The 143578-nt window shown below is 38.3% G+C and overlaps 8 protein-coding genes across 14 annotated transcripts; 2 read left to right on the forward strand and 6 right to left on the reverse strand.

Moving 5' to 3' along the window:
- Positions 1-1769: 1769 nt before the first annotated feature.
- On the forward strand, positions 1770-14387 carry LOC114139351 (neuronal pentraxin-1). The gene is made up of 6 exons (XM_028009252.1): positions 1770-1895; positions 6125-6914; positions 10340-10892; positions 12036-12289; positions 13049-13228; positions 13337-14387. Exons 2-6 carry the CDS (start codon positions 6264-6266, stop codon positions 13544-13546), a joined length of 1848 nt encoding a protein of 615 aa, XP_027865053.1. The 5' UTR covers positions 1770-1895; positions 6125-6263; the 3' UTR covers positions 13547-14387.
- Positions 14388-15404: 1017 nt separating this feature from the next.
- cyth2 (cytohesin 2) lies at positions 15405-28139 on the reverse strand. The gene is made up of 12 exons (XM_028012916.1): positions 27949-28139; positions 25647-25797; positions 25428-25494; positions 25238-25356; positions 25073-25153; positions 24667-24779; positions 21916-22064; positions 21721-21832; positions 20597-20673; positions 20176-20247; positions 19928-20082; positions 15405-18918 (listed from the first exon to the last, which is right to left on the reverse strand). The coding sequence occupies exons 1-12, from the start codon at positions 28013-28015 to the stop codon at positions 18831-18833; spliced, it is 1251 nt and encodes a 416-aa protein (XP_027868717.1). The 5' UTR covers positions 28016-28139; the 3' UTR covers positions 15405-18830.
- An 805-nt stretch (positions 28140-28944) lies between these two features.
- On the reverse strand, positions 28945-43481 carry sphk2 (sphingosine kinase 2). 3 transcript variants are annotated; one of them, XM_028012366.1, is made up of 9 exons: positions 43340-43481; positions 40657-41080; positions 39614-40167; positions 36073-36222; positions 35898-35992; positions 35699-35814; positions 34796-34999; positions 32270-33872; positions 28945-31972 (listed from the first exon to the last, which is right to left on the reverse strand). In XM_028012366.1, the coding sequence occupies exons 3-9, from the start codon at positions 40077-40079 to the stop codon at positions 31910-31912; spliced, it is 2697 nt and encodes an 898-aa protein (XP_027868167.1). In that variant the 5' UTR covers positions 40080-40167; positions 40657-41080; positions 43340-43481; the 3' UTR covers positions 28945-31909. The 3 variants fall into 3 exon arrangements, with proteins under 3 accessions (XP_027868167.1, XP_027868165.1, XP_027868166.1); XM_028012364.1 differs by having other exon boundaries at positions 39614-41080; XM_028012365.1 differs by having other exon boundaries at positions 39614-41080; positions 43279-43418.
- Positions 43482-43655: 174 nt separating this feature from the next.
- On the reverse strand, positions 43656-48731 carry rpl18 (ribosomal protein L18). The gene is made up of 7 exons (XM_028012368.1): positions 48596-48731; positions 47961-48047; positions 47722-47829; positions 46452-46550; positions 46215-46338; positions 44998-45067; positions 43656-43791 (listed from the first exon to the last, which is right to left on the reverse strand). The coding sequence occupies exons 1-7, from the start codon at positions 48596-48598 to the stop codon at positions 43716-43718; spliced, it is 567 nt and encodes a 188-aa protein (XP_027868169.1). The 5' UTR covers positions 48599-48731; the 3' UTR covers positions 43656-43715.
- A 983-nt stretch (positions 48732-49714) lies between these two features.
- On the reverse strand, positions 49715-52970 carry LOC114141676 (mpv17-like protein). The gene is made up of 5 exons (XM_028012367.1): positions 52884-52970; positions 51701-52038; positions 50161-50231; positions 50058-50087; positions 49715-49969 (listed from the first exon to the last, which is right to left on the reverse strand). Exons 1-5 carry the CDS (start codon positions 52955-52957, stop codon positions 49850-49852), a joined length of 633 nt encoding a protein of 210 aa, XP_027868168.1. The 5' UTR covers positions 52958-52970; the 3' UTR covers positions 49715-49849.
- An 8605-nt stretch (positions 52971-61575) lies between these two features.
- Positions 61576-100694, reverse strand: myh14 (myosin, heavy chain 14, non-muscle). 5 transcript variants are annotated; one of them, XM_028011213.1, is made up of 46 exons: positions 100415-100693; positions 96054-96234; positions 92497-92703; positions 90844-91000; positions 89929-89956; positions 89143-89257; positions 88674-88721; positions 88369-88380; positions 86353-86445; positions 86201-86264; positions 85865-85963; positions 85620-85763; positions 85302-85516; positions 84507-84659; positions 84164-84337; positions 83278-83451; positions 83073-83187; positions 82687-82755; positions 80250-80455; positions 80038-80159; positions 79835-79904; positions 79597-79757; positions 78144-78252; positions 77492-77623; positions 77187-77393; positions 76964-77101; positions 75959-76082; positions 75583-75754; positions 75289-75501; positions 73823-73967; positions 73007-73213; positions 72781-72885; positions 72513-72665; positions 71719-71967; positions 71510-71623; positions 71020-71118; positions 70720-70932; positions 70480-70641; positions 70268-70396; positions 69101-69189; positions 68896-69019; positions 68604-68812; positions 66747-66855; positions 66179-66351; positions 65952-65992; positions 64578-64702 (listed from the first exon to the last, which is right to left on the reverse strand). In XM_028011213.1, the coding sequence occupies exons 2-45, from the start codon at positions 96219-96221 to the stop codon at positions 65965-65967; spliced, it is 5997 nt and encodes a 1998-aa protein (XP_027867014.1). In that variant the 5' UTR covers positions 96222-96234; positions 100415-100693; the 3' UTR covers positions 64578-64702; positions 65952-65964. The 5 variants fall into 5 exon arrangements, with proteins under 5 accessions (XP_027866980.1, XP_027866988.1, XP_027866996.1 ...); XM_028011179.1 differs by lacking the exon at positions 65952-65992 and having other exon boundaries at positions 61576-64702; positions 100415-100694; XM_028011187.1 differs by lacking the exons at positions 65952-65992; positions 88369-88380 and having other exon boundaries at positions 61576-64702; positions 100415-100694.
- Positions 100695-102682: 1988 nt separating this feature from the next.
- Positions 102683-118354, reverse strand: kcnj14 (potassium inwardly rectifying channel subfamily J member 14). The gene is made up of 5 exons (XM_028011227.1): positions 118184-118354; positions 109959-110064; positions 106787-109749; positions 105649-105966; positions 102683-105013 (listed from the first exon to the last, which is right to left on the reverse strand). Exons 3-5 carry the CDS (start codon positions 107834-107836, stop codon positions 104783-104785), a joined length of 1599 nt encoding a protein of 532 aa, XP_027867028.1. The 5' UTR covers positions 107837-109749; positions 109959-110064; positions 118184-118354; the 3' UTR covers positions 102683-104782.
- A 19442-nt stretch (positions 118355-137796) lies between these two features.
- On the forward strand, positions 137797-141518 carry uts2r3 (urotensin-2 receptor 3). The gene has a single exon (XM_028009449.1). The coding sequence runs from the start codon at positions 138264-138266 to the stop codon at positions 139392-139394; it is 1131 nt and encodes a 376-aa protein (XP_027865250.1). The 5' UTR covers positions 137797-138263; the 3' UTR covers positions 139395-141518.
- The last annotated feature ends 2060 nt before the right edge of the window (positions 141519-143578 follow it).

Genomic DNA, 143578 nt, shown 5'->3' on the forward strand with positions numbered 1-143578 from the left:
TTCAGAAATGATTGATTTGATTGTGTGTTGTTGGTTTTTTTTAACTTTCCTTTAACATATAATAATCAAATGCATGTGTATCACTGAAAACTAAAGATACAAATCTTGGTTTATGTTCAAATTATTTATTAAAAGTCACAGAAGCTACTCTCTGAAAGAATGTTTGGGTTACCAAAAAAAAAAAAAAAAAAATCAGATGAGTAATTTGTTCATTTATTAAACTTAAACTCCAGCAATTAAAACAGAAATGATTTTCAGGAATAAAACCCCTCAAATTTAAGCATGTTTATATGACTTTTTCACCCTGATGTTAACAGCTGGAGTAACCATGGAAACGACACACCTGTACTGTCTCTTGGTGAGTCTGTGAATCATCATGGATTTCTGATGAGGAGGATCTGAAGATTAATTGCATCTAACAATGTGTCAGTGCTCAGCATAAACTATCATTGCAGTGAATTACAGCGGGGCTTTTGTTGGATTTTTATTTTAATCCTGGAAGTTACGCCATGTGTTTCTATGACATATGAAGCATTTCTGTTCTGCATTATGAATCTATTGCCTTAATATCGACTTAAATTGATCTCTGCAAATATGTTTAAAACTAAATAATTGTATTTAAGTTGGTAGCTTGGAGAGGAAAACAGTTTCCCACTAAGACCTTTTTCTATTTCTGCTCTGATCGCCAGACATCAGCTTGACCTCTGGTCGAGCAGGCGGAGCAGATTTGGGGTTTCCAGAGGTAGCTGGTCACATGCCGACATGTCTTTGGTGTCTGGTGTCATTGCATGCGAGTTGTTGGTGAGCGCTGACTTCCTCTGAGCCTAATTTACACACGCTAAGGAGATTGACAGGCGGGAGAACTCGACAAGCACTGACCTAATAAACAGTAAAGAAAAGATGAGTCAACCTCACATTAATGCTCAAATAGACGTGCACATTTTACAAATTAACTCAGCTGTATATTCCTTTGGACTGGAGTACACTATTTTTATTTCTACAGCACATTTAAGTGCTTTATAAATCAGAAAACGCTAAAATAGTCAGTAACCTTTGTAGTTTTATAGTTTATTCCCACTAAAAGTTTTAAATTGTTCAGTATGTGATTAAAATGTTTTACACATTTTCAAAACGCACAATTTAGTCTCCTGCAAATGTTGCTCAGACATAAATTTCATACTCATCATATAAATCTAATTGTTTTTGACCCACTAATAATGATTTGCAGACAGATTACAAAATCCATTGTATTTTTTTACTTCTGATTGTGACAAAAAACAAAAAAATCAACAAGAAAAAAAACATTCAAAATGGATGTTTTGAATGAGTACGGATGTGGTTCACAAATAAGTCCGTATTAATGAACCACACGCATGCTGCTGAGTCATCCTCGCTGTATTTAAGTCTGTCTATCAGTCAACATGTTTATGTGTGATTTCCCTTGACCCTGCAGCAGCCATCTGTCAGTCAGAGAGGAATTAATCAGGCCAATTCCTCCCATGCTGGGATGTAGGTGAGCTGGCTGAGTGACGAGAGCAGCAGGAGCTGAGAGCCAACATTTGGATCCTGCTTAAAGGGATTTGGAAACCGCAAATCAAATAAAAAAAATAAAAAACACGCTCGTCAGAGCTGTGGATTTGATTAGGCCCTTATCCCTTATGTGTCTAACAGAAAGTAATAGCCAGCGGGGGCGGTGGTGAGGTAACAGGTAACAAGGAGTGGCTTTTTAACGGAAACAATAACAAAGGAGGAAGAGGAGGAGAGGAAAAAAGAAGGGAGAGACAGTGAAGGAGAGGCAGAATGAGCTGAACCCTCCTCTGGAGTAAATCTCTCTCAATCTGATCAGCGGGAGAGGAGAAGAACCATCTAACGAGTGTGGACACACGAACTCTCAGGTAAGTGCTCTGAGCTTTAATAATAAAACATTTACTTCTCTACAGCTAGAAAAACTAAGGCGGATGATACCAGAAGGTCATTCTTAGCTTATTTACATTTTATTAATACATTAACATTTATTAAAGATGTAACAAAATAAGCTAGTTTACATATTTAATCAATCTGGACAATATTTATGCTTAAAGATCTATTCAAAAATCAAAATTTGTTGAATATACTTTTGTTGTTCTTGATGTCATTTGATGTGTTTCTTTACAAAAGCAGATATTTTACCATGTGGAAAGCTGTATAGGAAAAAAAAGACTAGAGAGGATCCAATTACTATGAGTCAGAACTGAACTAAATGCTACACAAAAACTGTTTTCGGTTCATTTAGTTGATTGAGTTTTTGATCAATTTTGAGGATTTGACTTTAAAAAATTGTTAAAAGTTTCATGAATTCAGTATTGTTGAATGAAAAGGGTCAAAAACTGTAATAAGCAACATATTGTAGTAGGAATGTGCTGAAATAAACCTTGTAGTTTAAGCAAACTGGCATCAAATCTAACCTGAAGAGAAGACCTTAGTGTTATTTTGTTATTATTTATCAAAATCCAGATCCAATTTTACATGTTTGAATGCTGTAATATTAATATCCACACAATACAGAATGGATATTTTAAACTGAATTAGTCCTAAAAGTGTCTCTAGCAATTTAAAAACTCAACAAGTGAGAAGATTAAACCTTGAAACTGCAAAAAAAAAAAAAAAAAAAAAGGTTTTTAACTCCATCTCAAGTTTTTCAAATAAGCAGTCTTGATTAAAGGAGCAACTATAAAGAGCTGGCCTTTAATTACATATCTCCGGGAACTTGTCAGTTTCTAACCTGAGACTAATTGCTCCACTTTACCATCCACCCTGACCATATGTTGCTGGGATGATGCACGACCCCTCAGCCTGCGTCGGATTAACACCGACCTGTACATGCAAACACAACAAGGAGTCTACAAGCCCTCTTATCTCTGACTAAGATAGCACAGCAACTGTCTGTAATTAGGTTAATTGGGGGAACCTGTGGGTGATAATAAACTTAGGTCTGAATGATGGAGATTGGGTGTGACACGATTTTGTTCCCCGACCATCTGTCTCCCTCTAAAGCTCGGCTAATCTCAAGGGGAAGCAGGAGAAGAACCAAAAAGATCCATTCGAAGCTTCAAACTACTTCTGCAACAAGCTGAAGATTGATCTGGCCCTCAGTTTGTTTCTGCTTTGTTTTATGATTGATAAAGCCAAGTCAATCATACATGAAGTTTGAGCACAAATCCACTGAGAGCAACGGGTGGTCAGCGAGGTTTAGCGGCCGCTTCTCGGCTGTGCCATTTCAAAATGCCGACACTGTATAATAAAAGACGTCATGCAGGGAGGTCAGCTGCCTTTTGTGGAAACACGCCGGGCATCAAAACCCTTTGAGCCTGTTTGCATTTTGTAACGTTGCAACTTCAGTGAATTTCACTGGGATTTTATCTGATTGTTTTTATAGTTTCACAATTTCTACAATTTCAGTGTCATTTGCATTGGTGTACCCTCCTAACTCTGATACGCCTAAATACAATTCAATGCAACCAATCACCTATTGTGTAGATAGAGTTCATCTCAGTTCTGGAGTCCATCCAATCATCTAAAAGTGAAAACTGTAGGTCCGTAACGCTTTAAATTAGTTCAGAAAACACTTTGAAAATGAATGTCTTAGCTTGTAGGTCCGTTCATGTTTAGCCCAAACAAAAGATGTTGAAATGCTGGCATTGCTATGATTATCCCCAACACACGTTTTATGTAGCTTTATTTTCACTTTTCATAAACATTTTTACGTTGTTTATTCTTTGGAGCATAGACCGGGTCGACCCAAGCCTTTTTGGAGCCCTGGGCAGATTCTTATTTGCCCTCCCCCATATTAACATGCTTCATCATGTGTGTAACATACCTACAATCATCATTTGCACTTGGCTATTGAATTTAACCTTACAGGAGCAGCAAACTAAATATATATATATATATTTTGTGGATTTTGAGATGCAAAGTGGCATTTACGTGTGGTGTATTATTTTAATTATCTGAAAGTAACATCAGATAATAAACACAAAATTTACAGTAAAAAAAGTTAACAAGAATATTTTGCATTTCCCAATAGTGGCAGCAGCCAACAACAGGAAGAGATTAACTTACTATTTGTATTTTTTATACCAAGTATAAAAAAATAGACAGAAATTGTTATTCCACATTTCATAGTACTTAGTTTGTATTATTCAATATATTATCTAGTCATAAATAATATATTATTTATGATTAATAGCCTGGTGCTCTTGGGGTCCCTCTGGTGGTGTGGAGGATCTAAGCAGCAGTTTAACTCACATATGCATTGGACCGACTCTGACAATATTATAACTGTAACTATTGAGCTGCAAAGGAAGTTAGATATCCATTAACTTTCTCTATGAGTTAACTTTGGAAGAAAATTGGGCAAAACATTTAGACTGTGGAGGAACAAATCTTTTAAAGATTCCCCCAACATTGCCATGGCTTACAGACTTTTATTTATTTCTGAGAAACCTTTCAAAATCATTCGTCATCCTTAGTTATATCAACAGCTCTGCACTACTTTGTGATGTGTATAAAGTCCACCAATGGTTAAGTTAAAGTTTGTGGTTTTGATAAGAGAAAATGTGAAAAGCTCGATGGGTAAAAAAACTTTGACTTTAACACAAATCAATGACAAGCTATTGATTATGTTAGAAATTAAATCTGCTTCTTGAAGTTACATTAATCTACTAAATGTAGAAGTTTGGGATGTTCCATGAGGGTAGTTTGGCATCCTTTAAGGTTTCTAAAGAGTTAAAATGTTCCAGCCAAATGTTCGAGACGGGATGTCTGACCTTTAACATGATCTAATCCTCCTCTGGAAGGACTTCCTAGTTCTTCTTGGAACAGCCAAGGTTATTCGTCAGACGTTGGCCGAGTCCAAAGACGTCACATCCTGAAGAAGGTTTAGTTTAAAGTCTGACAGCGGAACAGCCAGCAGCTAAAAAAAGATTTTTTTCCAATGTCTTTTCACCTGTGTGGTCAAAGACAAAGAGAGTCCTGTAATGAAATAATAAGACTTAATTTATTTTTGTGTGAGTTTCCACAGGCTTAAAGACTTTCACTGTAGCTATGCCAATATGTAAATAACAATGCTTTCCTAATGTTAATCAGCCAAGTTTATCTGTGTAGCACATTTAACCGACAACGCAGTTCATGAAAACATAAAAAACATCATAAGCACATCGTATAGTCAACAGTTGTAAAGATCGTCACATTTTACCGATTAAAATAATGAAATATGTGGTTAATTTTCCAGTGACTATGAGGCAGAAGCAACTCTACACAGGTGGGTTTTAGCTTACATTTAAAGGAACTCAGTGTTTCAGCTGTTTTGCAATTTTCTGGAAGTTTGTTCCAAATTTGTAGAAGATGAATGCTCCATGTTTGGTTCTGGGGATGCAGACCAGAACCAGAACCAGAAAGCCTGAGTGGTCTGGAAGGTTTATCCTCCTCAGACCCAGCAATACATTTTTGTCCTCTGTGGAGGACATAGGTTTTTTTGTTCATAACTCTGAAACCATACATGCCACTGTGTTAAATCCTGTTGGTCCTTAAAGAGGACATCCTGGGCCTCAAAATGTGTTCATATTTGCCACAAGAGAGTCCCGATGTCCTCTCCAAAGGACAAACTGTAATAAATAAATAATAACATGTTTTGAAACTTTTTCAATTGTAGTGATGTTTTTTCACTCCAAAGAGTCATGTAGTGAAAAAAAAAAAAAATTCAAAAACTTTTTTTTTTCTGGGTCTCAGGTTATACAACAACAAATATCATCAATATCATCATCATCATCATCATCATCATCATCATCATCAATCGCTTTATTTTAGTAAATTGTCCACATTAATCACAGAAAACAACGAAAGAGAGAGAAAAAAACAACAATAAACAAATCCATATATTACCAAAAAAGGAATAGGCAGAAGCCAAGCTTATTCTTGCCTACCCTTTATTTATTGTGGTGCAAAGCCATTCAGTGAACAACAGTATTTCAGAGTGAGCTACAGCGAGTCCTTTCACCCTGGAAATGTTCTTCAGTCGATAGGAGGCTGACTTTGTAATTGCCTTTATGTGACTCTGAAGGTTCATGTCTAATATTTTGTTTTATAGGTCTGTCCTACTGCTTCATGATTAAGTCTTCCAGAAGATTCTTCTCAACTTTTTTTCATCTATTATCTTTCCATCGGAGCATCTTTCTTGAACCAACATCTCATATTGTGAAGTGAAGCCACATTTTATGGTTTTTTAGATGGAGATTATGAGGAGCGCCATGTTCCTTCTTCCCCTGGTTCTTTCTCTACTTCACCCCACATCTGCCACATCAGGCCCAGACTTCAACTACGGAGCCCACCCGCGCTTTGTCTGCTCCCCAATCCCTGCAGACACAGACCCTTCCTGCTTCCCCACAGCAGGTACGGGCGCCGGGTCGACGGGGCCTGGAGGATCAAACCATCAGAACGTCCCTCCCAGCGGCTGGTGGGGGGCCGGCGACGAGGCTAAAGCCACTATCCTCCACCTGAGGGAGAGCCTTGTGCAGCAGAAGGAGATCATCCTGGACCAGAGGGAGACCATCAGAGAGCTGACAGCCAAGCTGACCATGTGTGAGGGCGCTGGGCGAGGCCCGTCGCTTCACGATGAGCACCATGGCTCTGTGTCATACTCGCATCACAAGGGATTGTCCGTTCACCACACATCATACACCGACAACAGTCACTATGGCAATGGCAGACTCATCCCAGACTCACAGCACCACCACTCCTCTGTCCAACGATCCGACGGAGGGTACGGCGGCCACAACCACGGGAAGGACAAACACGGGACGACGGGGGACAGCACATCGACAACGGAGCAGCTGGAGAGGATGCTGCATGCGCTGAAAGAGAGACTGAGCAGCCTGCAGGTGAGCAGCTGGAGGAAGGGAAAAGTTAACTTTGGATAAAACGGCAGAAAGACACAAGAAACGAGAAATGTAGGGGAAGTTCAGTGGAAGGATAATCATAAAATTCCTTGCTTTACAAATTCAAATTTGAAAAGCTGGGATGCAAGACATATTGGTATTACAGGGGATGTATTATGGAAAATTCAAATTTTGCCAGACATACTGGAAGAAGAGAGTCTGTTAACATCAGTTAAACATCAGTTTAAGGCCTAATCCACATGTAGTCGGATATCTAGGAAAACAAATACATTTCTATACCTTTCATCCTCATGAAACGTCAGTATAACACCATAAGAAATGATTTTTTATAATAGCTCTGACCAAAGTGAACAATTTGCGTCAAACAATGCGCCAACATATCCACATGTTTTGACACGACTCTCAATTGACATCATCTTATGTTTTATTAACTTAAGACAATTCTAACATGCCATTTAAAAGTAGTTCAACCTACATATCTGTCCATACAAAGCTCCTGGTGCCATGTTTAATTCCCAACAGGAAGCTGGGTTAGAGTTAGGGTTGGTTGTTCTGAAGCCATCTGATTGGCTGACAGGTTTTAGCTTTGCTCTACACTGCCCCCTATGGGTTCGTCATGCTTGAAACAACGCTCAGGGGTGGAATTCTGTGAGTTCATGTAGATTAAAATTTTTCTAAAACTGATCCCATGAGCATGATAATATTTTTTAAAGAATGTGGCAGAGATATTTGTTTTTTAAAAGACCTAGCTCTGTGTGAATAAGATCCAGTGTTGCCATAGATTCTTTCATATCTCAGATTTCTTGTGGTCTGTTTAGAGTTGTTGACCTGGTGGAAGTTAAACCTCCACCCCAGCCTCTGTATTTAGCTTCATCCATTTTCCCATCACTGCTGACCAGCTTCCCTGCTGCCGCCACCACCATTTATGAGTTTGGGTGATGTTTTCGAAGTGTAGAAGTAGCTTTTTGTTGGAAGTAGGACAAAAAGCTCAGTTTCGAACTTGTCTGACCAGACCGGAGCATCTTGGATTGTGGGAAACTAAATATAGGAGTACTTATTTATTTTTGCTTTTCCTGCATAAAAACCAGATTTGTGGAAGTCCATGTTATATCCTTTCTTAAAGGTTTTTATTACTTAAAGTGGATATATTATGCAAAGTTAATGTTTCCATTTGGGTGTCAGCTGTTTCTAAAAACAGCCCAAATGCTTCAAAAAACCACTCAGTCGTTTTTGGAAATAAATTTACGTTGTCTTGTTGTCAAGGAAACAAGCAGTTTCAAAAACGTCCTGATTATTAAGTCACATTTGATGAGCACTGTACCTTACCTAGCAACCCCAGTCAAACCCAGACCATTACCCTAGCAACCCAAGCGGAGCTCCAGCATGTTTGGTCAGCCGGTTTTACAGCTGTACAATGGCTGCTGGAAAAGAAATGTTTTTTGTTGCCGACTTACCATCCAGAAACCACTTGCTGTTTTCTTGTTGATTGTGCAGGAGACTCCACTTCTGCTTTTCAAAGATGTATGGTTTATTCTTTTGCAACTGTTTGCAGCCATTTTTTTTTTGAGTGAGTGTAAGTTCTGAGTTTACAGCAGCAGCTTATTTGGATTTAATCAAATTCACTCTGAAAGGACATCAAAATAGATACAATTGATTAGACTGAAATCTCAACAAGTTCAATACAAAATATGCAATGAACTTGTTTTGCGTAGCCCAGAGACAGACCAATGCTAACCTGTTTAAGGAAGAATAACAGGTCACGTTGGACAAAATGTGGAAGAAATTGGTATAAACTCTTATGCAAGAAACTGTAGAGGAGTGATGAGAAAAGAACGTGGGTGGAGGGAGGATGTGATGTCCCCATGTGGATTGGGATGCATTAACTCTGCTGTCACGAGGCTGTTTGTTGAAGTCCCAGATCGCTGCATCCTCTGAGCACTTAAGACAAAAGAACAATGAATTACTTAATCTCATAAAGCCATTCACTCGCTGGCAGGAGAGTCCCTCTGATGTCCATCGGTGGCCGCCTGACGTCAACAAACGGCTCAAAGTTGCTTCTCCACAAGGGGACAGGGCCGGTTTGTTCAAATGGTGGATGTATTAAATCTGCATTTATGGCGCTTGCCTTCACAGACAAATGTCAACATCTGTGGGAGTGGGTGTGTGGAAGATCAGCTGCAATTATAGTGATCTCCCTTGACAGACAGTAATCAGGGCAAGCACCAGGACAAAGCCTGGATTACCTGAGAGGAGGAGAAGGAAGATAAAGAATACAAGCAGGACAGAGCAGCTGCATCTCAGAAGACAAGATGATTAGTTTAAGTTGACACTATGTCAACAAGGCTCCCCAACAGCTTTGGTTGGTGAGCGACAACGGTCACCTTTTATCTTTTATTAAGATAAAAGAACAGGAATCAGATCATCTGATTTCACATATCAAGCACGCAACAAAATAGCTCATCTATGGAGCATTACCCATTGTTGTTTTTTTTTGCAGTTAGCCTGGAAAATGCATGAGGACTGCAAGTTTCCTTTGGTATCTTTGTGCTCTATGATCAACACACATCCAGAAAGACACACACATACAATTAAATCACAGCATTTGTTTCACACCTGCCCACATTAAATCAGTCAGTCACAGCCAGTGTTGCCAGTGGCTCTTGCCAATTTCATACCAGGATGGGCAAAAGGGACTCAAAGTAGCAATCAGAAATTTCAGACCTTCTTTCTCCTTGTTCATGTGTTACTTTAGGCCAGAGGTGTCGAACTCATTTTTATTTTGGGCCATGTCAAGTTCATGAATATTCTGGAAGGGCTGGTTGTGCCAGAATATATTGGTAAAACACATTAGCAAACTGTTGAAGTATTTATAAAGAGCTGTCTCTGCATTCGATAAGCACTTCTTAAAATGTACTAATATTGAACATCTTTTCAAACAGATTTTTCTGCTAACAAAATCACTTATTTTGCAGAGCTAATTTAGAAATATTTGCAAGAAAGTTTGCGATATTTGCATTCATGTAAATATGCATGAATGCAAATATTCATATAAACCCAATGCTTTGCAAAACTTTTGTGGAAAATTTTCAGTAAACCCCTAATTATGCATTAGCACAAAAAAGTGGAGGGATTTTGCATAAATTTCGTCAATTGCGGATTCGTGAAAAACTGGAACTGATTGATCTAATTTTGCTGTATACAGATAAAAACTGCTTTGATTTGATCCATGGCATAATAGTTAAGCACACATTATCTTGATGGTGCTATTATTGTGTCAATCTGTAGTTTAGAGGGCCACATAGAAAGCAACGGCAGGCCGGATTTGGCCCGCTAGAGTTTGACACACGTGCTTTAGGCTAATTTGCACCAGTGTGTGTTGTAATGTTTGCTGTTTTTATCTTCCTCAGAAGAGGAACAGCACCAGCACATACTCCAACTCTCTGAAGGAGCTGCTGCAGAGGAAGATCAGCACCCTGGAGGAGCAGCTGCACCACCACACCGCCGCCCGGGGCAGCAGCGTGGACCAACACCGCGATGACGACTCCGGCCACAGAGATGACGGAGACCACCACGACGATGGTCACCACGACGACAACCACAAGCACGACCACGACGACGAACACCATGATGTCCACGACGACACCGGAGACCACAAGGACCATCATGACGACAGCCACAGCAAAGACCACCATGATGGAGATCACGACGATCATGATGAAGGTGACGATAGTGAAGGTGACGATAGTGAAGGTGATGATAGTGAAGGTGACGATAGTGATAGTGAGGAGGACGAGGATGAGGAGGACGAGGAGGAAGAACAGGAAGAGGAAGAAGAGGAGGAAGAGGATGATCACAGGAGCAATGAAACAGAGGATCACAGTTACCTCCCACACACTGGGTACAGAACTGGTTTCCACTCTAATAAACTGGAAACGATGCTCAACCAGCTGCACCTGACAGGTAAAATTCACCTGATGCTCACTGCTGATTCCCAGTTTAGATAAAAACTCGTCAGATGCAAAAACACGACATTTTATCTACTATTTTTTGTCTAATTTCTAGTGCAAATATCTTAGTGCACTTGACATAAGACAAAACTAACTTATAAGTAACTTTTCAGCAGGAAACTGTTTCAAGTCAATAATTCCTCACACTGCTAGTTCTACTGGCAGATTATTTCACTTATGGGAAAAATATCTTACAAGTGAAATAATCTGTCAGTACAACTAATGCATTTTTAAATCAATATAAGAAGTATATTAAAAGATGTGGAAAAACAATGAATTCAATTCCTTTTTTGAATAAGAAAATACATATTTTATTGCCTGACATGCAACAACATAGCATTCCTTTAGTGAATGTTTGATCATTTGTAGCAAAGGATGAATGTGCAGCTAAAAAATACTTCTAATATTAACGTGTGAAAAGTTCAGCCCTTTCTGCAGTACAGTGGAGAGACGTTTATGTTTATTAGTTTTTGATTTAACCGATTATTAGATAATAAAAGGAGATTTTTTTTGTAAATTGTGCAACTTGAGAAGTTCTGGAAATAAGCATATAGCAAAATCAGTTTTTTTAAATTTTATATGTAAAATATAAAAATATTTGTACACATTTGGCTTAGTTACTGCTCTGAACATGTTTGATTAGCAAATTACCTTTTTGAGTCTGTATATCCAGTTAGCAATTTACCAATTATTAACTTAGTTCCCGATTGTTTTCATAATTGATTAATTAATTAATTGTCTCAGCCTCAATCTCAATATTAAATGCCTTTAACTGCTGTTTCAAATGTTGATTATAAACTCTGACAATCAATCTTGAAATCAACTCTAGTTGGATATAATTTGAATATTTTCACCTTCCTGAAATATTAAGCCATTTTTGCCAAAGACAATTTTGTCAAAATAAAAAAATGCCCCCTTTTTATTGCTGAAAGATGAGTTAGGCACCAAAAAAAAAAAAAAAATCACTTTTGGTGAAAAATGACGTAGGCCAGTATTTTTGGGAAGGTGACAATTTTCAAACTCCTAAATAAATCTTGTATGTTCCTCATAGCAGAACAGCTAGAACTTTAAAAACAACTTACATTTTTCTCCACAGCTTCCAACAGGAAACATTCCAAGAACCTGGATGCCTTTCAGATCAGCTTCCCGATGAGGACCAACTACATGTACGGACGGATGAAGAGGACTCTGCTGCAGGAGATCTTCGCTCTGACCTTGTGCCTCTGGATGAAGGCAGGCGTGGGTCCCGGACTGGGGACTCCTTTCTCCTACTCCGCACCCGGACAGGCCAATGAGCTGGTGCTCATCGAGTGGGGGAACAACCCCATCGAGCTGCTGATCGATGACAAGGTGAGGAAGCGCAAACCAAACCCTGATTTGTTTCACTTTGCAAAATAAGTCAATATTTCAGTCTCAGTATTGATTCATTTTCAGCCAGCTGATTGTCATTTACTGAGGAAACTTGTGGTTTTTTATATGGAAAATATGGTTCACCACCCAGGGCAGTACATGCTGGGGGCGGGGTGGCATGAGTGTTTGAAAAAAGCAACAACAAGATGTATTGATAATTTCTGCTCTGAACACACGTTCTATTATCATCTCATCAAATCAACCGGAAGTGAATTTTCCTTAGCACAAGTGATCCAAAAAAGACACTCAACTTGGTACATTATTCACTTTTTATGGTTCTGAGATAAATACTAACACATTCCTTACAACACAGTTTGTGTGGCTGGGTGGCTCAGCTGGTAGAGCACGCAACGTGTAGAGGCTGCAGTCATCGACACGGCTGTTCATTTTATTTTAGTTTTTAAAATGCCAGAATCTGCATAGCTTTATGTTTCCTCTGTCTGATGTCATTTTTCTAAAATATTAAAACAAATTTCATGATCTGTCGCTCAGTACTTGAGTTGCCTTTTTAACAAATACTTTTTTACTCTTACTTGAGTAAAAAATGTTGAGTTAGTGCCACTCTTAGTGGTTACTGAAATATTTAGTTCAATTATCATGACTCGTTTCTATAAATGATGCTCTGGAATTTAACTATCATGTGTCAACATGGAATCACCATCACACTTTTAAAAGAAAATGTTCCTGTCTGATCCACAGGCCGTAACGCTGCCCTTATCTCTGAGTGATGGGAAGTGGCATCATGTTTGTGTGACGTGGACAACGAGGGACGGACAGTGGGAGGCCTACCAGGACGGTGTGAAGCGGGGGTCTGGGACCAACCTCTCTCCCTGGCACTCCATCAAACCTGGAGGGGTCTTCATCCTGGGACAGGAGCAGGTAAAGACGGAAAAACATTTTTTTGCTTTTGTGAGCGACAGTTTTAATATATATACTGCAGCGTTAAAGGTCAAAAGGTGACATTTTTACCCCTCCATCGTACTTCAGGACACTCTTGGAGGCCGTTTTGATGCCACTCAGTCGTATGTGGGAGAGATGTCAGACCTCCACATGTGGTCGCACGCCCTGAGCGCCGCTGACATCTACAGCCTGGCCTCCTGCGGCAGCCACTTACGCGGCGACGTCATCGACTGGTCCGAGTCGGAGGTGGAGCTTCACGGCGGCGTTGCTAGGTACCCGTTCGACCCCTGCCACTGAAGGAAGGTTTACCCGCCCAAGAAGAAGAACCTCGAGAAATCATAAGATCTTTGGACTTCAAGTATTCAGATTGTTTGCCTTCCTTTAAACTATTTATCAAATGATGCAAAAAGGAGGATAAAATTGTAGCCCGATCGTATTTACAGAGAATGTGTTTGATGTTCTCTCTTTTTTTAATGAATTAGTGTTTTATTATAAACAGACAAGTGCTGACTGTGACATATTGTCATAATGTGAATAAGTTTGAATGATTTCAGTTTTGTGCTGATGTGAGCAGGACCTTAAAGGGTTCGGCTGTAGAGTAGAGTTAATGAAATTCATAGACATGTTTTCATAAATCTCTTCATACTTTGGATTCTCTTTTTTAAGGATTCCATGAAACATACAGCTAATTTACCAAAGAAACCGTAGAACTCAAATATGTTTTTCTCTCTTTTTTTAAAATTATTTAAATCTACATGTAAAGATAGAAGATTTCAGAAAGAGTTTAGTCTGATGCACTCTGGTTTGACTGCCTCAGTTTTGTGTTTTTAAACATTTTAAAAATCTTTATTCTGTCGTTTTTCCTTAACTTTTTTGTCCTCACAATGCAAGATTGTTCACAGAACAAACCCTTAATATTCATCACTTTGTTTGGTTGAACAGTGAGTAACTTCTAACTTGTGTGTGTTGAGATTGTTGATTGTGGCTTCTGAATTTTGTCATTTTGGCCTTGATTGTATATTTATTATTGTACAATATGTTATACATTGAAGCTATTAGAAAATGTTTAAACTCGATGTGATTGTGTTTTTGTTGAAATGTGAGTAATAAAAATTTTTAAAAATTAAGCATTTTGTTCAAAGTGCTTTCACTGAAAGCGCATTTCAGGGTTTTACGTCAATGCAGATAAATCAATTTCAACATTGCAGTCCTATACAAATTAAATACAAAAATAAAAAATATAACATATACATAACTACTGCTTAATTTTCAGAAAGTTTTCTTTCTCTTTGAACAAGAGTGTGTTCTCCTGAAAGACCAAAACGTTGAAATAGTAGCCATGGTCAAGAGAAAACACTCTGGTAATATAAATAAATCCTTAGACCAAACTAGGATGAAAAAACATATTTTTTAATCTTTAAATACCACTAATTTCATCCTAGAAGTGTGTGACATCAGGAACCTGGCATAATTTCCCCCCATTTTTGTGTTCATCTCAGATCTATTAGGCTGACTTCACAACAGTCACACTCAGGCTCACTGTATTTACTCAAACATGCAAAAAATAATCAGAGAAACAAAAGAGAAAATTAAGTTGATGGTTAACATCAGTCCTGCAACTTCTGCCCCTTCACAAATAAACAAAATAGAATAAATAAACCTATAGAGAAAATGTTCCCAATAAAGTGTTGACATAAAAGCTAAACAACTAAAATGCACATTATCAATTAAAAACATATACAAAGTTTCACATGAAACCATGTATATAATTTAATTTGTCTAAAATATGCTAAAACATAGTACTTGTAGGGAAAACGCAACAAATCACAGCAACCAAAAAAAAACAAAAAAAGAGGTTGAGCCGTCAGTTACTGGTTGCTATGGTGACCACCAACTGACAAGAGCAACCATAATCATAAAAGTCAGGAGAAAATGACCGACTGAACAAAATGGAGTTGAGGAATAAACGAACCAATTTTGACAAATAAAATAAAACCCTGCTACAATCACAAAAGGTGAAAGTACTTTGAAAAAGACTTAACTTTGAGACAAGTTTAAAAATAATTTAAATATCAAGCACTAAAGTTGTACCCTAAAGAGTGAGGTGGTGCAACAGGCCCTATTAAAAAAAAAAAAAGAGACAAGACACAACTAATCGTTTTGTTTACTTTTACTTACTTTTTTATTGTTACACAGTATTTTACTGGCACCAATGTGTTGTGGTTTTCCTTTTGCTACATGTACAGATGATTCATCCATCTTTACCTCCAAGTAAACAAAAATAAATAAATACAAAATGAACATTTTCTGAACGTAGTGGGTTTGCAGAGAGAAGCTTCTCTTTCACTAAGGTCGTTAACAGTATTCATTTTTGTTTTTACTCGGAAACGGTTTCCATTTTTTGGCAACTTCGAACGTTAAAAATCATAAGGACGGACAGTCCTGGCGAAGTACATACAAATTAAAATGAAGCCAGAAAATTGGGACTTATGGCTTCATTTCAACACAACATCTGTCAGTTAATCAAGCTCAAACAAAGTGGAAATAAGAAAATTAGGATAAATCCCCATCATCAAACTAGTTGGTGAGAAACTGTTTCTGCTGGTTGGATGAGAATGTTTATATTTCTCAGCATATTGCAGTGTGTGCGATTACCAGCAGAGGGCGCCATATTGAATTCGAGTAGGTCAGTAACAGCATTTTTTCCTCAAAATGCTAAACTTGATAAAGTGCTGCATTCTGGGCGAATGCATACATCCTCCCAGAATCAAAAATACAAATACACTAAAGTAGGTCAAATCCATGACTGGAGACAAATCTAAACTTTTAATACGAGTGTTTTCAATCAATGGTTTATTATTAGTGTTTATCATTTAGCTGTCTTTTTATTTCAAACATAACATTAAAATTTCAGCTCAAACAGCTTCCCCAGACTTTAAAGGGCATATGTCATCATGTTCTTTATTTAATATACACTAATGTATTTTAAACAAATCCATTGTTTTTATAGCAAAGTAGCATATTTTAAGAGTAAATGTACTCTTAAAGAGCAAATTCTTTGCAGAATTTCTTAAAAAGATTATTGATAACGTGTCAATAAGATCTGTCATGTCAAATGAACTATTGTTGGGCACAAATCATCAACTGTTTTATTAAAGGGAAACTTTTTAAAGGGAATATTTTTATTACCTTCCGAGCAATATGTTATGTTGGAGGGAGTAATCAAAAATATGCAGAAAATATGGCTGAACTGTGTAAAAAAAGAAAAAAGAATCTGATATAGTCTTGGCTTTAAGGGAAGGAACAACCACAACATGGAGGAAGACGGCGGGGAGACTGCGTCTATTTGTGAGCATAAAGATCAACATGTCATGGTTTTGTTTTTCATGTGTCTTTTTTGCTGCAAAACATCTGTTGATATCCACAACCATCCAGATGTGTTGTTTCCTCCCTCGAAACAACACATCTGGATGGTTGGCAAAATTAACCAGCTTCCTCTGACAGTTACTTCGACATATTCTTAGCCAAATCCAATGCATTGGAAGATAGTAGCTAATAGGTTGTACGTCAGTATTTTAAAACGTGTAGCATCCGCTTGGAGTTACTTTTCAAGGTGGAACAGGATATTGTGGAGCAAATGTACATTTGGAGATGGTGTCAATAAAACTAAGTTATTTTGTTGGGCGTAATGTGCCTGTACACATCTGAGTTAAAATGTTGGGACAGATATTCAAGCATCAATCCGAATGGTTAAATTATCTTTTACAGTATTTGTTACAAGTGCTCAGGATGGTGAATTACACTCAGAATGGACTCATCACGCGCACTTTTACATCTCTCTGTGGGGTGCTGGTTTGTTTGGTTTTCATCCACTTAACACACTTAACATTTCTCCCGACCTCCTCAACCTCTGAAGATAAATCACCATAAATAAATATTCCCTTTATGAACTCAAATTCAAGTGAAGACTTTGCTATCGCTACTTATATCTTAATGAATGGGTTTAGCTCCCAAAATGTAATTTACATGTTGTTGTTTTTCTGCATTTCTGAATTTCAGTCATAAAATGTAAATTAGCTGAAGTCTGAACATATTTGAAGCAGAGAATTTTATCAAAATGATGACATATGCCCTTTAAGTTTGACACTGAGCAGCAGAGTGTGAGAATCAAACTCTGTCTGTGCTTTACAGAGTTTGAATCCCTCAAGAAGAAAAAAACAAAAACAAAAGTCAAACATATAATCTCATATTTTCTAAAGGTAAGCAGGATCACTCACTTGATGCACAAACCAACTTCAGTATTAAATGCTATCTTTCCATGTCACCGGGAAACACGAACACTTTCCAAATCAGTGCACTAACTTGGTCAACCATGCATCAGTACCTATGACTGATCCTTCCGTTCATCGACATGCAGTAAAACAGTAGCTCGTACAAAAAAAATCTGATTTTAACAAAAGATAAAGAATAAATTAAATCAAATCTATGTGTTTCGTAAACAAATATGCTAACGTCTATTTACAAAAAGTGTACAATGAAAAGAGCTGCCTTTGTGACTTCACAGAACCCAGGTTGGTGGACAGAGTTAATTAAACAGATGTTGAGTTGTTGTAGTGCTACACAAAAAAAGAAAACTTGTGTTTCATGCCGTTACGTTAATTCTGAAAAGACACGATGAGAGCTGCTTTGTGCAGATAAAGATTCAACAAGCCTCCAGACAACAATACTCTACTCTGCTATTGCTCAAACATGTTGAGAAACATGCTAAAGTTCATACTGTACGCTGTGTTTCCACTATGAAATCCAGTGAAAATATACATTAATAACATTTACCTTGCTATACTTCAGTATTTAAGTTTGGATGTGAATTTTATGCCATTTGGAATATTAAATTAGTTTGCAAATTCGCAGCTCTATCAGAATGAAAACCTATTGTTAGTACTTCACATTTTGTCTTGGCTATGCACAATCAACAAAGGGAATATCTTATTAAGGCGGCACTGATGATAATAAAATAGGACTTCATGAAACTGCAGCTTCTTGCAACCCTGAATAAAACTGTATTCACACCAAGGTGGAAAAATCTTTGACTTCTTGATTCACGCCGATTCTCAGCCCAGATGGTAAACCTTTTAAACTGCTCGACATCGTTCCCAAAAATTAAAGCAATCTGAAAAAACAAAACAATTACATTAAAGTGATTTGATGTGTATAAAATGCCAACAGACCCCAATCCAGTGTGCAAAAAAAAGAAGATAATTTCTAGTGTGAATACAGTCTTAAAGATTCTTTCCAGCCTGTTTAAGTGGGAGTGATGGTGAGATGATGGCAAAAATTTGTTTGCGCTCTGGGATTGTTGTATTAAGTTGAGTGCAACAGCAGTACTGTGAACGGCAGCCTCAGCAGGTAAGCCATTCGTTCCGGTTGCAGCTTTTTAAAAGAGTCTGGCGGTCGGGACAGCAAGGGGTCCTTGCAAGTGGAAGAGGAGGCATTTTCAGGAAGAATGAGGAGGAGGAAGAAAGGTTAAAGAGAGGAGCGAGCAGCAGAGATGATGTGAGAGGAAGAGGAACATAGACGTAACCTAGGGCTGCTCCTCTTTCTTCTTCAGTGATATACGTTTCTTCCTGGCAGCAAGCATTTCATAGAACGGATCCACACTGACAGCAGATCTGAAGAACAACAAAAAACGTAGGTAGAAACAAATCTCCATCTTAGCACATGAAAATGTAGAAGAGATTGAATTTTTTCAGCTGTAATTCAGATATTTCATGAAAGAAAAACCAGAAATGCTGCATTATTCAAGGTTTGTACACTTTTACCCACAATAAAATTCAAGCACTTTTCAAGAATTTTCAAGGTAAGTTTTCAAATTTCTCCTGCACCACACTTTGGAGATTAAAACAATTCAAAAGAACTAAAGAAGACCGTTTCAATTCACTATTATATGATATTATTTACTACTGTTGATAGTATTCTACATTTTACAGCAGGGGCAATCTAAACTAAAATATCACAAAATGTTATACTTTGAAATGTTTCTCTCACACAAAAAAAGAAACCAAAAAGGCTTCACCCAATTTTAAAAGACCAACTGTATGTAAACTTCTAAAATTGAAAGAAAGTTACAAAAGAAATCTCTAACAAATGTTTGCAAATGGAAATAATTTAGGTAATTTTAAGTGACGTAAAACAATTATTTAAATAATAATGATCAGGATCATAATAGCAAGTTCCACTTTTATTTAGCACATTTTTTCCACTGAGAAAATTCAATCTCTTCTACATTTTCATGTGCTAAATGATCCTGATCATTATTATTTATTATTTAAATAAATAAATAATCAGTTTAGTCTGTTTTATCTTCATAGTGAGAAAAAAAAATGTCTGTATTGATATATCTGGGTCCAACTGTAAAAAATGTTTTCTAAATTTAAGCTTTTAATTAAGCATTAGATTGCACGTTATTACAAAAATGGATCAAGCACTTTCAAAGATGTTCTGCAGAATTCAAGCACTTTCCAAACCTTGAAAACAACCAGCTGAAATTCAAGCATTTTCAACACTAAATTGTAAAGACAAGAAAATTATTTTAATAATAAGAAAATAAAATCGCATTGAAATACACGGACATTCACAAAGCACTGCATCCGTTATCCCCGTTTGTCATCTTTTTCTTACTTGATGCTGTGGATCCACTCGTCCTTCTCCTCCGGTGTGGGTGCAGAGATACGGTACACCATGTGGTTTCCTTCCACCACCCTCCCATCAGCCTCCGTCTTACACGCCTTGATGAGCTGTCCGCGGTTGTTGGGGATGTACAGCTCGAAGCAGTTCTGTTTAGAAAAATAAGAAAAAGACGTTTTGACACTGGAGAAATTACAAAAACAAACTAAAGATATTCCAGTGAGGAAATGAAGGCAACTCACAGGCTTTCTTGGGTCCTCTACTTCACGGATGCTAAGATTTTCCAAGGGAATAATACCTCGTGGTTCCTTATCCTGTTGGTGAAAAAGTTAACAAATAGAAAAATTATTACATATCCTACACTGTTAAATAAATATTTCAAGTTTTAGTAATTTCAGCATTTAGGAATTTGTATATTTAATAGTACAAAGACAAGTTTAAATGAAAAATTTGATTTATTTTTTATTTAGTTTAATTGAAAACATGTGTATTTAATAAATTGTTTATTTTTTAAACTGTGGAACTTTTAGGTCCTCGACGTAAAATCAATTTCTAATTTTCTGAGATTTGCAGCATTCTAAAGGAAACGCCTCAACACTTTAAACAGAGTAATTATTTTATCCTGCATGGAGTCTGACAGTGGTGACAAACACTGAGACTTACTGTGGTGTATTCAAAGTAATAAAGACAGTTGTCTGTGAGGATGAACCATCGGCGTTTCCAAGTTTTCACTCTTCCTCCTGCAAGATCAAAAATTAATCAGGTATTTAAAGAAAGCAGGCAGTTTATTTTTAAATAAGCACTACTCTACAATATCTATGTTCTACCTACTAATTAAACTTCAAATTTCTTGTTTCTACATTTTATTAAACACTGTTTCAGTACATACCTCCTGAGAAAACAAGCAGCAGCAGTAGAGCATGGAAATGGCAGGAAAGAAGCAGAGACAAAGAGAAAAAGAGGAATTAGAGGGAGACAAAAGGAAACAGGGAAGGAGACCTTATTAGTGACACGGACCACGGGCCCCCATCATGCGAAAGAACAAAATCCAGACTGCCATAGCACAAGAGAGTGAGTCTGTGCTTCACCATCACATGCTATGGCAATGTTTTAATACCACAGCAGTGTTTGGAGGCCAGGAGGCAACAAACCTCAGAGACAGGAAGACAGATTCAACATAGCACAAAGCCTTGGAGGTGATTAGAGAACAGTACAAAGCATGTTTTCTTCAGATCTCTGTAACACAAACCGCAATCAGCAGTAACAGATTAACACAGGATCGGAGTTAAAGGTGTCCTGCTTAGTACAGGCCTAGACAAAACATGTTTATTACATTTTCTGCGTAAAATAATTTTTAGATAAAGTTTTAGAAAATGGCTACAAAAACATGTGCAATTACCTTAGAAAAGCGAAAGCGGAGCCTCCTGCGCAACCAACAATAATGCAGTAACTAAACACTTGTCTTTTCCAGCAACCATTGGACAGCGCATACAAAGGTAAAACCAGCTGACCAAACGTGCTGGAACTCAGCTCAGGTTGCTAGGTAACGGGGCAGTGCCAGTTGATTCTGACTCAACAATAGGAAGGTTTCTGAAAAGGATCATTTTCCAGACACCAATAAACATTAATTTACTGCCAAAAACCGTGTGGCTGTTTTTCTTTTAAGTGCTTGGGCTGTTGTTTTAAGAAGCAGTTAAGACCCAGATGGAAGTATAAAAATGCTTAAAATGTTCATTTTAGAGCCTCTTTACAGGCAAGATAAAGCAGGATGGGGGGAAAACTCTCACCAAGCTTAAGCAGCCAGCCCTCTCTGTCTGGGTTGAAGAACGTGTGCGTCAGGTCGTTACCATCGTCCTCCGGGATCTTGAACGGTTCATTTTTAATGCTTTCATACAGATTCTGAAACACAACAAACCAGAAAAGATGAGATCACCATACAATCACTCTTAAACTACCAACACAACTGATCAGGTTGATCGTACTCTGAGCAGCTCCTCCGGCAGGTCTCCCCCGTCGTTGATCCCGCGGTTCATTGAGATGAAACGGTCCAGTCCGGGTTTGTCTCTCACATTCGGGTTATGGAGGCTTGTGTTCAGCATAATTATGGCAAACGAAAGCACGTAACACGTGTCTGTGGACAGCAGAGAAAACAATAACCGACAGGAAATGAGTAGGAAGGAATCCATCAATACTTTATTACAACCCAGGCGCTCTCCAAGGAGCACTTAACCTTACAGCAAACCGCTGGCACCATTTACTCCTTCCCATCAAAAATCTCTTACAGAAACATTTTATTAATGACACGCAGATTGGCAGAGAATCTAAATCAAACTGTTGAATGCTTCATTCTTCAATACTGAATATTTTAAAACTTATACTTAACTATTACTTTCAACTACAATTTACAGTCACATTACTGGTTCCTAAAGAGATAGAAAAAGACTGTCCAATAATTAACCAGCTAATACAAGCATGCTTGTGTTACTTTATAAAGTACAAAATGGCAAAGAAATAATATTCAGAGCATTAAGTACATTTACATTAAAACTGCTACTGATTTCAAACTACCTCTAGTCAATATTTTTAAATACTTTTCCACTGTCTGCTAAAAAAATCTAATGTCTTACACTGCGTTTCTTATTTTATCTGACACCAACTTTAAATTGATCTCAAAACTCGTAAGTAAAATTAATTCCTTGATTCTTATTAATATCAGACTGGTAAAACATTGTGACTAGTAAATATCTGGATAATTGAATCAGTGTCCTCATCCTCCATATGTGCGTTTACAAATGCATATCAAAACAATGAAACAATAGTAAAAACACTAACTATGGTGCTTTTACTCAAGTTTATAATTCTGTAAAAATCTGGTCCAGATTAATGCCTCATCTATACAAACTAAAAATGCAAACAATGAATGCAGTGCAGTCTGCACCTTTAAAGATAATTTCATTACCCTGAAAGTCAAACCAAGTCAAGTCATTTGATCGCTGCTTGATTTGATTAGAACTTGAGCAGCTTTTACGCTCAACTGAAGGCAAAGCGCCAAGATAACCTGTGAAACGTGGAGAATCTACTTGAAACCAAAGTCATGCATCTTTAACACGAAGGATTGATTTTCTACCACAGAGTGGAAGGTTATAGACAGTCTACAACTCTGTGGTAGACATTCTTGTAAAATCTGTTGACAGACAATCATGAAAAGAAACTTCCCACAGTTGGACTTTTAAATAATTACTTGTTTCCATATTGGGTACAGAAAATTAAGTTTCTAATATTACAAATCCGTCAAAGTTTAGGACCAACAGATATAAGACTTCTGTTAAAGGTGACCTATTATTCTTCCTTGAACAGATTAGGATACGTCAATGAGCTACAAAACATGTTAATTACCTTTTTTGCATAATGACATTTTAGTCTGGTTTTCCCAGGTGGTTTTCCGACATCTCGGATCAAAACCAATGGATTTTCGACAGATTTCTCCCAGATTTTTGTTTGCAGCCGTTACAGGCTGGGCAAAAAGAGAAAAAAAAAAGGGGTGACACCTAGTGGTTGACCTTTGGCTGCCTATTATATGAGCTCCTTCCAGAATGAGATGTTTTATGGTGTCTTGTCACTTTAAATCCTAATAAGCTGCTGCTGGCCACGCCCCCAAACTCAATGTTTACACTAAGATGTGAAAATGGCTGCAGACAGATGTGCAATTATAAATGCGTACTTCATTGAAAAGCAGAAGTGGAGCCTCCTGCACAACCATCAAGTATGCAGCAAGTGGTTTCTGGAATGTAAATCAACAACTAAACACTAAAAACCAGCTGACCAAACATGCTGGACCTCAGCTTGGGTTGCTAGGTAACGGCGCAGTGTCCATATATTGGGAGGCTTTTGAAACGTCTCCTTTTCCATACACAAAAAAACATTAATTTATTGCCAAAAACTGGCTGGGTGCTTCTTTTTTATGTTATGCTGCTTTTAGAAGCAGTAGAAATCCTAGTATAAAAATATAAAAATTAGAATTTTAAGCAATATGTCCTTATTAACCCACTTGCAATCTTAAGAGACGTGATCAATTGGACACTGCAAGCTTTTTACCCCGTGCGCGGTCTGGTGGAGTTGTATTGACACACCAGTTATTTTGTGTGGTTTTGGGAATTAATGGCAGGTTATTTGACTCAGTGGATGTTACTTTGTAAAGCTGTACAGTATTTAATAAAGTTGTAAATATTCCCTTGCAGTACAGTCTATTATTCTTAGTCCTGTTTTATTTATTGTTAATTTTTGTGTGATTTTTGTGTGTCTTTGCTACTGGTACACCTGAATTTCCCCAATGAGGGAAAATAAAGGTTATTTCTATTTGATTCTATTTATGCAACTCAAAAGAAAACATCTGCATGACTGTATCAACATGTATTTAAACTGCAGAGCCTGTCAAACTACTTTTGCTTTACACAGAGGAGGACTGAAAGAATGTACCTCATCTCATAACAATTCAAGGAAGCAATGAAAACACAAACTGCTCTTATTGAAAGGTACTGGGTATGAATACAAAGGCCTCCGAGGGTTAACATATCAGCAAATCATTACTGGTAAGAGAGAGAGTGTGAGGGCAGCATATCTGGAAAAAGACTTTCACTTTGTTTGAACAAACAGGATTTTACAGAACTGGAAAAAGTCCAAAAATGACATTCGGGACAGATTTCACAACCAAAAATGGTTGTGTTTTTTATAACCTGTGCTTTGGAAGACACCAGGGTTGCAGTGGCAGTATCTCTGAGCAAAGGCCTCCATCATTCTGTCAATCTTCTGTGCTTCGCCTGGCAAACGGAAACTCCACAGGAACTGTCTGTAGAAAACAGGACAAGGTTTAGATCCAGCCTAAAAGATCAGGTTCTGCAATCAAAGCAGGTTTTTGTCCTGTCGCATAAAGTTCTCCCAACCCAACCAGAGACAAACATGGGATTTTCCATTACTGAGCATTACTGCTCCCTGAATAATGACTGCATACAGTCATTATACAGTCATAATGAAACAGTAGTAAGCTACTGGATTTTACAGTAGTAAGCTACTGTTTCATAATGAAACAGTAGCTTACTACTTACTGTTTCAGTAGTAAGCTAAGAAGAGGATGAAGTTTACCTGAGGGCCTGCACAAGGTTAAGGTCGGTGAACTCATGGAGGTCAACAAAAGCTTGAAGCACTTTGATGTTGAAGTCATCTCTGCAAAAATAAGTCATTTATATTTACAAATCATCGTGACAACAAAACAGGAAAAGTATGAGGTTTTTTTTATACATGATGCACCTTTCTCCCAGATAATCCCCTATAGCGGTCTTGTTGAGGCCTTCTCCCTTGTACAAGAACTGTGCGATGTCCTCTGCTGTGTGTCTGAGCAGCTCGTTTTCCACCAGAAACAAAATCCCCTGCAGAAAGAGTCGGTGAGTAAAAGCTGCATGTGACAAAAACAGCTGCAAAAGTCCAAGAAGGCATTTACCTTTTTTGGGTCCATATTGAATTTCTTGCGTCCCATAGCCACATGTCTACTTTTCTGTAGAGTTTTGCTGAAGAAAGCATAAAAATGGTAAGAATCTGAATATTTTACAGCAGAAAAATGTGATGCTTTTCTTAAAACACTTTGCATATCCTGTCAAACCACATCAATCCTAATTACATCGTAGACTTTCAGTTGATTTGAACACAAAAATGTATCTACCTGCCCTCTGTACTGGTCTCCAGTCCCTCTACCTCTAAAATTGCCTCTCGTAATTCCTCCCTGAGCCTCTGGATCTCCTGCAAGAGGACACCCTTCCTCCTGCGGATGTCCTCCAGCTCGGAGCGCTCCTCTGGGCTCAGGTCTACCGGGACTGCAGAGGAAGAGAAGAAGAATGATTGCATTGCAGCGCATTTCACAAATAGTTAACGGGGCTAAAATAATCTAGGTCAAAAGCAATCTATTCTGGTGGTAAAAATACAGAAACGAGGTGCATTGCTAGTCAATCTCCATTATCTTAAGAATCAAGAATGGGGGCGTGCCGTGGTGGCGTAGGGGATAGCGTGACCCATATTTGGAGGCCTTGACGTGGCCGTCGCGGATTTGACTCCCGGACCCAACGATATTTGCCGCATGTCTTCCCCCCTTTCCTGTCAGTCTACTTTCATATAAGGGACACTGGAGCCCACAAAAAAACCCCTGGAGGGGAAAAAAAAAAGAATCAAGAATGGAGAACACTGAAGGTAGGAATAAAATATTTATTAATCATATATAAAACAGTCACTGAAAATCAGAAAAAATCCAATAACTGTGCCAATAAAATTTCATTAAAATTAATTAATATCCCATTCTCCTATTATAGCCCAAAGTGAATCTGTGATTAATCAGAACAACTAGTTCACTGCTTGAAAAAAAATTCAAAAATCTCAAAATTGTCCAGGTTGCAATTCAAAATAATGCAGGAAATTTTTTTTTTTTTTTTAATAGTTTTTCATTGTCAAAGCATATAGATTTATGCACACTGTTTATTAATACCCTGGTGTCATTTACATTCTGTTTCTAAATAAAAGTGAGAACAGTTTGGAAAGAAAATAAATCTGAACAATATTTTCTGCAAAATAACCAGAGTTGACCAAAATTTTGTTCACCTGCAGTCACAGACTTTCACTGAAATTGCTCTGATTTGTCTGGCAGCTACTGCAAAAGAAGGCGTGAGGAATTAGTATTCTTCTTCTTACTATTTATTTGAAATTATGAAGTCCAATATTTACTCTTTTTTTTCCGAAATAGGCTTTTCTGAACTGAACCCAAGGAACTGAAACAATTACAACTGAAACTCCTTCCTTATCAAGTCAAACTAACGTCTGATGCTGTTCAATAAATCACCTTTGTATTTTATTTTCAGATCAAACTGATCAGGAGAAACATTTACAACCGACTTGCTCTAAAATGTTTTAGAGAGCATTCAAAAGGCTGAAGATATCCTGAGCGATCTGTAGCTATGTTGGTTTAGGCTTAGGCTACTGGAAGACAAACTGATCATTTTCAGTTTGTCTTCCTCTGTTCCTCTGTTTTGCAGTGTATCCTCTGTTTTGCAGTGTATCATATAAATACCATAAATGAAACAGATTTTTATATTAACTAAATAACTAATTATGATACCCAGGCCAATAATCAAGTAGTATTAATATTGCTTAAAGCAGAGCTGCATAAAAGCAAACATAGTCTTGATAAAGTTCACAAGACAATTCCTAAGTAAGTTGGTTGAAACTTTATTTATTTTACTATGCGTTTATTTCCACATTTAGTGATGCATTTAATGTTGAACATCCTAATGCACAATACGGTAAAAGATAAACAAATTTAAAAAAACACGCATACCTAGCTGAATCAAACCCTGCCTGAGAAGCAGCAGCAAACAAAAGCACAAACAACAAGTTGAGCTGGAAAAAAAAATTAACAAAATGCTTAAAATGTTGTAACTTAATCAGTTTCGCCACAAAAAAAAAACAACAAAAGAATGCTAAAACTAGAATTATTGGTGCTCCCAGCAACACATTTTTTACAAGTCGATTTATTTTAAACCACAAAACAATGAGCTGCCACGCCCACAATCTCTCCTGTCAAAAAGGAAAAAAAAGAAAAAAGAAAGCTGTGCATTAATTTAAACCAGCTGCAGTGAGCTTTCTAGGAAACGATTTCCTTTTAGGATAGACCAGCTGTAACTCAATGGCTGGTGGCGATGCTAAACATCCACCGACATTAGCTGTAAAGTTCGCGCAGGGCAGCCATCGATACAATCAATATTTCATCAGCAAAGGTAGCATTACTGTTGCGATTTTATTCCGAATATGGACTGTAGTAAACACGTTGTCGGAGAAAGACAGTCATCTCGCAAATATGCTTCGGGATGAAGAGTTTCGTCAACCTGCGCGAATGATGAAATAAGCAACAAGCTACACCTGACTAGCTGCGGTTAGCCACCGGAACCACAGGCAAACAGAGACTTAATAAGAACACTTACTGTAGTCCAGGTCATCCATTTTTGGTGCTTTATTTTTAGGCATAAATAGCTCAGAGTCGACTGTCATTAAATGTCAGAAAATTGGGGATATATCGGGAAATATATCCTCAAAACTAGAGACAGAATAAAAACAGACAACCCCCCCACCGGTGTCGAAATGCTGGGCCGTAGACAAAGAAGGTGGCGACACGGGAAGAGGCGTCTGAGTGTACACCAGCCTACTTCCGGTCAGTTTATTTTCAAAATAAAACCAGAGTGTATCTTTTTATATTGGGAAAGAACCGAGGGTGAAGGCAGATATTCCGCATTACTGCCGGTTTGGAAATTACATTTAAACAAATAATGACCCATTAAGAGCTACATTATTTATTTTTCGACTAATTTCGTAGTTTAGCGAAAACATAGGCTATTTTCAAATATAAAAAAGGCAAGAAAATGGACTCAAGCAAACAGGTGTTCAACAGCATATTATTGGTAACCATAACAACAATCAGAAGACACTAAACTGAAATTAAAATGGCCACAACTGACATTACATAGTCTTTTAAATGAAAGCAAAATTTCACAGACACCAATTTTTAAAATATTTTAGGAGCATGTCTACCAGCTTTGTGGATATTCACCAGTCAGACTGCATAGAGAACATCCAGGACTATAGCTTACGTGTTGCACTTATTTATGGTACAGTATTTGACTAGGCCCTCCATTCTTTTGCAGCTCTTGCTATTTGGTTTCATTGTCCTGCTGAACAGTCTCAGATGTTTTTGCAGCTTCTCACAAGTTTTCTTCCAAGATTGAACAATATTTACCTCCCTCTATTCTCCCCGTCAACTCTGATCAGTTTCTTTATCTCTGCTGCAGAAAAGCAGACCCACACCATGAAGCTGCCACCACTGTTTTATACAAAGCATGAAGAGCAGTGTTTCTTTAGCCTAAAATAGTAGAAAATTAAAAGCCTCATATATTAGAAGGAATAATGAATTACGTCACACCAGACAAATTTATAAAGTTACATTTATTTTTGAAACAATTTATAGCCATTACCTGTACACTGTATATGTATACATTTCCACTGATTTAGTAATATTACCATTTCATTACAAGCAGCCCTCTAAAGACAACGTAAAGGCATGTATCCGCTCAGACATTGCAGTCCAGGACTGTCCCATCAGATTGGTCTAGAAAATGCCATGGTCCCAGCTATGGCCACAGACAACGCTGCTGCTCAAAGAAAGTAAACCATCAAAACTAGGCTCTGCAACATTAGTAAACATTTTGGCATATTTCTGTTCACACCGTGTACATCAGTTCCTATCTAGTAATAGTACAAGCTGAGACTCAAAATGTAGTACTCGCATTCTGTAGCTGTGAAAGCAGTGTAAAAATCGTGGTAGGCTACTTCAATTGTGCATGTGAAAGGGGAAAAAAGGCAAAGACAGAAAGATAAATCTGTTGAGAAAATCCTCAACAGCTGTAATTTACAGGCTTATTATACAAAGGCATTGATTAAAAAAGTACAGTATGCTGATGGTGATCCAAGCAGTTGGCACATCTTCTAACTGATTGATATATTGCACATGCTAATGATTCATCTTCAGCTCAGACCGAGTCAGCAGGCTCTACAGTAAGAAAATTAATCTCTGTAAGACAATTCAGGCTCAAAAAACTCACTTTCATTTTATTTATCAGCTCAAATAACTATAGCTGTCAGCAAGTTTCAAATGGAAATATAATAAACTGTAATCTAACAGTCTGTTCTGCAGCTGGTTTATTTAATCAACTTTAAGCCAAGTATTTTTATCTTATTTATCTCATGTTAAATCATTTGATCCACCAATATAGCCTTGATTTATTTTAGTGTCGTCTCCTCTGGCTCTTATAAAAGGCTTTTTAAACAGTCAGTTGTACCTTTCATACCCTGTCAGTGTTTAAACTCCAACAGTTCATTAAAGCAATGCGATTCAGTCCACAATTTCTGTGCTAGGCATCGAATGCCGGCACATCTGCTTAGTGAAACATGTGAGTTTCTATTTTGTGGTTAGTATTCATTAAATAGTTACTTTGCATCCTACTGATCTGTGCTGGTTCAATTCCAGTTTTTGTGAAGCATATCCAAGATAACCGATGCATCCCATCTAACTACACTTTCAACTATTTGTTCTCAGACTGCTGAGGCCTAGGGCAGTGATTGTTTTCATATCAAAGTGTCTAAAAGCAGTGAGAAATCAGCTAGTTTTATTCAGGAGTTGCTATGTTCAACATGTTTCAACAACCAACATCACTGACATCATCAGCAGCGTGCATCCACTGGCTAAAAACAAGCAGGCAGAATGCAAATGTCAGTGACGGTTAACATTCAGTCCAGAAATTATCGGGGGGGGTTTCTGTTGATGTTGCTTTAAACTGATTTACTTGTAGCAAGAGGATTTGACGTAGAGTCACGTTATTCTGTTTGGAGAATCACAGTAGGTAGCTGGAGCTAAGGAAATGTATAACTAGTGTTAAATTTATGCATCTGATGTAATATTGAACAGAGGTTAAAGGGATTTTAGATGAGGTTATGTAAGCAGTTTATAAACAGTCAAAATCTTATCTGCAGTAGGTAACTGGTATCTGCATTTTGTCCAAATCCAATTTAGTTAGGCCTAAAGGCTGAGACTAATGGGTAGCCTTGTGAACTTCTACTTTCTTAAAATATCTGATTACAAAATGCCACAGTGGTTTATGTGCCGTTTCATGAACCTTTAATCTGTTGTCATGCTTGCACTGGTAAATTATTTGCACAAAGAACTACAATTACAAATATAATTTGAGTCAGGAATAATCTTCAATAATCTTCCTGCATGAAACATGTAAAAGCATTTCCAGTAAACATAACTGCCTGATAAAATTTGAGTGATGAAAAATCCATAAATGGTGTTCGCTTAAACCCCTATAATATTTTTTGAGCCATTTTCCTTTGATTTCACAAAGTTTCTCTGATTAGAAATGCTATAAATGTTTTGGGAGTAGAAATAAATTGCTGGCGTACCACCTCCAACCTCCATTTCCTGTGTGAATAAGAATGAATTTCTGCATATATAACAATCTAAATCAAAGGTGACGACAGTTTAAAGGTTAAAAAAAACTCTTAATTTTCTGATTTGAGCTTTTTGAATTAAATAGAAGAGCATTCTGAAACATACTCTGATTGGACTAACTATTAGCGTTAGCTTCATAGACCATCTAAATTTTATCTAAATTAAAAACATTAAGCGAATTGTCTACTGCAGGTAGGAAATTAGCTGTTTATACCGTTTATAGCAAAACCTTACCTTAAGAACATCCCAAACTTTCTCTCTAACAAATTTTAGGCTTATCACATAACAGAACGAGCAAATGGTAGATAAGGCATTAATTTAAAGGACAAAAGTTGTTGTCCTTTAATAGTTGAACACTGGTGGAAGAAAGAGTCCAGATAAGGGATTGTGGATAATTTCCGTGTATTTTTATCACCCCAGAATATCTCTGTCTTGGGCATTAATCGTATTTATCTCAGTCTAAGGCAAAATTCAGTTAGTGCTTCTCTGCATGCATACCAACATTCAACTCATGCACCGTCTGCTCAAAAAAATCCACAAAACATTCAATTGGTATTGGTATTCCCTCTTCTTATCCAAGACTGTGTGGTTCCCCTTCTTACTATACATTATACAACACTTGTGCAACTAAGCGCATTTTTAAAAAACAATTCTTGAAATTTAGTATTAATCCCTGCAGTCATTCTGCAATGACGCATGGCTCGGTGTGTTATCCCTTTAAATCCCTACGAAAAGTGTTTTCTGGAAACAAAGCTAGTGTCTCAAACACTCCACCTTATCTTTCTCCCTCTGAGAGCTTAAGGGCGACAGAGATAATTCATTAGAGTATTGATATGTCTATATATATATAAATATATATATATAAGATCCATAATCCCTTATTAAAGTCTGGTAATCTTTACTCCAGTGTCTCCAACAACGAGGCGGGCCATGGAAGGATGAATCTGTGAAAGACCAGAAAAAATTGATGAGTAACTTATTGACACAATAAAGATATAATACAGATTACATAGCATAATCTAATCAGAACCTGAACCAGAATGACAAGTACTCTACTTATTTCCATTAATCTTTTCTAAATTCTCCCCACTTTCCCATTATTCACCATGTTGGTGATCATTTATATAAAAGCCCATGTCCATCTTCAACTCTTTGGCTTCACAAGACAAAATGTGGAAAATTTCAAAGCTTATCACAGGTACTGTATGGTTACATTCAGGTAGTTATTAGAACTTTCTAACCTGCGCTTGTAGTGGTCCATAGGGCACAAGTTCCCCGTCCACAGTGAGGGTTCCCCGCGGAGACAGCGGCTGCAGTCTGAAGGCCTTGCAGGTTATGTGGCTCACGTACGGCGAGCTGAGTGAGTGGTGGTTTCCTTTTTCCATGGCAAAGAACAGTCTGAGTAGCGTGGCTCTGGAGATGCCGGCTCGGACAAAGGTCAGGTGGATCAGGCCGTCGTCAAATCTGGCGTGAGGTGCAGCATGGAGGTCAGCCCCGAGGTGGCTCTGGTAAAGGGCCAAGACCAAGACAAAGTCCCCTTCAATGGTGACCCAATCTCTGGTGGGGAGCGGCTGATCGAGTGGCGGTAACAAGTCGTCCCTTGGCACATCAAAAGGCAGCGAGACAAACGGACGGTTCCTTAGAAGTCCTGCTGGTTCGTTAAGGTCAAAGTTAAAAGATGAGGACGGCATTTGGAACGAGGGAGAGTTCAAGGTGGAGTTGGGGGTGTTAGGACGGGGGGTGAGGTAGGATGATGAGCGTGGGGAGGAACAGGAAGGGGAAGAGGGCGGTGTGGGAGAAAAGGAGGGGGGAGTCATTTTAGGAGGGAGGGAGTTGGAGCTGGAGTGCTGGAGGAGTGAGTGGGGCCTTGGACGGGACGTGTTTTGGTTTTGGTCCAGAACTTTCTGCTTGTATGAGAAGGGATTGTGACGGAAAGGGGAGGAGATGGTGAGAGATCGTTCCCGAGCCACATCCAGAGAGTAAGACTGTTTTTGGAATAATGTTTCGTTCAGATCCATGTCCTCCATGCCATAAGAAATCCCAGAATCTGTGCTGGATTCTTGACTGAGGGGCTGGCTCAGCAGAGCGTCGGCTATCTGGCTTGAAGGAGCCGAGTTCTTTCTCACCAACTCTCTGGTGTTCTGAAGACTGTCCTGGCTAGAGAGGTCATCTCCAGGCTCTTCCTGTGCCTCTCTTCCCATGTCCACCCCGTAGCTCTCCCCCAACTCCCTGGCTCGCAACACTCCGTCCGCCTCCAGAGAACCGCCACTGCCATCCTCGTCCCTCTCATCGTCATCCTCCAACATTTCACAAGAGTCTGGCTCTGATGTTTCCTCGTCTTCCCTTTCGTCCCTTATTCCTGCCAGCCTTTCATCTCTTCCCATATTGGATTCATCTCGTTCATTTGACGCAGAACTCGCTCCGGACTTCTCCGAACAGTTTCCGGACTTTTCTTCAGCTTCCATCTCCAACTGCCCCTCCTTCTCTCTGTCTTCTGCCAGACTGCTAGCTCTCACCACACCGGTTCCTTTACCTCTACCCCTCTGTCGTCTCCTTGTCCTCTCTCTCTGCCTCTCCTCTCTTTCCATCTCACCTCTCCGCAAGAGGCTCCTCTGCTCACTGATACCCATGTCGGAGCAAGTGCGATGGATGGGCGTTTTGCATAATCCATCCAGGCCTTCAGTAATGCTGCGGGAGAGGAGTCTCCTGGGTGGAGGTGTCCCATTTGAAGATGTGGCAACTACAGAGGGAGGCATGTAGGACAGACGGCCCTTGTACGATCGAAGAGAAGCTATGCGCACCAAAGTGCCCAAAGTGAAGCGAGCTGAGCCCAAACCACGATACCTGGAACAAAAAAAAATGTTTAAAATGAAACTTTGTCTTGTGATGTTTGATTGTCCTAGAACTTCCCATATTTAGTCAAGTTTTCAGCCACACATTTAATGCATCCAATTGGGATTTTATATAACAGACAAACACAAAAATACTTTCTTTTCAACTAAAAATCTGAAATCATGGCCTACACATTGGCCCCTTTTCAGCCCTTTTTACTTTGTTACCCATAAATAAAATCCAGACAGGTGGCAGATAAGGTTTTGGGGAAGCTTGAGGTAGAGTCTGAGGAAGTGCACATCATCCTGAATCTCCTGATGGCGGTGGAAGACAAACAGGAAGTGGCTCAGGTTGGTGGAGCTAATACAGGACAATCCAGGAAGAGACTGTCAGGGGCTACAAAGTTTATGCTGGGACGGTGGTTTCCTTTCCACCAGGACAACGGCCTTAATCGTTGTCAGAGCTACAATTTAACAGTTTAGATCAAAGAATATTCATCTGTTGGAATGACCCAGTCAAAGTCCAGAGCTGAACCAGGAATCTGTTGTAAGACTTGAAAATTGATGATGAGATAATCTATCCCTCCAGTCTGACTGAGTTTGAACTGTTGTGCAAATAAAAATGAGTGAAAGCGTCTAGACGACCAAAAATTGTTGGGAAAGGTGCTTCTACAAAATATTAACTCACAGAGGGTGAATAAAAGTGTGCTTTACCCCTTTTTTTTTTCAGATTTTTATGTGTAAAAAGGATTTTATAAAGAAATAACTTGTGTATTATTTCATATATATGCATTAGTTTTGCTAGCCTATCACATAAAGTCCCCGAAAATACAAAGAAGTTTGTGGTTTTAAAATTTCAAAGAATTCAACAGCATGAATACTTTTTCAAAAAACAGCACCAACCAAATAACTTGAGCTTTGACATAAAACACACACCTTTCACTTTCGATGTCGACATCAGACACAAAGCCCCAGGCAACAGAAAGGAAGGAAAACAGTCTCCTGGGTGCTGCAGCATGGCTGTTTTTGGAGGGCAGAGGGCTTATTGTTACAGACACCAGGTCCATGGGTCGGATGCCGCCTTGACAGAGCAAGAAGCAGCAGTTTAAAAGGAGCGGCTCTCGAAGGCACATGTCATACCTGAGAAAGGGAAGAAAAAGAAAAAAACCTAACTCATCTCTGATAGAAATAGTCTCAATTTACAAAAAACATATTGGGAAACTCAAATGGTGACTTTAAAATATTTCTTTCAGATTTGCAGTACAACTTTAAATAATGTTGCATCTGAAAAGTAGAAAAAAAAATATCAATTGCTCCATCTCTTTTTTTTAACTGCTAATAGCAAGTTAACCTAGAGCTGCTTTCACAGTTGCAGCTTTTCATTTCAGTCGCTATCAATAATTATTCATTAATTTTTTGTTTTAAATATCTGAAATACTCCCAAACCAGTGATGTGATTTTTCCTTTTTTAGTCCAGTTTTCACTTCGTTTATTTCTAAGTAGGTACGAGGGGTGAAACCTGAAACTGCTGCTGTGCAAGGTAGTCAAAAGGTTGCTGCTAGGTAACCACTAGTTACTCAACAAATTGTTGCTAGGTAACCAAAGAGTGACCTTGCTCACCTACTTGTGAAAGGTTGAGCTTTGTCGTCTGCCTACATCTCCCAGAATGCAGTGCAGTTCTCAAACGGAGTTCAGTGAAATTATTGAATATTCTATCTCTTTGTATCGATCATATATTGTCTATCTTGATATGTATTGTTATTGACTTATTGTCCAGCTCTATGTTGATGACGGATAGAAATGGGTTGATGATGCCTGACCAGCCACTGCTCCCCTCACCCTGCGTAGTGGTTGATGGAGCCAGCCAGTGCATTCCCAGAGCCGCAGGGCAGAATGCCAAGAGGTGTCTTTATTGCTTGTTCCCAGTCCGGACGCTCCATCAGTCCATTAATCACCTACAAATCCACAGGATATTCATAAGAGACTTCAGGAGACCTAAAACTTTACCTGCACATCAATTGCAGCATCAGAACCTTACCTCATGCATCAGTCCGTCTCCAGAAACAATGACAATGCCGTCCCACTCTGGGAGCGATATCTCTCTGATGAGCTCTCTCGCGTGGTTCCGACGCTCTAGGACAGATTAATAAAAATAAATTAACATTCATGCATTATCCTTACTCACAGCTATGATTTCCAGCTTCTTGTCTTACCTGTCTGTATGAGGTTGTAGCTGATGTTGGCCTCCCTAATCATTGGCAGGATGTGGGTCTGACACCACTGCATCGCCTGGCCTCTTCCGCTGAATGGATTGACCAATAACAGTAGTCGCCTGGGACGAGGTAGCAGACTTCTGGAAAACTCTGATGATGAGGAAGAAATGCTAAATTAAATATTCAAATATTAATTATTCAGGGCATCTAGAAATCTTCAACACCAGGTCAACTGTAACATGATATAAACTCCTACAGTTGGCTTTTATCGGATTGTTTATCCTTTATTGTGAAATATTTCTTATAATGCAAATTTTCATTTGTCATCTCAATAAATTTCAAGTAATGTTAAAAAAAATTGACTAAAATGGTGTTTTTACAATTTTCTCCACAAGAATGGGAATATGAATATGAATACTTTTTTATTCATATTCAAAAATATGAATAAATGTGCACAGGTTAGCCACATTTTTTAGGTAAGTGGTGTCCTGAAGAAGCTCATTTTAAATAGATACGTTTTTCAGCTGTGGTGCAATGAATGCAGTCACAGGGATGCAGTTACCTAAAAAAAAGGTGATAAATTGTTCTTATTGTTACTTTTGTCATTGTCACAATAGTACAATATCATGATTAAATTCAGAGTCCACATCATCCACCCCTAGCTGAGCTTTTGTTTCAGAGTTAGTCGACTCTAATTTGAGACTGAGCCTCTCTCTCTTATTTCACCTGGCAGTGTACTTCACTCTAATCACATGGCCGAAACTCAACGCTCTCGATTTCTTGAGACACTTTGGCTCCCTTAGTATAAACTGACCATTGTTTAAACAACATGGCCGACCTGAGTGTCGTTACTTTTTCTCTTTATGACCGCAGTGTACCCTTCGTCCGATCGCTGCTTTAAGGTCAAATAATTCCCAACAGTTTTCTTGAATGCAACAATGAATTCACTGTACTTGAGTCACCAGATCTCAGTGCAATGGAGCGACTTTGGGATGTGGTGGATCATGAATGAGCAGCCAACAAACTTTCAGCTGTTACATGATGCCATCATGTTAATATGAACCAACCTCAATGAGAAATGTTTTATAAAACCTTGTTGAACCTAAGCAACGAAGAGTAAGCAAGTGTAGGTGAAGATAATCATTTGCCAACCAACACCATGCACTGATTTTCAGATATTTTAAACTATACGCCTTAGAAATGAAACACTTGCTCTGTTCACAATATAATTCCAATAATATTTTCCAGCAGTTTACAAAAGTCATAACTTTAAAGAAACTATACTTCTCTCCTAGAAATAGTTAACTGTGAACAACTAAAGGGCAGTTCAGTAATCACTAAAACAGTAAAGTCCAACAATATTACCATTCAGAACAGGAAAACGTTGATTCTTAAATTAATACCAAAGCAAGAACAAAGATGGAATATAGCAGAATAATTCAATTACATGTTATGTAACGAGATAAGCAACAGAAAACATCTAGATAAGGAACGTTAACAAAGGCTACAATGACAAAAAGGAGACTGAACCTTGAACACGTATCTTCTGATAACCAAGTCTTATTAGTTGAAGGGAAGGAGTGGTGTGTTGCAGCATTGGAGAGTGTATATTTCAGGGTTTCCTCCAGTGTTCTATAAGCCTGGTGGGCCACCAGGATTTACTTACACCCCCACCAGGCTTAGCATTGCTTATTTATTTACAGTTTTTTTTTTTGTTTGCATTTTTTAAGACTTTATAGTTGGTGTTCAGATATTAATATTCCAATCTTCCAGTAACACATAATTATCATGTAATATTTTCCAATTTTCTTTTAACTTTAAATATTTTTTAACTCAAAAACACAGCAGGCCGCTGGATGAATGACTGCTGAGCAGCCCAACCACCAGACTTAGCAGGTTTTCTGGGGGGAACTTTGCATTTATTATGAATATATAGAATCATGTGTATGCAGAACAGACAAAAGAGAGGGTGAACAGTTTGATCAACTTCAAAGCTTACTTAATGAAGTGTTTAGGTATTGTACAGTCTTTGAAAGCTGTGCAGAATAAAAACTTTCCAGACAGAATGAGTTGGCTGAACATGCAGGAAGACCCAGGGCCACTGTGACATTCAGCTATAATTAGCAAGAGTCTACAAAGGGAGGCATAAATGAAAGCAAACAAAACAACAAAATGTGGAGTTTCAGGTTAATTCCTGGAGCCAAACATAAAGGTCACAACAAGCAAAGGCGCAGAACTAGCATTCTTTAAATGTCCTTCAATGCAATCAGTTAAAAATAATCAAAGGAAAGATTCTCTGTTGTCAAGTTTAAAAACCAAATGAGCCGAAACATCTAACAGTGAATACTTTACAAAAAAATAACATTTTTATAGAGCCGCTCAAAGTTATGATACAGAACACATTTTTTCACCAGATTTGTATTAAAATCATTGGGGAAAACATACCAGCAGCTGAATGACATCTTTTTGCAGATGACGAGATTCTTTACTCAGACGCTCCAGTGGAGCTTAAAACTGCCTTCCACCTGCTATAACCATCACTGCTCTTAATGTGACTGATACTAAATTAATGCTATCTTCCAGGAGAGCAACACAATATAACACATTATCATCTCACTCGCAAAAAACTGTGCATTTACTATTTGGTAATGTAGTAAATTTCAAGTCTGCATTTCATTTATTTGGCCGCTGGGATCGATATGCCCTCCTGCTGAGACACTGAAGCTCATTAAGTGGATTGAGAAAAGATGTTACACAACGGCATAACAATGAACGAATTCAGGAAAATGTGGATTGTAATCCATAATATCATCGTAATTTCTAGCAGCAGCCTTGCTACTGTCTACTTTCCTGATATTTGACACCACTAGCAAACTAAGTACATAAGTTTTTTCATAAATTGCTTTTCTTTCACAAATGCAGATAGAAAATGTCAAATATATAATTACTTCTTTTTTACAAAACCACTTCAATACTGTCTAAATATATATTTGTATGTTTTTCTGTATTATTTTTATTTGACCTATATAGACTTGTTTTGATAAAAAAAATAAACAGCAACAATATAAGTAATTAAGAAATTTGACTCAGTTATATAAGCTATTAAAATATTGCCACCTTCCTGGAATAATGTCCCAAGTCATTTTTTTTGCCAAAAGTATTTTTGTTTATTGAAACAACTTCTAGAAGGAAACAGTTTTCACTTAGGCCGTTATTTTAAGAAGGTGACGATATGAGCTAAAAAACAAAAAAAAAGGAGCAAGCTCCATAAGATTTCTCTTTTTATTTTTAAAAGAAATTTGAATCGTCCCAAAGGATAATTTTGAAGAAATCCCATAGAAAATGTTAAAAATTAAAGTGATATAGCATTAATGTATCAATCTACCAGGTAGGTTTGTCAAAACCAGCTTTGTACAGACAGATTGATTACAAACATTGTTATCAGATCTGAAAATCCAATTTTTAACATGAGTGAATATTAATGACTGCTTTGATACAGATGTCTGGACAAAAAGGCTTTTCAGGTGAAAGAGACGCTCACCTGTGTTAGCTGTAACGGGCACTTCTCTGAGCAAACACTGGATAGCGGCCGACCACCTCTCAGCTTCAGGCCGGCTTTCCGCCAGGTACGCCTTCACCTGCCTGCGCCTGGACACCCCCTTCCTCCGTTTCCCTTGCGGATACCAATACAGCACAAGCAGCGGCGGTGCAGGAGAGCGAGGACAGCTGCACCCCACCAGCTCAGACAAAGGCAACAGGAGACGGGCTTCCTTCCCGGGCCGCGATGAGAGTCGCTGAATGTGAATGTGGGTATGGGTGAGGGTCAAGGCATAGTTGGACGCCGGACTCAGAGCTGGTGAGGTGGCGGGGGAAAGCCCTCCTGAGCTTCCAGGGCTCTCCGGGCAGCTGCAGCTGCTGCCGCAGTTACTGCCAGATTCCCAGCTGGCAAACTGTCCGTGAAGGAGGGCTTCTTCTGGAGAAGGTGAGGAGGAATCTGGGGAGCGCATCCTTGCTTTTGGATCGGACGACGTCTGCCAGTCTGACGAAGCAAACGGTACGAGCTTCTGGAACCAGAAGCTCAGAGAGCTGTCAGTTCTTCAAGATGTGCAAGAAAAATTAAAATGTGTCAGAAAAGAACTTCATCCCTGAAATCACTTTAAGATTATTCTTCATGCAGGCAACAAAAAAACCCAAAACCTTCCGATTTTGTCTTCATTTGAAAAGCAAACTTCTTCCAGTATAAAGAGTCATTTTTCAAAAGAAATAATCCAGTGAAGATGAGGAGAAAAAAAGCAATCAAATCTAAGCTGTCAGTTCCAACAGTTTCCTGCCAATTAAAAACTGGAAGCAATACTTCAACGCTTGAACAGGAAACTCAGTCAATCAGAAACAAAGAAATTGCATAAGTACAAAAAAGTTTACATTTCAGTTTGAAGCTGCCTTTGGTCTCAGCAAAACAAGGCAGCAGAGCAGCTAATTAATCAGTAATCTTTAAATAATCACACAAAGGTACAAAACTGAACCTCTCAAAAGAAGTAACTCAAACATCAATAAAGTATCAATAAGACAAGAAGCAAAACACACCTTTTCTATGAAAGGAGGTCATTAAACTAATGTGCAGCGATTCTTTAAAGTATGTTGCATGTCGAATGCAGCCTGCAGTGTGATGAATGCCCCGAAGATATGATGAGTGCAGCTTTGCTGAGACCTTTGAAACTTCTATTGCTATCTGAAATCTCAGAGATTACATACGACACAAGCAGGAGGAGTGACAAAAATCACGCCTTCAGGACGGTAGTGTGATAAATTAAAGATTCGTCGTAGAAAACACTCCTCCGAATGACACCTGACAATAAACAAACATAGGGAATAAGCAACTAAACAAAAAAAAAGAGGAACAAAGAAAATACACAAAGGAATCAGTTCCAGGTAAGTCCTTAGTTCATGTCATCTTAATGTCCTTAAGTGAAGCCCCAGGAGTCACGTTCCCTCCCAAACATCTCTGCTCCTGTAGGAAAAGAAAAGCAACGTTAAGTGTTGATGTCAATATTGGAAAGTCAGACATCTACAAAGTGACCCTGTAAGGAGTTACGAGTAAAAAAATATTTTTTATCACTATATAAAAACGCATTTTTATATCGCAGTCTTAGCAACAATCACTACAATAAGCAGGAGAGATTATTTTCAGAGTAAAGCAATATCAGATCTGCCTCTCCCCTTGACCTTAGGTGCGTCTGGACTGCTGCTGACTCACAGTCACACATCCTTAAACCGCCTCGCTGTGACGCTACATAACTGTGCATGAGAAGTTGCATGCCAATGACCGCAAGCTTATAAGCATTTACATACTCAGGAGTTTCAATCCTCAGGACTGTGGGACAAAAGTGCTCTCTGTCACAATGTGGATCTTGAACTGCTGAGCTTTTACATCATAATGTCCCCAACATGTTCCTTCAATTAGCAAGCGAAGTTCAAATGCATGACGCAAAACATTATCGGCCAACAAATGCTATTTTATGATGACGCACACACTGACTTGATTCAGAATTACCAATTTAGACGCACAATTAGAATTGAGGCATTTTTTTAAACCTTGTTTATCATAATAAACCACTTAAAGAACAACTTCAACACAGGTCTCATTCCTCCTGGTATCAAATCTTTCACAGATTAGGAGGTTTGCTTCCGGGATTGACCTATAAATATTTTAATTCGTTTTTCCGATCAACTCTGACCAGCTTCTCTGTCCCTGCAGAGTGAATGTGTCCACCGCAGCATGCTGCTACCACCACCATGTTTTATTGTGTGAATGGTGTACTCAGGGTACTGTGCTGCTGCAGTTTTTAACCACGAATGCCCAACATGTTCAGTTTTGGACTCAGTTGACCACTTCCCTTCATGTCAGAGACATTCACAGAAAAGCTGAACTTAAACGAAGATGATTAAATTTAATGCACTGCAAAAAAAAATAAATATTACCAAGTATTTTTGGTTTAGTTTCTAAAGCAAATGTCTTAGTACGCTTGAAAAAAGACAAACGTAACTTACGCATAACTGTTCAGCAAGATACAGGAGCTTCTTTTGACTAAATATTTTGGTAAGATTTTGAGCTTTTGCTGTGTAAAGAGATAATCTATCTACTTCTGCGGGAATTATTTAGAACCACCATGGTAAATATAATTTCAAATTATTTTCAGTTATGCATTTCTCTGATAGTCCACCACATAAAATTTAGATTAAATACATTTTAAATTCCAGTCACAGTGCTGAAGGTGTATTAAAAATTTTCTAGGCCATGTATTCTAGGTGAAATGTCATATTTAGTATGCAATGAAATAGAACGACTTGGTAAGTAAATGTTTAATCTCAGACAGATATTAACCTGGTCGCAGCTCTTTCCAAATGCAACAACAGTATGGAAAGATTGTTCGAGCTGTAATGCAGACAAACCAACAGCTGGCCAGCGTCCTGCTCTGATTAAACACGCAGAAATGCACCTCACTGATGCCCATTGTTGCATCTTACGTCCTTGAAGTGCAGGGCGGGGACATAGAAATAATAACAACCAGGCTAAATTTGACCCCCCGAAACAAAGAGGTTGTAGAAATAACGGTGAAGAAAAAAACAGTTTGGTTCATTTCCTGAATACATGGAGGTATTCCTCAATTTAGGGTGTAATTACGCAGTTTAAAGACACATTTTAAAGCCCTGGCCGGCAGTCTGGTTATCCTTGGCTTTACATGGAAACTTCGATCGATGCTGACCACCTAACCAAGCTAGCAGCAGTCCGTCAGTTAGCCAGCTAACTTAATCTGAATTTCTTCAAACAGTTACCATTAACGTACTATTCAAAAACAAACCCAAAACTGTGTTTGAAAATAGTTTTGAACTACTAGAGGTAATTAACACAGAGGCTAAGGATAGATGCGCCCCCAGTTTTAATGTTAGCTAGTTTTAACTGTTGTCAGTTAGCAGAAGCTAACAGTTTTCTACTTCATATCCAGCTTAAAGTTTAACTTACACTTACATTTTGTTCCCTTTAAAAGTGTATCGATACGTATTATTTCTAGCTTTAGAGTCTTACTTAGTTGTTTAAGTCAAATGGTTAGATAAGATGTATACAAACTAGCGTGTTAGCTACAGACCGCTGTGATTTACTATTCAAAGTAGCGGTAAAGCAATAAAAGTTAAGATTCAAATTTGGACCTTATATGGTAATTCAAGCCCAGCAGAACACAAAGCAGCACTGAAACAAAGTTCAAATCACCTCATCCTGTCCCCCTCTTCAGGACTGCGAAAACTGAGCCGGAGCAGGAAGTGTCTGGAGCCGAGGCAGCAGCAGGTCTGAGCGGCGGAGAGGAAACCCAATGACGGCAAGGAAAACATTGAAACACCCACCGACATTCTCCAATCATCAGCAGACCACCACTTCCGGCTACAGTCACTTGTTATCAGGCAACTGATGAATGCTCAAAGCACCATCCCGGGGCAATTAAAAGCCCGCAGCGCGGTGTGTTATGGGAGGTTTATTCATCTGCTTACACATCAACCCATTCTTGAGCTGTTCAATAAAACAGACAGGGTGTTTTTGGACAGACAATCATCTTTTTATTTGTCAGATTGCATGAAAAACAAAAACGAGACTAGTTCTTGTAAGCACGGCTGGATCTGCGACCGCGGGCTCTCTCGAACTTCCTGCCCTTGGAGCGGACGTAGGGCCTGGAGAGGAGGAGAGTAGAAATTAGGACAAATCAAAATCTCAAATAATCTTTGTTCCAGTGAACTAGTACAGTGAAACCGTCTATTCATGTATTTTTCTCTGGAATTAAGACTGAAATATTTGTGAAAAATTTGTCAATTGTGCAGCATGGAAAGATGAAATACCAATAATTTTCCTTGGAAACAACTGGCGACTAGCTTCTGCTGTAGTACTAATACAGTTCCCGTTAATAAACAAAGGTATATTTGGAATATGAAGTATTAAAATAGACTGTTTTTTTTTAAAGATAATTTTGTTTACAGAGACTTCATAATTCATTTTATTTGTCGTATCTATTGTTTTGTTTATGTTCGATATTCAAAAAATCTTATAGTTCCAGAGTTTAAAAGTTCATTAGAATTTAAAGTTTATTGATCTTTGAGAATGTGTTCTTGCATTTTCATGCCGTTATTACTGATATATTACTTAAAAATGTTCTCAAAACAATGTTATCGTTTATCGCAATAAGTTTTGGGACAATTTATCATCCAGAAAATTGTTATTGTGACAGGCGTAGAGGTAGCTTCATTTTACATCTGAATCGTTTGTGGTACAAAACAATTAAAACTGGAGAGATTTTAAAATACCAAAAACCGTCTGAACTTCTTCTCTGTTTCATAAGCCCAACACAATTTCATGTTAATCAAATGTTCAAAATAACTAAAGTTTTATAGATAAAATAAACATCACACTTTAGAGAAACCTTTGAAATAAAGATGTTTGAAAGCAGCAAAGAGACAAACTCCAAAAGTTTCAACATTGGACTGAAGACAAGTTAGGTAAATTTAGAAAAAAATGTTGACTGTACAAGCCCTCAATTCAAGGTGCATTAAATTTAGCATTTTTTAACAAATGCTTCTCTACAATAACGGCACATCATTAAAAGTATCAAAGTAAACTGTGTTGTTTCTGCTTTTAAGTGGAAACAATGTGGGGAAGTAAGAAACTAAGCACACCAGGGTGTAATACATTTACTTTTATCAGATGGAAATAACTCAAATCTAAGCTGTTTTGATGACCCAGTAGGTTTTGAATTTTGTAGTTTTACCACTTTGTAGTCAAAATATTTGACTTAAACAAAAGGAACCAATGTTGGTTAATAAACTAACAGGGCTCCTGTGTTTAACCATGTGATGCTGTATGTTTCATGTTGGGTGCAGACGTACTTGGTGTGGCTATGAGGGGTTCCAGGAGCTTTTCCAAAGTGCCTGTACACCTCTCTGCCTTTACGTGGCCCTGAAAAAAAAAAAAAGATGTATGTAACATCAGATACAAACAGTAAAATCTCTGACATCATCATCAGTTTTAGATCTCTACATTAATACAGATAATAATCCACATTTATAGCCTACATGTGGAAACTCTACAACAGTAGAGAAGAAATGTCAGGTATAACAAAGAGCCACTTTGATTCATTTTGACTGGGAAATAAAAGTCTTAAAGGCTTGATTAAAAGAACCATTTGCAATCATTCATGTTGTCAGACTCCTAAAGGTGACTTGAGATCGTTTCAAAATGAAAAAAATAAATAAGATTTCTATACATTTTTCATTTAAACAGGCCAACTTTCCATATTTTTTGGACTTTAGAACATTCTGGATATTTAAATACTAAGTATTAGCACTGAACTTGTAACAGCAGACGTGTCTCATCTACAAATTGCACAAAACAAATTTAACAACGTTAAACAGTAGATCTAGAGTCTAGATCTACCGTTTATAAATCTATAACTCCTTAAAATATCAGATAAGGAATGGATTTTCTTGAACTAAATGCATTTTGTAAGAAATTTCATTTTTTGACATTTATTTTGCTAGGGAAAATCCCCCCAAATAGATTTATAGATTTTAATTACAGCATTTTGGACTCAGTTTGAGAAAAACACACCAAATTTGAAGCCGCCTAGAGACAACGTGTAAAAGGATAAAATGCTAAAATTAAAATCTGACTCAGCAAAGTTAAGCATACAAGACTAATAAGAATAAAAGTAAAAACTAAACTTTATTGGGCATTATTAAGATTTGTCCAAATGAAATGGAAGACAAGAGAAAGACGAGTTTAATCTAAATTTGTCCATAATTTTTCTTTCAAAAATGATGAGCAAGTGAAATCCTCAATCAAACAGAAAGTCTGACATAATGAGCAATTTGTCAAAAATATTTTAAAAACAATACGTGGTTAAATAGTGTCAAGATTTCAAACACGGCCAAAACAATTTTTTATCCATTTTTTGAAGGTGTCATTTGTTTATTGCTCAGCGAAGATTGCCAATCCAGAGACTTTGTTCTGACTCAAAGTCCTTATATTACAGTGTTTATTAATGATTCTACCTTCTCAGATTAAACTGGCAGACTGTAGGAGGAAACAAGAGACGTTCAGGTACCTGACAGCAGCACTGTGCCATGTCCTTTGGGAGAACTCAAAGCCAGCTGGTCAAATGTCATCACCTGACCCCCGGCCTTCAGGATCCTGCGGCGGGCGCGGTCGGTAACCCTGAGAGCGCAGATCTACAGAACAAAACGCAGAACTTCAGAGGGTCACAATGCTGAAGGAACATTATCTAAATATTTATAAGATCAAATACTATGAAGGAAAGCTTAGATTTTGTAAGATCACTTACCTTGAGCTTGGGGATATCCTGAATCCTGATGTCATCAGTGACCGTTCCCACGACAACAGCGACTTTGTTATCACGGCCAGCCATCTTCATCTTACGGATCTAATTAAAGACAAAACAGGCAGACCGGAAAACTGATGAGGACATATTTAAAAACCGAGGAAGAGAGGGAGAAACATGTAGAAAATATACCTATAGATATGAATGGGAGAAAAGGATTTCAGCCTTATTATGGTTGATCATTTTTCTTCCGTAAATTATAAATTAGGATGTTAACATCTCTTTCAATTTGTTTTTTTAATCTCAGTAAATGTTAAGCATCAAAACCATAAATTTTATGTTCAAAACCTTTCAAATTTTGGCATGAAAACCCCCCAAAGCCCCACATAACATTACAGCAAATCAAATTAAATAGTTTTTGATATTTTATTGTTGCCTGTGTCTTCTACCATAGCTTTTATTCCTAATCTTTTGACATGCTTTAGTTGTTCAGCTTTGTTTCAGATGAACATTAACATCAGAACAATAGAATGTAGGACTTTTAAGCAAGCATCTAATAAAAATGATGCAAGTTATTAAAAACTGCTTGTGTAAACCACTAAGACATTTTTACAATTGAAGTTGTTTTTTCTTTACATAATAAAAAAAAATCTTTGTTTTTAAACTTGCACCAGCTTGAAAATAATGCTTCATCATACCAAACTAATGCAACACATCTGTTGGTCCAGGTAAGATATTGACTATTCATAACCAACAGAACCCTACATTAAAAATGTTAATGATCCCCATAATGAATTGAGCTTTTTCCTCTTGTTAAATGATAACTACTTGTTAAAAAAAACACTAACAAAAAGAAGGCAAGCTGGGACATGTGGGTGTTCTTTACAACAATGATCACAGGCCGAAAGGTCTTTAAAAATATTCAAGTTTGAGTGTAGGATGTGATTAAATGTGCTCCACTGCAGTATACCATCCCATATTATTAACAGCATTTTATATTTTTACAATTTATAGCATATTATATTTTATTTTTATTTTATCTACAACTACTACTCAGTCGTAGTTGTTATTGTGTCTTGTCTCTATGCTGTAACTGCAAAGTAATTTCCCTGCTGGGATGAATAAAGTACTTCTATTCTATAAAATAGGATCTCTGAACAAATTAATCAAATTTCCTACAGAAAAAAAAGCCATTTCTGAACATACCAGTGCCCACCTGCAAAATTATGCCTTACAACGCAGAAAAAATATTTTTAACCTATCTTGGACTAACCAGGCGAGAGATGGACATGGGAGGCCTGTTGGTCCGGCTCATGAACAGCCTCCTCAGGACCACCTTGTTGAAGGGAGCATTTGTGCGGCGGGCAAGAAACCTGTACAACTGTAAGAAACCAATATGACAAGTTATGAGACACTTAAGAATCTGACTATCACAAGTTACATACTCAAAGTTTTATGCAACAATAACTAGTATCAGAGATATGGTTTTAAAGACAGGAGAAAATTATTTACCTTAACCAAGAGCCTCAGATAGATATCCTCGCTCTTTGGCTCTTTCCTGCGCACCTTACGGTCCTTGTTGTGCCTGATGTCGACTCCCTTGGAAATTTGAACAAAATCACATTGAGATGCATCACCTGAACTCTTCGTTTCAAACTAATCACATGTAGGGTCCACTATTATCCTTAAACTATACATCGCTAAAGCCGCATTAAAGCAAAACATACAAAGTTAAATCATAATAGAGCCCTTTAGCTAGCTGAAGCTAGCTCACACGTTGACACTACAGCGAACGGCTATCACCTAGCAAACACTCTCAGCAGCATTTTATTTGGCTCAGTTTGAATCGCTAAAAACGTAACCAAAATACAATCTGAGTTTGAAAATAATATCTGGCTTTTAGAAAACCATGCAAGGCTAATTTCAAGTCAGCAACATGACTGAAAGTGGCACCAATGTCGGCTTCAAACAAGCTATGCTAATACGAATAATATGGACAAATAATCTAAAATTACAGCAACAGCGCCACACCAAGTACCTACGGGAAATGTTTATGTACTAATCAGCAAGATACAATGGTTTGACAAAGAGGATGACAGTGGATAAAACAGCTATCATATTTTACAATATCTGGTAGCTGTACCTACCATCTTGGACTCAGAGCGAAAAGGGAAAAGGAAGGGACAACGTCTCGCGATAACGCAATGTTCTGAAATCTCGGCCTTCTGATTGGCTGCGAAGCTTGTGTTTTCCGCTTGTTAATTTGAGGACGGAGCCTCTGGTGGTGTGTAGTGGAATTAGCAGTTGAACTAAATCGGTTATTATTAACAACCCGTTTGTTTTTATATTACCGCATTACAAGAGCTAATTGTACATGTGAAGAGGATGGAGGATAAAGAAAAAGAACGTTTAAAAATAATAGATTTTAAAAAAATATATAGCATTGAGTTACAGATAGTTTTTACATTCCACAAGTACATTGGAGCATGTTTATCAGCAAAATATAATTGTTTTATAATTGTTAATGATACACAATGGTACATTTAGGTAATTATATATTTACCATTAATTGTATCAATTATCTGGAATGGACTGGCGACCTGCCGTGGGTCCACCCCACCTTTCACCCAGTGTCTGGGCCTCATTGTTACTGCTATTTGTGCAGTTTTCTCATTACAAATAGCAACCCTGTTGTTATTTGCACTTTTTTTTTTTTATCACTTCTTGTAAATAGTCAGCTGCAGTTTCTGTGCTGTGCACATTTTGAAAAATGTATCCTCCTACTCACTTGCACATTTATTTGCATCTGAGTGTGCTATTTTAATAATGTTTTGTTCAATTAACAAAAATAAAGAACTGAAAACATCAGTCTGTGTGTATTCATCTATATATTGTGTTTCACTTTGTGATGGAGTTACTAAAATAAATCGACTTTTCAGTAATATTGACCTTTATTATATATTGTGCATGTCTTTGCCATGCTTCAAAATAAATACATTTCATGTGCTTAAGATGAATTAAACAGAAAAAATGTCAGCAGTATAAACCTCAATAACCAAGTTTATAAGACAAATGAAAACAGATGTGACATAATAAAGATGGAGGAGATTGTTGGTTACAAAGGGACAAAAAACCTACACACACAAGCACAGGAGGCTGCATGATATCATGTTTAGTAGATTTAAAAACCACAAGAGCAGCAAAGATCAGGCATTTATGCATTCATTTATTTAATATTTGTAAACAGATCACAGTGAGCAACTTGGAAAGAGACGATCATCTGATTCACAGACGTATGAACGTTATTCTTTCAGAGTTTTCACATATAACCTCCCCTTCAACTGAGCTTCAGTTAATGCCATTCATTTACAATATGTCTCCTAAACATGAATGTCTGAGGTTTAGTCAGGTTTGTGACCACGCTGCTGTCTAAGATGACATAGAAAGATGGTGAAAGTCAGAGCAATTCCTCCCACAAACGCAGTACGAGCCACAGGAGGCACAAAGGCAAAGTTGACAGCCTGACAGGAAGCAAACAGATTAAAAATCAAAACCCAGTGTTCTATAAACAAATAAAGGAAATCCATGAAGGAAAACAAAGTGTCTCACCTGCATCGTTGACCAATACACCACTCCGGCCTGCAGCGACAGACAGATATTTAAGAGCTACAGCGCATGATAGTCCAGTAAAGCTAAACATTAAATTTAAGACCTTGTAAGACGTCCAGAATTTATGTCGCCAGTCTTCCAGTAGGTCGTCTTTGTTTTCTAAAAAGCTTAAACCTGAAAGACAGATCTGATAATTAAATTACTCGTGTAATCACTGTTTGTCCAGTCCTTCAAAATCAGCAACTTATAACATATAACAATATTCAAATATTTCATAACAAAGGGAATTAAGATTTCAGTTTAGTTGTTAGTGTGTTTGTAAAATGCAAAATATAATCATGAAGTAATTACAACATGTTTAAGATAGCAATACATAAAAAAGTATAATATATTTAGATTTATAGATCTGATGGCAATAAATTCTGAAAAATGCTGCAGTGCCTTCTACTATTTTTAAATAAAAATGTGTTACTGAGACTTGACACCCCATAAATGTCCCTCTTTCATCCACTCTAGAAACAAAAAAGTATTTTTTAGTTGTCCTTTGATGGACAGATAAATGTAAGGTTTCAAACTAAACTACCTTGGCTCTTTCTATGGGTGAACTTTAGGTGATTAACTGTTTAACTTCTGGCCATTTCTTGACTTACAAGAATCAACACTCGTTTCACCTCATATAAATTACTCTACATGTTTTCTTATCTTCCCCATTTTGAAGAGTGGACATTTAAATAAGTAAAGCAGCAATTGTGTAAGAAAACCATTCTGTTAAATTTAATTAACAGAATTTATTAGGTGTTCCAATAAGTGTGGCACCGTCGTCGACTTAGTGAAAAACAAAATCATAATGTGGGATTTTCACTCTGAATAATTGACTGAAATTAATGGTTGGATCCTGTAAGTTATTCAGTGTGAAATTTTGCTGCAACATTAAAAAATCTAGTAATTTTAAAGCTTTTTAATTGTATCTAACAGGGCAGTGAAGGAGCTGTAGATGATAAAATCAACATATGACCTTTTCAGCTTGGTTTAGGGGTAAATATTGTATATTATGTTGCTAAATGAACTGTCTGGACTTTATGTTGTTTAGTAGAAAACAATCTGACATCATCATCTGCATAGATTTAATAACTCTGCATTAACTGAACTCCAGAGGTGGAAATGTATTTGTTTTTCCATTTTATTGTGCTATTAAATTAGAAAGGTCTGATAAGCAGTGACAGAGTTTGCTTAATTTAACTAACAAAGAAACAAAACACTCTTTGACCAGAGTTTGTTTCTTGTCTCAGCCAAGACATCCATGCCTACATTTGGCCTTTTTCTTTGCAGAGATATTCTACATTTCCAATCATTAGTGAGTCAGTAGCACCATTGTTCCACCAATACAGACATAGACCAACAAAATGTAGGAAAAACGAATGTAAATACTCAGTTATTTGTAATATATATTTGTTCTTGTGGTATTTTATCTAAAGTACACAAAATTGGATATTTACACTTACTCAAGTACATTTACTTGAGTTACTTTTTTGAAAAAATGTACTTTTAGGAATATTTTTACTACGCTGTACTTTTTATTTTTACTTGAGTGATTTTATTATTAAGTATCGCTACTTAATAATACTTAACAACAACATGCTCACCGATATAAAAAACGCTGATGGTAACCGGAGCAGCAACCAGCTGATCCAGCACCACCTTCCTCGTCACTGCCCTCAGCCCGCCGCCGGGCAGCATCCTCTCCAGCCCTCGCAGCCAGTGGTAGTTGAAGTTGGCGTGGAAACACAGGCCCACAGTCGCCACTCGAGCCGTCTGATTCCAGTCGATCTCGGCGGACCGCTCGGATGCCGGGGCGGGATTTCTACCCAGGACTCTCTGCTGGATGAGGTCCGCCGAGGCAAACAGCGTCGTGTATCCCAGAACGTTGCTGATGTAGGGGTGAGCCTGAAACAAGGCCCAGGCCCGGTTCATGGTGAAGCGTCTGACCAGAAGGAACACGTTGGTCTTAAAAACATTTAAGGACAGTGGCTTGGGAAAATATTAATTCATATGGGTCATTTTAAACCCCTAAACCTCCAATGATATGAGGTTAGAAAATGATTCTCATAGTAAATATAAAAAAATTTAAATGTGTGGCATGTATTTTATTATTAAGTAAAATACATGCATTCATGCGGTATGTATTTTATTTAAGAAATACGTGCCACACATGCCACACACTTATGGTGTGTGTCATATAATTACCTAAGTCTTATTTTAAAAAATAGGACTTAGGCAATTATGCTATTTGGCTAACGATAAGTGAACTGCAGTCCAATCCATTTACTTCAGAAATTAATTTAAAAAATGGGCCCAAATAATCCAATCCAGGTCCAAACATCATGAAAAAACAACATGTAGTTTTGGTATAGTTTCTAGCGCAAATGTCTTAGTACACTTGAAATAATTAATTCAGTCATTTCTAATAATATTTTTTACTTATAAACAATACGTTTTTGTCCATATTAAGTTAATTCAATAATAATTGAATTAACAAAAGTTCATATTTCTTGCTGAAAAGTTACTTGAGCAAGTTAACAGAGAATATGAGCTGCATCACTGAGAATACTCAAACAATTAGAAATGCCGTCAGTTCACAAAGCTCCACCCCAAAGGTTCAGGGTAATATAACATCACTGTCTCACTTCCTGTTTTCAAAGACAGGATTTCTACCAGAGTAATCTATCTTTACCTTAGCAGAAGTTGTGGCAGACGTTGTACAAAAAGAAAACAAGAGAGCAGCGTCTAGTTTTATGAAAAAATATAAATTGCAACAATCAAACACACCTCTGAATTTGGCTCCTCTTTAAACCTCCAAAGCCACTGAAACAAACACAGCTCCCACTGGCTCTGCAGAACATGGAAGAACCAAGAACAGAGCATAAGTGACAGAAATGTTTCTGCCGGGTCAAAGGTTAGCCGTGGTTGTCAGGAATGTGTGATAAAGCTTTTTATCATGTGGGAAAGAAGCACATGGGTACAGCCTCACACTGTTGAGCTTTTGAGTTTAGACATGACTTACCATAGATTTTAATTTTCTAAAGCGTTGAAGTAGAGGCTCAGTTCACTCTGCAGCGTTCTGGTCAGAAGCACATGTGTTGTTCCTATAAATAGACGCAGCTCCCTCTTCTGAGATGAAACACACAAAGATTCACAAAACAGTCAGTTTATTAACAAAAGAAATAAAAATGTAATATTTTTTGTTATGAAACTGGTGAAGACACTTTGCGAAGCAGGAGGATCTTGTTTATAATATTTTAACCTCATCAGGTCTTTTTTGTTTTTATGTTTTGTGCAACGTTGTCAGAAAACCAGTTACGTTGTACAACTTCATGGTGTTTGTTTGTCTAATGGTTTGTTGAGATATTTTTACATTACATCAATTTGAAGTCAGTGACTTGCTATTGTTGCTTTCTCAGAAAAAAATAAAATAAAATAACTTCCATTAGAAAATAAACATTGCAGAATTAAATTAACTACTTTAAATCAATCCAGTAGACAATGTTGAACAGAAAAGGGTAAAGCCCTTTTTCTTTTTAAATTTAATTTATAATAGATACAATAGCTAAAGAAAAGAGTTTGCATTTTGAAAGATTTCATAGATTTTTTTTTTTACATGATCAATATGTAAATACAAAACATCCACCGAGTTGTTTTCTTGCTTTCAATAATGAAACTATAGTGCTGAATCAACAGGGAGGCAAAGAAATATTTCATTCATTTTTTGACAAACTTTGTTCATGTCATATCAACAATAATATTAATTACCAGTAAAATTAGTAAGATGATTTCAATAACATCTTAATTTCACAAAACTCGAGAAAACTAAACCCGCTTCAAGAACCTTTGATCCAGTTTAAAAATAAAACTAAATGGACCTAGATAACAAAGCAGCAGTGAAATAGGCGTTTCTGATTTTTGATTATTTGTTGGATCAGTGAGTTGGACAAAAACAAGTTCTGATTGACAGATCAAAAAAAAAGGTTAAGAGGTTAAAAGTCAATCTAAAAAGTCTGCTTCTTAAAAAATGCTTCCTTTAGATAAATAATTAACACGGAAAGATTTAAACATTCAATTTTGCTTGTACTTATTGAGACTTGGAAAATATTAAATTCCAGACTTTTAGACTAAGAAAGAAACTTGAAAGTTGATTTTTTTCCCCCTCCGTTTCATGGGTATTGACAGAATTACAGCTTGTGAGAAAATATCTCCACCAAATACAATGAGAACTGAAAATTTAAAAGGAAAAAATAAACAAAGATGGATTAAATGTTTTTGCAATAAATAAATACTTACAAAAATAAAAACAACAACAAAAAATCTTCATTAAAAACCCAGGATGATTCACAATATTGCTTTTTTTTTTTTTTTTTAAAAAAGGAACCTCACATTGTTAATTTAAAAATTAAAACTGGAGAGAACTGATAGTAAATGAAGATAAAATGTTATGTTTTAGCGTTTCCTTTGTGATTAAACAGACACCCACCTGCTGCCATAGATATGTAAAAACCTCCATTCGGAAGGTGTATTGAAATGAAAAGGTCAATTAAAGCGAGTAGCAACCATCTGATCTCTTCCACCTGAGAATGTGATAACAAGGGGTCAGAGTTCAAACCAACCAATTAAAGCCTCGTTAGCAGCCATCGCTGCGGTGTTTGTGCTTCTCGGTCTTTAACGGGCCGCTTTTTATCGCAGCTCACAATGAAGACGACGTTGAGCCCACTCACTTCCTGCACAAGCAGCGGTTGACTTTTCACATAATTGCTGCTTTCGCCTCGGAGCCTCTCATCGCCTCCGTCAATTTGTGAACGTGGAAACCAGGCGGAGCAAAGGGGGTGTGTGCGTCTGCAATCAGCGCTGAAGACTCTTGACTTAATCTGAAGCTACAATAACTGCACACACACACACACACAAACACACACACACACACACACACACACACACACACACCACCTATCTCTGGAGAGGTGCACCTCGTCTTCCTTCAGTGCAGCTTGCAGATACTTGCTAACACATGCAGCAGCATTCAGGCTAAACGGTAAGAGACATTTATAATTATTATTATTATTACTAAATTATAAGACATCAGTTAGGACAGGAATCTGCAATCTTTACAGTCCAAGGTTTCATGTTTGCCTTCAGTCCAACAGCATGGAAGTAAAATAAAAAACAGGAACTTTTGCAGCAAAATGATGGATACAGTTTATTTTTTTTTGGCATAATAATATTTGTGGAAATTAAAAAAAAAAAAAACCATAAGAATATTTCTAAACTAAAAAAAATCTAAAATATAATATTTGTATAAATCTGTTTTTTTTCTGTTATTCAGTTGTGGGCATTAAATGTAGATTTTACATAAAAACAAATTCTATCTATCTATCTATCTATCTATCTATCTATCTATCTATCTATCTATCTATCTATCTATCTATCTAGTTTCTAATTTGATTATGATAATCTTTTAAAAGTACTTTCAAGTGGTTTATTTTTGGACAAAGTGTCAAAATATTTCACGTTATAAACCATTAATTATTTTATGTTCTGCCCCTTCTAACCTCATTTCTCAAGACTGTATTTAAATTGACAGATTATCTACTAATTAAGATTAAATATTCTTATTTTAGCATTTGTTACATAGGAATTAAAATAGCAATAAACACACCAGTAAATTATAAATATCAATCCTCTTGTCTATTTTTAGTTTTTAATGTGATATAAAATAAGGGAAATAGCATCACAGGAACAGAGAAAGGCAGGAATGTTTTTGAGTGAAATTAGATTGTTTTATTTTTTCTGGTAATTTTGTACATACATTTTTGACACCAGAAAACTTCTGTCATTTTTACACAAAGTGACGATGAAGCAGTGCAATTAAAAATAAGACGCAAGAGAGCACAAATAGGAAAACATTAACCGCATTATTTAAGGTTCAAATAAAAATTTCTTTGGCATTTTAAAGAATTTATGTTCATGAATATTTGAAGTACAACATGTTTTATTTAAATATGTTTATGTATCTGAATACATACATAAGAAGCTTTTTGCTCCCTGAAAAGAGAGACGCTGCTTCTGAGAGGTATTTGGTTGTCAATGTTTAAATACCTTTTTATGCATCATTAAATAACACAAATACAGTAAAAAATTTTATGATCAGAATAATGCTGGGAGAAAATGTTTGACGCTCTTCAACCTTTTAGTTAAAGTTTTGCAGAGAAAACGGTTTTTGTTGACGTATGTAAATAAAGTCACTTAATACATTTTAATGAAAAGAACAAAGTTCAAAACTATTTGCTTTCTCCAGCCATGCGACCGTCCTTCTCTGTGAGTCTTGAGCCCGGTTTGGAGCGAGGCGTCCCGTGGGGTCGTGACCTCTTCACCTTTGTGACTTCAGCAGCAGGTCACATGATGCGGACTCTTCAAAAGCCCCGGAAGAGCCGTCCGTCCAAGCGTCAGGTCAACCACCGCCGCTTCCTGCACAACATGATCCAGAGGTACGTCAATGCAATAAACGAGCAAATTCTGTTTTAGCTGGTTTTGATTTTAGCATCTTTTCAATGAACAATTTCTTTAAATTTCCACAAAAATAATGACACTATAAGTACAAGTAGCATTTTTAGATGTTTTTTTTTTGTAATTAGGTTGGAAACTTTGTGCTTTTTTTTTAGATAGTTGTCCACAAATATTACCATCCTGGAGAAGAAAAGGTGTCCATGCTCATTTTGCAAATATTTTGTTTTTCTTTGTTTTTAAATCCTCAAAATAGAAATTAAATAGCGGTTCTCTTTGGATTGTAAAAGTTGCAGTTTCCTGTGCCAAGCTAATATTATCAGAGGTTGCTGCAAAATTTTAACTCAAAGGTACGTAAGCAACCAAAGCAGAGGTCCTGATCTGCTTTTATTTTATAAATACTTTATTTTGGATTTTACAATTATTAACTGACGAGACAAAATCAGCTCAAGATCCAGAACAATCAAAAGTAAATAGACAAACCTAAAATAAAAGACATTTACACTGATGTAACACAACAAGAAAACAACAAACAGGGTGGCAGTGATGGAGGCTGATCTGCTTTTTTAAAGGGACAGTATTATGTGTTTTCCATAGCAACTGTGTCACCGTCAGTTGTTAATAAAATGCTGTATATATATATATATATATATATATATATATAGTATGACTTAAAAGAAAGCTGACTTTGTAATTTAACGCCTTGAAACTGGGCCTCTGTCTCTTTAAAAACTTCCGCTCTTTCTGAGACGTCGTCATAATAACAATGTTCCTCTATTAATCCTTTAACGATTAATAGAGGTTTTTACCAGCGTTGCACTGAGAAGTAGCTGCTACAATGAGCTCAGCTGTTCCAAAAGGTGTTTGCTAATTGCTGGTGGCTAGTCTGAAGGAGCTGAGTGGGGGAGTTGGAGGGGAAGGGATGCTCTGTGAGGCTGTAGCTCAGAAACTTGGAAACTGCAGCTCCAGAAGAAGGAGCTACGCTTTAAGGCGGGGCTAGGTCCAACCAGGTGTTTTGCGCAGCTGAATGGTTGCCATGGAGATTCAGGGATTTCTCAAACATGCATGAAAGAATCAAAGCAACACTCCTTGATGAGGGTATACCATTACAACAGGATGTAAAGCTCAAAAAGTTCATTTTACATAATGTTGCCCCTTTAAGATCTGCCTGGTAAAAAGAAAATGATTTTGTTCTCTGATAGTTATTTGTCTCTCAACAGGAAATTTGCAGATATAGAAGCAGCGAACCATCGTCTGGCGTCGGCCCTTTACGTTAAGGACATACAGGAGCCTCCAGAGCCGCAGGGCTCCACGTCCCAGAGCGAGTCTCTGCAGGATCCTGATCAGAACGGAGGTCAAACAGATGCAAAGGGCATCTCAAGGTCAAGGAGCGACGCTTCTGAAGCCAGGGAACCAAAGGAGCTGGATGACAAACAAAAGAAATCCACCAACAACCAAAACAAAACGAGACAAACCAATGAAAAAAGAAACAAATCTGCTGAGTTCTCAAAGGTTTTTCAGGAGGCAGAGCTCCTTCAGTCTGAATATCCCAATTATCAAAACCAAATGAATCCAATGAACAACCTCCCTGACGACAACCAACACCCAAATTTTGTTGTTCTCACCCAAAACGAGGACGATTCTCCTCCTTTCTCCCCGGAGCTTTCTCCGCTGTCTCTTGACTCCTGTGATTTCTCAGCTCAGTTGTTGACGGATCTCTCAACCAACACAGAACAAGAAACCATCCGTGACATAGCCGAGCTCTTCACGGACTCAGTGGGCCACATGGATGTAGAGTCCTACTTTGAAACCATCTGTCCACGCCGGGTGGAAGACATTATTCTATCTGGTAACTTTACCGGGTTGGAGGAGAACATGCAGCCCGATGAAGTGGAGCCCGAACGCCGCTTTCGCTACAGCTGTGAAGAAGATCGAGGAGGAACCGCCGATTACGTCCAGCGTAACCCGGGAAACTCCCGTCAACCGAGACAAAATGAATACAAAGCGAGTACCTCCACCTACAGCGTCGCTGAGCTGCAGACTCACCTGGAGGGGAGCTGCTGCATGCTGGGAAACGACCTGAACGTGGCACCGTTTGAAGGCGTGGCTCAGTCTTTCCCCGTTCCTCCTCCTCAGCAGGAGCGACGCCCCGTACCGACGCCTCCTCATGAGGACGACTGGCTGTTTCCTGACATCCTGAAGGACAGGCAGCTCCTTTACTGCTGACTCCGCACGTTCATTATGCTGACGTACATATTTAAACGTGAACATTTCTGCATGTTTTTAAACTTTTTACTGATTCTACAAAAAGCTCAAGTGCTTCAAGGAAAACAACCCAACCAGTTTTCAGGAAAAAGTTGAAGTTTTTTTTAGTGTCTGGAAAATGAGCCGTTTCAAAAACCTCTTGAGTCACAATCGATGGGCACTGTACCGTTACCTAGCAACCCCACACTGGAAAAAACTCAGGTAATTCAACTTAATTTTTTTTATTTGTTACAAGTAATCAAATTAAGTTTATCCAATTAAATATATTAAGTTCATTAAGTTGTATTATAATAAATAGTAAGCAAATTAAGGTTACATACTTATGTATCAGAGGTGTCTCGTTTTCATTTTGGGCCGTATCAAAAATCTGAATGTTCTTAAAGGGCCGGTTGTGCCAGAATATATTGATAAAACCCATTAAATTGTTAAAATGTCAATACTGTAAATAGGTGTTTGCTTCAGAATTCAATAAGTATTTCCTAAAATTAAATAATATTGCACGTCTTTTCACACCGATCAGTTCATTCAGGACTTTGTGATTCTTTGTGGGTTTTTTTAGCAATCAAAATCACATATTTTGTGGCGCCAATTTAGAAATATTTGTAAGGAATCTTTATATTTGCGCTAATGTATGATGTTAAAAGTGACTTTCACGGACTATGACTTGACGTCAACTGAGGCAGCAGTCACTTAAAACAATGTTTTTGGCCAATTTTGAGGGAAATTTGCAGTAGAAATTTGAAAGAAATGTGGGGATGTGTTGATTTTGTGTTCATTTTACAGGTTTGTGAAAAACTGGAGGGAGTAATTGACTCATATTGACCAGAGTAAAATCTCATGATCTAAAATTAACTTTTTGCAAAAAATGTTGACATGTTTTGTAGCCGTAGCCTGTTAAGGTCACCTTTAAGTTGCTTTCTAACTAAACAATATGTTGGAGACCATAAAACATGGATAAGTTAAGATGTTTTTATTATTTTTTTTCTTAATCAACAGGATAAGAAGCGCTTTGTAAAAGTATTCATTTTGTCATATTAGAACTACAAATCTGTTTTCATGAGACATTATGTGATACGTTGTGTTCAACGTAGCTCCAGCTCGGGTAGATTAGATGGAAAGAAATTGTGAACGTGCCACAGATTTTCACTGTTCTCTATTAGATTTGGTTCTGAACTTTCACTAGACCATGCAAATACATGTATATGCTTTGATCTAAAGTTTTCCAGTGTAGCTCTGAGCTGCATATAAGTGCACGCCACACGTTTCAGATTTTTATTTGCTCTATTTTGTCATTTCACTGTGAAATGCCATGAATGGTTTTGTACCAGTTGAAGGTTTATTATTCATTCTTTTGCTTTACTTTTCTGTAAGTATTTTGAGATTAAGTTTAACAAACGTTTCATTGTTTTGAAGGATATATGATTAAATAGTTTACTCAGTGGGTGGTATTATGTTATATTGTTCTGTCTCTGCATGCTTTGGACCTTTTTAGTTTCTGACAATAAAAAGTAAAATGAATGAAAACAATGCAAGAGATTTGTTTCTACTTTTCCAAAAAACTCTAATTGTATTATTTATTCCAGGTCGGGCATTTCTTAACGGTGTGGCTGTAAAACGTAAACAGTAACAACTCTTAATTAGTTGATATTTGTACTGTTTGCCTTAATAAACAACTAAAATGTCAGCATATGACTAATAAAATCAGGCTCACATCACTGTCTTAATGTGAAATGTAAGAATAGAAGCCAACAAAAAGATGCAGATTTAAAACTTTTTATCTTAGACTTACAGTAAAGGTTTTAGAAAAAAACAGAAAAAGTAATCGAAATTATTATTTTTTAAATTATGACTTTATTAAGGGAAAAGTGAAATCCAAACTAATTAGACCCAAAGTGAATTTTTGGGGCCTCATAAACCTAATAATATATGGTTGTGTCTTCCTTGGCAGCAACAACTGAGATAACTACCTCCATTCATGGGGATGCCACAATATTTCAATTGGAAATGACTCCAGACTTTGACTAGGCCACTTCAAAGCAGCTGCCTTGCTTTAGTTTAGTTGTTCAGAGAGGAATTACTGGTGAGCGTCAGATAATTTTCCTGCTTTATGCACTTCAGCTAAAAAAAAAAACTGATGCCAAAACATTTTCCAGAGACAAATTAATGTTTGCATTAATTACAGGAAGTTGTCCTGAAGAGCAAAACGCCTCACCACCATGTTTGTCTGTCAGCAGGACATTTTTCTAAACAGACAATTCACCAGATGGACGGTAAAGACGTGTTTTTTTCACATTGTAAAATCATGAAAACTAACAGTTGGTGATGTAAAACAGACCTGCAGTGCTTTAGATGTTCTGGGTATGTTAGTGAACTCCTGGATGAAACATCATTAATGCGCTTTTGGAGTAATTTTGGTCGATCAACCACTTCTGGGAAGGTTTTCTCTTGTGGATAATGTTTATATCAGTGGTCCTAAAGCCTTAAAATAGTTTTTGGAACAAATTCCGGACTGATCACATTTGTTTCTTACCTGTTTTTATATTTCTTTATATTGAGACTTTTACCCTACTTCCTGCTGTAAGACAGGCTCTAATTGATTTCCTGTTTGCAGAGTGGCAACAGGAAAGCCCTGGGTTCAAATTCTTCTTTCTCACGGGAGTTTGCATGTTCATGCACACACACAAAAACCAAAAACAATCACATATAATAAAGTTAACCCCAGTCAGATGTTTAATAATTACAATATTATTAACAAAAAGAGGCTAAAACAATAAAAACATATTTCCAAAATGCTTCAAGTTCCACAGTAGCCATAAACAAACACTCAGAAAAAAAATAAAAATAATAAAAAACACCTCAGAAGAGCTCCGGCCTCATTTCTTGCTACAAGTGACCAGGACTCGAATCATTTTAGCGTTTTGAACCTGTTTGATCAAAGTCGCCACTTTCAGACAGATTGCATCACGGTGACACGTGATCTCAGCTTGTTTGGCTTCATGCCTGATTTTTATCTCAACTTGTGGTCTGTAAAGTGCAACTTTTACACAAAAACAACAGCTTGCATATTACTAAAGTAAAGACCTACACTTTTAGAAAAGAGAAATTAAAGTTGCTGTGACACATTTTTATTTCCACTTTACCTGTTGCTGTGAAACAGGGGAAAATATGGACTAACATGCAGCTGCTGAATTAATGTAAACAGAAGAAAAAAAAACTACTGCAGAGGCCTTGAGATTTCTCAGTGGTAAACATTTTTCATTAAAACTGACAAAGACTAAACATTCAAAGCAACACAATCTTTAGTTTTCATTGGTTCCAGTTGAGTTAAGCAGAAAATAAATACTTTATTTTATTGTTCTAATAATTAGGAGGAGTCTTTCCAAACCGGACAAGAAACCCATTTGATTCACAACCTGAAAGTAAGTTTACAGGTTTTTGTTCTTCAGTTTAGTTTTTGACCAGATATAGAGGATATCGAGTTTTAAATGGCAAATTTCAGCCTGCGGTTCTTTTTCTAGATATTGATTTACAACTGAGTTATAGGCAAATGGGTTTATGTTTTTATTTTATGCTGCTACTTCTGGGGTACAGGCCAATTTGCCCCTTCACCATTCCACATGCTTTTCCATTTTTGGACTGAGAAATCGGTTAAAAGAAAATTAAAATTAAAAGAAAATACTTTTTTAATCATATGTAACAGCTAAACGTTTTTATCATTTTTTTTTTCTCCACGTAATTCATCAAAACCTAACTACTGAGATAAATAAACTGATGGTTATGTTCAGATGCTTTTTGGCATTTATTTAGCACGCTTTGTGTTATTGCGCTGTGGTTATTTTTAAGTGATTTCTTGACTTTCTCTTTGTCGTCACACTTGCATATGACTCAACAAGTGGGATACAGCTGCAAGATTTCATGAAAATATTTAATTACAATACAACTGCAATGATCTTGCACATTTTTATGAAGTTTTAATAGGACTTTAAGACCATCCAGCTGGTTCAATATATGATCTATATGGTCTGCATAAATGCATGGTGTGAAATATAACTATTGGATCCAAGCATTTTGTTGCGATGGCGATATTCTAAAGGTTTTATTATTTCTTTTTCATGTAGATCCAAGTTAGTTTTAATAACTTGTGGTGTTTTAATTAGCACCAAGTTAATTTGATATAAATCTTAGTTTAATGATCTGCAATATTTAAGTGTGACAAAAAGCAAAAATAAGAAGAAATCTGTAAGGCAACAGACTGTAGAAAGGTGTTTAATATCAACAGATGAGCAGCAAAATGAGGGGGCAAATTGACCCAGATATCGTTATTTACCATGAAAATGTAAATATGCTTAAAGGGGAATATGCCATCTAGCTTTTTTAGGCTGAACCAGTTTCTATCAGGCAAACAAGTGCAAAAAAACCCCCTCATTTAGTTAAAACAAATACTTGGAAACAATCTGAAGAGACGCATGTTTCAAACCAGGTTTCACAGCAGAGTGTGTTCGGTTTGACCCACACAGATAATCTTGATCTCCGTAGGTAAAGTAAAAAAACATCTTAATAAAAATTCATCTGTCAGTGCCACCGTCGTCGTTTTCTTTAAACCTAACACTACAAGCATATGAAAAGTCTACAGTCGACCCAACCCGTCCCGCCCTCCCTCTGCTTTGTTCTACTACTACTCTATGTTTACTACAAATTGAAGTCCCTTTTCTCATCCATACGCCCGCCGTTTGGTTAAACACAAAAGCTTTGTTTACACAGCTCATCATCAGTGCAGTCAAATCAGACATACAAAAAAAAAAAAAAGCAGTGTCTTTATCAGCGTAAGAGAAGAAAGCTGATGTGCCGCTTCAGATAAATAAAAAGATGAAATAACAGGATTCTCCACAGGGTTTTCTTTTTTCATTTTTTTTCTCTCTTTCAACAGCAGTGATAAATCTCCCATGCACATCCTGCAGGCGCAGAAATAACCAGACTCACACAAGACTGAGCCCCAAGCAGCATAAATTCATGTTGGATTTAAATTATAGAAGCAATATGTTAAGACTTAAGTTAAAGAAACTACCCCGGGCCTCCGACACATCCAACAACAAACACTTTCTAATCTAAGAAGAATCACCAAGTCATGCCTGATGACAGGAAAACTGATGCATCCCACCATCTTACAGATTATTTAGACAAATATTGCTCTTGTTATAATTTAAACGTGGTTTATCTCGTTCTTATTGGCTATTTTGCGTCGTGCTAGATTGTCATTTTCAGCCTGAGCAGAACTTCAAGTCAGATCCATACAGTCAAACCCCACATGGCTTGGAAACATCTACTCATGGAAAAGACGTGGACACGTCAATTAAGTCTGCTCTCTGTGTCCTGAAACTGTCATGAAATTAGCAAATAATAACTTATTTTCCATTTAAAATCAGGAGGTTTTTAGTTTCATGGTTAGAAATTGCTCCTCTGTGTTATCATACATTAAAAAAAATCTATTTTTACTGAATTAGCTGAGAAAGAAGAAGCATCGGCACATAGTTATAGCACCACTTACACCCATCCTGTATGACTTTGATTTAAAACTAGAGCTGTTATGTGCGTGTCGCTCCTCCACTCCTGAGTGTTCGAGGCTGCGTCTGAGTCACTGCGAGCGTCACTCCGTGTTGTTGACGCTGTACGGTGGAGGCGGATCAAGGCTTTGCTCCGAGGACGGAGTCAGGCTCTGTGGGAGTCCGGAGGTCGGGGTGGGGGAGGCGGGGAGCTCCTCCGAGTCGGAGTTCTCCAGCGAGAGGTCGTCCACCAGCGCTCTGCGCCCTCGCATCGACAGCGGCAAAGGAGCACGCCTGGAAGACAAGGGAGACGCTCACAACAAGCCCTGCATTTAGCCGGCTGAAATAATAATAAAAAAAATTATCAGTTACATAATAATCAGGGCTGTGAAGAAGGCCTTTCTGAACTAGTAGTTATTTTTCTTTGGACTTTGGCTGTCTTTTATTTTTGTGTGTGTTTTTTATCATTTCAGAGCAATGTTTGTTTGTTAAAGTGTTGACCTGAGCAATGAAGTAATCCTTAGGACATAAAAAAACCCAATAAATTTAAGGTAAGAGCTGCATCAGCACAAACATACAGAACAACTAGACAGAGAATGATTTTAAATTAGGTCTGAAATGATTAATCATGATGAATCAATTACTTAAATAATCGTCTGCTAATTTAGTGATTGAATAATTGTTAACTCGAGTATATGAACTCAAAAAAAGACAATTTTCTGAAAGAACAACTCACTCTGAGAGAAGAAATTAAGCCAAAAATGCACAAAAATGTGTAAATTTTATTTTTAAGATAAAAAAAACCCTTCTTTGTTTGTGAATATGTTCTATGCAGGTCTCCTCCTAGTTTTAGCTTCTCCTGGCTCAAATTAGGTAGAAAAAAAAATCTCCTTTTAATCAACATTTGTTATCCAATAATTAATCAAGTAGTTACTCCAAAAATAATCCACAGATAAGTCAAGCAGAAAGGGCTCAATTGTTGATGTTAAAAGTTTTTTTAGTTGTAGATTCATTCTTTGCTACAAACGATGAAGCCTTCACTGAAGGAATGTGATGTTGTTGAACTTTAGGTGCAACAATGTTTATTTTATTATTTAAGAAAAATAATTATTTGTTTTTCTGATATTGTTTAAAATAAACTTAAATGGTTAAATGAAAAATCTGTAAAGGTGCCAATTTTTTGTAACCAATTAAGAATAATTGATAATTGTTAGTTGGAGCCCAAATGTGTTTTTCAAGTGTGACTTTTCGTCTTCTGTATCTCTTTTGTTCATTTTACTTTTATGCACACACTGAAGATAATTAGAAGAAATCAGCCAAAGTTCAAGGAAAATCTTTGAAAGACGGATTCAACAGGTGTGAATATTTTTGCAATGCGCTACAAACAAACAGTTGATGAGGCGAACACAGGCAGAGCAGTGTGTTGGATTTCAAGACGTCTTTGTCCTTCTGAAGACATGAATCTGCCTAAATCCAACACACTGCCCCTTTGAGGCCTTTAGATGTCGACACAGAGACAAACACACAGATTCTCAAAACGTACCACACACATTGACCTAGTTCTCTGGTCTCCAGTCGGGGACGCTGAGTGTTGGGACGCAGACAGATGGGTAATGTGTCAGTGTTAGGTGGACGCAAATGGATGCAACAAAGGAGTAAAGCAAAACAAATCATATGGAGTTAACAGGGTGTGAAAGAAAGAAAAAAAACACAACAACAAAAAATGATGGTCAGGTTAGGTGAAAACAAAAGATGCATGATGCTGCTCACCTGAGCTGGGTGCGGAGCGAGGAGATCTCCCGCGTCATCGTTTGGCTGCTGTCGGTGAGCTCCTCCAGCTCCCTCTGCAGCTTCCTCTTCTGAGCGTTGGAGCGGGAGTTTTCCTCCTCCACCTCCTCCAGCTGCCGCTTCAGCTGCTTCAGGCGAACCATCGACTTATCCAGCTGCAGCAGAAGGTCGGGTTCAGAGGTTGAGGTGAAAATGAGACGAGAAATTTTATTTTTTCCCCAGAAGCAGGAGATTAGTCTGGGAAGAACAGGACTGATTGGGATCAGAAATCTGATTAAACCTGGCGGATTACTGCCTGATGATGTTTTGGGAGGAGAGTGTGTGTTTCTGCTGTGGATGAGGGACTTAGCTTCCAGCGGGAAGACAGAAGTCTCACTCCACAAAGACCAAACAGATGCCAGGACGGAATTAGGATTAGCTTGGACTGAGACGGATAAGTCGTCTCTATTTGGGGAGGATTTTTCTCTCTTTGTTCATCAGTGTGCTGAGACGACCTCAGTAAGCCAGAGATAGTCATCATCTGAAGTTCTGCATCTCTCTAACTGCTCACCTGCTCTCTGTACTGGTCTGCGTGTCTCCTCTCATCATCTGCTTGCATCATCGCCTCCTTCAGCTTCTTCTCTGTCTTCCGCGTCAGTTTGTTGGCAATGGCTCTCTCCCTGTGGGATTTGGAAATGTTGTGAATAATTTAATTAATTTAAGATTATGCACAACTGTCGTGATAAAGTTCTGCCTTCTAAAGCTGGACAAAACCTGAAGGTTGCTAATTTGGTGCATGTTATTGTGTATTATTAGATTATGTTTTCATTGACAGAAAATGTAAAAGTTTAGCTAAGAAAAGTTAAATTCATCCTTTATTGCATTTTGGGGAAAAATATTGTTTGGAATAATTTTTTTAAAGGCGATCTATTATCCTACTATCTAGGTTAGCATAGGTCTCTGGGCTTTAAAAAAACATGGTTTTACACAAAACCTTAATACTGATATTTCTGGTCAGTTCTTTCAGAATGGGCTGTTTTCTTGTCACTTTAAATTCAAATAAGCTGCTGCTAATCATTTCATGAAAATGGCTGCAAACAGACGCAAAATTATACCACCATACATCTTTGAAAAGTAGAAGTAGAGCCTCCTGCACAACCAACAAGAATGCAGCAAGTGGTTTCTGGATGGTAAGTCAGCAGCAAAACACTTGTTTTTTTTCCCCCAGCAGCTATTGTGCAGCACATACAGCAGTAAAACCACCTGCAGATGCTCAGCTTTGGTTGCTAAGTAACAGGGGCAGGTCATGCTGATTTGTGACGTTTTGGAAACGGCTCATTTTTCAGACACCAAAAAAGATGAACATATTGCCAAAAATGGCCAGGTGTTTTTTTTAACGTACTTGGTCTGTTTTTAGAAGCAGTTGACACCAAAATGGAAGCATAAAAATGTTTAAAATGTGAGTTTTGTATAAGAGGTCCTCTTTAAAAAATTATCTGTGGAACAATTATTGTAACCCTCGCTGTTAAATCTTTGAGCCAACACCTTTGGGCATAGGATGGTACTTAGTCTCCTCCTATAACATTTTGTGGTTGGAGCCAGTGAAATGCCTCCTATCTCTACCACAGCACAGTTTGTAGAAACATAATTTGTAAAGCTGACGCTAGCTCTCAGACAGTGAATCACTCAGCATGAGCTCAGTGTGCATGACAGCTAAGAGTCTGGTCTCTCTATTAGCTGTAAGAGGGGTTCCTCACTGAACACAGGAGGTGCCTATACATGAATGAAAGCAATAAAAACACTTGTTGAGGAGGCAATACTATTATTATTTTTTTCAAAATATGATGTTATGTCTCCCCTCTCTTAGTGAGACACGTTTCAAAAAGCGGAAGTGACCGAAGCCTGATTAGAAAACGACCTTAGACCTCTTCACTGCAAAAGCACAAAATCTTACCAACTATTTTTGTCTAATTTCTAGTAAAAATATCTGAGCACACTTGAAATATGACAAAACTAACTTACAAGTGAGATTTCAGTAAGATGTAGGAGCTTATTTTAAGTCAGTAATTCCGTTAAGTTCAACTTGCAGATTTCTTTACTTAAAACATGAGAAAAATGTTTTGTTAAGTGAAGAAAATTCTGCCAGTGGAACTAGTACTTTTTAAAATCAATATGAAGGAACTATTGTCTTAAACTATTTCAAACCAGTAATTATTCCATTTGTGATTTTATATAAATGTGTTCTAACATGGGATAAATTCCTCCTCTGTTTTCAGGTATATATTTCCACAGTTATTTAAAGTAACAACATTAAAATGTATTTCCCTCTTTTTATTTACCCAGTTAAATCCATTATTCCAGTTAAATGTGTGTTTAACTGTATTAAACACATATTTATTCCTGTAAAATATGTATTTATTTTCCTCACTGTCTCTCTTGTTCCAGCTGCTCCTCCATGGTCTCAATCTTAGCCTCCAGGGCGGCGACGCTGAGCTTGTGTTTGCCCCTCACTGCTCCCTCCAGCTCCTCCAGTCGGGCCCTCAGCTCCTTGTTCTGTTTCTCGAGCTGTTCTCGGGACGACTCGGCCTTCTGGGCCAGAGTCCTCTCCCCCTGCAGCTGCACAGTCAGCGTCTCCACCTGCAGCCGGAGCAGAGCGGCCATTAGGGCGAGTTTGAAGACGCTGCTAGAGAGATTTAGGAATCTGAGTTCGTTCATCACACCTGCAGAGCCGTCTTCCTTTGCCTTTCTATCAGCAGTTCAGCGTTCGTCTGTTCCTCCTCCAGGTCCTCCTCCAGTTGGGTGACTCGGACCTCTAACCTCCTCTTTTCGTCAAACAGAACGTTCCTGGAAGAACAGAAAATCTCAGGACAACCAAGAAAAAGGCAGAACTGAATGGACAGGATGTAAAAAATGTGAACTACTAACTTTCCAGAGCTGCTGGAGACCATCTCCTCTGACATCTCATCTCTCTCCTGCTGCGCCTGCCTCCTCTGTCTGTCCGATACAGCCAGCTCCTGCACAAACACCAGGATGCAAACATGAAATCCAAACATCAGGACTTATGTTTCCTCACAGTCTCAAGGTAAGACTTAAAACTTTTGCAGCATCACACTTTGGAGATGAAAACAATATTTTATCATTTACTGTTAATAATAACGTCTTGTGATAGTATTCCACACTGTACAGCAGGGACAAGGTCAAATAAAATATAACTAAACTTTATGTTTTGAAATGTTTCTCACACACCTGACTGGTTTGTGAATAAAATACTAATTTAACAAAAAAAATCCCCCAATTTCAATAACATTGCTTTTTATATGAAATATAAGCCAACCTTTATTTCAAGTATACAGATCAATAAGCCATTGATCCATTAGGAATAATAAATATTCATTGCACTGAAACAATCCAAACTAATCCCGTTAAGGTACATGACCTTCCTGTTCAAAAGAATCAAAGTATCAAAAAACAAATATTTTTGCAAAGTTTTCTAGCATTTAGTAAATATATATTATTTTGGTAATTCTAACTGACATAAAACAAAAAATAATTATCTGATTTAACTTCAGATTAACATGGAGTTAATCCATGTCTGAAGATTTAAAAAAGACAGATGTGTTTGTCTTTTTATTAGTTGTATGAAAATATCTGGTTTCAACTGTAACTAAAGTTTTCCAAATTTAGGCTTTTCAGTCAGATGTTTTATTGCACTTTACTACAAAAATCTTCAGTTTGAGTATCAGGCACTTTCAAAGACCTTACTCACAAATCAAGTATTTTCCAAATGTTGAAAATGCCTGATGGAAATTTAAACGTTTTCAAGGATTTCAAGTGAACATCTGAACCCTGAAACTGAGAGTATAGACTTCAAGATTTAGCATTCTGCATAAATTTAGAGTCATGCCTCACTTTGCTTACATACAGCCAGATGTTTGTGAAACCTTTTGAAGTTGTGTTGCTTATTAGTTTCCTAAAGGCTTCCTGAAGTTCTCTCACAGATTTTTTTGTTTTGTTTCGGTCTCAAAGCTCTTTAAAAAGCTAAAGAATCGTCTGTGACGTCCATATTTTATTCTCTGAAACAAATCAACGTACCTCTGTGAGATGCAGCACTTCTGCTTCCAGTGTTTGTATTTTCTTCTCGCCATCTTTCGACTGTGCAATCACTTCATCTTTGGATAACTTGGTCTCATCTAGCTCGCGAAGAATCTCCTTCATTTGCCCCTGAGTTGAACAAAAATGCCGATTTAGACTCACGTATGTTGACTTGTACAGAGGTTTTGATTAGCATATGGATGGATTTCCACCTGCAGTCTTCGAAGCTGCTTGACAGAATCCTCTTTGCCACGGCTGGCTGCCTCTAGTTGCGCCTCGGCTTCTTGCAGCTCCGCCTCAAGCTGCTTCTTGGCCGCTACGGCCTGCGAGCGCTGAGTCCGCTCCTCTTCCAAGTGGATCTCCAGCTCTTTCACCTGGTTTCAGAAAAGTTAGAGAAAATGAATACAGGGATAAAAAGCCATGCCAGAGCTCTCCTCCCTCCTCCTCCATACCTGCTTGCTGAGCGCTCTCCTCTTCTCTTCTCCCTTCTCCTCATTGTTGCTTATCTCTCTTTCAAACTGAGCCTTGAGTGCCTGCAGATTGACCTCCAGCCTCAGTCTCAAGTTCTCCGCCTCGCTCAGCTCCTCCTCCAGCTCCTGTGTCTGAGTGCGTAGGTTCTGAACTTCTGTTTCCAAACTCCTCTTGCTGCGCTCTAGTTCGTGAACCTACAGCCAGGTAAAAAAGCTCCGTAAGTCACTGAGAGCGATACTGATAGATACCCTGAACAAAGTGAACATGCGGTGGATTCCTACATTTTTGCCGACGTCATCCTGCTGGTTAACGAGTTGCTCCATTTCCAGACGGAGCTGCTTATTGGCTCTCTCCAGCTCGTCTCGCTGGTCCTGCACTTCCTACATGTGGAAAACCAGAGCAACAACCAATAGAATCACACATTACAAAAATACCGCTTTTTGCAAAAGTATTTGTGGTTTTAGGTGGTTTTTTTTTTTTGGTCTTAATGATGCTGTTTGTTCTCTAATGTTCTTGATATTGAGAATATATTACACAAATATTGACTTTATTTACTGTGACTCCTGAAGGTAACTTGTTGCATTAGATTTTATTTAAGGGAGCTTAATAAAAATGCTCATCAAAGTTTTCAGATTTATATTTTCAAAAGAAAAAATTGAAAACAATGTGTCATTGCTCTTCTACTTCATAATTAGGTAGTATTTTGTCTTGTTTTGTCACTTTAAATCATAAAAATACAGAGAACTTTGTGGTTTTTATGAACTAGTTTACCTGCAGGGATCGAGACAGGAAGAGACATTTCGTTTCCTTCTCCCGGCTGTCTGCTTCTGCTCTGTCCCTCTCTTCTGCAAGACGAGCGCTCACTCCTTTCTCCTCTGCCAGGCACTGATAGGGGAATGGAAGCAAGGTTACTGACATGGCAATACGTCAAATAAATATGACCTTTGTTTACATTTTGAAGCCTGTGTCATTTCACTCACCTGGTCAAATTTCTTCTGCCTCTTTTCGAGGGCTGTGCAGTTCTGCCTCTCTCTCTGCAGGGCGATGGTCATGTCCTCCAGTTCCTCCCTCAGACGCTCCCTCTGCCTCTCGACTCGCTCCTTCTCCTCCTCCTTCTGTCGCTCCTTTTGGAAGGCGCTGTCCAGCTCTCTCTGGAGCTTCCTGCGCGTCTCCTCTCCAGCTTCCACAGCAGTGCTCACCTCCTCAGACTGCTTACGGAGCTCTGCAAGCTGCACAACAAACGTAGAGATCAGCACAACAAATGTAACAGATCGTGTAAAGAGCAAACCAGAAAAATAAAACCTTTCTAAATAAATCAAATCTGTTCTTCTATTGCTTTTCAAACCATGCCAGTAATTTTATAGCATTTTTCTGACACAAAATGACATTTTTTGAGCCTCAAAGATGAAAACGCTTTACTATACATCAGAAGGTTTTGACAAACAATTTGATTTTAATAGGAATTGGTATTTGCAATGCGAATAAAAACAAAATCTACATCCACTGGCAGATTATTTCACTTATAAAATTTTTTTTCCCCATATTATAAGTGAAATAATCTGCCAGTGAACTAGAATTTTCTCAGCAGTATTAAGGGATTATTGACTATAAACAAGCTCATATATCCTTCTGAAAAATTACCATTAAGTTGGTTTTGTGTTATTTCAAGTATCCTAAGTTATTTGCACTAGAAACGACACCAAAAATAGTTGGTAAGATTTTGTATTTTTGCAGTGTGACATTTTATCAAAGCCTGTGTGAGCGACTGTTTTACCTGCTGGCTGTGTGTTTGTATCTGACGGCTCAACTCTTTGGCTCTTTCTTCTTCTTCCTCCAGTCTTTCCATCAGTCCGTTCTTCTCCTCCTCCAGAGCTCGCACCCTGGAGGCCAGAGCCATCTTCTGACGGGTCTCATCTTGGAGCAACTCCTGAAGAAAAGTTGAACACAATATAAGTGAGAACTTTTTCACTTCAAAATAATGTATATCTCTGGCAATTAAAAATAGATTTCTACTCTAAAAGTATCTGTGAAACGATCTTTACCTTTACATCATGCAGCTGACTCTCCAGACTGGAGACTTCTTTAGCGAGCCGGAGAGATTTGGAGTCAGAGGAAGATAAATTGCCGGACAAGCCTTCGATCTCACACTGAAAAAGACACGGTTGGCTTTTAATGTGGATTTACGAACATCTAACACCCAAAAAGTGTTTGGACAGAGTGGAGACATTAGATGAACACATATAGCGTCAGTTGGGTGTGTTACTGCACCTGCAGCTTGTGCATGCGCTCCTCCCTGTCCTCGCGCTCCCTGTCGGCCTGAGCCAGGCGAGCGTTGAGCTCCTGCAGCTGACCATCGGCCCTCTTCCGGCCTCGCTCGCTCTCCGAGCGGCTCGTCTGGAGGTTCTTGATTTCCTCGGTTAAATTCTGCCGCTCCTCCTCCAGGACAGCTTTGGCCTTCTCCAGGGACTGGCGAGCCTGAAGGAGACGCCATAACAGGCAACAATCAGAGGCGGGTAGAGAAGCCAAAGATTGTACTCAAGTAAGAGAAGCACAGTTTCAACATATTTTTACTCAATTAAAGTGAAAAGTAACTGTCCAAAAAATTACTGAAGAGTAAAATATCTCTTGTGAAGTACTGAGTCAATATTTAAAAATTACATCATCAGATGGATAAAAATCTAAAGTTAGGTGGAAATTTTGGTATTTTAAAGACCAAGATGAAAATGATTCATATAAATAATATAATTACAAAATAACTAAATCAGGCAATAGAAACATTTTTCAAAATCAATTTCTTTCAATTTAAAACTTATGAAACTTGAACAAAAACTGCAGGTCTGTGTCTGGTGAATTTCTGGATAAGATAGTGGGTAGTGTATCCAGACATTTTACTCAAGTAAGAGCAGAGATACTTCATAATAAAATGACTCAAGCGAAAGTAAAAAGTAAGCATAGTAAAAATACTCTTAAAAGTAAATTTTTAATATAAGTTATTGTACTCAAATAAATGTAACTAGTTACTACCCATCTCTGGTTACTGCATGTTTACATATGGTTATGTTGGTGTGTGTGTGTTTCCTGTACCCTCTTGCTGTTGTCCAGTTGCTCCTGCAGGTTGTCTATGGCTGCGCTGTGTTTGATCCTGAGCTCCGAGAGCTGGGCCTCGTGGCGGCGCGTCTCCTCTTCAACACATCGCTGCAGCTCGCTTAGCTCCGCCTCCCGCCGAGATCTGTGGACGAGTAGGATTGTTGACAATAGCCAGTAGCAGTTTACTTGTGCAAAAAATCTCGAAATTTTCCTTTTTAAGCCTCTAAATATGGAAAAACAGAAAATATTTCCTCTTTTCTTTCCTCTGCACATGAATGTGTATATGCCAATCTACTGCACGCCTGTTGCGTCTACGGATTTTTGCATTTTGCATGTATTTCTTGTGCGTGCTACGACAGCAAGGAAGCAGGCAGCGGTGGAGAGATCCTCACTTCCAGCCAAACATTGCTTAATTCTCAAGCTGCATAAAAATGGTCCTTCGCTTTTCCTGACATTATTAAGTACAAACTGAAGAAAGTGACTTTGGAGTAATTTCTCTTAATTTTAAGTCTGGATACAGTGCTGCTGACATGTGAAGGTTTTGGGTTGGGTAATAGCCACAGTGGCAAATGCCTTGGAAGAAGATATCCCCTTGTAGCACCTTACTAAAAACAGGGTTCGTACGCTTCTCCTGCAGTAAAATTCAAGAACTTTTCAAGCATTTTTAAGGTATGTTTTCAAACTTTTTCAGCACCACACATTGGAGATAAAAACAATTCAAATTAACTGAAAAATACATTTTGAATTGACATATTATATTATGTTATATTATATTATATTATATTATATTATTTTACTGTTATTAATGTGATGGTATTCAACAATCTACAACAAAGATAAGGTAAACTAAAATGTAACAAAATTTTAGGTCTCATAAATTAATTTATGTGATTTTAACTGACCTAAAACATTTGAAGTTTCGTCTGATTTAACTTCAGACAATGAGGAATAAATGTGTATGTGTCTTTTTAATGGGTGTGTGAAAGTATCCGATTTTACCTGTAAATACCACTTTCCAAATTTAGGTTGTTTTTTTTGTTTTTAAGGATTTTTTCTGGCTCTAGTTGCCTTTATTTTTCAGTAGATTGACAGGAAGATGGGCTGTGAGAGAAGGGAGGAGACGTGGCAAAGGTCAACAGCCGGGGACTTGAACCTGTCACCAAACCCATCACAGAGGTCTCTGTACATGGATTACGCACTCTACCGCCTACGCCACAACTGCATCCCCAAATTTAGGCTTTTAATCTAACATGAGATTGCACTTTATTACCAATCTGTGTAGTTTGAATATCAGTAATCTTCAATGAATTTATACAGAAATCAAGCACTTTACAAACACCTAAATGAATTTCAAGCATTTTCAAGGACAAACCCTGTGAAATATTTTCAAAACACAATTTACCAGATGCTAAACTAACTAAATTTGTATTCAGAGGTTCCAGTGTTTTCCTGCCTGTATTTACCTGAGCTCTTGCTGTGTAGCTGTGGTGTCCAGCGTGTCCTCCAGCTCAGTTCTTAGAGCTTCCAGCTCCTCTCCCAGGTCTCTCCTCTGTTTCTCTGCTCTTTCCCTCATCCCTCGTTCATTTTCCACTTCCTCCTTTAGCTCAGACACTTGCGACAAGGCCTCCCTCAGAGATCTCTGAGCTTCAGCACGGCGTGCTCCTTCTTCCTCCAACCTGACAGAGAATTAATAGAAAATGAAAATTATTCAAAATTTCTCACAGGATGTTTGTAATTATTATTATGCTGAGTCTCACCGGCCCTGCAGGGTGGTGATCTCCTTCTCCTTATGAGACAGAGTTCCTCTGAGCTCAGCGGTCAGCATGCCCAGGTCCGACAGCTGCTCCTGGGCCTCCAACGAGTCGCTCTCCATCCTCCTCTTCCACTTCTCCTGCTCTAGCCGGCCCTGCTCCTCACGTTTTAGACGTTCTGCAAAGAGACGGGGCACAAAGCAAGATCAACTTTTGAATCACTAAGCAATTGATTGAGTATTAACCTCCAAATGGTACCAACAATAACAAGGCTGATATAAAATATTTCTGCTCTGGAACAGCAGAATTCAAAATATGCTTGACAAGCAACAAGTCCTCTTTTATACTTGAAGGAGCAATGGGTATGGATGATGATATCTACCTTCAAGATCAGCAATGACGGCCTCCTGCTTGTTCTTGAGTTTGTTAAGGCTTTTAGACTTCTCCTCCTCCTCAGTGAGTTGGTCAGTCACTTCACTCAAATGTTCCTCCAGCAGCTTTTTCTCCTGCTCAGACACAATCAGGAAAAATTTTATGAAAAAAAAGGTAACACTTCTTGAAAGAATGTGGAAGTTTAAAGGTTTTTATGGTCTAAATACTTTTTCCTTTAAATATTTTCTCTTGAGAACCATTTTGAGAAAACACAACTATCTACATATAAGCACATGTAACTATTACAGATATTACAATTTAATTTGACTAATTACATCAGAAAAGTGACCTATTAAGCTTTCTCAAACAGGTTAGAATAGATCTATTGGCTATACAAAACATGCATTTTTTTGTGCAAAATAATTCTTAGATAATGAGATTTTAGTCTGGTCAATTCTGCTCATATTGAACTGTTTTTGTTCCTTTTGTCACTTAAATTCAAATAAGCTGCTGATGGCCATGCCCTCCTAACTCAGGGTTTACACTCACACATGGCTGCAAACAGATGTGCAATTATACAACCTTACATCTTTGAAAAGCAGAAGTGGTGCTTCCAGTACAACCAACAAGAATGCAGCAAGTGGTTTCTGGATGGTAAGTTAACAACAAAACTCATTTTACAGCTCAAGCCATTAAAACCAGCTGACCAAACGTGCTGGAGCTTGGGTTGCTAGGTGATGGGCCAGTGTGATTCAACAATCGGGAGGATTTTGAAACAGCTCATTCTCCAGATATCAAAATCCTTAACTTATTGCCAAAAATGACTGGATGGCTTTTTTAGGCGCTTTACTGTTTTTAGAAGCTATTGAAACCTAAATGGAAGTATAAAAATCTGCAAAAAGTCAATTTTGCACAGTAGGTCCCCTTTAAAGTTTTTATTAACTTATTGTTTAAGTTGAGACGGACATCTTAAATGTGCTAAGTACATAACCTCCAGTGTAATGTGAAAGCTGACCTTGCTGAGTCGGTCTCTCTGCTCCACGGCAGTCAGGAGGTCTGCCTCCAGACTCTTCACTTTGGTCTCCAAGGTAACCTTCTCCAGCAGGAGGCGCTGTCTGGCACTTTCCTCCTCCTCTAGCTGCTCCTCCAGGTCCTGAACAAACACCAAGTCTATGTAATCATCCTGTCCAGCATCCACTGATTGTTTCTTCAAAGGTTTGTAATTGCACGTCTATTACCTGTACATTCTGCTGCATTCTCTTCTTCTCGTTGGCCAGCTGCGCTCCCCTCTCCTCCTCCTCCACCAGCCGGCTCTCCATTTCACTCAGAACCTCCTCCAGCTCCTGTTTCCGGCTGGCTAACCTGGCCCGCATCTCCTCCGCCTCTGCAAAAAGCTCTGCCTCTGCCTGCAGCTGGTCAGCCAGCACCGCCTTTTCCTCTATCAGCTAGAGGAGTGGGAGTATGAGTGATGAGTGAGGAGTGAGTCACAGTGGAAAGTAAAGTTTCAGAACAGAAGAGAAACAAAGAGGAGGTCTGTTTGTACCTGAGTGTGCTTCCTGTCCAGCTCAGTGTATTCCTGCTCCACTCGGGTGAGGTTCTCCTTGGCCTTGTGGAGCTCAGACTCTCTGGCTTGGATCTCCTCATCTTGTCGGGTCACCTGCAGTAACGGCTTCACCTGGTGGCCACAAAACACAAACCACAACTTGAGTCAAACTCCAGATTTTTGACAGTACTTCCCATTACTGTATTTTTACAATTACAGGCAACTATCCACCCTTCCATCGATCATCTATTAACATTTTGCATGTGACATGAGAATGTGGACATCAAAACAAACCATGTGTGCTCCCATAAAGCTTCTTCAAAAACAGACCTAATATTGCTTTCATTTAGTTAAGTTCACTGTAAAAATGATCATAGGGTGCTGTACGGTTGGTTGCACAAACAGACAAAGATGCAAACCAAACCTGTCATTTTATCATAAACTTTTTGCAGAAGAAAAGACGGTAATCTACAGCAGAAGTCCTCAGTGTATTTGTGGATTTACAGCAAACATTTTTTACAAGGTAAAAAATTTAACATTCAAATAAGCAGGTTTAGTAAGATACAGTGAAATATGGCTTTATCTAATAACAATCAGAGTAAAAGGTGGTGTGTTCTGAATGCCTTGTGTCAGAACTGTGATCTGTGTGCACCTTTGTAAACAGCCGCCACCACTGCCAGTTCCTGAGTTTAAGGTACGCGGCACAGTTCCTCTGCATCACCCTCACAGCGCTCAGCTGCTGCTGCTTCTTCATAAAGGCCCTGAAACAAAAACAAACAGCTAGAGTCAGCCACAAAACTCATCATAGAGAGGCTGCCCTCATCCATCAGTCCAGAGATGCAGCATAAATCACACTATTAGACGTTTAAAATGCCCATTAGTCAACAGCTGACTAAATGTTTTGGCCTGTGCTCCACCACGCCTCCTGACAAATATTTACTTAATGTTGACGTGTTAATCTCACATTTACCAGAAAAAGCTGATTGTAGTCAGGTGAAAAGTTGATCAAGCGAGATTTTTACAGGTTTTTACATGCAAACTCTATGTGGAAAATCCCCAGGCGGGATTTGAACCCACAACGTTCTTGCTGCAACGCAACAGACCACATTCAGGTTCTGACAAACAGAAACCTGACTTAATTATTTCCCAGGTTTAGTGAGGCGCTCCAGTTTGGGGAAAGCACATTAAATCAGCTTTGTATTCACACATGAAACTAGATCAACTGAAATTTTTTTTTTTTTTTGAAGACTGAATATGGATTTTTTTCACCAATTCTTTGAGTTTCCATATTTCATGCCCAAGGACGCCATCTTGTTTGAAAAGTGTTTTAACAACTTCTTTTTGTTTGGATTTTGAATTCAGGTCAACTCTACATTAAAATATAATGGTCAGTTGTTTTTTTTGTTGTTTTTTTTAAATTCATAAAGTTACAAGAATACACTCGTAGTAATATGAGGATAAAGTCATATGACAGTAAAGTAAAAATAATATGAGAATAAACTGTTAACATTACAAGAATAAAGTGTTAATATTAGGAGAATGAAATCGGAATTTTAGGTGAGCAAAAAAAAGCAAAATAATTTAATAATCTGATTTTTTATCTCATTAAAACAATTTTTTTCTGGTCATTTTGAGATGCTTTTCTGGTAGTAGACTATATCCTCATAATTAAGCAACAATTCTCATAGCCTGGCCCTAATACTATGTCATACAACTCACAGAAGGGATTACTGAAACAAAAGCCACTTTTTGAAAATATTTATTCTTTAGAAAAGTTGGGCAAAAATATTGGAAATCGGATCTGATGTGAAAAAATCTGAGATTTAACTTTCAAGCCATTTCACCCAGCCGTATGTGAAATTAATGACTATATTCTGTAATATTAATATATCCAGTAAACTGTCTGTGGCATATAGTATGGTAAAAAATAAAATAAATCAACATCCACGAGGAATCAAAGTCATCATTTAAGGGACCAGTTTGGTTGTGTTGTGAGTAATTTCTTTTAGTTTTGCACACAAGATTAAATATTTTTTAGCCAAATCAGATTATTTAATCATGTTAAAATCTCTCTCTTCTTTCTGTATAGCTTGGTAAAGCCTTACTTGCGAGCTAGAAACCCTCTGGAGGCGCTCTGGAAGCGTATGATGGTGTCTGTGATCTTCAGGTCTCTCTCCTCCTCCAGGTGAGCCAGGACTCCGGCTCTGAAGAAGACTTTACTCTGACCCACCCTGTACAGATTGGGATCCAGCTCCAAAGCATTGATCTGAATGATAACAGCAGTCATCAGTCAGCTTGTCCCACATTTTCCTGTGAGGTTCTGGTGTGTAAAATGTCTCTTACCATCAGCTCTGATGCCTGTTTGCCATCCATGAAGGTGCGAGGAATAGCGTTGGGAGTAAGAATCTCGTATCTGGAGACAAATGTGAAAATGTTTGTCCAAGAGAAACAATGACAATGAGAGAGAGGAAGAGTGACAGATGGCAATGAAATGCTTTTAATTTGTTGATTAAAAACTTATGGAGCACAGAGTTATAAATCCACACCTCTGTCTGAACTCCTGGAATGGGATGCGGTTGGGGAAACCCTGTCTGCAGATACGGATTCCTTCCAGAACGCCGTTACACCTCAGCTGGTCCAAAACGAGGTGCGGTGCCAGTTTACCAGCCTGCGGAGACATAAGGCAGGAAGAAGAAAAGTCAGATATTTTTCCTTGCTCTCATCTGTTGTCTGCCTGGTCTGGAGCTGGAGGTCTCACCCTCTTCTCGTGGTTGGGGATAATACACCGCAGGAAGTTGGGGTTGGTGTTCCTGAGTGTGGCCATCAGCTTGGTCAGGGACTCTTTGTAGAGCTGACCAACGGTCCGAAACATCCCCTTCTTCGTCTTCAGCCCAGCGGCTCCAAACGGAACGGATCCGCTGCTCTCTCCTGTTGACACCTGGTCCAGACCCACAATCCTGTCGACTGGATGTGAGCAGAAAGCCGAGTCTCAGTTTTCCAGAAATTAGCTGCCGCGATCCAGTTCCATTGACATTTACTGGCACAATTCATAATGTTGGATTTTTAACAGTGAACCAATGACCAAAAATTAAGAATTAGATTTTATAAAATTTTCAGAATGCGTTTATGTTGCTGTTATAAACTATTCATTTACATTAAAGCTTTTTACACATTTTTAGCAGGAGGATGCAAACAGGCTTGGAAGGCGCTGTAAAAGTTTTATAACACACATTAGTGTAACAAAGCCAGGACAGGCTGCTGTTGACACAAATAGTGAAATTCTGTGGATTTGTAGCTGAAATCGATCCAAAGCCAGTATCAACAGCAGTTGGTGAAAGACACACAGACATTAATACAGCCTGTCAAGCTTAACCTGTTAGCTTTGGACTTGTTCAGACAGGCATGGCACGTCTGCTTAAAAGTGATTTATTCTGGTTTTGACCTGACTGTGAAAGTCTCCACAGGCAACAATGAGGAATGTAGAAACTCTTAATACTTGGCAACTAATTAGTGTCTTTTTGTTAATTATTAAACATACCCAGTAATTTAGGAAAGAATCAGATTTTTTCACAAATCTAAAAAAAAAATAAAAATCATCATCTTGGTCCAGATTGAAAGAGAAATCATTTAATCTGGAGCAGAAAGTATTCTCTGTACTATCAGATACAATAACAGCAAAACTATTTCATACTGATCTAAACTTTCCAAACAAAGAAAATACCAACAATCAGACCAATAAAACATTTCAATTAGTGATTCTCAGGATCCCTAAGTGAATTAATTAAAAAAACGAAAACAACATGCCATAAATGGACAATAATCATGAAATGTATTTACTTGTTATTTATTTAAGGGTTAAAAGTAGAAATTTAGAGAACCACTGATTTAAATGCGAAAAAGGGGAAAGAAAATCAGATCTATTTGCAACACGACGTCTCGCCAGAGTAAATTCAGGTTTTTGCTGTCTGACTGAAAACAATGAAAGCATCACTTTTTCCTTCAGCCTAATGGTAAATTAATTTAATAAAAGCTACGAGTTGTAGACATATTGTCACTCTTCTACTTCCACCGGCAGGAGAACAAACGTCAGTACAAACGCAAAGGCTTCATCCCATAATCACAGCAAAGATACTAAAAGCCAAATGCTAGATTTACAGCTCTAAAAAAATGTACACATTGTTGTTAAATATCCAGATTTTTGAGAAATTTTTACAAACTTCTTCCACCTCTAATGAAACATTTTTCCTGCCCAATTCAACTGAAAACTCCACAAATCAATGAGTGGGAAATCAAATGGTTAAATGTTCACACCTTTAAACGGTTTTAATTTCACGTTCAGTTTTCACGAGTTCAGACCTGCCACTAATTAAAGTGAATCGAATGAACTTGAACTAAAGTTCAGACTTCTTTGTCAAATTTACCTACTTAATCCAGGGGAATAAAAGGGGGAGGTTGCCAATGATTAAATCAATTTCTTTGTAAAACGGTCAGGAGATTTATAAACATTTAAAATTATTGACACCCACGACAGTTAGGTGCTAGATAATCTTTTCATTTCACTAATATTTCCTTTATTGACTTGATCTGATAGAGATCTGTTAAAGGAGCTAAAGATTAGGATGATAGAAAGAAAACCTTCCAACCTCAAATCCTCAAAATACTAGCATAAACCTGCAAAAACCAGCTGTTATAACAAGGGGTTTAATCGATGTAATGCAACCAAAGATTTTTACAATTATTATTGAAAAGGGTGCAAATATTTTTTGAGACATTATTTTCTAATGGAATGTTAAGAAAAGCAGATAAGTTATTCTTTTAAGTGGTATAAAATTTTTTATAGCTATTAAAAGGTTATGCGTACTTAAGAAAACACTTCACTGCAGCTTTTGTACTTTTTAAATTTTCCTTCTAACAGGCTTATCTTCATTTCAGTTGGAGTGTGCAGGATATATGCCCCAACAAAGGTAGAAAAAAATGAAAATGGTTTAATACTGACGAACACCTTAAGACTCAAAAACCTGGAATGAATCAGGGATGCGTACATTCTTGAAAGCCACTGCACACACACACAAGCTAAACTAATATTGACAAGAAAAAGACGGGAAAAAAATTCGATAAACCTTACACCACACTCACAAACTGGGCAGCCAGAAAACGACACAAACTGGGGGAGAAGAGGTAAAAATAAAACCTACTGTCGGAGCCATTAGTCTGTAGAGTGGCATAGGAGTCAAAGAAGTACACACGAGGAAGAGTTTGAATATCTGATGCAGGAAGCAGGACAGCATTGGAGGCGAAACCAGAAGGATGGGAAGAAGTGAGCACCAAAGTAGTGCAGAGGGAACAGAAGAGGAGGAAACGGCCGAAGAGCAAACAGGTAGAGGACGAGAAGGAGAAGGAGCACAAGAGGAAACACAAAAAGAGTAAAGAGAAGTGGAGTAAAGTTAATACATTGTTCACCAGAAAAATAATTGAAACGTGATTGGCTGACTGGTGATGAAAGTATTTTTCTGTTATTGTATTACAAAAAAATTTTGCAGAAATCCACAATCTCAAAGCTCTATACAGTGTTTAGTCTCACCCTCCTTCCAGAGTTCAGACACAAAATGATCTGACGACTGATGAAGAAGAGACGCCACATTGTCGTTCAAAGGATCCATGTTCTTTATTAACCAATCATTTGCCTTGTAGTCCACCTGCAGATCAGGACGCCACACGGTGGCAGAACAAGTGTGAAGGAGCAGAAATGAAGATATAAAATATGGACAAGAAAAAAGAATATATACCTTTCCTGCATAGTGAATTATGGAGAAGTCAGCTTCACCACGTGGCTGCTTTGATTTGTAGAACTTTGAATGGTTGCCTTGTTCAGAACAGAGCTTTTCCACAAATGTGCGGTCCGTTGCCCGGGGAAACCAGCACTCTTCATCCAGCAGTGCCAGAACGCCAGGTGGGTGAGCCTGACAAATTAAAGCATAAATAAGATAATCTTGCTTAACTTTATCTGGAAACATACATCATTCGCAGCAACAAAAAAGAGCAATAAATATAACCTATAAGGTGACACATCTAGAGAACACTAAAATATAAATTATTACAATTCAGTAATGTAGTGAAACTACAGACAGCTCTAATACTTTACAAAGCCAACAATAAAACAATCACCGGAAAATATTCAAAAATTGTTTCAGACTAAGGAGCAAATTTATAAGTTATGGGGAAAATCACAGTTTAAAATATGCAAATTCAGAACTCCTAGAAATAAATTTTGTGTCTTAGTAAGTGAAGTCAAACTGGAATAATTTGAATATTGAACTTAGACAAGACTGTTCAAAGTATTATATAAACATATGATTATCACTGGATAAAATATATAAGATTAATATTACTCAATTATTGTTGGTGTTTTTATCATTGATGCTAGTCTTGGTTTTAGGTAAAATTTAAAGAAACGACTGTTCATCTGGTGTAATTAAAATTAAATAGATGGAATATTGATAGGCTAAGTATTAAATATGGGTTTACTCAAATTGTGGGATCAGTAGATCCCACAAGGAAATTAAATTTTGTAACTAATGAATTCAAAATTCTTCAAAGAGTTGTTGATAACTTTATGCTTCATGCTGCAAGTATTTTTCGTAAAAACAAATATAATTTGGGTGTGCTACTTACTGGTCTCTCAATGAGGTCAATGCAGGGCTGCAGGTCGAGGCCGAAGTCAATGAAGTTCCACTCGATGCCCTCTCTCTGGTACTCCTCCTGCTCCAGGATGAACATGGTGTGGTTGAAGAGCTGCTGCAGCTTCTCATTGGTGTAGTTGATGCAAAGCTGCTCAAAGGAGTTCAGCTGCATAGGAAACAAAACAATGATTCATGAGATATCATTCAAAACCTGTCCATCATAGTATAATTATAACAACAATGGTTGCTTGTAATCCTCCCATCTACAATCAGAATCAATGCTAGAAAAATCTGACATCCTCCTTCGACATTTCTGCATCATTACATGAATTTACCTGGAAGATCTCAAATCCGGCTATATCGAGGATGCCAATGAAGGACGCTCCTTGTCTCTGTCTGCGGTCCAGGGCTCTGTTGATCCTGTGGACCAGCCACCTGAACAGACGCTCATATGTTGCCTTCGCCAGCGCTTCAATGGCAAAGTCAGCCTAGAACAAGAAACATATATGATTCATTATATTGTAATGGTGCAAAAAAATGTTTTGTTTATCTGGATTTTATGTGGTAGACCAACACAAAGTCATGAAGAACAAGAAAGCACAGCATAAAGGTTGGGGACCCATTGCTCATGTGAACTTTTTTGCCAACATGCAAAAATGAAATGTGCCAAACATCGTCATGGGCTGGTCTGGGTTAATGGGAAAATGGTTTGAAGTAAATAGAGGACAGTGCTGGAGAATAATCTACTAGATTGAAACTGAGGCAGATGTTCACCTTGCAGCAGGACACACTCACCCTAAACATGCAGCACGAGCTACAATAGGATGTTTTGTAAGAGCATATCCATGTGTTCAAATGGCCCAAAGTGTAGAGCTAAATTTAACTGAGAATCTGAGGCAAGACTTGAAAACTGGAGTTAACAAATGCTTTCCATAAATGGGCTCCTGCAGAGCTTGATGATACACTGAGAAGCTGATTCAGGATTGTGTTGAAGCAGCAACACATTTAAAACATGCAGAACATTGACTGGGGTAAAAACATACATAAAATAAACAACTGGTTAATTCAAAAAACCATGTATCATTTTTCTTCCATTTCACGCTATTATCAAGTATCATTTAAAATCTCACCTGTTCTTTTGTCTGAGCTTTTTGCACGTATTCTCTCCCAACTTTGATCTTCGGCGTGAGGATGGCGCGGGTGAACTCCATTATGTTGATGCCTAGCAGATGGCACAGCTTCTGAGCAGCCGTGTTGTCGGGCATGGAGGCCTGATCGTGGTTCTTCTCCTTCGTGAAGGAAATGTTTCCAAACTGGAGCACGGCAGAGATCACCTTCAGCATGGCTGGAGGAGGGGGATACAGCAGAGAGAGCAGGAAGGATTTACAAAAGCAATCAAACAAGATAAAACATTTTCTACCCCTGCTCTCTGTCAGGCTCTTTCTTACACACTGACTCCTCTGGGGTGAAGCCCATTATTGCCACAGAGTCCATGGTCTGTGTGAAATTCTCTGCATCGCTCTGACCAGGAACAGGGATGGAGCCTCCGCTTAGGAAACGATAGTCATCCGCACTTCCAAGAAGCAAGTCCGCTGAGAAACAAAAAAGAATAGAGACTCAATTCCAAAAATAAAATAATTTAAATTAAACAAAACTGGCTCTTATATTTAGCAGCTTTGCACATTTTCCTCACCTCTAGTTTCTTCAGAAGCTCCACATAGCAACTGGTAAAATATGTGAAAGGTCCTCTCATCCTTGGCCTGACGGGTGGCCCGAGACTTTTCAAGGAGGTCTACATTTTTATTGTTAGGGACACCAACAGCGAAAAACAGGGTTGCAATTATAGGATTTTCTATACTAGACAATAATCTGAATCTTACAAAACAAAAAACAACAACAAAAAAACCCATTCATAATCTGCTTGTTGTAACAACCAACAAGATCGAGATTCTACAAACCTTCATGCATATACAGCTGTGTTACATAAAGCAATGTATTTCGATTTTACATCCAAAACAAGTCAGGATACAGGTCTCAATGTTGGCACCGACAATATACCCTGCCACGTCAAAATTAATACGGATAAATTTACCCTGAAAGAGACGATAGGGCAGGTTAGAGCAGTTTTGAGATGCATGCCAATGGTGCAACATTTCCTGTTTGTCCAAAGGCAGATCTTACAAATCTAGAGGAGTTGTCGTTCTTAACAGTCTTAGCGTTTCCAAAGGCCTCCAGTATGGGGTTGGCCTGCAGTAACTGTCTCTCCAGCTCACCCTGGGAAACACGGACAGATCTAATCAGCTTCAAAGCAGCAAAAAAAACAACATAGTAGCTCCTGTGGAGCATTTCCACTGTAAATGAAAAATTTAAACAACAGTGCCTTTCAAAAGTATTCCTATGACTTGATTTGTTTACATCTTCTTGTGTTACAAAGACAAAACACATATTTTGTAAAATAAAAGAAAACAAAGTTGCACATAAATGTGAAGGAGAAGGAAAATGATTGGTATGCTTACATTTTTTTTTACTCATTCAAATCTGAAAAGCGTGGTGTGCATTTGTATTTAGGCCCCTGTATCAAAACTTTGTAGAAATTGAAATTTCTGCCCATTCTTCTCTGAAAAATATTAAATGAATTTAGATTTTACTTTGACTGGACCATTCTAACAATCAAATGATCTTAACCACGCCGCTACAGTGTGGTGCTGGAAGGTAAATCTACATCCTGTTCATCTTCTCACCAACTCTGACCATCTTTTGTATCACTGCTGAACATAAACATGATATTCCTATTTGCATGTTTCACTGTTGGGTTGGTGCGTTCAGGGCTAGTTATCCACCAGACAGACAGTTTGGCAAACATTTTACTTGTCTTATTTACAGATTCTGCCACCTGGGCTGTGGATTTTTGCAGCTGGATTTGATTTTTGGTTATGGATTAAACAGTGCTGTGTGAGATGTTAAAATGTTGGAACACTGCTGAAAAGCAGTTAAAGAGAATGGCTACATCTTGATAGGTTTGCTCTTGAGGGGAATAACAGTAAAGAGGGCTGAATAAAAATGCATGAGTTTTAAAAACCATGTGTCATTTTCCTTTCACTTTCACACAATGTATGCACCACTTTGTGTTGGTCTATTACATAAAATGCCAATGGAATACACTAAATGTTTGTGGTTGTAATATGACAAAATGTGAAAAGGCTCTTGGGGAAGAATACTGCAAGGCACTGTACTAATTTGTGAGGCTAACAAAAAATAGCTATGGCACAAAGACACAAACTGATGCATTTTGCAAGAAAATGGCATCAAATCCAAATCACTTTGAAACAAAAGAACAAATGATTCTCAAACCAAAGGCATGTACTGCTCTTGATTTAATTAGCAATCAAGAAAAAGAGCATTTATCAAGCTTGATCAGGGGGGAGACTCCATTTCTCAAGGGCCAGTGCCAAGCAGGTTCTGGATGTTACTGATTCAACACACCTGAATCAAATGGCTGAAGCAAAAACTACAGACTCCAGCAAAAACCCTAATTATCTAATTCAGGTGTTTGGAAGCAGAGACACATCTAAACCTTTCAGGACTCTGGCCCTCGAGGACTGAAGTTTGACAACCTAAAAGATTGAGAAGAGCGATTTGGCTGCAGCTTTGAAACAGAAGCTAAATTCTGGAAGATTCAAACAAGCTGCAATGCATTACTGCAGTTGTGTTGCCAATGCAGCAGCAGCCGTTGATGCAGCAGCAAAAGATGGGAATTAATTAAAAGAGCCTTGCTGCACAGAGCGCTTATGCTTTAAAGATACTCAGGATGTGCAGACCAATCAACATCAAAGGCAGAAAAACACTGAGAAAACAGAGCAAACATAATATGGAAGTATGTGCATCTCACCCACACCTATTCACACACCCAAATCCACACTCTTTCACACATGCTGTGCAGCTCTAAAAGTCATGAAAACCTTCAGCAGAAAAAGCTCAGCCCAACACGTACACGAGGCTTTAGGAAGCAAATGTAAAACCAAACAAAAACCCCATTTAAAGGAAGATTGTAAAAATATATGGCAATCTAGAAGACCAGGTAAAAGTCAGGAAAAAGTAAAAATCCACAAAACATGATTTTCATTTTGTTTAAGATTCAGATCAGGTACAGAAAGTGATTTTCCCAAGAGAAAATTAGCTGAATATGTTTATACTCACATATTGCATACTCTGGTGAATTGTGGAAACAAATGAGGTGTAATAAGGAGAGAACATTCATGGATGGGTAAAAGTGTGGATGGGATAAACAAACAAACAAAAAAAGACAAATAAGACAACAATCAAAACAACAGAAACAGGTAAAAAATTCACAAAAGAAAGCTACCCTGTTAATAAGGACCAACATTGGTAGTGGCATTAACGTGTTTTAAGTTAGTTGGACTCATTGTGGGGTTCATTAAGCAGAAAATAGGACAGAAAGAAGAAAAGACAGATAAAATGGCAGCAGGACAGAGATAACTCACCCTGTTCACCAGAGTGCTGCCTCTCGTTAGGGACCGAGAACCATCCATCTGAACATGGAGGCAAGAAAGGAAGAAAGAGGAGGGATAAGAAAATAAAGAAAATCAGCGCAAGAAGGAACGAGGGTAGGAAATAATGGAAAGGAAATGCAGAAAAAAGAAGAACTCCCACTCAGAGCGATCTATAAATATAACCTGATTTAATCAGCTTGAGGTCTGAGAAAAAGTGGATATCAAACAATTTTGGATTATTTAAGACAATTTCTGAATCTTTTGCATCAAACAGCAGTATTCTGTAATAGTGCTTTTATATTCAGATTTGACGCATATTCAGAAAAAAAAATTATGGACGGATCTTGATACAATCCCAAGTTGTAGACTGAAGCGTTTTTGATTGATCATTATTGGAATCCCTAACTAAACCCAAATCCCAATCCCTGCTGTAGGATGGGCTGTCTCTATGGTAACGTACCTGCACGGCTTCCTTGTTTCTACCCAAAGTGCCACCTTTATGAGACGAGGCAACATGAGCCAAATACTGGATGACTTTCTTGGTGTTTTCTGTTTTCCCAGCTCCAGATTCACCTCTGCAACACAAACACACACATGCATGTATAAGGAACATACACAGCAAATACCACTGTTGGCTAATTCCTAAACATACAGCCTGAAATATGAATGGTGTATAACTTTGGAGCAACAGAATACAAAGGAACAAGCGACCTAACAAAACAACAAACACAGAGGTCATGCAGAGTGTGATAAATTACAGGTCTGAACAGAAAGCAGGAGGAGGATACAATCTGTTGCTACTGACTGAAGGAAGTAGAGACAGAAAAAAGATCAAGGGCAGCAGACTGAGGGATCTGACAATGACAGGAAGATTATGGCAGGGAGACATGGATGGAAGGAATGAAGACAGACAAGTGAGAAGTTCAGAGTTAAAATCGCATGACATGCCTCATGTTAAACTTGTGTCTTTTTCTTCACTTCTTTTTGATTTATGACAACGATTTTACAAAACTAAAGTTACATGCTGAAGGAAAAAGAACAGCTGCTTCAGATATAATGCCTGTGTGTAGCTTGAATGAAAATAATTAGAAATGTATGGTCCAGATTTTGAAGGAGTCAAATCCAAATATGAAATGAGACAGACACTCCCATGCTGATAGTCAGAGGACGAGAGGCATGCTCCTTATTTTGGCAAATGAGCTTTAACACAGAGAGACATGCTGGAGGCTGATTGAAGGTTACTCACGTGCAAAGGATTGACTGATCTTCTCTGTCTGTGAAAGAGAAGCACAGTTAAATAAACAGCAACATGAACAAACAAGTCATATTTTATGAACTATCTGAGGTTGAATTTACATACACATTAAAAACTAAATATTTTGCACTTCTTTCACTTTTTGATTTTGAGCAGATGTTTCTGTATTTAAGAATACTGGAACCAATGAGTGACTCTGGTTCCAGTCACTCATTAACATGACAGCTCTGGGAGAGACAAACCGCTCACCAGCTCAACTGGTCTCTCCAGGCAGCCGTATCGAACTCAGCACTGGCAGTCAGTGGGTGGACACCGTTTGCGACGTCGGAGCTGTTTGCTTTTGCAGATTCTCACGCGTTCAGTTAGCAGGAATTCATACAGGTCCTACAGGTTTAAACTCTGTAGTAACACACCTACAGCTGTTGCCATCCCCGACCCCCTCAGGGAGGGCAACTGCTGAAGCCTCAGAGCCTCATCAATCCTGTCCCATTATGTCAACTAGACACGCAGAGGCATTGCACAATAAACCCTTAACTGCTTTTGAGCGATTGCTGGGATTTCTCTCCGTCTCGTTTCATAAAATCAACATGACAAGCAGGGCAGGGGGGGGAAAAAAAGCCAGTCGTGTAGAGTTACAAAACGCTCACCACATCAAATGTACAATGGCATTAACAGCATCCAGGTTTTTAAAGGTGGGTGTGTTGCACTTCAACACTGCAGTCGTGAAAATCCTCTCACATGTTTATTTTACATTTTAAGAGGTCTTGATAACAAACCACAAGTCAAGAATCAACCACGCCTTGAAATAGCATTCATATCGAGGCCAAGCGATCAAAGATCACGGAGGATATCGTGCAACAAAACGGAGCGAGGAGTCAGCCACAGGTCATGCAGTGTGTTGATTACCTTGAAGCATGCTGCGGTAGGCCGCCTCGGATATGGCATAGATGTGTGGGGGCATCTCATGGCGCTTTTTGCCGCGATACATCTCCACGATGGACTCTGTGTAGATGGGCAGGTTTTTGTAGGGGTTCACCACCACACAGAACAGCCCTGAATACGTCTGAAAGACGACAGGACAGAGAGGGTTACGCTGGCTGCATGTTAAACCCAGAGAAATGTCTAGTTTACGTTACTCAAACATAAAAGTTTGAGCAACACGACATTTGCTAAATAAAGAGAAAAACTTAGAAATATAACATGTTGAGTTTCTGCCAGGAAATTTGCCTTACATGGAAAGCAAACAAATATTTTTGTTCCTGAAAAGTCACTCTTTCAGTGAAGAAATGTTATTTGGCTTATTCCCTCCAGCTTTCAGCTTTTATATTATCAAAACACGAGAACTGTCCAGGAGGAAGCATTCCGCTCCCAACATGAGACGCTCAGCATCTCCTACCAGTTTGGTCACTATTTCACAAGCATTAAGTTCAGAACTATCACATTAAGCAATTTTTTCAATCTGTGATACACATGGCTCAACATGCAGTGCCTTGCAAAAGATCTTATGAAACAAATTTTTCCCACAAACCTTTGTGTAATTTATTGGACGTTTATGTGACAGACCAACATAGCGTTGATGTGAAGTAAAAACAAAAATTATGCCAATTAACTCTAATCCCTCTGATGAAATACAGTACAACCAACTGTCTTTGAAAGTCACCTAATAAGTAAATAGTGAACAACTGAGTCCAAAACTGAACTTCTGGGGTTAACACTGAACTACAACCTGAATATGCCATCCCCACTGGGAAGCATGGTGATGACAGCATTATGCTGTAATGATAAGGAGGTTGGTCAACACAGATTGCAGAGATGGACTGCGTTAAATACAGAACAATCCTAGAGAAAAATCTTTTGGAGGCTGCAAAAGACTACAAACTTGTCAAGAGATTCATGTTCCAGCTGCAGCAGCTGAACTACTGTTGATTTAACACATACAATCCACCCAAAATATATACTGAAGTCCTTATCTATAATGTGAAAAAATTGTGACAAAGTTAAATTATAACTACTTTTGTAAGGCAATCCATGAATGACTGAGTTCAATGCTTTAATGAAATGATTCCTGACAAATAAGGAAGTAAGTTCAGCCTGTGAGTTTGAGATAGATCAGTGCCAGTAATGTTTTCATAATGCATTCCAGTTGCAGTGAAAGTCATAAAGGATTGATACACACTATTGTATCTTATCTCATACTGTTACACACCTCACTAAGTGACATCAATAATCTGTCTGCTCATCAGTTATCCCCAAACTGTTTCTGGATTATTCATGACATTAAAAGGAACGTCAACATCTAATAACATTAATTTATTATCACTCTGTTTTAAATGCACATGCTGTCTTAATGCATATTTTATGAATGGCTTGTTGCATCTCCCATATCTCCTAACTACATTTTGGCCACTGTTATGGAACAGAGACTGAGGACATCCCTGTTACTGTGCCTAACGTCTCTGTAAGCCGACTCCTTACTGCTCCTCTCTGGTCGCATCGGTTACAGTCACTGGCTCCAGTGCATCAGATGTAATCGTCACAGAGCAGCATTCATGCACTCACGTAGATCAGGCCCGAGTAGTATCGCTCTCTGAGGTTGTGCAGCACAGAGGCCTCGTTGAGGCAGGTGAGGTCGGCCATGTCCTCCACCTTACTGAAGCGCGGCGGGTTCATGCGCTGCACCTCCTCCCTGGACAGAGTCAGCTTCCTCTGGCTGTCTGTGAGCTCCACCTCCACCTCGTCACCGCGCTCCTCCCGAATGCTGGCCGACTGGAAAAGATTAAGTAGAAAATAAGAGCAAAGATGATGAGTGCAAAAGTTACTTTAAACCGTTTCTTTATATTTTTCTTCCACCGAGCGATTTTCTGTTTTAACATTATAAAGGTGGTATTATCAGTAGTTCTTTAGGCTTTCTGGACATATTCCAACATTTTGGGGGGATTTTAGTAGTTTTTTTGTACCTTCCAGCTCTTCTATCTGCCTGTGACAGCAAACTTAATAGTTTCACTTGAAAGCCCAAAAATAAAGATGATACATCATATTAAAAGTAAAGTTATTTACAAAGGATTATTAGTTTCCAAAAGCAATGCCTTTATGAAATTCAGCAAAGCCCAAACAGGACTGAAGAGCTGCTTCATCTATGGAAATCCCTCGGTCTGAGCTAAAATACTGCTAAACTGTGCTGCCTTTGGTTATGTTTCATAGATTTGACAAAGGTAATGGGAGCAATTAGTGTTTGTGATTCAAATTTCAAATTTTCACAAAAATCTATTAATAAAGAACACTCAAGAACACCAGAGTATGGTTCATTTCTGAATGATTTGTAACTTTACACATTTTTTCCATTTCAAATCCCATATCAAAATCTCTGTTGAAAAGTAAGTGCAAGAAGAAAAGTAAGTAAATTGCATATTTTGATTTGATTTGATAAAATTGATGTTATCGGTGATATTATTCACCAATAATATCGAAATATCATGTTTTCCTGATGGGTTATTAGATGATGGCTAATTGTAATGTGAGACACCTAAAACATCACACGACAGTGAATTTGTAGTAAGTTTAAAGTGTTTAGCAACTTGTATTTATGTCATTCAGCTTTGGATAAAATATAAGCTAAAAGATGTTTTAGTTAGAACATAAAGACAAAATGTACATGAATTATAAAAGAAACTGTAATAAAGGTTCCTATATATTTATCTCAAATCATCACAATTTAGACAAATTTGAGAAACATTTACCATGTTGAGTTTGGTCATAATTATGATCTGCAAAGCATTCAACTGTTTAAATCACTGTTTGTGATATGTGGCAACAATATTTTTAAAAAATACAATTATTATTGTCTTGTTTGGTATCTAAAACAATATATTTGGGTGAGAGGCGGGGTTCACCCTGGACAGGTCGCCAGTCCATCACAAGGCAACACAGACATTCAGGACAAGAAAACCATGCACATACATCTAAGCACTAGAGGCCCCAATAACCAAACAGTCATGTTTTTTAAACTGTGATAGGATGCTGGAGTACCCAGAGAGAACCCACACATGCACAGGGAGAATGCCAGGATTTGAACCAAGGACCTTCTTGTAAGGCAACAGTGCTCCCACTGTGCAACTCTGTAACTCAAAACCAAAATTATAAATGAGCTGAAAGTGTGGATGTGACAAATTACAGATGAAAGATGTCATCAAAATATAAATCAGTGTAAAAACCAACTTATTCTTTTGAAACTTACATTTTTATCTCTTAGAAAATAAAAAAAAATCGGAGTTTGGGAATATAAAAATTTTTTCAAGCTCAGGTTTAATTTTTTTCAAACCTTAACAAATATGGAAATGATAAAATGAGATTATACTATGACATTTCCCTAAAGGGATCCAATCCACTCTAATCTTCATCTTCACAGAACATAAGAACCTATATGCAACAACCACTTTATTAGGTACACCAACTAGAACTTTTTGACAACAGAGCTGCCTTAATTCGTCATGGTATAGATTCAACAAACGCCATTGAGACATTCTGGTCAGTACTGACATGACAGCATCATGCAGCTGCAAATTGGGACGATGTTACAGTTTTAAAACAACATTATCAATTTTCAATCATTTGTACAAAAGGATAATGTGCAGCTAAAAAAATACTTCTAATGTCAACATGTATAAAGATACTTGACTTAACATAAATACAGTGTAGGGCTCATCAGTTGACTATTTCTTTTATCAAGCAATTAGTAATTTAATAGTAAAATGTACCTAAAAGGACATTTTTTACAGAATTTGAACCAGGTGATGCTAAAACTATGCATCACCTGGAACGTGAGAAGTTCTAGGTAGAAAATATTTATTTGTATATATTTGGCTTGATTACTTCTCTGGGTGTGTTGTTATTTTAGCAAATTGCATGTTTTAGTCTGTATGCTCTAGTTAGTGATTACTCGATTACTAAATTAGTTAATGATTATTTCAACAATTGATCCATCATGATTAATTCCTGTTTCAGCCTTAGTCACATTCAGTCATGGTTACTTTCTCATGGTCGATTGAACTTCAACAAGTCGTCTTCATCACTTCAAGACACTTAAATGCACTGAGATGATGCCGAGTGATGCAGTATTTGTTTTGCCAAGCAGCTGATCAGTAGAACCCGATAAAGTAGCCACTGTGTGCATATTACAGCTACATTTCCTTGTGATACAATGGACAATTGCAGAGCAGAGGGGCCTTCTTCTTGTTTCTGATCTTGCTGTGAATCTGTCTTAGGACCATTGCTTTGCTGTCTCTGCTACTTGAAATGCACAAGGCATATAAATATGAGTCAGTGTCTCTAAAGCATGGTAGAAAAGTGCATGCCAAGACTATGAAACTACATGATGACGTGCATGTTTCTGAGTTTTCCTCTAAGTATGTGTGGTAATTTGTTGTTTTTTTTATCACTGAGAACGTGACTGTAAAATGAAGTCAGTGTCTGCACCGGCCTCCTTAACATCACGAAGCTGAAGGAGCGTATTGTTCTATTCATAGAGCTTTTTATGAAACCAGTCCAGCAGAGAGAAGGACACTCAGAGACGGGGCATTGAATTCATGAGTCACAACCTAAAATATGCTCTCTGAGATCCTCAAATGAATGCTGATGAAACTGAAAAACATTAATTTTATATCAAGAGCCTTTTGAGTGCATGTAATAGTTAATGTGCCAGTAAAGAATGAAAAAATATGAATAATAATGAATGAAGTAGAAACTAGAGCATTGTCACGGGGATTAAAGAGCTCCTACCATAAAGACAAAAGCACACACACACCCTGTGTTTCTTTACGTCACCTGTCTGACACACCTGTAAGTCGAGGGAACAGACTTGGGGCAAATAATTTACAAGACGATTAAATTTAAGACAGTGAAAAGAAAGAATGTTGGGACAAGTTGTAAAAAGATAAAAATGGCTCTGAGCCCTGAAATGATGGCTTACTGTCACAGCGGCCTGCGTGTTTTAACACCTGAAGAGGTGATGCAATAAATGAGACAGTGAGTCAGGGTCCAGATGATGCTCGTGGATTAAATTTAATGTTTCAGGTAAACAGAACAGGCTGAGGAGTCGGAGTGTTCCCATGACAGCTCACCTCAAAGCCATGCTTCTCCGACGGCACCCACACCAGCCTCTTGGCAGCCCAGTCGGCCTGGCTGGCGGCGGAGAACATCGAGGAGCTGGCGGTGGGAGAACTCGTCCCCACGCCTGATGACAGGAAGCGGGTGACATCATTGGCGACGCCCCCCGTTGGCCTGGACATGGTACTGCTGGCACTGTGAGAAAACGAGAAACGAGAAGTGAGATTAAAAACTATTTCGTTCAGCGGACGGAGACGCTGATGGGATTCTGTGTCAAGAGATCACACGCTTCAGCACTCACGTGTGCAGAAAGAGCTGCGGTAGCATGCACGTAACATGCAGCCCATTTAAACCCGAGGCTGGACAGAAGATGGCCTAAATGGGAGATGCGGGAAATCAAGAGGAAGACGAAAATGGAAGAGAAACTGGGAGATTTGCGGATGGAGAGGGAAGAAGGGAGGCAAGGAGGCTTGGAGAAACAGCGAGACACATCAATCGACCGAGTAAACTGACATGACAGGAAAGCTGGGGGAGGGATGGTGAGGAGAAAGTTAAAAACAAATCAAACTCCCAGTTTAAAGCACCTCCTTCCACTACAACCCATTGAACCCAGCAGAGATAAAACCCTAGAAAGGAATGCATGGAAGGCTATACTGGAAAGGCAAAACGCTGAATCGCCTTAAGGGCTGGTGGTCCTGGGAGACAGGAGGTGACAGTTGCTAAAAGTGGTTACAGCTTTGACACATGAAGACGATCCAGAGTCAGACTGACTGCAGCACAACAACAGGATGTTTCTAAATTTATTCCAACAACTACAAAGCATTAGTTCAATGGGAAAGCTTCTTATAATAGATGAAAGAGCAGACAATGTAGACTTTATCATGCAAAACTGGGTGAGTTTAGGAGTTAAAGCTTTGGGGACAGAAAATATAATATTTTAAGTGAACATCACAGGCTCCTGGAATCTCTCCCAGCAGTCAATATGCAAAAGAGGTCATAAAAAAATGATAAAACAAGTAGGCCAGCTTAAGATCTGGAGAAGTGAAATAACAAAAAGGATCATTGGAAAACATGCTTATGAAGAAATATATAAAAAAAAAGGTACTTAAAAAATGTATAAAAGTAATTCATTTGCTGTTGCCGCTGATTGTCACTGTACCCCCTGTTTATTGACTTAGTGAAAAATACTTGCATACTCAACCAATAATCTGGGTCACGAGTCTGTTTTCCTTGTAGGTCAGAAGCTGAAACGTTCAGGAACTGGTGCTATAGATCTATATTACTGGCCGGTATCCTGAAATACTTTTGAAATTTCTATCAGAATCTACTAAATTTGATCTGAAAGGGATAAACCATGAGGATAACCACGCTTCAAAGGAACAAGGAGAAACAAGGACTACAAAAGACAGCAATGAGACAAACCTCATCTTTGATCCAACAGGCAGCTTAATGTCCAAATTTGTACAAGGAATGTGCTAGGTAATATGGCATCTCTGTGCCTCTGCAGGTATGTCATCAGGCCTGATTCCTACTATGTGCCTCAGTACGACTCTTTTCCGTCGCGTCTTTATACTTCTACTCCCAACCCATACCCGTAACTCCAATTCAGCACTGGGCGTGGAGCAAACATGTCCACAAAAGAGCTGGCACCACCCAGACAGTCAGTATGGAGCTATGAAGTAATAAGAAATGCTCTCAGTCAGTTTATAGGCTGTATTATTATATACGTCAAAGGTTTCTTTAAAAACCCTTTAACAAAATTATTGTTAGAAACTACTGAACTCTCCTCTACCTGTTGCTGTTCACTGAAGGTCAGATGGCTGAAAAACAGCTACTATACCTTTCTAGCTTACAAGGAAGAATAGTTCTTGTCACAAAAAACCAAGAGACTTATGGTGTGGAAAACAAACGAGTCACCCATCATTCTTATTAAAATATTTCTTTTAAAGAAGCATATTTAAAATGTTTCTATTCAAATAGGTTTGTGCATCCTTTGTGGTTCCTCTAATTTCTTCTTGACACATCTCCCTGACAGCCAACTTCAAGTCATCCTTCAATAACAACATCCACAACAAGGAGTGTTATTGTTAGCATGGGCTGTTAGTACTTAGCTTAAGTACAGATTTTTAAATGACAATGACAATGACCAATCCGTCACCCTTTTGGGCTAAACAGGATTAAAAATGGCAGATTCTGGTTGTTATTTAGCTTTTTGGTGCAACTCTTTCATGGTATTTTTTAATCCTATTAATACATGAAGTTGCACTGATTATGAACTTCCAGCTTTCTTTGACGTATGACCAGATGATTTTTAATTCAGTTTTTTTTTTTTATTGCTAACACATAAAAGATTTACAAAAACATGTGCTGGAGCTTGTTCGATAAGAACAGGTTTGAATCTAACTGACACTGAATTACAAGACAGGCAGCACGTATGCATTAAAGTATGGTCCATATCTTAATTTGACTTTATTTTATTAAACAAAGAGAATCAAATTATGCTACTGTATTTATAAATCCTAATTTAGATGCAGACAACAAACAGAGGGAAAAAAATATATGTTTTCCGGTTCTGATAGAACTGATCAAGGGAAAAATTATTTTGATCTCTGAGTGAAGCTGTTTTGATTAGAGGTTTTCTCCAGCTGCACATGGTCAGTCAGCTGGCTGAACTAAGTTTTCAATAAGTTTCCCTCACCTACTAAAACACAAATTTGGCAGCTTGGAAATATTTCTGATAGCAAAACTTGTGGGCAGTCGTGGCATGGAAACCCATTACATTTAACACAGGAACATATCTGCTCAGCAGGTGACAGTGATTTGGCCACTCAAACAGACATCTAGACTGATAACCAGCTAGCATCATATGCTTGTATTACTCTATTAGCATTCTCTTAAACTAAAACTCATAAATATACTGTCGGTATTTTTATTTTTTGCTTTAGGCAGTTTATCAAATAATAAACATAACAGATAACCTATCTTAACTGCGATGTTTATGTTTATTATATATAGCAGCAAGAGTAATTGTTCCTTTTTATTAAAGAAAGAATAAAAAAATGTCATGTTGTCTTACACCTTTGTGTGAAAACTGTTATACCGTAGTATTTTTATACAAGGTTATCATACAGTAATAATGTCATCCCAGCCCACGCCTTGTTTATGATTTTTGCTTGTGGTGTTTGAATAAAAATAACACTAAAATAAATGCATAACTGTAACAATCAATATTTTAATGAGTAATGGCAACATTAAGAATAAGTCTTGCTTTTTTTGTTTTAAATAAAAGCAACTAGATAATATCATGAATTGCTATCTTGTTTTTTTTTACAATTTTATTTCTAACCAAGGTTATCATAACAGGCGGTGTGAATTTCCTACCAGTCCATGCCTGTTAGAAACATATCTTGATAAGGAAATGAAACAAAGCCACTGATGACATCATAAGTGAAAAGGCACTGCCTAAGTGAGTCACTAAATAATCTGAATACAAATCAGTGCTCTCTCAGCAATCACAGTGGAGGACTTTGCATTATCTGCCATATAGCTGCAAGTATCCTCCTCCTAAAGGACACTCACACACAGACGGAGACCTCAGGCTGTCGCAGTACAGCGTGGACTGAACAGCTAAACTCCTGCAGCAGCTGGAGTTGCCAAAAACCTGACTGCTCTCCTCCATAGCAACACCCCATAATAAAGCAGCCCACAGACAATACCCCCTGAGTTTGAACTGAGGTCATCCACTGCGGGGTCCACCTCCTCTCTCTCCCTCTCTCTGTCTTCCTGCGGGTGTGTAATTATTAGGTTGTTCATGTATATTTAAAGGTGCTGGAAACGCCTTTTTTCCCTCTCTCAGCTTTGATGCGAAGTGGCGACTTTTGCTTTTTTTTTCTTTTAAAGCAGACACTGAGAAAAGGTGACATGCTGAAGCCAGCGGCTGAAATAAAGACACAGGCCGGGCTGCAGAGACACACGGATGCGGCGTGGAGCCTAAAAATAACCGGCATAATTCAGAACTGAGACACAAAATTAAGGAAGAGAACCACACCTTGGGTGGAAGACGTGAAACATCTCTAGCTTGTAATTGACAAAATCATCCATTTTCACTCGTAAATTATTTTATTCATATATTAGGAAAATAAATCAGCGTGGCTACAGCCTATTAATATATAGGTCGAGTTTCTAAGATGAAACAGAGGGCATTTTTAAACCAATATGAACGTCGCCAGTCGCCTTAATGTTTCATGTTTAGGCTCTGAGCTCACATTTACTAAGCAAGCGAGGTTAGCCAGCTACGCTGAAATATGAGACGTTAAAGGTTATTGCCCCGGCTACTTACGAGTTGGATTAGGGTAAAGGTAATTAAATGTCTCACCTTCAGGTTCCGATGTGAGTAGTGGATAAGGCTGCGGTGTGAGGAGAAAACGGAGTGAGGTTGTTTCGTGGATATTTCCCTGCCTGGTAGGTGTGTAGCCTTACCGCATATGCGGTTTTTATCATCGCATTGCTCTATGAGCGGAGCCGCACACTCTCCGCGGTGGGAATAAAGTGGAGAGCACTGAGGGCGATGACGACGGCTTCAATCCCGAACAACTTCTTCCTGGTGGTGGACCAACCAAGTGCGAGCAGACGGGTTTAACAGCGAGAGGACTCCAATGAAAGCCTTTAGTTTAGCCGCAGACCCGCCTCATGAATGCGGCGGCAGCTCTCCGCCCTAAAACGGGCAGCTAACGGGCGTGGTGACCAATGACGTTGACGTTGACACAAACGGCTGTACCGTCAGCCAATGGTGAAAGGCGGCAGGCGGGGTCATGTTTGACTGACGCGTTAGTTAGCCAATCGGAGTGTTGCAGCAGCAGCGCAGCAGGTGCCGTGCGGCGCTCTCGCGCTACAGTGGGGGGATTTGCGCGCCCTTTGTTTACCATTCTGTGGCATCGAGGTCCGCAGTCACTGATCCTGGATCTGATTTTAATATTTTCACCAAGAAAACTGCAAAGAGTGTTCGATTGGCATCTGACCCCAAGGCACGTGATTCAGATCATCCTTGAAAATCCGACTGAATCTGCATTTCTGCAGTGTATGGTTCACAAGGCTATTAGTAAATATTTCCAACAGTTTAACTGAGTCATAGCAAAACAAATCCACCAGTTTATAGGCAGTGATTACATATAAATTCCGTGAGATGTAAAATATAACAACATAGGATTTGACAATCCAATGAAAAGAAACACTGAATGTTAGTTTATTTCTTTAACTTTAACCACAATAATTACAGTTAAATACATGGTTGAAATGTAAATGCAAATAAAATCCAGATGTGCGCTACATCTTGATTGTGTTTAAATCTGTAATCTAACAATGTGAGGAAAATATTCAACCACAAAAAACATCATTGCAGTTGCATCAGTTTCTTTTATTTGTTCAACAAAACAATTGTGTTTTATTTGGAAGTGCTCTGTGCCTAAGGTCACTCTAAATTACAAAGTAAAATAGAGAATCCCCATTCTTAAAACAGAAAAAAAAAATCACTGAAACCTTTGATGATTTCATTTTTGCCCATTTAGTTTTTAAAAAAAAAAAACAATCATCACAGCCTATTATGCAGTTACCACAAAGTATTAAAATGTGTTGAGCTGTATTGTGAGAAGTAAATGTCAACCAAACAGTTTTTATTCTGAAGTTCAAAAGATGCTATGAAAGTGATGGTGCTTTGGACTCAAGTTACATTTGGTGGCAGTGGAGGCAGGGTGAATAACACGAGCCACTGTGGAGACTATTAATAGGACATAGAAGCAGTGAAGAAGAAAAGTGAGGGGAAACAGTGCATGGAACAGTATTAACATTGATGTTAACAAAGAAAATGTTACTAGTTAAAAACACAGTCCCTCCTAACGTTGCAAAACCTCTTGTATGACACGGCATCTGATTCTACAAAAATACTGGGACACTGCAGAGTTTGATCTATTATATAAGAATAGATCAAATAGATCTATTATATAGGCCATTTTACTTTTGTGCAAAACTCAAACAAAATTCCAGGTTGTGCATTAGACAGGCTAATTTAGGTAACTCCTCAAATGCTGCTTCCATTACACTTAAAACATTTAACAACTTAGGCTGTGTGATTCACATTAACTTGTAAAAGAATAAAACACACCCAAAAGTTCAAAGTGCTTCGTAAAATAACTAGAAAGTGCACATTCTATACTCTGTAGTATAATGAAGAAACAAAGCTTCTTATACATTCACTGTGTGCTCATTGTGTACCTGCTCAGTCGCTGAATGGATTAGCAAAAATTAGTATTTCAACTACCTCTGAAATCAGGACCTGGAATTACGTCACATACAATTCCACCCAAACTAGGAAGTCAGAACTACCAAGTTAGAAAAATTAAATATCAAATACAGCACCCTCTGAAGTCATAACTTTCAATTGGGGAGTATGAAATCAGAGTCAATGTGGCTGCTCTGCATATTGACATGGTATGAATTGCAGGAATAAACTGTATGTTTTAATTTCTGATGGTGTGGATCTCATTGACCTATGGCATACACATCACTGTGTGGCATTAATTTGCATATTTCTTCTTTGTTTAAATGCATATACAACAGACTTGTTGGACCTCTTAGAAGCAAAACATCACCTGTTTGCCAGCTTCCTATAAAACAAGATTAACTCAGGTGTTACATAATTCCCAAACAAAGGTTTCAATTTTAAATGTAGCATTGTTCCTGTTGTAAGGCAGAAAACCAGTGGAGTTTACTAACAACCCTGGTTAAATACTACGTGCCAATAACATTTCACAAAACTTCATAAAATATTCTGTAAAATGTATGCATTTATACACTGAATGAACATCCATCCATTCAGTTTCTACACCATTTTCTGTGGGCGATCCTAAGGGGAGGTGTAGTACGATCTGGACTGGTCACCAGTCTATCCCAGCAGCAAAACAGAGACAGAAACTATCATGTACACACCTGCTCACTACTAAGGCAAGTTAAGGTAGCTATTTACACATAACATGAATATTTTTGGAAAATGGAGGAAGCAGGAGTACCTGGAAAAAGCCCAAGTATGCTCAAGAAAAACATGCAAATATGAAGCTTCTTACTGCAGGGCAATATCACAAACAACTGTTCCACCATGCAGCACTCATCATAATCCCAAAATAGATCTCATACTGTTCTATGTGAAGGACTGATTTATCAGAAAAGCAAATAAACTGATTATTTCCGCATGTGTCACTACATCTGACATGCAGAGCAGCCAAACCTCTCACTTTCCAAATAGAAGTTCATACTTCATAGGGCATTCCAGAGCATTTCTTTTGTTTTGAAAACTGGAAATTCAAACCTTCAAGTACCATGGAAACAGGGAATATAATTTCACAAACCAAAAGTTGATCCTTTAGAAAAAAATGGGTATAACAAAAATATTCTTTTAAGCACAATGCAAGAAATAAACAGCTACAGATGAAGGGACTGTAGCTACATTTCTGAAGGCACCACATTTTCACAGAGAACCCATCTGTAATATATTTAAATTAGAAAGCTTTTACACAATTTATTGAGTTTAAAATAGATTAATATCTTATAAATATGATGTTTCAGTCCACTTGTGCAAATAAAAGACAGTTTTTACAGACACAGAAACAGCAAGACACCAAAATCTTGCCATCATCATAAATCTGTCCCACTCCAGTCAACTGAGTCACAACTTTCTGAAGTTTGAAGTCCTGTGTCAAATTCAGAACCAGCAGCAGCGACTGAAACGCTTCACAATTTATGACACCTTTGCTCAGTTAGCACATTTTCCAAAAATGACAGAATCACAAAAAAAAATGTTCTTGTTGACATATCATATATCAGGATTCAGAAGATATTAGAGCAAGAAAATGCAAGATTAACAGATCATCTGGACAAAGTCAATATCATCTATTCGACTGTGCTTTAACACCTTACCATAGACTCTCCTGAAAACAAATAAGTAATTTCAACTCAAAATATATTAAATAAGTCAGTGACATTATAGCAAGTCAAAATATCCCACAAAAAACAAAACAAAAAAGTAGAAAGCATGCACTACACTCAGCAAGGAGAATCTGTTGAAAACTGCTGCTGGATTCCAACAGTTTCTCCTTGTCACTTTTGTTCTGCAATGAGGATTTCTGTTCAAATACCAAAGTACCCGTTCTCCAGCGTTACAGAAAGGACACTAACTATACTTACCATTGGAAATGAAACACTGAAGTGATAAGTCAGCATAGTTTTGAAAATGCATTCCTGAGTAACAACAAACTTATGTCACAACAGCAGCTGAAAGAGAAGCAATTTTTTCCAGTTCAGAATCACTGAGAGCCAGTGACGAGTTGTAGCCAGCGGGTGGAGCTGCTGCACATCCTTCTGATCAGGGATTAGAGTCAGATGACTGTGCTGTGGAAGTGATGGGCCAGTTGTGAGACTTAAACAAGTTTTCAATGATTCTGAAAGACTGCCAGGCCCAATCAGGCAACTAGGTCAGAGCTGTGACCAAACTCCCCAAACCCTTCTCTAACTTTTTCCTCTCTCTCATGTTTAACACTGGGTTCCAATATAAATCTAACAAATCTGGCAATGCTTAAATAGTTGATTTTCACTTCTCGCTTGGTCTGCCCAAATAAACTTGCTTGACTCTGTCTTTTTCGTGTTATCCCCTGAAGCTCAGCTTTTTCTCTGTTTAGCAGACTGCTACCCTCTATGCTTAGTTACAGTGAAGATGTTTTTCCAAGGATGGTCTTCGGGTGGGTTGGGGGGAACAGCCATGTTCTCGATCTGCTTCTTCATCTGGGGAGGCGAGCTCCAGGGCCACTTCATTCTCGTAACAAAAGGACGAGCAAGAGCTTCCGATGTACCTCTGCTCGGCCAGCTCTTTTGCACTGCATGACGGAGTGTTTGGGATTTCATAGGTCCGGTGGAAAAATGAATAGTCAACCTAGAAAAAAAAGAGAGTTTCATTAGTTTAATCCTCATTTCAAAGAGTTATTAAGATGTGTCCAAGGAGCACAAAATGCAAAAGATAAGTCATTTTTGTTTTAAGATTAGAAAACAACATTCCTTTGACCAATAGAACACCTTCTACAAAAATCTTTTCCTGTAGTGTATGACAAGCATTAACAAAATCTAAATCTGAAAAATATTGGACTCTTGATATCTTTAATTTGAGTACAATCATTTCAACTGAATTAAAATTTGACTATAGGAAATAATTGTTGTTTTACTAAACTATTAGTGTCCCAATCATTGGCACCATGGCTGTTAATTAATACTTTGAACAGTTCATTTTTGCCAATAAGCAAACATTTAGTCTTCTCGTCTAAGTCAGATTTTACATCACCAAGAGTCCCAGACATCAGCTCATTTCACAGATTTTCTATCAGATTTAGGTCTGGGAACTGAGATGGACATGGAAGACAGCAATTTAATGTCTGAATTTCAAAAATATATATCTTTATATTATCCTGGTATTTCAAAAACAAGCTTCCAGGAACCATGAACCTTTTTCATACATCTTTACCAAGGCTGCCAAGCATTTCAAAGGGCATTAATGTATTTTTTCTCCTTTCTGACCTGGTAGCCGTTTTTCCTCTCAAACAGTACGGGTTCAAAACGGTGTCCCCAGAGGATTTCAGAAGCCAGATAGGAGCTGCGGCACTGCGTTGTCATCGATGTGGCCTCCACCATCCCCTCAAGTATGACCACCACCTCCAATTCAGAGTCATTCTTCAAGGTTTTTTTGTCTATCTCGAAAAAAGGTGACTCTTCATTGATTTCGTGCACTATAGTCACAGGAGAGACCAAAAAGATGCGATCGGTGCCAGTATCAAAACCCACGTTGATGTCTGCGTTGTCGAGTGGCAGATACTCCCCCTCTGGTGTCACCCTTGGCTGAAAACAGATTTGGGAAAACAGAGAAAGCATAAGTATTTTTTAGGCATAAATTCTTATTACACTTCAAATTCAAAAAAACTTTCAAAAGGCAAAATGTTATATTTTGGAGCAAGACCAGTGTTTCTATTCACACTGCCAGTCCAGACGTTTATCTCTCATCCACCCATCTGAATATACAGTATGTAGCTCTGGCAAGTCGAAGAGTATTCCTTTGATGTTTGCAATCTTGATCCCATCTGCCCTGTTTGCACTTTGATATGGTTTTTATTTTCAAAGAGATCAAAATATTTCTGAGCTCTACTAATTTTGTTCTTAAGGAATATCTGGAGAGAGCAGACATGCACAGGTCTACACAAAGCAATGATGATGTGAAAACATTGGAAAGTACTAAATAATTTTAACTGAAAGCCTTTAAAGGATTATATTTATATTTATAGACAAAGAACAATCATCTACTAATATATGCAAGCGGAAATGGGATGATGAAGGACAATGGCTCTCAGTTAAGGAATTGTAGGCAAGTTAATCCATGGCAAATCTTCCAAACGCTAGAGAATAAAACAAACTCTCATTAACTGGGCCTTGGCAGAATACAAGCCAGATGGTCTAGAGACTCTCTCTTCCTCCCTCTTTCTGTCTCTTTTTCTCTCTCTTTCTCCCTTTCTTTCTCTCTTCCCCCATAACAATCTCTGGGGTGTCTTGTTTTTTTTTATTTAACCCATCTCTTGTTAAGTCCACCTTTATAATTTGGTACATTATGCAAAACTGTCCAAGTTCAGTTTTTATTGTTTTTATAGTTCATGTTTTCTCTGCTTACCTTCAGTAGTTGTGCTCTGACATGCGCCTCAACCAGGTGGCTCTTCCGTAGATTTCCCACCCTCCACATCATGCACAGTTTTCCGTCTCTCAGGGCCACCACAGCAGTATCAGAGAACACCAGAGTCTCGTTGCGCTTCTTGGGCTTGGAAATCTTCGCCATGACTGCCCCAATGATGAAGGCGTCAATAATGCAGCCCACGATGCACTGCAAAACGACCGCCAACACCGCCAGGGGACATTCTTCGGTCACACTTCTGAATCCGTAACCGATGGATGTCTGCGTCTCCAAGGAAAACAGGAAGGCTGCCATGAAGCTGTTTACTTGAAGGAAGCATGGCTCCTCTACCACTGCATCTCTATCAGACTCTCCCCCGGAGCCGGATTCTCCTGATCCAGGAGAAGAACCGGAACTGGGGGTAATCTGAATGGAGAGGTCACCATGTGCAGAGGCAATGAGCCAGAAGGCAAAGCCAAAGAGAAGCCAGGAAAGAATAAAGGAGAGCGTGAAGATGACCAGCATCCAGCGCCATCGTACATCCACACACGTGGTAAAAAGGTCGGTGAGGTACCGCTGGCCCCTCTCGCTCATGTTGACGAAGGTGACGTTGCAGCGTCCGTCCTTGCCCACAAAGCGTTGTCGGGGCCGGCGGTTTGAGCGCTTGGTGCGTCGCCGGCTGGTAGTGGAGGGGGAAGAGAGGGAATCCTGGTTTGCTGAAGAACATCTTTCCCCTCTCCCACCTTCACTAGCGCCTTTGGTATTCCTTGGACCTGGGCACATTCCTCCTGCTCTCACTCTGCTTTCTCCTCCAGCATCTTCACCAGCTGGCTCACCGACAGCACTCTGCGTCTGTGCGTTGTTCGTGTTGCGCTGAAGAGGTAGAGCTTTGCCATTGAGGGCATGGATTGGAGAGGAGCTGGTTGGGCTTCCTGACCCGGTTGGACTCTCTCTTGCCCTTGCACTTTGTGCTAGCCTCATGACCTCCTCCTCCTCCACTGGCCCATCAACCACAGCACTGAAGCGACGTTTAATACGTGCCGCTCCCATCATCTGAAGTAAAATCTCTGTATATCTCAGTGTGGCTTGGTATAGTCAGTAGATTTATTAAGAGGTTTTACCCTCAAAGTCCTCCAGTCTTTCTTAAAAAATGAGATCTTTGCGGTCCAAGCAATGACCATCAATCCAAACAGGCATTTGTTTCATCATCCACAACCGGTTGTTTGGTTCTCCAAAGTATGTAATTGTTCAGAAAAAGTGGGGTCTTATGTAATTATATTTATTGGTAGACCCAATCTTTGAAGTAAATAAAATCAGGTAATCTGAAGTGAAGGTTGACAAAAGCAAACCAAGGAGTCCCTATTTTGCAATTGCGTTCATGCGAAAGTTCATTCCGGGTGTTTCAGGGGAGAACTGACCTCAGCATGCGACACAAGAGCATGCAGGGCTGGTAGAGTTCAGTTTAAACCAATAAGAAGAAGGTATAGAGGTTTTGAGCAGGCATCATTTGATGAAGAATATAAACTGAAACTGCATTGCAGTTGGGTAATGCAAATAGAAGCATTTTAAGATCACTAAGCTCATGATGGCATACATTTCATAACAATGCAAATAAGTGCAAAACAAAACCTATTTGACTTCTGTTTGAGCAAACTATTCCAGAAAATAACATGCAGAAAAGTAGGAGAAAAAAACATGCAGTCTTACAATGAAAGATATTTCCAGATTTACATCCACTTGGAATTAGCATGAGGTAAAAAAGACACAGTAGAATGAAAGTCCTGTTTTAGACTAGACATGTCATCACAAAAAAGTAAATACAAACCATAAAAACTAAAAATGCAGCTCACTTGAACTATTTTAATAAATTGATAAGTAGGAAGGTCACTTTTGCAGTAAAAGCCCAACTGAATGTTATATATTGGTCATCATTCCTTATTTGATCATGTCACAGCTTTCGCTATTTCACATTTACTTTCTAAAAGACTACAGATCTGTATGGTGGACATTTTGAACTTGTTTAATGTACTGACCGTTTTACTGCAAATATTAATGTTTAGATTTCTACTTCTAACTATCACCGGCAGGAGACAACACCTCAGAATGGACGTACCTCATTACAAAACTGCATTATGACTGGGAAATCACTTAACACCTGACAAAAGTGGGGAAGAAAACAACAAGAAAAGATTACTATGATCTATCTCAAGAGAAACCAATAATTTTAAGTTTCTAAGTGATTAATTCAAATGTAAAGCAAAGGTAAATACACAGATCACTTTCTTAAAGTACTCAGCATTTGAGCGCAGATGAGAAAGCTGGTGGTAGTAGAAGATAGACAAATTACTGAAAAATAGGCTGCTATGAAGGGAAAACATTTCTGTGGATTTAGATCTCTTAAATCCTTGTTGTTTGACAAAGACATCAGAAACTGTTGTTTGATAACAAGATAATCATAATAAAATAAAATGCAATATAAAAAAACAACATGCACTACATTTTTAAAATTAATCATTAAGATTAAATTGAAACTGTTGCGCAAATACACCGTGCAAATAAAAATGTGCTCGTTGAATTACCTTGCTTAACCAGTTTATGTGACAATAAAGGTCCTTGGTCAAAAAATGACCCCAGAACCAAAAGTCATACCACTAAAAACACAAAAACTACCCAAAACAACAGAGAGCAGCAGCTTTGATATTTGTGCAAATACAGAAAAATACAGGTTTATAACAAATAAAAATGGGGGAATAAATCCCTCCTGAAGTGAGAAATGACATAAGGGTTCATCTTGACTTGTGCGTTGACCTTGCTTTGTTATACATGATCAGTAAGAGCAAATTTTCGATGTAAAGGAGGAAGGATCACTGGGCAGTCTGCCGTTTGTCCAGTTCCCTTTAATCAGATGCCAGGATTGGATTTGTGATCCTCTGGTTTGGACTGTCGGGACCTGACATGCAGCCAATCTTGAAAATAAATTTGGACAAACAAAAGGAGTAGAAATGTGAGAAACGCATCAGTTAAAATACTGTTTGCCAGAGAAAACTTATGAAGCAAAATCTTTAAAAAAAAACAGAGTGAAGCTCCGTCAGAATTATTTTTGTTTTCATTAAATTCTTAAAAGTTACGACATAATATGACGTATAATAAGATTAATGACAAGGATGATTCCTACCAGTGCTCCATTGCTGGTTTCTCACATCTACTGAGTGGATTATCTTTCTGTCGGCAGTCCTAACCATGAAGAATAAGTTCATCACAAGGATCCATGCAGACACAGGCTGTGAAGAAAAACATTAACACTAAATCTCTCTGCTTATTTAACCTTTGCATGTTTTTTTTTTTTTACACATTACAACCACAGACATCATTGTGGTATTTTTTTTTCTCTCTCTCTCTCTGTTGACAGAGACCAACACAAAATAGTATGATGATTCACGGTTTTCAAATGCTTTATGAATAAAAAATTGCATTTGTATTCAGACTCCCTACAAAAGGGATCAGCAACCATTCCCATTTCTCATTTTCCCTTTGGCCGAGACTTACAAAATTCATTTAGAGCCACAATAGAAATCTTTGAAACCAAATGACTTAATTTTTTAAAATGCCTCCAATAAGGAATTTCTTTAGCTTGTTAAATTAAAGAACAGCAATTTTTTTTTCAATACACCTTTTATTAAATTTCTATAGAAAATGACAGCAAAAGGTTTGTAGTTTGTAATCTACTTTTTTTTGTGGAAACGTGCAGATATTGTATGATCTACAGCAAGAAAAGCAGATGTGTGATTCAGGACAACCATTATGCTCAGGAATCAGCTGACATTAAAATGTCTCTATTAACTTTAATTAGAGCAGGTTCTGTGGAGTTTATGAAAGCCAAACAGAAATTTATCAAACATCTCATGTTCTTCCATAAAAGAAATTAACTGTTCTGCCAATACTTTTCAAGACTGTTTGACTTAAAGGGATCTAACCCAAAGCTTTCTACTTTCTTTCTGTGAAAAACTATGTGGCTCTAATGTGACAAATGTGAGAAGTTTGTAAAATCTTATAGGGAGCACAACACCGACCATTTGACAGACAGGGTTTGAGGCTTAATTGGCAGAAGACTGAGATTGGGGCTGAGAGGAAGAACCAGGACAAACTGTCTCCAAGAGATGATTAGGGGGTGATGAGACAGTGTTGATGTGCGAGGGATTACAGCTGCACTCCTGACTTGTGTAATGTTCACAGCAGGGTTTGCTAATCCTCAGCCCACTTGCATAACAAATAAAACATAAAAAAGCAAACCGTATGGTATATATTAACATGCACCAGATTTAGCTTAAGAAAAAAAACCCACTGAATAAAAGAGTCTGGTTAAAACATGCAATGTAAGGTGAATTAACAAACAAAATAAGAATCATAAGAACAACCAACTGGATACCCAGTTGCAGAGATGCAACTTATTAAACTATACTTAAGAAAACGTCATGAACAACTGCACGAGGAGGCTGTTATGACCTTGGTGACTGCAGTATCCTTCCATCCAGGAAACTGCCAAATAAACAATCTCTCAGGTCTGCAATCTGCCTCTGGACAACCAGCAGGAGTGGTTGGAGGAGGTGATGAGGGACGATCATGCGTTTGTGTACAGCATTGGTGCTATGAGAGAGTCCTGCTGCAGCAGCTTATCGTGTCAAGGTGGCAAATATCCCAAACTACTCCAGATACAAAAACATTCATGGAAGGGTACATTGGAAAATTGTTCAAGAGAAGCTGATGGGCTATACTGGCCAGAATCAAGCCACGAGGGAACGAGTCGGAAGGAAAAATGTTAAAGTATTATGTTTTTCTCCCCGTTGTCATATTTTGTTTCATTTGTTGATCTGTTATGATGATAATTAAGAGCGAACAACGCTTCATAAATCTATACACATTTCATTATTGTACAACTGATCAGCTTAACTAACAAAAAATACTATTAACTAATGCTTAATTGCTAATATTATTATCGTATTAGTTGATACCAAAAAGAAGGATCAGTTCAGCCTCCAGTCTTTTTATGGTTCCTTTCAAAAAACACTTTGCGGCTGGATTAAGGTGGGTTAACATAATTTCATTGTACAAAGAGATCTGCGAGGACAAGAGTAAAAGAAAAAGCCACATTTCCACAAGTGAACATTTCCACTCATGTTTGACCCAAAACATTAAGGCAGTGGTGTTCAAAGTCTCTCCCTGGTTTAACACACTTGGATCCAATGACGGCTCATTAGGAGGCCTAAGAAGAACACTGACATGCTGAAAAGGTTGTTACTACCACCAGGGAGAGAACTAACACATGCAGGATGCCGGCCCTCCAGGACCCACTTTGAAAACCACTGCATTTAGGTATCTGCTAGAAATCAAAGGTGAATTATCACTGTAATTTCAATTATACATAAAGAAAAAAACCCCCACAAAGGTTGAGAATGGTTCAAATTTAAAGTTTTGAATTAGCCGCCAAATATCACCAAACCAGACTGGATGGTGATAATGAATATAGAAAAGGTAATACAAAGCATAAGGTAGTTTAGTTTTTAATTTTATTTTTTTGCAATTTCATATCGTAGCAGATTCATAGTTGACTTTTAAAAAATACTTTTTCTTGAAATTTACTTCTGAAAGAAAAATTCAGAAAGAAAAAAAAGACAAGAAAGAAAAAAAGCATCACATTGTGTTTATTTGACTCTTTTGTTTGTTTTGTCTGTGGTTGTTTTGCAAAAATGTATTATTTTTATTTGTATTTTTTTTTAAAGGGCACATCTACTGATTTTTAAAGATTTATCCAGATTGTAAAGATTTTGTGCCCAGAGTCGGATTTAAGAGTTGCTGAGCTGGTTTTGAATAAGTTTCATTTAGCACTCTCTGTTTTATGCTAACGTTAATTGACCTAATCTGTCACATTTCCTGGCTTTAAACTCAAACAGTTTGACTTGATGCATATTTACAAACTGTTTGAAGTATTTGATTGTTTTAAATAGGCTGATGAAGGAAGAGTTGACTCAACAAGCAGGCACATATGTAAAAGACAGAAGAGAGAAGCCACAATGGAGACATCAATACCTAGTATTGATCAGTGAAGGTCGGAAACCAGGCCACATATTGGCTATCTGTCTCTCAGAGTCACGTGGCTCACCGCTGAACACATTTCTCTTCATCTCTTTGAAGTTTAGCTAATCTATGCAATTTCTCCTCACAAATCAGACACTTTTTGTGCTTCATATATACAACGCAAGACTCAAACATCTAAAATAAAATGAACAAACATGAGATCTTCAAAGTCCTTTCACTTCAATCTGTTTAAAAATTGTAACAGGAGCTTCCATTAAATGCAAATTGTGGCAGTGGTATCTTGCTTTATTCTTAAAGCTGTATTTCTTGTCAAAACCAAAAGACTAATCTACCCATAATGCCAGAGCTCACGAGGATCCCAGGTGATATGAATGCTTATGTAACCCACAAAAAGACTCGAATCATGTCAGCACTTAATCTAAATACCCCCAAAATATACAAAGAGTCAACAATCTTTATGCTAGACTAAGATTAGTCTGATTAAAGGTACAAAGGGAGTTGATAACTTAAAAAAAAAAAAAAAACACATGCTGGCACAAATGATTTTCTCCGCATCCTACAATAAACACAAACAAGAAGTCATGTTGACATCTGTTCTTAATCTGTTAATTGAAACTATTTCTGCTGCTGCGCCTCCCTCAGTTGCGTGCAGAGATAAAGACCAAGTTTTAATCCGTAGGGGGTTGAGATGTTGCAGGTTGCAATGGGTTAGTTAGAACTCTACACAATTCTTTTCCAGTTACGAAGATGCCCAAGACACATAAACGAATAAAAACAAAACATTGAGAAATATGGCACTATTTATAGATTTCATTTGAATATTACAAATAACTTACATGGCACTCATTGTTCAATTGTTTGAAGGTCTCCTTACAAAGATTACACATAAAAGGTTTCTAACTTCCTAAAATATGTTTATGAAGTTTGTCATGCTCAACATAAACATCCATTCTGTATGTTTTTTTTGTTTTTTTTTTAATAATTCCATAATTTCTGAACGTATCCCAGCTGCTCTGTTTTAGTTTGTCCCAAAAATTTTATTCCAGCCTAAAACTCTTTTACCTTCAAAACTGGAGCAATAAAGGATTCATGCTGTACTAGATCATCTTTTTTCCAACACCTTCAACTATGTGGCTGTAGTTTAGATGCCTTGAGTATTTGTACCCATTGAACTTTTACACATTTTATCATGTTACTTTCTCCAGCTTTAATGTACTGGACCGAGATTTTATGTGACAGACCGACACAAAGTCTTAGTGATAGAGAAAGGGAGTAAAAGTCATCTTTTTCAATTATTTTTTGCAAATAAGATCAGAAGAATGCAGCTTTAAGCCCCTTTTGGTTATACTTTGTACTATTTTGCTTTTACAGCTGTGAGTATTTTGAAGGTCTGTCACTCAACTTTGCAAATCTTAAGGGATTTTTTTTTGTCCATTCTTCTTTGCAAAATAGTTGAAGCTCAGTCAGGTTGGACAGAGAAAGCTGCAAACCTCACTTTTCAAGCCTGGAAACAGATTGTTAGTTGAACTTATCGGTGGACTTTGACTAGTTCTTCAAATATATGCATTTTTTTTAATTAAAAAATTAAATTATGGCTCAGACTGCATCTTTAGAGTCAATTCCCTGCTTCCGTTTCAGCCTACAGTAAGTTTTCTTTTAGGATTACCCTAGAAGAATCTCCGTCCGTCTTCATACAAACTCTGACCAGCTTCCCTGTCCTCAACGTAGAAAAGCATCACCATCGTGATTTACCAACTTTCCCGGTGAGAATCATGTGTTCAGGGTGATGTGCAGTGCTAGTTTCCTAACACCTACAGAAATCTGCATGTAAATCAAATAGTTTAATCTTTGTTTAACCTGACTAAAGCACAGTGTTCCACATGTTTACTGTGTTCTCAGGCAAAGCTTTTTAAAGTTGTATTTTAAAATGGTTTTCTTCTTGCCACTCCCCCATAAAGCCATTATTTGCAGAATATATAGCAAACAAACTATCCCAAAGAAAACATTTACCTCTTGGCTGCTTCTCTGATTGGTGCTATGGGGTCTTCACTTAACAGTTTATGATTAGGTGAATAAGCAAAGCAGTTGTTTAGTAACTAGCTGTAAAAGAGAGTAGGCATCCAAATACAAATGCATGCCTCACTTTTCAGATTTTTTTTTTTTTTTTAAATAAAAGCCTTGATAAGTATGAATAATTTATTTCCCTTCATAATTATGCACTACTTTGTGTTGCTCTATTGCATTTTCTTGCTATGAAACATATTGAGCGTGCGGTGCTAATGTAACACGATACAAAAAAAGTTACTAAATGCTAAATGAAAAAAGTCAAGCCTTTTTTGCTGCCTACAGCAGTTTGATAATTAATGGGAAGCTCATGCAAAACTGATCAATAATTGTACATGAACCAATGGGTTTGAATGGTTTTAGCAGGAACAAAAGGTAAAAAAGAACAGAGTGCTTGAACAGACTATAAAATCATGAGCAAATAACACATTTTCATCACAGAGCACAGATGTTTTGTGAAAGGATTCATCTGGAAATATAAAACTTCCTTTTGTTACAAATTTCACTGCTAAAACAGACATGTCTGCTGCTTGGTTTCATAGTGGCACCGATATCTACTTTAATGAAGAATTTGTTGATGCCCATCAATCTGGAAAGCATTACAAGACTGTGTTATTTTTCATAAGTGGAATACATTTAAGGCAGTTGCAGGGTTTCCCCCAGAAAACCTGCTAAGCCCGATGGTTGGGCGCTAAAGCCGTCATTCATCCAGCGCCCCGCCGTGTTTCTGAGTTAAAAAATGTTTAAAGTTGACAGGAAATTTGAAAATATCACTAGATAATAATGTGTTATTGAAAGATTGGAAAATTAATACCTGAACACCAACTAAAGTTTTACATTTTTTAAAAAAGGCTTTTTTTTTTTATTTTACTGCGACGTACTGAACAACTTAAAAAACTCTTTCATTATGATCCTTCTTTTAGCGTACATTGAAATAATTCGCTTTTGAGACTTTTCCGAGTACAGTACATACAATTCAGTCAAAATCATTTTAAGCAACATTAGGAAAATCTTAGTCCAAATTATGCTAGTTAGTAGTTAGATCAGGCAAGGCTAAGTACACCCCATAGCCTATAGAACCAACTTTAGTACTTGCAATAGCTGATTTAATCAGTCTCCTACATATCAGTAGAAGATCTAATTATTGAACATTGCTTCAGTTGACTGAAGCTTGCAGGAATTTGTTGCAAAACAGGCTGAACAGCTTTGCAGTCCTGGGTTCAAATTCTAACTGGGATCTTTTGGTGCTGAATTGGCATGTTATCTCAACAACTACATGCTTGTCAGATTAACTGGAGGTTATCCTTGGACATGAGTGTCTCTCCCTGGTGATGCACTTGTACAGTGTGTACCAGACCTCAAAGCCACTGAGCATTGGAGATAGTCACCAGCCAGGACGCCAGGACATGACGCTGGCCAGGAACAAGACGTATGGACGTTCCTGAACACATCTTCTTTAAACTGAGATCATAAAGCAGTGCAGTGAAAAAGTAATTGTCCAAATAAGGATTTCATTTATTAAACTTATGAGCGCTACAGTGCTCTAGATGTTGTTCTGGGTTCTTTTCTCACCTCTTGGATGAGCTGTCGAATCATTTTTGGGATAATTTTGGTAGCGCAGCCACTCCTGCTTCTCATCTGTATTCAAGTTTCTTGAATTGGGAAATGATGCATTGAGATTTTTGGCCCTTTATTGTCAGACAGGTTCTATCTGAGCGATTTCTTTATTGTACGGGACAGGCAGTAACATTTTTAAAAGCAGGCAGGTTGATGTGATTGGTGTTTTGTTTTCACTGAAGAAATAAAATAATCTTTTGTAAACCCATTTCTATGTCTCTGGTTGACTTTTTTCTGATGCTAAAATTAGCTTAGAAATCTGAAACATTTAAAGGTGCAAAACGGAAAAAGGAGATTATTTTTTTATACATTGTAAAAACACAATCTTGCGCAACATCAAGCATTTATAATGATAGTCTTTACAAAGACACCACCACCCCTCCACAACATACTTCCCTAAAAAAATCCTGACCCATGCGTGCTCTGCCACTCGATATAAAGTCGCTTTATCTAAAAGTGCCAACATAGCTGCTATGAATGGAACAGCATCCACTTCCTGCTTTATATAGGACATTCACAACCATGACAAGCGGTGGCTAACCAGTTGAGAACAACTGTATCAAACCAAATCTAAAACACAGCAGTGTTCCTGATGGCCTCATGGGAGCTCAGAAAATAAAAAAAAGGGATTAACCTCCAAATCATCAGGGCATGTCAAACCCTGTGGTCTCCTTATCCATCCAGCTACCTTTGGTTTGTTTACTGCAGCAATGATATCTACAAAGGTTTTCCTTATTCATCAGATCACCACATTTAACACATTTTAATGGACTATGTAATGAAAGTACATGTACTTTTAGCCTCAAACCATGTAGCAGCAGTGCACACATTTTGTTGGGGGGATAGTTTAAAAATAGATTTAAAATCCACCAAAAAAAGAAATTCTGGGTGTTTTCTGATTAAAGAAAAAAAAACAACTAAGTTGCACATTTTATGATATGTAAAATATGTATATATCCAAAAGTCACATAATTACACATTGAAGATTGTGTTTATCTGATTAGGTTGTGAAATCCTGAGTTGAAAGAGAAACAACCAAAAGATAATTAGAGTACAATTCATGCATCTCCTTATTATTCAGATATCAAACAAGATCTTGCAGTTTGTGGTAAAATGTAAATTGTAAAATTGACAGGTGGTCTAGATACAACTGTCAATTTTAGAAAAACTTCAGATTTATTTCCTTGGCTGTGGTTATCTTTCTTTCCAGATCTCATCAGTGTCACATCACTGAAGGGAAAGATTAAACTTAAGAGTTACTGTGAAAAATATAAATAAAACATTAATATTTAATATCTAAGTTAGATGTAATACTTTAATACATACGATGTATTGCTTATGTATAATTGATTGATTACTAATAAAATTATTTAATATTTAGACTAGAATGAAGAATGGAGGGAAATTGCGTGATGAATAGTCGCAGTCACAGATTTTTCCAATACTGACAGACGGACTGAATTAAACATGACCAAGACTCTAGAGCTGATATCGCACAAACCAAAACTAATCAGCAAGTAAGCCGACACTCATGAGTTTAACAGCATTAAATCCCTAAACTATAAGAGTGCATTATCTTTTAATATCAGCAGCTATTAAGAGTTTAGATTAGCAGAATTCACTCACCCTCGATGTGGGATTTTTTCACAGTCAAACAAGCGCCAAACTCGGTTGTTTTTCATTAAAAGTTAAGGTTACTTTTTTAGGGAGGGGAAAAGCTGTAAAAGGAAAAGAAATCAAAGTAAAGCTCTGGGCGAGATATCCTGCACCGACGCTCTGTCCGCGTGCCTTGTCCAAGCGCGCTCGTCCAATCAGCGGCGTGCACGAGCCCGCGCGCAGCGGCTGCATTAGATCCTCCAGCTGCTGCTGAATCACGAGGATTAAATCTGAATTTCTCTCGGAAAAGTGACGAAGAAACGCACCCATAAGTGTACTTACATTTATAACTATATACAATTTTCTCTTTAGTTTAAATGGATTTAAAAAAAATGCATTTAGTAATTTAAAATCTGACATGAAAGCTATAAATAAAAATGTAGGTCAATTTTCTTAGTTTCATTGTTTATTTATATCTTATAAAATTTTCGATTTACTCAAGTTTTCTATCATATACTCACACCTTAGTCTTCTTAACAAACAATATATTAAGATTCAGAAATGAAAAGTTACAGTTAATTTTGCCATGCATTTATATTTCACAATAAGAACAAAAGTCAAAGACCTTTCAGACAGTTAGCTTTTTGTGAGTGATTGTGAAACAAAGACTGAAAGAGGGCGCCAGTATGTGTGTATGAGTGTATGTGTTACTTAATCTGATTTAATCCCAGTCAAGAGAACCAGGAGGTCCTATGATGTCATGGGCTCAGTAGTTCTATAGAAAAGGGGATCAGACAGAGGATAATAAAGAGCAAAACTGCAAAAAAAAAAAAAATCAAATAATGAAATAATCAAGATGCAATGGACAACCTATTGCTTTTTAACATTATCAATGCCGAGTAAACGTTATGTACAAGCTGCTGTGCAGGGCCTATTAAATTGCATAAGTGTTTGTGTGAAAACACTCTTGCAAATGTAATTGAATCATGGAAAACTGTCAGGGAGGAGGGGCTGAAACTGAAAGAATCAGCCAGGCAGGAAAGTGATGTGGGGAGATATGATTATGTCAGCAAATTACCACAATAACAGCTAACTGAACCATGATCAAAATTACATTTAGAAAATGTAATTTATATAAATACAAGAACATCTAAAAACACTACTCAACTTATTTCTGAAAGTGGAACTCATATTTTATATGCATTTCTGCATTCCATGCCTTACAATTCTCCCTGAAACTTTTGATTTGATTTTGCTTTGCAGTCAATTCAAGTCTGTTTCCCTGTTGCTTCATTTTTTACCACACTTTTCCTTTTACTCAACTTTGCAATAAAATGCTTTTTTAGTAATCCTTGCTTGGCAAAATGTCCACATCATGAAACAACACTGGCAGAAAATGGGTTTTCATGATACTGCTTCTTAATGGCGTCTAAAATATTAAGTGAAAAAACAAATGAGAAATGTTTCAAGCTGGTTATTTTTGATCGTTTTTGTTTAGCATACAAAATATGAAGCTGCAGTTTAATGAACCTGATTGTTGTTCTTACCTTTTCTTAATAAACTGGATATTTTAAACTTTAGTCGTGCCAACAGTGTTCATTTCCATCTGCTAAACTGTGAGCCAGTATTTCCATTTACTCATTTAAAAGAGTAAATGGTCAAACTTACCTTTTATATTAGCAATTTAAGATGGTGGTCGACTCAGCACAGGAGAGAGCAACCCCTCTGTGTTTTACATGTTCTGCATTTGTTTTCTAAATACAACATTTAAGAACATTTAATGATCAGCGTTGAATAAGGATGTAGGAATGTAATACTGATCTCAGGCCACCAGTGGGCAGATTTAAACTAAATATGTATCCAGCAGAGACCCTCCAAAGAAACTTGTCTCTCAAGAGACACACTGACTGTTACACATCTGAGCTTATTCTTTAAAAACAACCCATTATTTTCAAGTCTGTAACGTTGCCATATCTTCTTTTCTTGTTTTGTAACTTTAGAACCACATAATTCAATGTATTTTAATGGATCTTTAAGTGATGTAATATGTAAATGAAGTCATGAATGACTATAAAACAAGGGCTTTGTTAGAAATATTTAGTATATTATCTTATGTTTGTTGTGATCTTATATTCACTGTGTTTGATGTGTGAAGTTGTTGTACTGTTTCTCCCCATTGTTCTGTGAGTTTTTAGCTCCTGCCTTGCAGCAGAAGGAATTAACAGGAACTGAACTCAACCTTCAGCTCGTAGGTGCGGCGTGTCTGCACTCAACATAACAGAAGAAATAACTGAAGAAACGGCAACCTACGTAACTGACTTGAGACAACAGAGTAAGCTATGTAACTAGGGACCGGCGCTAAGGAAATAAAAAGCGAGGGTGCGACAGAACTTGCTTCAGGTCGTGTAGGAGATTGTAACTGAAGCAGGTTCCTGTCCGTCTTCCTTGCAAAAAACCCCCTAAACTCTCTTGTCTTTCTCCTTTTTGTGTGGTGTTTAAATGTAGGTTGTTTGAACCTGACAGGCTTCATCAAGAAAGTCCCAATCTGAGTTCAAATCTCTGCATGGGGTCTGTCTTTCTGCACAGAGTTTGTATGTTATCAATGCCTGGGATTTCTGCTGGGGTGAAATTTCAAAAACAAATCTGATAGGTTAATTGGTCTTTGTGTTGCTCTTATGTATGATGAGTGTGTACATGCATGATTGCTGTGTATCTGTGTTGCTCTGTCCATGGTGTGGCCTGTCTCTCTCCAATTGACTACTAGGGATAGGCACCAGTCTTCTGTAATTGAGGACTGATGAATCATTGTAAAGCAGAAGGAAAATTACTTCTTTTCTTAAAACGTTTTTCAAAACAAAGATCTCAATATGATGGTAAGCATTTGAAACCTGTCTCTCCTATTCAACACTTGGTTGGAAGATATCCTGCTACATCTGAGACTGTACATCTGAGACACACTTTTCTCTACAAAATAGCTCAGTCAGGGGGAATGGAGGGAGTTTCAAGTCTTGCCACAGATTCTCATTTGGATACTTTGACTGATCATTTTACTACAAGAATATTCTTCATGATCCATATAATTTTATTGTAGCTCTGGTTGTATTTTGTTGGACAATCTCAAATATTTTGCTACTTCCAGGATTGACCTGGAAGAAAACCAATAACTCTGACCTGATCTGATTCTCTATTGAGAAGCATTCCCCGCAGCATAGTGGAAATAGTCAGTTCAGTGCACTGTGCAGTGTTAATTTCCACCACCTTCTTTCATACAGTACAGACCAAAAGTTTGGACACAACTGTGTGTCCAAACTTTTGGTCTGTACTGTATGTCTGCTGGTTCCCCTTAAATGTTGGCAAACAACAATCAGCCCAAATTTATAAAGTAAACTACTATTAGTTCAACAAATCAGACCGATGCTTCTCAGATTGAAAATGATAAAAACAGGCCTCTACTTTTATAGCGCTTAGAAAGAGCTTTTACAAAACAGCCTTTAAGTAGGTATTTAACATAGTTTTCATTAAGATGTGGTAATTAGTCTGATGTAACATGAAAATCATACTTTTCTTCTGCAGTACATTTAAAAAATCGTCGTAATTACCAGAAACAGATGTTAGAAACCATCAGTCTGTCATGACTGAGGTTAGTGAACATTACTGAACACTGAAAAAACCAGGAGCTTAAATATTGAGGCAGTGGTAGAAAATGACAAAGCAACCAGATGAACTAATCAGAGGAAATGTTGTTCAGAAAGCAGGGAAGCTCAGGGAAAAAGACTAATGACCACAGAGGGAGCTGAGCTGGGACTCAAAGGATGTGGAAACCAAAAAGAGAAAAAGGTTGACAATAATCTAAGACAAATACATTTAAATTTACACAGAACAAAGGAATTAACTCATATGTCAAGACCTTTCAAACAAAAACGAACACAGAGAAATTAACTGAATATGGGAAGACTTGAAAATGATCAAAATGCAAACACAAATTAAAAACAAAACAAGCACCTGTGGATGGTCAAACAATGTCATTTATCTAAATAATGTGTTTCACTCAGTGAATTGACACACTAAAATTAATTCAATTTTCAATAATATCCTAATTTATTGAATATGGCTGTCGCTATCCTGTCAACCTGAGCTGGAGATCTCTGTAGCTCCTCCATAATCACCATGGGCATCTTGGCTGCTTCAGTGATTAATGCTCTTCTTGATCCTCTTAGTGGGTCTATAGTTGTCTACAGTTTCTATTCTCTGAAGACCTTGAAAGCGATAGACAACCTAACAACCTGCAACCTAACTGTGTAATAGTTCCCTGGAAAGTAAATTTCTTTTTTTTTTCATTTTCACAATAAAATACCAAGTAACATAAAAAAAATGATCTTGCTGCTTCTGTTATGCTCCAGATAGGCCTGAGACTGGCTGATTTGAACTCTGCAGATGGTACAAACTGAGCCTCATGAGTAACACGTTCCAGATTGTATAATGATAACACAAAGTCCAGATGAAGTGCTGCAGAATATGAGGGAAACGTGCATCCCTCAGAACAATGTGTTCTCTGCAGACTCACTTTAGGTTCAGGCCCACAAGACAGATTTCACTGATGGATCATTTTGGACAGCAGAATCTGCTGAATCAACTCCAGAACAGAAAACAAAGAGCTGCTGGACCTAAAAGTGGAGACTGGATGACTGGATGATCCATTTTTCATATTTAGGATCACCACATCAAGGCGACCTTAGTTTGGTCGCTAATTTATATATTTACATATATTTCAGGATATTCTGCATCCCTTCAAATGATCAAAAAATAGTGTAAAAATAATTGTTTCAATAGTACAGCATGTCCAAAAAATGTTGTCTTATGGCTCAATGTATAGCAAAGCTACAATTTCAACTTTATTTGTGCCCACAGGTAAAATGTTACACTCCTTGCTTTAAGACCTCATGTTGTCGCTCATGCAAAGCACAATAGATAAATTAAATAAATGTAAAAATATAGATTATGGTCTAAGCATAATTCTTCTGGAACTTATGATAGACTAAATTCACCTTCAAGAGTGAAAAATGTTTTTTAGAAATAAAAGTTGAACCACTTTACCAATACATCCTTTAAAATCATATCAGAATGGAAACTTCCTCTTGGGCGTTTCCATGAGGTGTCGTCATAGGTTTTCTGTAGTTACGCTCTGAATCTTTTAAAATGTATTTTACCTGCTTGAAAGATAGAGGTTATTAAACACTACCTCTATCAATGCTGCAGGATAAACTCCTGATTTGGGTATTGAGGGGGTTGGAGGTGGGTAAAACAGGGGATCAATAACTCATCACAAGTCAAGATGCAGGTTGGTCCAGCAACCATTTGTCATCTACAAAAATGTCCGCCCATTTAATCAAGCCTATTGCACACTGAGGACAGTCAACTGGCTGGCAATTTGTTAGGCAGTTTGTTCAGAAACAGGCTAATTAATGGAATGAAAGGGGAAAGCAAAGACGGCCAGGAGGAGGTTAGGAAGCTGTTAGGCGTTTACGTGTTGGAGGATTTGTCATATTGTGACTGTCTTCTGATTGCTGATGCAGAAAATAAAGACATGCAGAAAAATGAAGCTGATTTCCTGCAGGAAGAGTCAAATCGTGACAACACTAAACTCCGTCTTGCTCTTTCCAGACCATCTTCATCAAATCTGACAGAGCTTGCGTTTATTGACTTATGGGGGTGGAATACTGATGGATGAAACGACGTTTAGATTAGTATTGGCAAAAACAAAAAAAAAGAGAAAACATATTGTTTTACTTAAACCTTATTATGCTCTGCTTTGTGATGATCTATAAAATCCCTTCAGAAAACATTGTAGTTTGTGGCTGTAAAGTGGCAAAATGTGAAAAATTAAAGAAAGATTCAGCTCACTGAAAATGGGATCTCAGCTTAATTTTATTTATTTATTCTTTGAGGGGCTCAAAGAACTTTTTATTTCACATCTGACTGAAACTAAACATATATTTTTTTGTTTTACAAGCGCAAAATTAAAACAGCTAAATATTTCAGACTATTGGAGTTGTAGTGTGTTGAGAAAAAAAGGTTTAAAAAAATCAATAAATAAATAGAAAATACACCCCCTATTTTTCTATCGGAGTTGGTCTTGTCTTTTGTCTTTGTTTTTTTCCTGTGTGTGTAGACGTGTTTGTTGTGTGCGTGTGTCTTCTTGCCAGTGGGGGCGCTCTCGCGCCGCTGTGGGTCTAGCGAGGAGAACGAGTTTCCTGGCTCTGGGCATGCGCGGCTCAGAATAAACGAGCTCTGCCAGAGTAACGTTGTTTCAACTCGCTTCCTCTGTGATCCACAGGTAAGATAGAAGGCCACTCTCATAAGCCATGTAAAATGATCTGTACATATATAAAGATTAATTTCAGAGTCTATTGTATAACTTACATGTATAATTTGCAAAGTTTTGTATTGCCGTTGATCTGTGTCGGCGTGTAGCTTGCTTTTTGTTGTTGGAGCCTTGGGGATTTTTAAATTTATTTATATCACTTGATCGGTCAGTATTGTTTGCGTAGCATTATAATATTTTTGTTTCTTATAACAGTGTATTTATTTGTGGTGGGCTTGATCTCTTTTGTGGCCGCTGTAACAGTTACAACTGACAGACGTTAAAAAAAAAAAACAGTTGTAACTGACAAACGTTAAAAAAACAGTTGCAACTGACAAACGTTGGTGTTTACTGTGTGTTGTAGATGGAATGTTTTGTTCAGTTGGGATATGTTAATTTAGGATTAGATTTTCTTAATTTCTTTTGCTATTATGTTATTTTATTTGAGGATTTTATTTTATTTTATTTTATTTTACTTTATTTTATTTCTTTGTGGAAACTCCGGATGTTGTTGACTGCATTTGAATTGTATTGTGGTTGTGTTTGTTTAATTGAAAATGCGCGGCTCAGAATAAACGAGCTCTGCCAGAGTAACGTTGTTTCAAATCGCTTCCTCTGTGATCCACAGAAATTGGTTGCAAAGGATTCATGTGCCTTTGCACCGCTTGATACTGGCTCAGATTCCCCTAGGTCTGGTGCCAGTAACAATTGGGGGTTCGTCCGGGATCCCGAGTTTCTTGCCAGGAGAGGTTGGTGTGGAGACGACGAGAGACGGTTCCTGAGGCTTCAGGGAAGGCTGCATTGAGTGTGTCATCCAGAGAGCTAAGGCAATCGGTGAAACGTCAGCATGGCTACCATCAACCCACGGCGAGCACTCATATTCAAGATACAAAAAAAACTTTGCACATTGAGTACACAGCAGCTGCAGACAGTCGTGACCTCGATTGACGATGAAAGCGCCATTCATGTTCACGATTTAAGTGAACCAGAACTGTATGATTGGATTGTCGACTTTGTTAAAAGTGAGAAACTGAAAGCGTCAGAGGATGAAGGCATGGCTCAGCTCCTCCTTTTGGATGAACTGGTTAGTAACCTGCTCGTCGTTGATATCGGTGCAACTGGAGATGACCCAACCACACTTTCAAGAACTGATAATGTGTCAGCTGGTCGGACTGGTGGTCCTGCCTCTCTTCAGCTGGACCTCATCGATTCAGGCCTGCAGACAGCTACTCCAGAAACAGACATTCCCCTCCAGCCAACACAGACAGCAGGAGGCTCCACTGCTGACATACCACCGACAGCCAGTGAAGTTGGTAAGAGGAGCCCCTCTTCCAGCATAGGAGACAAGATGTTGAGGTTAAATGATGTTGTAGCTTTATTTCCACGCAGAGAGTTTAAGCTTCATGGTGGACAAATCTCTGATTTTGGTTCTGATGTGTCATACAGTAATCTATGCAAACAAATAGATGAAGGGTTACAGGAAGGTTTTACTGAGACAGAAATAATCCGCACAATCTTCAAGATAATGAAGCCAGGTACCTTCAAAGAAATGTTATCTAACAAATGTGATTTAAACATCGATGAGCTTAAGAGGTTCCTACGCTCACATATCAGAGATAAAAATAGTACTGAGCTTTTTCAAGATTTGAGTAATGCAAGGCAACAAGAGAAAGAAAGTGCACAGCAATTTCTGTACAGAATAATGGGACTGAAACAGCGTGTCCTTTTTGAGTCAGAGCAACCTGGTGCAGATTTCAGCTATGATAAGAAATTGATACAGGGTACATTTTTGCACACACTCTACCAAGGATTGAATGAAAAAAACTGTTACGTCAGGCATGACCTTAAACCTCTCCTCGGCGACTTGCAGGTTAGTGATGACTTCCTGTTAGAACAGATCACAAAGTCTACAAGTGAAGAGGCAGAGAGACTGAGACGTTTTGGGTTAGCATCAAAGACTCGGCCTGTGACTGTAGGTGCAGTTCAACTTGAAAATATTGACTCAAAGCAGGACAAAGTTGACATTGAATTGCAAGCTAATCATGCTGCAATTAAAGAGCTGACTGCGCAAGTGTCTTCTTTAACTAGACAGTTGTCCCAGGTTGTGAAAACTAATGACAAGGCCGTGTCTGACCCTCCCTGTCCACCTAAAAATCACCTCCCAGCAGCTCCAGCTGACACCAGAGGCAGATGTAGCAACTGTGTAGAGCAAGGCCGAGTTAACTGCCCTCATTGTTTCAGCTGTGGCCAAGCTGGCCATCGTGCTGTTGGTTGTCTGCAAAGAAAGATGTCGGGAAACGCAGAAAGGTCACTGAAGAGGGGCGACCAGTGACCAGGATGACAAAGGAGGCCCCAAAGTCATTCTACAACTCTAAAACCACCCATCCTGCCAAACCTCATGAAACCTGTCAACCTCCACAAAGAAAACATCTTGCACAGCTCATTGGTAAAAGATGTATGGTGTCATGTGCCATCAATGGGGTGCCGCTTGAAATGCTGCTCGACTCAGGAGCACAAGTAACTATGATAGGGAAAGAATGGATAGAGAGAGCTCTTCCTGGTGTTCAGATTCAGCCTCTAGAGTCCCTTATTTCTAACAAGCACTTAGAAATTGCAGCAGCAAATGGCACCAATGTCCCATTTGATGGTTGGGTTGATGTTGAACTTCAGATCTGTAGTGTGAACCATGGCCATGTTACCATACAGGTACCAATATTAATTAGTCAGGACCGCCTTAACTGTCCTCTGTTAGGCAGTAATGTAATTGCAGAGATTATTAAAAGCCACACAGAAGAAAGAAATGGAGCTGATATTACTGCCTTACTTAAAGAGACTCTAAGTGTTACTGACAGAGCAGTCGAGGCTTTGGTTTCTGCCCTCCAGATTTCAACCTCTGATGAGGCTACCCATTGCAGTGTGAGGACTGGTAATAAAGGTGTGATCATCCCAGCAGGACATATTTGTGAAGTGGAGTGCAAAGTTAGGGAACGGCCAAGAGGTGGTTCAATGCTATTCCAACCTAGTGTTGAGAATAATTGCCCTGAAGGTCTAGAGCTTTTCCCAGCTCTTGTTGAGGTTCTCAGTGGATTAACAGCGGTTGTTAAAATCCCCATTCAAAACCCCACTAAACGTGACATCTACCTTGGTAAGAGAACAATTATAGGAAATTTAGAGGAGGTCATAGAAGTGAATCCAGTTCAGTACAACCAAAATGATTCATGGACAACCCCTCATCTTCCTTTAACCTCATGCACAGCACAGTTAGTACCAGAAACCAGTGAGACACAAGATGAGATGTGTCTGAGGTGGCATCCTCCTGTTGATTTGTCTCACTTGGGGAAGAATGAACAGAAATTAGTCAGGGATATGTTGTATGAGGAGTCGGAAGTCTTTGCTCAGCATGACTCTGACATTGGCTGCATTCCAAATTTGCAGTTGAAAATTCACCTTAAGGATGAAACACCTGTCCAGATGTCCTATAATGCAATTCCTAAACCCTTATATAAGGAGGTGAAAGAATATGTACAAAATCTTCTCGACCATGATTGGATTAGGAAATCCACCTCACCATATTCGTCCCCTGTCGTCTGCGTCAGAAAGAAAGACCAGAGTTTACGACTTTGTATTGATTTTAGGAAACTGAACCAAAGAACTATTGCTGACCGCCACCCACTTCCACGTATCCAAGATTTGTTGGACAATCTGGGGGGTTACTCGTGGTTTTCACTACTTGACCAAGGCAGTGCATATCATCAAGGCTTTGTTGATGGGAGTTCAAGACACATGACTGCATTCAGCACACCTTGGGGCTTGTATGAGTGGGTCCGCCTCCCATTTGGCCTTACTAATGCACCAGCTGCTTTCCAAAGATGCATGGAAGGGATCCTCGATGGTCTGAGGGATGAGTGCTGCTCTCCATATTTGGATGATGTGCTTTGTTTTTCCAGAACTTTCCAGGATCACATTGATGATTTGAGGCTTGTGCTTCGCCGCCTGCGAGAGCACGGTGTCAAACTGCGACCAAAAAAATGTGAGTTTTTTAAACGTCAGGTCAGATATGTTGGCCGATTAGTGACTGGTGAAGGTGTTCAGATTGACCCACAAGATCTTGAGGCGGTGAGACAACTTAAAGACAGAGAACCAAAAAACGTGGGAGAGGTTAGGGCCCTTCTAGGTTTCCTAGGCTATTACCGCACTTTCATTCAGGACTTTTCCAGGGTAGCTAAACCACTGTTCAAACTCATAGAAAGCTCCAGAGAGTGTAATCAGAAACCCGACTCAGCTAATTCGGAAACCCGGTTGAAGTCTAAGAATGGTGGCCAGTTACCATCCAAAACCCCAGTAAAGTGGACAACAACACACAGCAATGTAGTGTCCCAGCTTGTTGACATGCTAACAAGTCCACCCATATTGGCCTACCCAGATTTTAATGTACCCTTTGTCCTCCACACTGATGCATCAAATGAAGGTCTGGGAGCAGTACTTTATCAGCAACAGGAAAACAAGCTCCGTGTTATCGCATATGGGTCCAGAACACTCACACCTGCTGAGAAAAATTACCATCTTCATTCCGGCAAGCTAGAATTTTTGGCTTTAAAGTGGGCTATTTGTGATAAATTTAGGGATTATCTGTACTATGCACCCACCTTCACTGTGTACACTGATAATAATCCCCTTACTTATGTCCTGAGCACAGCTAAGTTAAATGCCACTGGACATCGCTGGGTTGGGGAGCTAGCTGACTTTCATTTCACCATAAAGTATAGACCTGGAAAAACTAACGCTGATGCTGACACCCTCTCACGTTACCCAGTCCCTCTAGAGAATCATCTGAGTGAATATACAGAAGTCATGCCCCCAGAGGTGGTCTCTGCAACCTGGCAGGGGGACAAAGCTATGAGAGATGGTGATGTACCATGGGTGGCTGCATTAAATTTGCACCACATTGATGACGACACAAACATTGAAGGCACCCCAGTTATTACCCCAGATAATATTAGTGCGGCACAGAGGGAAGATTCTGTCATCTGTGAGGTGATAAACCTGAAAATGAAAGGGTGGAAGCCAAACAGTAAAGATAAGAGTCAGATGGGTCGAGAGACACGCAGGCTTGTAAATGAGTGGAAAAGACTAACATTGGACAGGGAAGTGTTGTACAGACAGACAGAACACAGAAAACAGCTAGTTTTACCCAGTAAACTGAAGCAAACTGTGTTAAAAACGCTACATGATGATATGGGGCATGTTGGTGCTGACAAAGTCATCCAGCTTGCCAGAGAGAGGTTTTATTGGCCTTTTATGCAAAATGACATTGAAGATTATGTCATTCGTCAGTGCAGTTGTGTCAAGCAGAAACAACCAAACCAGCTCCAGAAAGCACCAATGGGTTCAATAACAACCACCGGCCCTTTTGAGCTCATTTCTGTAGATTATTTGCACCTTGAACCAAGCAGAGGTGGTTATGAGTACATTCTGGTACTGGTTGATCATTTTACTCGCTTTGCACAAGCCTATGCAACTAAGAACAAATCAGGCAAAACGGCAGCGGAGAAGATTTTTTATGACTTTATTCCTCGCTTTGGCTACCCTGAAAAGTTACATCATGACCAGGGAAAAGAGTTTGAGAACAATCTGTTCCACCGACTCCAACAACTAGCAGGAATAACCCATTCTCGAACAACTCCATATCATCCCCAGGGGAACCCAGTCGAGCGTCTAAACCGAACTCTTCTTCAGATGCTTCGCACCCTGCATGAAAAAAAAAAATCTGAGTGGAAAGACCACCTGCCACACATAGTTCATGCATACAATTGTACTAAACACGAGTCAACAGGTTACTCACCTTTCTTTCTTCTGTATGGCAGAGATCCCCGTTTGCCAATTGATTTGCTTTTTGATTTAAAATCTAAAGAGAACCAACATTCTAGACATGAGTATGCACAAAAATGGGCTTCACGGATGCAGGAGGCATACAAAATTGCCTCAGAGAACAGTGCAAAATCCTCTGAAAAAGGGAAACAATATTATGATCGCCATGCTAAAGGGGTTGCATTACAACTAGGAGATCGGGTTCTTGTAAGAAATCTATCTGAGAGAGGTGGTCCAGGAAAACTCCGTGCTTATTGGGAGAAAAATATTCATCGAGTTGTTGACAGGATCGGTGATGGGCCCATCTACCGTGTACAACCAGAAACTGGAAACAAAACATTCCGTGTTTTGCATCGGAATCTACTGCTACCTGTTAATGAATTGCCCTTTGATCAAGATGAACAGATTAAATCCTCAAACCAAACACGAAGACAGACTGAATGCCAGAATAATGACAATATGACAGTCGAGCAGAAATATGAAAATTCTGACGAGGAAGAAGAGTACAACTATGTCCTCAGAACTATTCCTGTTTATGTTCCTCAGCCAAATATCCACCGTAATCTCAGAGCAGGAGCTTCAGAGTTCCAGCCTGCAGGACATTTAGGACAGAATGCTGAAATGCCACATCAAAGTTCAACACAGTTGGTGGTACAAGAATTTGTACCTCCAGTGGCACCACTAACTGAAGAACTGTATGGAGAACCATTAATGCAGAATGAGGTGGAAAATGGAGGGTCGGAGGAACAAGGGGATAGTTCTGAATCTGGCATGCGCACACCAGAAGAAGTGCTGCCAGTAAGGAGGTCAGCCAGAGCTGTAAAACCTAGAGAGGTCTTCACATATGACCATCTGGGTCAACCATCCTATCACCCATTGCAACCTGGAGTAAACCTGATGATTGCATGTCTTCCTTGCCCCATACTGTCTTACCCTGCTACATCTGACTGTATGCCAATATGGACATTTTAGGACGGTGACACTTTGACAAATGATAGACATTTCAAGCGACAAACCTGACTTTTCATGGTTATATTTGTTAATTCTATTCCGGATGTCTGGAGACATCTTTTAAAACGGGGGAGAGTGTAGTGTGTTGAGAAAAAAAGGTTTAAAAAAATCAATAAATAAATAGAAAATACACCCCCTATTTTTCTATCGGAGTTGGTCTTGTCTTTTGTCTTTGTTTTTTTCCTGTGTGTGTAGACGTGTTTGTTGTGTGCGTGTGTCTTCTTGCCAGTGGGGGCGCTCTCGCGCCGCTGTGGGTCTAGCGAGGAGAACGAGTTTCCTGGCTCTGGGCATGCGCGGCTCAGAATAAACGAGCTCTGCCAGAGTAACGTTGTTTCAACTCGCTTCCTCTGTGATCCACAGGTAAGATAGAAGGCCACTCTCATAAGCCATGTAAAATGATCTGTACATATATAAAGATTAATTTCAGAGTCTATTGTATAACTTACATGTATAATTTGCAAAGTTTTGTATTGCCGTTGATCTGTGTCGGCGTGTAGCTTGCTTTTTGTTGTTGGAGCCTTGGGGATTTTTAAATTTATTTATATCACTTGATCGGTCAGTATTGTTTGCGTAGCATTATAATATTTTTGTTTCTTATAACAGTGTATTTATTTGTGGTGGGCTTGATCTCTTTTGTGGCCGCTGTAACAGTTACAACTGACAGACGTTAAAAAAAAAAAACAGTTGTAACTGACAAACGTTAAAAAAACAGTTGCAACTGACAAACGTTGGTGTTTACTGTGTGTTGTAGATGGAATGTTTTGTTCAGTTGGGATATGTTAATTTAGGATTAGATTTTCTTAATTTCTTTTGCTATTATGTTATTTTATTTGAGGATTTTATTTTATTTTATTTTATTTTACTTTATTTTATTTCTTTGTGGAAACTCCGGATGTTGTTGACTGCATTTGAATTGTATTGTGGTTGTGTTTGTTTAATTGAAAATGCGCGGCTCAGAATAAACGAGCTCTGCCAGAGTAACGTTGTTTCAACTCGCTTCCTCTGTGATCCACAGAAATTGGTTGCAAAGGATTCATGTGCCTTTGCACCGCTTGATACTGGCTCAGATTCCCCTAGGTCTGGTGCCAGTAACAGAGTCAACAGCTTAGTGTCACCCAAAGTTTAGTTTGATTTCTATTTTTTCCCCAAAAGATAAATCATTTAGTGTTTATTATGTCTAAGGTCAGTAATTAGTACTTAATTAACTGATTGGTAAATTGATCCACAGCTGCTCACATCATACATAGTTATACATTTCTTTCAACACCTTCCATACAAAAGATGTTAACTGTTTGCTAACATTTTATAGTTTTATTAATTACATTTTTCAAAAGAAAATATTTACATATTTTGTGGTAGCAGCAGTGCTTTAATCTATCTAAGCAAGAAATAAAGATCACATTATATACATAATAATAACTCACATTTTTGAATCGATCCATATCATACCATAGTTGCAGAAAAGCAAACTGAATTTGTTTTTAAATCAATTAATTAATCGATATGAATTTATGGAACACATTTCAACAGCAAAGTGCAACACAAGGTGTTTTTAGAGAGGGCAAAAGACAAACATAAAACCATTAAAGCCACTTCATACACACTCACTAAAAATAATCAGTAAGTTGAAAGACTAAAATATAATAATGTAAAAAAATTATGTGATAAATTAAAAGAGAGATATAAATAAATCAATCACAGGGGATGAAAAACTCACAAATACAGCACAGATCAGCAAGGAAACACTTACGTTTCAAAGAAAGTGTTACATATACATACTGTATATAATACTTTCATGTAAATATATAATATTTCTATAAAAATGAAAGAACTTACACAAACACAGAAGTTTTACACAAATAAGCCAAGAGCTACTATTTAGAAAAATATATGATTTTATTTTTTAGAAACATATTCCAAACATCCAGATTTAATTTGTTGGAGAGCTTAAGGTTAATAGAGCAAGTAGAAAATATGTCTGCAGCTCAGATGCAACAATCATTCTTCCAGCCATTAATTTCACAAAAGAACATCCTGATAATGTTTCCATCTCTCGTCTTCAGACCTGATTTGCATATAAGACTGATGCATGCTAATTAACTGAGAGAAACGCACACAGTCCAGGTCAAAACTCAAACATGGAGCCCATTGCTCAGATAAATGTAATTAAAAATTATACTGGTTGCCTCCACTGGCTGAGATTGATGTCCTCTGACAAAGACAAATAAACAGCCCATAGCTCCAGCTTCTTTCCCCTTCATCCATTTTTTTCCATGACTACATGTGTTAGAAATAAACAAAAGCGGATGTATAATACCTCACTTCACAGTTTGTAAACATTTTCCTCCTATTTTCCCTCCTGGTTTTACTTCTTCAGGTTTCTCGTTACGACAACCCTCCTACATTTCCATCCAATAAGCCTTTCTATAGGTGCATGAGGGAGGCAGACCTTTCTCCCCTTTTTTGGCATGCCTGTGCCAGGTATTTGCACAAATTCCTCACACCCCGCGGGGATAGGTATGTCCACTTCTTCCCCCTTCATCCCTTTTGAGTCTTTACTGCCTGTCTCTGTCTGTCTTTATGTACGAAGTGGACTAGCATGGACTCCCCACCGGCACCGACACGAGGCTCAGGCCTCACATTCTGCAGTCACAACTTAAATCATTTCCAAGCCGCCTAGCTTCTAGAAGCTGGCAGACCACAGCTGTGGGTTTGACAACTGCTGAGCCAAAAACAACTCGGCTGGTAGCAGGCAGCTGGGATCTGCTTCTGATATCTCCTGAAAGGCCGGTTTATTCAGTGATGCAGTCGGAGTGTCCACCAGTAAAGCTGCACTGCCTCCCGCATGGAAAGATGTTGATCCGGGCCAGTACATTGGATAGTTAATTTCCTCTGTAGTTTAAACACCAGATCACGGTATAAATCCCCTTGTGAGGGTTGGACAGATTGAGTGCGAACAAGAACTGTTGTGGTATTGACATTGGGCCAGAGTTGAACTGTCAGTTATGGAGGTGCGTCACAAAATGACAGCAAATAACAGCAACACGAGGCCCCTTTCTGAACTTCACACATGCAATGAGGGGAAACTGAGCTTAAAGTCCGTTTGAACGTATATAAAAAAAAATTCCATATCACAAAGTGTTCAATATGGTCCGAATCTGCTTCAGGTTGACTTTTCTGTCTTTGTGTTTTCCCAGAAATCTACCAAAAGGTCAGACTTTGTGTTTGGGAATTATCTTGAACAATTACCTCCAATATCTCTAATGAATCATGTATGTCTGAAACTTTGCAACACTTTCACAGCGGTGACTTCAGAGAGAAACTGTTTAAAAAAACAACAAAAAAAACATTTAAATGAATATGTGTGTCTATTGACGGTGTACAGAAGTGCACTTATATGTCTTAGATCATCATACAAGTTTTAATTCCAAACAAACATAACCTATTTAAATACAAATATATAATTTAATGCATTAAGAGAAAAAGTCTATTGCCATCCTTCTGAAATCTTGATTAAAGGTAATTAAACATATTAAATTTCATCAGCCGCACCCAGGCCTGATTATCAGCAGTCTGGCAACACAAAGTGGGCAAAAAGCATTAAAAAAATTACATGTCTGGCCCTGGCCTTTAGGATCCATCAGTCTATCAGGGTGTTACAAATTTCACAGTGAAAACCATCATCAACCACATGGAAAAATTGTGATCACTCCTAGTCTACCAAAATTATTCCTGGAGAGCATCTTCGACTAATCCAGGAAGTCACAGAAGAACCCAGAACAACACCGAATCCCTGCAGGCCTCAGAGATCTGAGTAATAAGAGGCCAATCTGCTGCCCAAAACAAGCACAGCTTCATCAAAGAATATTTATGTTTTCATGAAATATATTCTGAAAACTGACAAGAAAATTCTAACTTCTGAAATATCATACTGACAGTCAAATATAGAGGCTTACGTTGCTGACACCATGAATTCTACTTTCTAGCTGAAAACTCTGACTGAAAATGGCCGACCATCAGTTTTGGATGTTTGGATTATGCAGGAATAATCAGATTATCTTCTAAATCCACAACACAGCCAGTCTAAGTTCACAAACAATATTCACGATAGCAATATCCTGCTAATCTATGAGACTCTTCTGATTTCCCTTTGGTATGAAATTGCAATTAACAACCTTAAAATGGACATCATGCATCAATGGCTGAAATTTTTACCAGTACTGGTACTGCGTTCTTAAACATTAACATAAAGTGTTTAGGTAAAAAGATTCCATATATTTTTCATTATAAAAAATTAAAAATGTATGCATTTTCATTAAGCAAATCAACATAATTCCTCTTAATGAATGAATCGCTGTTTCATAAAAGAATGGAAACAAGCTTTCAGCTCAAAAATATTTCTATTTATAGTCAATTTATTGGTGCGGATGTAAATTTTTCCAGTAAATTCCCATTTAGATTTTATGCTTCCCTGAAACTATTAGAAAGTCATCAAACTATGATCAAGAGTATGATTTAATGTGGTTGTAAAGTACAGTAGAAATAAAAACAGACAGAAACAGAATGCTACTTTAAGTGTTTCAAATTCTTATAGGACAGCTCAGAGGCAAAGCAGCGGAAAGAAAAGCTTCGCATGAAGCCATAACTCAAAAGCAACTGAGATGTGCAAATCATAATTATATGAAACATTTAGGGTTAAAGGGTCAAATCATTAAAACAGATTTCAATCACAGGCTAGATTATTTAGGAATAATTAAGTAAAACTCTGTATTGAATTAAATATGTTCTCACGTTTAGTTCACTCAGTTGGGGGCTTTGCCGAGCCTAATATAAACATGGAGTCTGGATGCAGGAGAAGCCCCCTTGATTTCTCATCCCACCCCCTTTGTGTGACTCACACTGGATCCTCGGACTGACTCAGACAACTCAGAAACTGAGGACTGACAGAGAGCAGCACTGAGGACTGAACCGCACACCCCAAACTTCACATGAAGCCCAGCTTTAAATATTAAATACCAATCCTCCTCATCTGAACAAACCAAAATGAGGAGATTTCAGGATGGGAACTGAGTGGTTTCAACCCAGGAACATTATTTTGTAACGTCCAGGATTTTACATCTCAGAAAGTAAGTTGAAAATTACTTAAATGTCATAAAATGTGTTTAATTTAAATGTATTTCAGTTAGAGTATTGGAAAATATAGGTTTTTCTCCCACAAATATATTCAAAATGGCATTTTACTACAACTAAAGTCAATGAAATACATTATTTAGTATGGTCTTCGCGCTATTAAACATAATGCAACCAGCATTATTTTTCCAACAGCGTTGTTTAAAATGCAAGAGTTTAATTTAACTAGTGAATTCTTTTGGATTATTAAAATGTTCATAGTAAAATATAAAACACAGAGATGTAACACGGTGTATTATGTATGTAATTAGTCATGTAAAGGGAGCCGCAGGAAGCGCAGCGGCAGGCAGTAGCCATCCGGGTCACAGGCCGAGTCTGTCAGCCTCATTTTGGTGTCATGAAGACATCTCTGCACAGAACTGTGTGTTTTGAAGCGAACATGATGCTCTCCTCTCTCAAAATGAGTGTTTAATTTTTTTCTCAACAGAGCGCAGCATCAGGCTTGAGTCCTGCTGCGTTATGACTCGGCAAATTTACACGCGCCGGTCCCCATCCAAACCACCGGTGCGCAAAAGGAGCACAAGAAATCCAAACAAAACCTTGGCCATTTATAACTTGCTTGCTAATAAGATCGGCTGTCTTTCATGTTCCGGTACTGTTTCACCTAATTGCTGCCCAACTGTTGACCTAAAGGGGGAGGTTTTCCATGCAGATTTACCGTCTTGAATTGAAGACCTCCCCTCCCTTTTAAAAAGCCCGGCCAACGCAGACTCCCCGTGTAACAATAAAACCGTGATGGCTGTGCCAACCAGAGCAGGTTCCTGCTGGAACATAAACCATTCTGGATTTGCTGACATTTTCATTTAATCATGTTTATGTGACATTCTTCACATTATCTGCTGTCAGAATTTGAATGGGGGTAAATGAAACTGAAGCAGACAGAAACAGGGTTCGCTGGAACATTGTTCACAACATCCATGTGGTGACTGTCACAAGTGCTCAAATATATATACTGTATATATATATATATATATAATTTATTATTTTTAGATCACTTATTTTTTAATTTGGAAACACTGATTTTTTTAAACACAATTTTCCACAAATATATTCCACAGAAAATGTATCTATTCTGTTTATGCAAAAGTTTAAACAGAAACTTTTAAACAGGATATTTCAAAATCTAAAAATAGAAACAAATCAATGGTTATTTAAAAATGACTAATTATTTATGATAGATATTTATTTTTCAAACAGATGCAGCATTTGTGGATCTAAACAGGTTCTATGTTACTGGATAGAGGGTGAAAATGAATCTTTGGATTGTAAAAGTTGCAGACCCCTGGTCTAGGTGGACAGCCATGTTCTTGATGGTTTGTACTTGTGCTTTATACTCTTTCTATGACCAGGTGATGGACTGAGTAGGACTCTGATTTGTATTCATAAGAAATTTTGAAAATTAATTACTTTATCCTCCATTTCACAATTAAGCATGATTTTGAATTAATCTACCTTATAAAATCAAATTAAAATACCTTGAAGTGTGTGGCTGTACCATAAAAAACACAATACAATATAGGCACTCTTAATTTCTCTAGAATCTACAGAAAATAACTCATGTCATGTTCTTCTCTACATCTGCTTTTATATTTTGATTTGCACCACATCACCTATTTGTCTTTCTTCCTCTCCTACACAACAGTCTGACGATTCCCCCTAACCTGCTAACCTTTTAGCATAATGGACCCGTCTTTAGCCCCCACAGCTCTCTACACCCTCACTCCCATCCAGAACCTCTCCGCGCCCTCCTCCTCTCCCTCCATCTCTCCATCGCCCAGCTTTGCCTCCACCGCTCTCTTCTGCTCACTCCTCTCACTCCTCTCCCTACTGGGCATCACAGGAAACCTTTACACTTTGATTCTCCTTCTGAGGCGCAGCAGAGTTAGGAGAAGACGTGGAGCTGGACTGGCCTGCTGCCTAACAAGAATACCCGTCCCTTCCTGTCTTGCGAACTCTGCCTCTCCTTCCTCCCCCTCCTCCTCGCCCTCTTCCACCTCTCTTCACCTCCAGGTGCTGAGCCTGGCGCTTGCCGACCTGCTCTACCTTTTCACCGCTCCCTTCATCGTGTACGACAGCCTGGCATCCGGATGGGCCTTCGGGGAGCTGGGCTGCCGCCTCCTACTGAGTCTGGACCTCCTCACCATGCACGCCTCCATCTTCACCCTCACTGCCATGAGCATGGATCGCTACAGAGCAGTAGCCCATCCCCTGCGCACCTCCTCTTCCAGCTCCTCCAACCTGCTGCGGGTCACCCTGGCGTGGGGTCTGGCGGTGGCTCTTAGCCTGCCCATGATGATCACCTTGCACCTGGAGGACGGGGAGGGCGGCGAGGGACAGCTCTGCGTCCCGGCGTGGGACGAGCAGAGCTCCAAGGCGTATCTGAGCGTGCTTTTCTGCACCAGCATCCTCGGCCCTGGGCTGGCCATCGGAGGACTTTACGCCACTCTGGGCCGGCTCTACTGGGTTTCACAGACCCAGCCAGCCTGGGCGAACGGAACCGGCGCGGCGAGCACTCCCCGAGCACCAAAACCCAAAGTTCTGCTCCTCATCCTGGGTATCGTCCTGGCCTTTTGGGCCTGTTTCCTCCCCTTCTGGATCTGGCAGCTGCTCCCCCTCTACCAGCCCGACATGCTTCGGACATTACCGGTGGGGACCCAGGTGACGGTGAACCGCATCCTAACAGGACTCACTTATGGAAACTCCTGTGTCAATCCTTTCTTCTACACGTTACTGACTGGGAAGCGGAAACCAAACAGGCAGATGCTCGCATCAGCCAATCAGCTCTGCCGCAAGGGCAGCCCCCTGCAGTGATGTCACATCCTCAACAACCTCCTGAGTGGAGTTGACCCTCCACTGTCTTCAGATCAAACTACATTGGTGTCAAATGTTTGTGCAGCAAAAATCTTAATTTGTTTCGCTATAATTTTAAAGATATTTATAAATGTTTCCAGAGGTCATCAAAGGTCAAACTGCTCCCCACATTTACAAAATAAAACTAATTTGGTCTCAATCAATTTTACTGTTTGTAGCACATTTTTGAGGCAGTTGATTGACATCAAATTTGTTTGATTTTGTAGATGTGGGGGGGGGGGGCTTATTGACCTCTGAAAACTTTCATTAATATCTTTAAAATGGTTGCATCACAAAAAAAAGAGTTTGCTGCCCAAAGTTTGACACACATTTTGTTTAATTTGAGAAAGGTGGAGTGCACTAATGTGCAGTTCTAAAAAGGCATAAGGATGCTTCAGAAGTTCCAGTATTGGCTACCAAAGATGGAAGCAATGAGGATGTTGAACAAATGATAGCACTTTGTACGAAAACTTTATGAAAGGACAATGTTTGCTTTATCAGAGAAAATAGTTGATATTGAATTTTACCTGAGAAAGAGGAAAATGTTTCTCAAAAATTCTAAAAAAATTAATTGATACATCGCCTTGAAAAGTAACTTTTCCACTTTCTTTGCAGAACCACAGATGTCAGTGTATGTTATTGGGAAGTTGTGTGAAAAATCAACACAAAATAGGGCGTAATTGTGAACAAGAAGGAAAGTGTACCATTCATTTGAATTCAGAGCCTATGCATTGTAGAGACTGAAAGTTTTCAATCATTTTTAATTCTTGCTAACAATTTTCAATAAGATTTAGGTCTAATCCATTCCAAGATTTCAACATGCTCTGATCTAAACATTTTTAATTGTCATTGTCCTGCTTGAAGGTGAACATTCAACACAATCTGAAATCTTTTGCCACCTCTAACAGGTTTTCTACCCTGTATTTAGTTCCATCCGTCTTCCCACAGACTCTGACCAACTTCCAGGTCCCACAGCATTACACTGCCACTGCCATTTAAATGGTGGATACATTGCTTTTTACGCCGAGCATAGAGTCTAAATAAAGCTCTGATACTCTGTTTAGGTGGACGGTCTTTCCCTGGTAGGTTTGCATCTGTGGCATTTCCGTTCTCAGAAGATGGATTGCGTGGTGATCAGAGCTCAGGGATAAAGTTTACAACGTTGACTCTGCTGTGTTTCTTGGTCGCCTTGATGCTGTTTATTGTCCAATGACTTCACAGAACAGATGGATTTAGATTAGGAAAAAGCCACAAACTGTTGGGCTGTGTTCACTAAAGATGTCAAAAGATTGCAATGAATTTTATTTCAGATTATTGGAGTGAAAGGGGCTGAACAAATATAAAGACTACAACTTTTAAAGTTTTATTTGCAAGACATTTTGAGAGTCATGTACCATTTTCCTTCCACTTCACAATTATGCACAAATTTGTGTTAGTCAATAACAAAAAGTTCAAATAAGACACACAGAGGTTTGTGATTTTAACGAGAAAAATGTGAAAACGTTCAAGGTGTGAATATTGTTGAAAGGCACAAATTTATCTCAGTGGATGGAATTGCTTATATATTTTTTAATTTGTTCAGTATTTAACATAGCAATAATTAATATCTACAGAAATTACATGTACAAAGAAATGGAGTCGACTGGTTTATTATGCAAATAAAAGCAATAATTTTAAGACTGCAGACCAGATATCATATGTTGCGAATGTGTTGCATTTCCAGTGAACCCTCTGACACATTTCTGCTTGTTTTTAGAAAAAACTCAATGATAATGTTTGTTTTTAGACAACTGGTTGTGTCTGGCCAGGAACTCAAAGGGATATTTTTCTGAGACATTGTTTGTTGACATAATAAATTATGTTTGAGCATGTCTGCAGGGTTTTTGTTTTCTGCTTCTGACCTTTGACATATCTTTAAGAAAAACGAGTTTTCTGTAATCTTGACCTGCATGTTTGGGTTTGGGTAAAAATGTACTTATTATCATTAATTACACAATGTGCTGCATGGCCTTTCCTGCTATTAATGCTAAATTAGGTTTTCATTGTCACATGTATTCCTGAATAAAGAATTTGCTCTCTATATTTCATACAGTCATTTCCTCTTTAATACAGAAGTTATTTTCTAATTTTGGATCTCTAGCAAACAATACACCATGGCACAAAAGGTAACCAAAAGAGTGGTCAAGGCTATCCATCATAGTTTCTTCCATTACAGAAGAAAAAGAGAAAAATGGAAAGTTTGTTTTTTAGTTGCCCTGTGTTTTTTTTTTTTACTTTTCCTGTAAGGACAAAACCCAAGTCTGTCTGACTCAAAGGCTGCACTGCAGATCCTGCTGCTCTTTGACACAGATGAGCAAATACTGTTGTTTGACAGCAAGCAGAAAGGATGAGGGGGGAGGGATGCTAGAACAAATGGGATAGTGGCGTCGCACTTGCACAGTCAGATGCGCTAAATGTTTGGACGGATGGTGTCTGGGAGGAGATGTCTTGGGGTTTAAGAAATTGACCGTGGGATGAGATGTTTGCTGGTTTGATATATTTACGACTCATATCTGTCTCCCACACTGGACTGCTGCATACCTCTGAGAACCTTTAGGATAGAAAAAACACACAAGATAATTAATCGACTCCCCAAAAATGTACCTTTAAAACTTTGAGTCAGTCTGACAAAAAAAAAGAGAAAAATTTGTCCTATGCCGTTATATATTTGCTAAACTTAATGGAAGACATTTACTAAAAGGTTTTTATGAAAAACTGTATCTTTTATTGTAGCTCTAAACTAAATATTATAAGAAAACTTCACACCAAAAAAAGTTCATTACATAATTCTTTTAAAATAATCTGAATAATGCTCATTTTTAAATAGTAATTAGGGTAAAGGTGTTGTTCAAATCTACATATTTGCAGTATTTGGAGGGGAGAAAGTGACATAAACAACTAATCATAATGTCTGGGCTTTAAATAGCCTGAATTTTTCTTTACTAATCCAAAAGAAGTGACTGAGAATAAACATTTCGACCTACTAGTAGGGTTTAGGTGTGTGTTGACATTAAACAGCTTCCAGGAGTTTTGTCTAAAGTTTACATACGTTTATCAGAAACATGAAAATCACAATAATTTTGGGACATTTAATGTTGGGTTGAATCATATGTTTTTTCCACAGTGAGATAAGTACACAAGTAAGAATTAAAATGACTTTTTAAAACAAGAATTGAGTGAATACGTTAAGTTTATTGAGGATTTTGTCTAAGACTCATGTTAGAATTATAGTCAAGCCATCTTTATTAGGGTCTTGTTTACTTTTTAAATTTTAATTCTCAAAAGGTCGATTATTCCATCAAAATTGATGAAAAATGGAGAATTACCTACAAGTTTTTTAACCTGACCTTAAATCCACAAATGGCTGAAGCTTCAATAAGACAGTCATGTCCAAAACACATATAACTGGGCTTTAAATGGAGAAAGTAAGCAATTATTAAACCTCTGTCATTTTTATATTTATTTACAAGTATCTGGGCAAAATTTGTGTTGCGGACCTTTTTGATGGCTACTAAATGTGGTTTAAGTTAATATGTAAATTATAAATATTCGATTTTGTATAAACTAGGAAAAATCGCACAATAAATTCAAACACATTTGCATTTTTGATTTCAAAATGAATCAAAGTGAAGAACTTGACAGGTCAAATAGATCATTAATGTCATGCATGTATATTTGTTGCACTTGCATTTGAATAAGAGCGTTACATGGCGAATCATGGCACCTGGAGAAGCTACAGAGGCCGTTATTCCAGTGTGCCATGTGTTTCCAGTTACTCAGTCCGGTTACCTCTGAACATAATGTTCCAGATGCATTTATATTCTCCACAGCCATGCGCAGGCACACCACAGGGGGCGCTTCTGTTGTGAAGTTAATGCAAAATCCATTCACCGTTAGCAGACAGCTGAAACTTGCACAGCACATTTGTCCATTTGGATGGAATTTCTCGCAGACGAAGAGCCAACTTCATTTGAAATCACGAGCTTCCAAGTAAAACCTTGTGATTCTTGGACCTTTAGGTCATACCACAATGACAGAAGATGGAGGCTTCCACCTCATGTAAAGGTGAAATGCTTCCAAAAATCATACTTTGCAGATATTAAAGC

The sequence above is a fragment of the Xiphophorus couchianus genome, chromosome 3, assembly GCF_001444195.1.
Source record: "Xiphophorus couchianus chromosome 3, X_couchianus-1.0, whole genome shotgun sequence".
Lineage (NCBI taxonomy): Eukaryota > Metazoa > Chordata > Actinopteri > Cyprinodontiformes > Poeciliidae > Xiphophorus > Xiphophorus couchianus.

Excerpts from the sequence above, each read along its gene's own strand:
- LOC114139351 (XM_028009252.1), top strand. The coding sequence starts at position 6,264 with ATGGAGATTATGAGGAGCGCCATGTTCCTTCTTCCCCTGGTTCTTTCT. Across the intron at positions 6,915-10,339 it reads AGAGACTGAGCAGCCTGCAG|AAGAGGAACAGCACCAGCAC; the intron begins GTGAGCAGCTGG and ends TATCTTCCTCAG. Across the intron at positions 10,893-12,035 it reads CAACCAGCTGCACCTGACAG|CTTCCAACAGGAAACATTCC; the intron begins GTAAAATTCACC and ends TTTTCTCCACAG.
- cyth2 (XM_028012916.1), bottom strand. The coding sequence starts at position 28,015 with ATGACAGTCGACTCTGAGCTATTTATGCCTAAAAATAAAGCACCAAAA. Across the intron at positions 25,798-27,948 it reads AATGGATGACCTGGACTACA|TCCCGGTAGACCTGAGCCCA; the intron begins GTAAGTGTTCTT and ends CTTCCTCTGCAG. Across the intron at positions 25,357-25,427 it reads TCAATATGGACCCAAAAAAG|GGGATTTTGTTTCTGGTGGA; the intron begins GTAAATGCCTTC and ends CTCTTTCTGCAG.
- sphk2 (XM_028012366.1), bottom strand. The coding sequence starts at position 40,079 with ATGCGCTCCCCAGATTCCTCCTCACCTTCTCCAGAAGAAGCCCTCCTT. Across the intron at positions 35,000-35,698 it reads TCCATCAACCACTACGCAGG|GTATGACATGTGCCTTCGAG; the intron begins GTGAGGGGAGCA and ends TCCCTTTCTCAG. Across the intron at positions 31,973-32,269 it reads ATGGACCACTACAAGCGCAG|ATTCATCCTTCCATGGCCCG; the intron begins GTTAGAAAGTTC and ends GGTCTTTCACAG.
- rpl18 (XM_028012368.1), bottom strand. Across the intron at positions 46,551-47,721 it reads CCATGTCCATCTCTCGCCTG|ATCCGTAAGATGAAGATGGC; the intron begins GTTAGTCCAAGA and ends GTCTTTAATTAG. Across the intron at positions 43,792-44,997 it reads ACCCCTCATAGCCACACCAA|GCCCTACGTCCGCTCCAAGG; the intron begins GTACGTCTGCAC and ends CCTCCTCTCCAG.
- LOC114141676 (XM_028012367.1), bottom strand. The coding sequence starts at position 52,957 with ATGTTCTGCAGAGCCAGTGGGAGCTGTGTTTGTTTCAGTGGCTTTGGA. Across the intron at positions 50,088-50,160 it reads AATTCTGGACGTCTTACAAG|GCCGGAGTGGTGTATTGGTC; the intron begins GTCTTAAATTTA and ends CTGTCGCTGCAG. Across the intron at positions 49,970-50,057 it reads TGTATTGGTCAACGATGCAG|GCTGTCAACTTTGCCTTTGT; the intron begins GTGAGACACTTT and ends GCTTCCTGTCAG.
- myh14 (XM_028011179.1), bottom strand. The coding sequence starts at position 96,221 with ATGTCCAGGCCAACGGGGGGCGTCGCCAATGATGTCACCCGCTTCCTG. Across the intron at positions 83,452-84,163 it reads TTGACCTCATTGAGAGACCA|GCTCACCCACCTGGCGTTCT; the intron begins GTAAGTAGCACA and ends TTAATTTGTCAG. Across the intron at positions 75,755-75,958 it reads CGTCATTGCTGATCTTGAAG|AACGTCTAAAACGTGAGGAG; the intron begins GTAGATATCATC and ends GTCTCTTTGCAG.
- kcnj14 (XM_028011227.1), bottom strand. The coding sequence starts at position 107,836 with ATGATGGGAGCGGCACGTATTAAACGTCGCTTCAGTGCTGTGGTTGAT. Across the intron at positions 105,967-106,786 it reads TCAGAGCACAACTACTGAAG|CCAAGGGTGACACCAGAGGG; the intron begins GTAAGCAGAGAA and ends ATCTGTTTTCAG. Across the intron at positions 105,014-105,648 it reads AGAGGAAAAACGGCTACCAG|GTTGACTATTCATTTTTCCA; the intron begins GTCAGAAAGGAG and ends TTTTTTTTCTAG.
- uts2r3 (XM_028009449.1), top strand. The coding sequence starts at position 138,264 with ATGGACCCGTCTTTAGCCCCCACAGCTCTCTACACCCTCACTCCCATC.